The sequence below is a fragment of the Narcine bancroftii genome, chromosome 3, assembly GCF_036971445.1.
Source record: "Narcine bancroftii isolate sNarBan1 chromosome 3, sNarBan1.hap1, whole genome shotgun sequence".
Taxonomy (NCBI): domain Eukaryota; kingdom Metazoa; phylum Chordata; class Chondrichthyes; order Torpediniformes; family Narcinidae; genus Narcine; species Narcine bancroftii.
In genome coordinates this window covers 173,497,303-173,641,481 of record NC_091471.1, presented here as the reverse complement: position 1 = coordinate 173,641,481, position 144,179 = coordinate 173,497,303, and the positions used below count along the sequence as shown (strand labels likewise).

Sequence of the window (144,179 nt, the reverse complement as noted above, 5' to 3'; positions counted from 1 at the left end):
CCTATCTTTGTATCATATGCATATTTACTAATCCAGTTTACCACTCCATCATCCAAATCATTAATGTAAATAACAAATAACAAGGGACCCAGTACCAATCCCTGAGGCACACTGCTTGTTACTGGCCTCCATTCTGACAGACAATTTTCCACCATGTCTCCCTGGCATCTACCTTCTAGTCACTGTTGAACCCATTTGACTATCTCAAAGTTAATACCTAGTGTCTGAACCTTCCTTACCAACCTTCCATGTGGAACCTTATCGAAGGCCTTACTGAAATCCATATAGGCAACATCTACTCCTCTACCCTCATCAACATTCCTAGTCACCTCCTCAAAAAAATTCAACAAGATTAGTCAAACATGACCTTTCATGCACAAAACCATGTTGAGTGTACCTGATCAGACCCTGATCAGACCCTGTCTGTCTAGAGATATATTATCTCTAAGAATACTTTCCATTAGCTTACCGACCACTGACATCGAACTTACAGGCCTATAATTGCCAGGCTTGCTCCTGAATCTTTTTTAAACAAAGGAACCACATGTGTGATATGCCAATCCTCCGGCACTACACCCCTCTCTTATGACTTTTGAAAAATCACTGTCAGGAGCCTCCAGTATTTCTTCCCTGACTTTCCTCAAGGTCCTGGGGAAAATCCCGTTGGGACCCATACACTTATCCATCTTTATATGCTTCAAAAGCTCCAATACCCCCTCTTTCCTAATCCTTACGTTTTCCATAATTACCCCTTTTGCTTTCCTTATCCTGCACAATTCAATATCTTTCTCCCTCGTGAATACTATAGAAAAGAACTTGTTCAATAGCTCCCCCATCTTATTTGGCTCCACACACAGCTGTCCACCCTGATTCTCTAAGGGACCAATTTTATCCTTCACTCTCCTTTTGCTATTTACATATTTGTAAAAACCTTTCGGATTTACTTTCACCATGTTTGCTATAGCCACCTCGTACCTTCTTTTCGCTTTCCAAATTTCTTTCTTAAGATTCTTTTTACAATCAATGTATTTTCCAAGCATCTTGTTTATACCTCGTTTCTTATATTTAATGTAGGCCTCCCTTTTTATTCAAACCAAATTTGTAATCTCCATCGAAAACCACAGTTCTCTCGAACTTTTGGCTCTGCCTTTTATCCTAACAGGAACATAAAAATTCTGTACCTTCAAAATCTCACCTTTAAAAGACCTCCAATTCTCCTCTACATCTTTCCCATAAAACACATCATCCCAATCCACTCCTCACAAATCCTTTCTCATCTCTTCCAATCTTGCTTTCCGCACTCAAAAACTTCAATCTTTGGACCAGACCCATCCCTTTCCATAAATATATTAATGGTGGCTAGTAGCTTTGCCCTCTTCAGTCTTCTCAGAAAGTGAAGTCATTGTTGCGCTTTCCTGACAAGTGAGGAGATATTGAGTGTTCACAATAGGTCACTAGTTAAGTGAATTCCAAAGAACTTGGTACTCACCACTCTCGCTACTACAGAGTTGTTGAAATGTAGTGGAGGGTGGTCATTCCTGCTCCTCCTGAAGTCCACGATCATCTCGTTCGTCTTGTCCATGTTGAGACTCAGGTTGTTACTCTCACACCATTTACGAGACTTTCTGCATCTTCAATAACGATGCAAATGGTTCTTGTTGCTGATGAGACCAACTACTGTTTTCTCATCTGCAAACTTGATGACACTGTTGGAGTAAAGGTTTCAATGAAATTATAAACGTGATTAGACATCAAGAAGCTTTTCCTTTTTTCTGTTCATCAACATGGGGGTCATCTTCTGGGATGTTAATGATTCATGAACAACTACAGATTTGAGGTGCAGCTGAGTTAATTGTTTGCTGTATTTAATATTAATATGTACATAAAGAAGTGAGATTGCATGTACCAATTGTTTGGGAGGAGGGGTGGTCAAGCAAGGATTTACTCACTTGACCTAGCCAAGGATGATTTTGAACACTTTTTTCTACTGGATTGCGTGGCTGCTGTGGATTGGTCCAAAGATTAATTGTATTGTTCCTTTTTGGGACAGGACCAATGAACCAGCCCAATACACTAAACTGCTGGAGAAACTCAGCAGGTCACACATCATCCATAGGAAGTAAAATCTATGATAGTACAGATCTATCACCAATGTATATAGTGTATATAGTTACAGTATCTAGACTGTGCTTACAGCGATTGGCTGAGAGTTTAGCCATGCCTACTGTCTGGGCCTTAAAGGGTTGTGTCCCTAGCCAGGTCAGATCATTCCGGACTGGTCGGCCACCTGTGAAGAGCTCCTGTCTTTTGCTAATAAAAGCCTTGGTTTAGATCAACAAGTTTTTGATTCTTTCGACGAGCTCTACAAAACCCAATCTACATTTTTGGCCTGAACTCTTCCTCGTGAAAGTCTAGGGCCAAAATGTTAATTTCTTTTTACTTCCTATGGATGCTACGTGGCCTACTGAATTTCTCCAGCACACTTGGGTATTGCACTCAACTCCAACAAATGCTGATGAACAAATGTCTACTTAAAAACTACTTTCAGATTATTTATCCTTCAATCAACATCATCGCAACAGGCAATAGGTTTGCCCACTGAACACAGAATATTGAAGGTAAATACAGAAGCTAACTGAAACCTGATCTGGCAAGCAAAGACATTTCTTTTCTGAAATGAGTTTTTCAAACGCACAGCTCACTTGATTTCTTGAGAGCTATTGTAAGATCAATGTACAGTCGAAATGGAGCTAAATTTGATGTTCCATTGGACTTCAATCAGTGATCACAAGAATTGGACCTAAGGTCTGATTTACAGTATATTCCCTTGCTTTGCAATTGGATTGAAACATGAAGCAGACAATTTCTGCTCTATAGAAGCATAGCTCTTTGGTCTTGTGGTCTGATGGTAGAGCCCTGAGCTTGGGAATGCTGCACTTCTGCTATTCTGTCTCCATCTTGATCTCAAACATATTAACAGCTGCAGTTAATGCCTCTCTGGCAAAAAAAAAGCTTGTGCTGTGATTAGCAAATACTTCAACAGGACTAAATAGCATTGGCTTATGAGGAGGACAAGGTATTTGACTCAAAGATCAAATCAGTGGCATTGCCACACTTGGCTGCAAAAATCTATGAGGACAGAAGATCCCAGTCTGTGATCATAGCACATTCTTTTACAAGGCTTGAAACAAGAAAGTCTGCAGTTGCTGTGATTGTAGTTAATATGCAAAAGGGCTGGAGAATTCTCCAGCACTCTTGTGTATTAACATTAGAACAAGGCTCCAACTTGTCTCTTCTGGAGAGATTTTCCAATCCTCTAGGGTTGTCTTAGGAACTCTGGGAGTTAAAGTTAATTTGGACAGTATATCAAAAGCAAAGAAAGGCTATTAAAAGAAGAGTTAAAAAAAAAATCTGTTAAAGCTTAGTTTGAGGGGTGTGTATATGAGAAGGGGTGTGCAAGCAAGGGCATATATCTAATCAGCAGTCAAGTGAGGTTATGGATCTGTGCATGCATACACTTGTCCAATAACATTAAGGGTGTACCCCTGCAAACATAAGTGGAACATAAGTCTTGCCTCATTAAAATATTAGATAAAAAGAGTCTTAGAGTGTCCATACAGATGGTTGTAAGCTTGTGTGAAACTTTCAGATGCACATCCAAGCTGTATCTATGGGTGTGTTCATATTGTGATCCTATTGGACAATAATGTCATGTTATGCTGTAACAATGTAACACTGACTGGGACAGTGTAGAGCTCGTCGAAAGAACCAAAGACTTGTTGATCCAAACCAAGGCTTTTATTAGCAAAAGACAGGAGCTCTTCACAGGTGGCCGACCAGTCCGGAATGATCCGACCTGGCTAGGGACACAACCCTTTAAGGCCCAGACAATAGGTGTGGCTTAGCTCTCAGCCAATCGCTGTAAGCTCAGTCTAGATACAGTAACTATATACACTATGTACATTGGTGATAGATCTGTACTATCACAGTCAGCCTTTTGCAGGGACTGAAAGCCTTATTTCATAAACAGATGGTGTTTGCAACAGAGGGGGTGTAATTGTTGGGGCCTCAACTGTGCCAATAGTAAAATAAAAGATTAGCAGTTCAATGTCCAGTAACAGAATTTACATACAAATATGATACTAAGAATGTGAAAAGACCATATTGCTTTCCTTTGACTGTATTTTATTGTAAATAAAGTCTGTTTTTTAAATTAAAAAAGACATTTGTGAAGATATTGAACCTTCGAATAGAGTTGGGACCCTGGTCCTGAGAGATGCACACTGTCTCATGTCCTTTATTCAAAGAGGTTGGGAAATCTCCCAAAGTTCTAGGCTACTTTTAGCTTCTGCAAACTTTCCTTGAAGTTGCCTTGGAAATTTTGAATAATCTCTTGGGAAAACTCCCCTCCATGTGTAATTCTTATTCCAAAAGAATGTCATCCACTAAAATAAATTTTAACTATGTTTCCAAGAGACCATGGAAATGGTGGGAATGGAGAATGGGGGTTGAGAGTGCACAATTCAGTTAAATAATTTAGAAAATTATTATCCTCTATTACTGTTTTCAGTAAATGAAGCTTGTCAAACAGGCACTTTGTGGAATTTGCAAGTATAAACAAAACAGAAAATAGATTGCCTCTGTCTCCTTAAAGATTTCTCTCTGAGGCAAGAAAATCAGAACATGAGCAGGTAAAAAAGTTATTATTTCTTAAATATATTATGTTTTCACATAACTTGGAATAACAAACTAAAATACTTAAACTCTGATCAAACAGCATTTCTACTGAGAACATTAAGTATGCTAATAATTCTGAAATATAAATGTAAGACACAATGGGTGGGTCTGGCACCTGTCAGCTTCTTGCTGAAGTAAACAGTCTGCAGTTAGTTATTGACACAATCTGCACAACTTGTCTTGCCATCAATCATCAAACATTCCTGCAACTGCCCTCAAGTAGAAGCCTTTTTTGGCCCAGACTCCAGAACTGTTCTATGCTTTCATGCATCCACTTCACACATCTGTTTTATTTAGCTTCTCACATTTCCTGACAACGTAGAAGATGGCAATTTGGCTCATTAAGTCAATGCTGGATTTCAGAGCCATCCTATTTCCTCACCTATTCTCTTCATGTGCCCATTAACTTCTCCCTGATTCTCAGACTGAACACCCACACTAGGGGCAACTTACAGCAGCAGATAAACCTTACCACTTACAGTTGGGATGTGAATAGAAACTGGAGAACCCGTAGATCGGGACCCATGGAGAGGTATCTGGAGTATAGGGCACCATGGGGAGTACACTGCATCCTAGATAGGGATGGAAGCATTTTAATATAGCTGTCCTGTAATTAATATTTTTAATGATTTGATTTTAATTTAATATTGAGTTGATGTAGCTGTGTAATAAAGACTTTTGGGGGAGAAAAAAATATATAAGAGAATCCATGAGGTCACATTGAAAACATAAATTCTGCAACAGTGGTTCTCAACCTTTTTCCTTCCACTCACATATCACTTTAAGTGATCCCTATGCCATCGGTGCTCTTTGAGTTGAAAGGGATTGCCTAAGGTGGGACGTGAGTGGGAAGGGAAGGTTGAGAATCACTACTCTAGACCCAATTGTTACTGAAATATTTTCCTTGAGAAAAATTGTCATTGGCCCATTTCCTTTGGAGTTATGAAACTGTGCACCTAACGAGTCAATGAGGTACAATTAAAACAGTGGTTTTCCAACTTTTTCTTTCCACTCACAGACCACCTTAAGCAATCCCCTACTAATCACAGAGCACCTATGGCATAAGGAATACTTAGTGGTCTGTGAGTGGAATGATAAAGGTTGAAACCCACTGCTCTTCACAGTCAGATTTGGACTAGGTTGATGAGACAAAAACTCTGCAGCCCCCTTCCTGCCTGGTTTGTGATATGGCCAAATTTGCAATTATAACTATGCTCATTCTGAGATCTTCAGATCCCAACCGAGCTTGTATCCATCCCAATTTCCTGCTGTGAAATTCTAGATTCTTGAAAATAAATAATTGGGAAACAGAATGAATGACTGGAATTTACATGGCATGCTTTAGCATATCACTGACAGGACCAACAGTAATATTCGTCCTGCATTGCCCTTGAACTCAATGGCTTACAAGGCCACTTCAGAATCGACAGCATTGTTCTGGACTTGGAGTCGCAATCAAACTCGAATAAGCCACATCTCCTTCCCTGAAATGGATTGGCAAAGTGATGTCACCTAAAATTTGGACTGCACCACTTTTGGTGTGCCAAATGTATGCTGCTTGCTGTGCAAACACCCAATGGTTAATATGGAGTTAAACAAGAAAGTCTACAGATGATGGGGTTGAGTGCAGGACACAAACGTGCTGGAGAAACTCAGCAGGTCACACAGCATTCATAGAATGTAAAAGGCAATCAACATTTGGGTCCTGGGCGCCATTCCTGATGAAAGGCCCCGGCTCAAAACTTTACACTTTATTTCCTATAGGTGCTGCATGACCTGCTGAGTTTCTCCAGCATGTTTGTGCATTGCAACCAATATTCATGCCCTGCCAAAAATCATTAAATTTTAGCCAATAAATTTAATTCTAATATATTAATTTCAAGCAGTGGCTACAGTCATTTACACCCAGAATCCTGCACTGAATCAGTCATTGTTGGGTCTACAAGGGAACCTGCATGAGAATCTCCTTGCTACCGCATCTTTGCAGCATCAACCACAGGAAGAGACACCAGGCCATAACGCACCTCTCTCCATGGCAGAGAAGGCAGCCTTGAGAATGAAGGAACACAGGATGAGTAGAGGCAGGGAGCAGTAATCTCCTGTGTGTGTGGGCAAGATTGGCCCTGAGCAAGTCTAGCACTATGAGTGGTCTTATGCCGCCATGAAATTATCAGTCAGGCCAGCGTCACCACCTACACAGTTGCTATGCAGAGATTAGAGGGGCTGTCATCAGTGATGGAACAGCCAGTGATGAAGTTTCAAATGTACAGAGGCTGGCAGGTGTGTATAACAGTCATTGTATCATATAGCACAGAAATAGGTTCTTTAACCCACCGCCCGTGCCAACCATTCATTCCTCTTGCCCAAAGTAGGTTTGTATTTATCATTGGGAGAAATTGCCTGAAGCACTTCTGATGGTCATAGAATGAGAAACAAAAGATCATCCCCTCAGAGACCCCAATTGTCCATAGATTCACCTCCAGTGCTGCCAGGGTACCCACAGCCACACAGAGTTTAATCCAAACCATTGGCAGCCCAAGCTCCAGATTCAGGTAACATCCTAGTGAATCTCTTCCTCACCACCTCCAGAATTGCACCTTTGTAGAGACATGCATGATTGCAGCAGTGAATCGGCCCCACTTGTTACGCACAAGTGGCAGGGCAGCCATGGTAAGGATAGTATCATGGGACCGTCTCTTCCGGTACAGACCAGAAGGGAGCATATGTGCTCGTGTCATCATGATGCGAGCACCGGTGTGTAAGTGCCGCCACTTTTGTTTAAAGTCTGCACGCAAAATTCAAATAAACCACTTAGTTGTGATACCTGAGCACACAGCCTGCTGCTTCAGTCTCTACACTGCGCTCATTCACAACACGCTACATTTGGTGACCCCGATGAGTATCCATGTCATGAAGACTTGACACAATGGAACAAGTAGCTGTAGGTGCCATTACGTTGAAGTTGCTGACTTTCTGGATGAAAGGCTCCCGCACTTGGTTCAGCCCAAATGGAGGCCCAGTTCCAGATCAAACAGGTAACCTCCGATTCAACGAGATTATTCTACGTTGTCAGCTTACTCGACCAGGAAACCGCCTCGCGAGTCGATAACCTTATTCAGGCACTGCCAGAGGAAGGTAAATACATGGTTATGAGAAACCTCCTCATTAACACGTACAGCCTCTCACGGCGTGAGCAAGCAGCTAGGTTCATGCACTTGAATGGCATGGGCAACTGGACGCCTTTGGCCCACATGGACGAAATGCTCATGCTGGCAGAAAGGCTCAAGTCCTGCCTTATGTTCAAGTAAGCATTCCTCGAGCAGATGCCTGAGGACATCAGGCTCCTGTTGGCCAATGCAGATTTCATAGACCCGTGCAGGGTTGTGGCGCATGCAGATGTCCTCTACCACTCGAAACGTGAGACAGTAGACTCCGTCAACTGCGTCTCACAGCCATCACCAAGGACAGTCCACCATGTGAGCAGGACATGCCCCAGCAGAAAGCAGAGAGATCTGATGTCAAATGGTGCTTCTATCACCAACATTGGGGGGCGTCCACCCGCAAATGCCACCAGCCGCCATTAGTGGCTCATGTGGCTCATGTGGCAGATGGCCAACAAAATGCTGTCTGGGACAGCATTTCAGGCCGCAGATTCCTCATGGAGACAGGGGTCATTCCCCCTACAATGCTTGAAATACGCACAAAGCCCTGGGGACCTGCCCTTTGAGCTGCCAACAATACTGCCATTCGAACCTTCGGTAAAATGAGGATTCCTGTGCGTTTTGGTGTCAAATGGTCCTTTACGCTTGCTTTGGTGGACAAAGCCCTACTCGGCGAGGATTTCCTATGGGCGCACTCTCTGCTCATTGACCTCCAAGGCAGGTGGCTAGTCCATACAGAGACATTCCACATGGTGCCCCTTGGCAAGTCCAATGAACCGTCCACCCAGTTCGCTTCTGTGGAGACCAAACAGGCCCAGTACAGCCACCTCCTGGTGGATTATCCCTTCATTCTGTGCCCACAGTTCACAGCAGCCATGTCCAAGCATGGCGTCCAACACCACATCACTACTACTGGCCCACCACTGCACTCACGTGCCCGATGCCTGGCACCAGACAAACTCAGCCTTGCTAAGGCAGAGTTTAGGTGTATGGAGGAATTGGGTATTGTTCATAGGTCCTATGCGCCTCACCCCTCCACAGTGCCTAAGTCCAACAGCAGCTGGAGGCCCTGCGATGATTACAGACATGTCAATGAAGCAACAACATCGGACTGCTACCCAATTCCCCATATCCAAGATTTCATAGCAAATCTCCATGACGCAAAACTCTTCTCCAAAGTCAACCTGATCCGGGGATATCATCAGATCTCCAAGCACTTTTCAGCCTTTTTGAATTCCTATGCATGCTGATTGGGTTGAAAAATGCTGTGCAGTCCTTTCATCGCCTCATGGATGCGGTCGGAAGAGACTTATGTGATTGGTTATGTTATATTTTATATTATATATAGATATGTTTTAAAGGAGATCAATTGTGGCAGGTTTTTAGTTATATAGCATACAGATACATACACTTTAAAACAGGATCTCATTTAAAATGCTGGAGCTCTGCTCAAGCCAGACAGACAGACAAAATTTGAAGAATACCTATAAGGACTTCATAAGTAGGTGTTAACTGGACGTGCTGTGGAGTAATGGATTATTGTTTTGGAAAGCAATAGATGAACGAACTCTGAAGATTAGGTCCGGAGCCGCAGTCTGTCTGAGTGCAGTTTGCTGTTCTAAGAGGGCCGTGTGATTTTTCTCTGAGTGAGAGAGAGAGAATGAGAGAATTCAGTACTACAGTTCAGCAGCAGAACATGACAAGCTGACAAGCTTGTGGAAAAACCCCATTTTGAAGATGGGTTGTGAGTTCTTAGTTCAACCTGGTCAAAGCCCTTGTGGTCCATACAAGAGGAGTGAACAGGCTGCATAATGTTTCACTTGAAATAAGGGAAACAAAAAGGAACTCTGTGGTGACCTGAAAGAAAGATTATCTTCTGGAAAACCCTGATGGGGCAAGATTCTTTGCAAGACACTGAAGTGGCTGATCAGAAGGAATCAGTTGTGGGTGTCCAACGAGCAACAATCTCTCTCTGAAAACTGACAAGAACTTTTTTGAGTGGTAACCATTTACCTTTCAAGCACCAAAGCCTGATGAAATTCATAAATGTTAAATTTTGTGCACAGTACAAGAATTGCCTACAACCAGTAAACTTGGAGAAGTGAGAATGGACTGTGAATTTAAGAACTTAGTAAACTTGGAGAAGTGAGAATGGACTGTGAATTTAAGAACTTATATACACATTACATACAGGTGGAATAAGAAGGGGGTTAAGTTAGGTTAAATTAAGTTAATAGTAATAAGTTAAAGTTTGATCCTGTTTACATGTTTAAAAATAATTAAAAGCAACTTTAGTTTAAGTAACCATTTTCCTTGGCAAATTTATATTGCTGCTGGGTTTTGGGGTCCTCTGGGCTCATAGCATTTGCCTTTCCATATACTTCGACAATATCTTACAAGCCAGCAGCATGCCTGAGGAGAAAATGAAGCATTTCTGCCAGCTTTTCATTCGCCTCGCTCAGTTCAGCCTCACCATCAACCTGGAGAAATGTCAGTTTGGCCTCACAGAGATAGACTTTCTGGGCCACAGAATCCCCCCAGTGGGATTGACCCCTTTCCCAGCCAAAGTCGAGGCTATCCGGCAGTTCGCCAGACTGACAACACTGAAAGGACTTCAGGAATTCATGGGCGTGGTGAATTTCTACCACAGATTCATCCCTGCAGCTGCCATGATCATGCGGCCGCTTTTCACGTTGATGTTGGGTTTATCGAGGGAACTTGAATGGACAGAAGAGGCTCATAATGCGTTCAAGCAGACTAAGGAGGTCCTGGCCAAAATGATGATGCTGGTATACCCACTTATGGATGTACTGATAGCCCTCACAGTGGATGGTTCCAACACTGCGGAGGGAGGTGTCCTGAAGCAATTCATGAATGACTCATGGCAGCCCCTCGCTTTCTTCATTAGACACCTACAGCTGCCCAAATTGAAGTACAGCGCTTTCGATAGGGAGCTGCTCGCCCTCTACCTGGCTGTCCACCACTTCTGTTGCTTCCGTTCACTATCTACACCAATAACAAGCCACTAACTTTCGCCTTCTCGAAGCCCTCCGACCCATGGTCTGCCTGACAACAAAGACATTTATCCTATGTCTCTGAATTCACCGCTGCTATCTGCCACTTGTCAGGAAATCACAACGTGATTGCAGATGCGCTCTCCAGACCCGCGGTCAATGCCCTGTCACAGGGCATAGACTACCATGGTCTGGCCCACGCACAGCTGAATGACCCAGAGACACTCAGCAACAGAACGGTAATCATGGGTTTGCAGCTCCAAGACCTCTCACTGGACACTGATAGTGCAACCCTCCTCTGCAACATTTCCACTGGCCAGCCCCACTCTCTCATCCCCACCCAATGGAGGAGGATGGTTTTTGACATGATTCATGGATTGTCACACACCTCCATCCACACAATGGTGCAACTGGTGTCAGCAAAATTCATTTGGCATGGCCTACATCAGCAGGTCACAGAATGGGCAAAGACCTCCAGGCGGCCAAGGTCCAGTGACACCCTAAACATCAGCTACAAGACTTCGATAATCCTTCCCGTAGGTTCCAGAACATGCACATCGACTTGTCGGGCCCTTGCCAGTCTCCCAAGGATCGCACTACCTGCTCACAATGGTGGACAAGTACATTCATTGGCCGAAGGCCATACCCATCCCAGATGCTACTACTGAGACATGCACATGAGCTTTCCTCTCTGCCTGGGTTTTCTACTTCAGTGTACCGGCAGACATTACAACTCTCCGAGGTGCCCAATTCACCTTCACCCTTTGGACAGAGCTCTCAAAACTTCTGGGTACCCAGTTTCATCGTACCACAGCCTACCACCCACAAACAAACAGCCTAGTCACCACCTCAAAAGGCTCAACTTGGTGGACAAAGTATTCTGGATGCAACTGGGGATACACACGGCACCCCAGGATGACCTCGGTGCCTGCTCTGCTGAATTGATCAATGGCAAGATCATTTCAGTCCCTGGCCAGTTCCTTCCACCTTTGACCAAGCAGGATACGGACACCACAGCCCACCTCGAGAGGTTGTGGCACAAACTGGATTCACTTGCACCACCACCGTCATTGCAGCATGGTCCACCGCCCAGCAGCTACCCTCCCAGATTTGGCCTCTTGTGACTATGTATTCATGAGCAGAGGCCAGCACAGGATTCCACTTCAGCGGCCTTATGAGGGACCATACAAAGTCCTGCACAGGAATGCATCCATGTTTGCTCTCGACATTGGTGGCTAAGAGGAGCTGTTCACAATGGACCAATTTAAATCAGCCCACTTGGACTTGTCCCAGCTGATACAGGTCCCACCACCAGTGTGACGGCTCATCCGCTGGTTTGGTGGGTAGGGGGTGTGGGGGGTAGAGCGCGTCAAAAGAATCAAGGACTTGTTGATCCAAACCAAGCCTTTTATTAACTCTAAGACTGGAGCATATCACATGTAGGTCGACCAGTCCAGAATGACCTATTTTGGCTAGGAGCAACACTTTAAAACCTGCCAGTAGGTATGGCTACTCTCTCAGCCAATCACAGTCATCCTACACTACAATCTGTACATATACACATTGATGATAGAATCTGTACTATCAAGGGGAGAGGGGGGGGGGGTTGTGTAGCGACACACATGATTGCAGTGGCAAAACGGCCCTGCTTGTTATATGTGGGCAGCTGGGCAGCCGCAGCAAGGATGGCGTCGCAGGATCATCCCTTCCGGTACAGACCAGAAGGGTGCATACACACTCGCATCATCGTGATGAGAGCACTTGTGGATAAGGGGCGGAACAGAGTCTTGTTTAAAGGCTACATGTGAGATTCCAATAAAACCAGTTAGCTGTGATACCTGAGCACACAGCCTGCCGCTTCACTCTCCGCACTGCACTCACTCACAACACATTACTTATCCTTTGTGTCTCATTGATGAGTTCAGCAAAAGTGAGAAGCATTGCCTAAATCTTTTCTGCTGTTGCCAGAAATGCATCTGTTTTATCCTGCGAGAGAAATCATTAACTTTTCTTGTGCAGATAACTACCCTGCAATGATCAACCTTGGCTCAATGGTAATCACCCTCATGACAGGGCTGAAAGTTTAAGCTCCACTTAGAATACAATTGAGATTGAAATTACATTACTATGCCACTGGTGCTATTAACTTTTGAATTAGATCTTGAATCAAGATTCTATCTGCCCTTATATATATAAGAAGTCCCACAGGGTTATGTAGGCAAGATAGCTCAGGTAGGCAGTTGGCTAGCATGGATAATTTGGCTGAAGATTTGTTTCCATATTAAATGACTTGATAACTATTTAAACAAGAGCAGATAAATCAGTGGTCCTCAACCTTTTTCTTTCCACTCACATGCCACTTTAAATATTCCCTATGCCATCGGTGCTCTCTGATTAGTAAGAGATTGCTCAAGGTGGTATGTGAGTGGGAAGGGAAGGTTGAGAATCATTGCTCTAGACCCAATTGTTTCTGAAATATTTTGCTTGAGAATTGTCATTGGCCCATTTCCTTTGGAGTTACAAAACCGTGCACTTAATGAGTCAATTAGGTACGATTAAAATCGTGGTTTTCAAACTTTTTCTTTTCACCCACATACCACCTCAAGCAATTCCCTACTAATCACAGAGCACCTATGGCATAGGGAATACTTAAAGTGGTATGTGAGTGGAAAGAAAAAGGTTGAGAGCCATTAAGATAAATTCTCTGGTCACAGCCAGCATCAATAAGATAGATTTTCTGGAGAGTTTTGCATTAATTTACCAGTTTTCAGGCTATTATAAAACACATTACTGTTAATTTAGTAATTCTGAAATGCAACCATTTTTTTTATTTTATAAAGTGACAAGTTAATTTGTGTGCAGTTCCTCACTCAACAAGCAACATGACCATGACCTTGTTTAGATGGCCTAATTTGGTAATGTTGAAGGAAGAACAAATATTGGCCAGGAAACAAGGACAAAAAACACCCTTTCTTTTCTTTTCATTGTCACAGAATCTTCCATGAGATGATGGAGGGGGTTTCAGATTAAAATCTCACTTAACAGTATAGTACCCACTCAGTACACTCTCTGAACCCAAGGGTCACAGTAAGGGTTTCTTGAGCTCAAGCCTGTGAAATAGGACTTTAACTACAAAGTATCTTCCCTCAAGGGGATTGTTTTTTGCTGTCTGTTTTTTTAAAAAACTTTGCTATGTATAAATTTGCTGAAATTGCTCTGGTGTGTGCACCTAAATATTGGTTAGGTTTATGTATGTTTAAATACCACACTCCAAACCATCATCAACGCTCTCAGTGAAGCAGACATGAGGATGGGTCCTGCATTTAACATTTACAGATCAGAAAGTCCTCTACCAATCTACATGCAATGAACTACAACTACTTCCCCTCAATAATGATTCAAAACAAGACCCTGGAAAGCGTCCCATAGTAGGGGGCTACCTCCTCTTTGAAAAATAGACATTGATGATGAAATTCTCGACTGCCTTTACTATACCAGCATGGCTTTTGGTTGATTGAGAAAAGGGGGATTTGAAGGTCAAGACCTTAACCCTGGCATAAAACTTTTCTAAGGGAAAGGATGTGTAGATGGAGTCAAAGTAAGGGAGGGAAATTTGTGTGATGGTCTGAGCTGCAGTTTCTTGCAGTCTTGGTCACTTCATCAGTTACCCAAGACACCATAAAAGATAGATGGTAGTAAGTCTCCTCATTCCAGAACTTTAGACTGGTTCCATTTACTGCCATAAAAAAAATACAAGATTATCTTTAATTCCAAATCTGTTATACATGTAATGAACCATCAATTACTCAAAAGACTGCTGTTGAGAAGCCAATAGGCTTTTATTCACTTCAGAACAATGGCACATTCATACTGTTCAACTGTCCTGCACTGAGGAGGCAGCTGTGGAACAGCCACCTTTATACAGGAGACTATGAGAAGGGTCCACAGGTACAATCAGCTAAAAGGTGTGCCTGACCAGACAATTATACACAACAGTGGTTTACCACAACATGCCCCAGTGATTCTTTTAGTCATGAGAAAGCTCACTCCTGGTGCTTCAATATGTTTCTCAGTTTCAATGCCATAGCTACCAGTTGCCTGTTTCAACTAAATCACCAGTGGCATCAGTGTAATAATGGCTGCCACTTGAGCAATAGAGAAGCTATATATCTCCGCATCAGATTACCACGCTGCCCCAACTGCTGAGAGAAGTATGACAATCACTAGTATTGATTAGTATCTAAAAATGTTTCTTTTTGTGATCTGTTCCTCACCCACCCGTTTTTTTCACAAATGTAATTTTTCAGTGCTTGCATTTCTTTGTTTTCGACAGCAGTCCATTCTAAAACTAGCAGCCAGGATCAGCTGGGTAGAATTTGACCTGAACAATAACTCCTTTCTCTTTCCATAAATGCTGATTGACTGGCTGTGTTCTCCAGCATTTCTGCTTTGGTTTCAGATTCAGCATCTGCAGTTGTATTTGTTTTCCTGATCCCTTTATGTGACAGTATATTAATGACATGGGTGTTGTCTGCTTAATCACATGGTTTGGGATTTAGTGTTTACTAAAAGGGAAGAAACTGCAATAACAATTTCTTTAGAGCATAGAACAATGTACCTTCCTCAGTTATGCATTTGTCACATTTAGAGGAAATATTAGGATGAAATTTAGCGAACTGAACCTTGGAAAGTGTGCTCAATGGACGACTTTAAATTGAATTAATGAATACCTAGCACAAAGAGAAGATGAGTGAACAAGTTTCAAAATAGAATCTCATGTAGTTTCGGCAAATGGTTGTTGAAAGTCTTGTTCCCATAATTTCTTAATAGCACCCAGGGAACTATCCCTACATCTTAAAAGTAGTTCACAAAGGGCAGAAAGCAATCCTTTATAATTAGGTTTAAAATTATATACTCCTTACATAAGGTTAAAACCTAAATCCTGGGAAAGCTTCAACATTAGAGTTTAAGAAGCTCCTAATCTGTAAATAATGAAAAAAGTGATGTTTACATATTTTAAATTTAATAGATAATTGTTCAAAAGAAGCCAAATTATGGTCAATATATAGATCTAGAAAAAAATGGGTATTCAAGATAACCGATACCTTGGACTGAAGGTAAAAAAAAAGGAGTCACATTGAATAGGGCTAATCAATAAGAACCTATGGTAAACGAAATATTTTCTAAGTGAAACCAAATTCTCAAAGTATATCTGAAAGTACGTGGTAGGGAAGTTGAGCCTGCTGGGTCTAAACACCTCCCCCTGCAATTGGATTCTTGACTTCTGTTGGGGAGACCTCAGGCAGTCCAGATCGGTAAGATACTTCCAAGACCATCACACTGAACAAGCAGGGTCCCCCAGGACTGCGTGCTTAGTCCACAGCTGTTCAACCTGCTGATCCACAACTGTGCAGCTAAATACAGCTTGAACCACATCATCAGGTTGTCTGATGACATGACCGTAGTGGGCCTGATCAGTAAGAATGACGAGTTAGTGCACAGAGATGAGGTGCAGTCACTAACAGACTGGTGCACAGCCAACAACTTGTATGTGAATGTTAAAAAAACAAAAGAGATGGTTGTCAACTTCAGGGGTGCCCGGGGGACCACACTCCACTGACCATTGATAGTTCAACCATTGAGGTAATCAAGAATATCAAGTTCCTTGAAGTGCACTTGGTGGAGAATCTTACCTGGTCCCTTAACACAAGCTCCATAAGCAAGAAAGCCCAGCAGCGCCTCTACTTCCTGTGAAGGCTGAGGAAAGTTCATCTCCCACCCTCTATACTCAATAAATTCTACAGAGGATGTATGGACTGCATTCTGTGCAACTGCATCACTGCCTGGTTGGGAAGATGTACTGCCTCAAACTGCAAGAGGATAGTGAAGTCAGCAGAAAAGATCATAGGGGGCTCTCTTCCTACCATGAAGGACATCTATGACATATGATGCAGGCAAAACCAATAAACACCCCTCATGTAGGAGGTACTGCAGCACTCAGGTTGTTACATCCAGATTGGGCAACAGTTTTTCCCCCCAAGCCATCAGGCTCCTGAATTCCCAGAACATATGTGGATAGTGTACCATGGACTCTTACTGTGTATGTCTTAATATTTTAATATTTCAATGTGTTTAACTTCTATTCTAACATATTTATATAAATATGTTAGAATAGAAGTTAAACACATTGAAATTTTAAAATATTAAGATGTATACAGTAAAAGTCCATGGTTAAAGTTGAAGAAACACTATCTCATCTATTCCATGCAAGCATGGTATGAATGATAAATAAAGGTGACTTGACTTGACTTGAGCATACTATCATTAACATGGAAGCCAGAAAAAGACAAGGGTGTTCCAAGTATCAAAGGGAGAGAATACCTTTTAGTCGACTTAATCTCTAGGTCAATCCATCTTGAACCATTTTAGTATTCATCATGGTGAATCCAAATAGTAATGTATCTAATATTTGCTGGTCATTAATAAAATCTAAAATTAGGTAATGTCTAACCTTCATTTTTTTTAGTATTGTTACAGAGTCCAGAGGACCCCAAAAACCAGCAATAGTAGATATGCACTACAACATAGGGTTACTTAAACAATAGTAGATTTTAATTATATTTGAAGAAGAAAATAGAATTAAACTTTAACTTATTACTTAACCTACATACTTAACCTTCCTAACTACATAATCCCCCTCTAATCCTAAACGCAGGTGTGTGTAATGTATATTTAAGATTAGAAAAGTTCTTTGAATCACAGTCCAATCTCGCCGGTTGCAGGCAATTCTTGTACTGTGCACAGAAGTTAGCATTAATAAAGTTCACAAGTCTTTGATGCTTAACAGGCAAATGATTACCACTCAGGTGGGTCCTTGCTGATTTTCAGAGAGATATTCCTTTTCCAGGACATCCGCAACTGATTCCTTCTCAATCAGACTTGCTGATGAAACTTGCCCCCTTCAGGGTTCTCCAGATGATCCTCTTTCTTTCAGGTCACCTTTCAGACCGCCAGTCTTCTCCTCTGACCAGGCAGCTTTCCAAAGTTTGCCAGGTTTGTCCTTCTAGAACTGATTTCTGTGACTCCTTCTCTCTCTGTTTCACACCCTCCCTCTTTGAGAGCAAAACTGTTCTCTAGGCTTGCCTGCAAAGATCACATGCTCTCCCAGGCAAGCTGCTAAATGTTGCTCCTCTGCAAAAAGCATTCTGCAAAAGTCCTGCAAAATATTCTGTGTTTTAAAATGTGTGTGTCCAACCTGCTCTAACAATTCCTCCCAAACCACCTCTAAATACTCTGGCACAGTATTATGAAGGAATTTTTTTGAGGCAGGGGCATTTGTTTTTCCAATCAAAAGAAACGATAGAATCTAATGAATCAAAAATGGATTAGGAACAAAAGGTGGTACAGCTTGAAAAATATATAAGAATTTAGGAAAAATATTCATTTTGATAATATTAATACGTCAATTAAAATTGTTAAAAGAGGAGACCATTGCAAAAGGGATTTATTAACATAATTCAGTAAGATAAGACATTTTCCTGAAAAAGATTATTGAATTTTTTAGTAATAGTGATGCCTAAATAGTTAAATTGATTTTTAACTATTTTAAAAGGTTCAGAGGAATCAAAGGAGCAGGAAGAGTTCAAAACAAATATTTCACTCTTCTGCAGGTTTAATTTATAGCCTGACAACTGACCAAATTGACTGAGAAATAGCAAAATATGTGGAAACGAACGGTCAGGATTGGATATGTATAGCAGAAGATCATCAACATAGAGAGGCACCTTACGAGTATTTCCAGCTCTAGAGATTCCAGAGATCTCTGCTGATTGCTGAACAGCGATTGCTAATGGTTCCAAAGCCAAATTAAATAGAAGAGGGCTTAAGGAATAACCCTGTCTGGTTTCACGATGCAGTTTAAAGGGTTTGGATTTAATTGAATTAGAGAAAATTGAAGCTGTAGGGGATAGATATATCAATTTAATCCAATTAATAAATCGAGAACCTAGATTAAATTTCTCTAGTACACAAATAAATATTCCCATATAACTCTATCAAATGTCTTTTTGGCATCTAAAGAGTTAATACATTCAGAGGACAAAATTGTGGGAGAGTAAAGTATACCTTAAGGCCCTTTCATTACTATTTTTGGAGTGAGTAGGCCAATGGATTTAATATTTACTTTTTCACAATCCCATGTAGTGGCTTTTGCTTCCCTCATTGCTACAAGGGCCATTTTGCTGAGCTATAAAGATGCTGTCCTTCCCACACATACTTGATGGATGTCGGATGTGATAGCATGTCTATCTCTGGAAAAAAATTAGGTGTTCTACTACTGCAATGGATCTTAACTTTTTTTCTCTTTGGGGTCCTTTTCTTAATTTCAATATTTGTAGATTAATTAACTGTAATTTTTTAACAACCTCATAGTTATTACTATTAGTAGTGGACTCCTTAACTTGACCAGAAACCATCATAGGGTGGGGTTTAATTCTTAGATTCAGAATATATGGGTCTTTTTTTCCCTTTTTAAATTTTTTTCCATGTAATAACATAGGTTCATATGTACCTTCTTCATTGTTATTTGATTATATGTGACTTGATATTAATTTACTTTATTATTATTACCATTTCTACCTATGTATTTTGCATATGTTAAAACCAATAAAAATATTGAAAAAGAAAGAACATAGAACATGGAACATTACAGCACCGTGCAGGTTCTTTGGTCCATGATGTTTTGCGACCTATATAATCCTACTCTACAATCTAAACCTTCCTTACCTCACATCCATAGCCCTCTACTTTTCTTACATCCATGTGGCCGTCCAAATGTCTTTTAAATGTCCCTATGGTACCAGCCTCCGCCATCACCCCAGGCAGTACTTTCCAGGCACCCACTACTCTCTGTGTAAAATACTTACCCCTGATGTCTCCCCTAAACTTTCATCCTCTCACGTTATATGGATGTCCTCTGGTATTTGCTAATGTATTTGCTGGGAAAAAGATGCTGGCTATCTATCCTATCTATGCCTCTCATAATGTGGTAGACCTCCATTCATTTACCTCTCATCCTTTTTCACTCCAAAGAAAAAAAGCCCTGGATCTGTTAACTTTCTCTCACAAGACACATTCTCTAACCCAGGCAACATCCTAGTATATGGCACCCTCTCCAAAGTTTATGCATCCTTCCTGTAATGAGGTGAGCACGATATTCCAAGTGTGATCAAAATGGAGTTCTTTTTAGAGCTGCTAGATTACCTCACTACTCTTGAGCTCAATCCCCTGACTGATGAAGGTCAGCATACTCTAAGCCTTCTTAACTACCCTATCAACCTACAGAGCAACCTTGAGAGATCTATAGATTTGGATCCAAAGGTCCCTCTGTTCTTCCACACTGTTAGGAATCCTGCCATTAACCATGTACTCTTCCTTCAAGTTTGACCTTCCAAAATGCATCACCACAAAATCTACATTGAACTCCACATACCACTTTTCTGCCCAATTCTGAATCCTGTCTTTTTTTTAACCTGGACGAAGAAATAAAGAGGTGGGTCAGAAAGTTCGCAGATGACATGAAGGTTGCAGGTATTGTGAATAGTGTAGAATGTTGTTGTTCTTGTAGTAGGTTATAGCAGCATATAGATAGTTAAATCAAGTTTGTTGTCATCTGATTATTCACGTATAACCTGATGAAACAGCATTCTCTGGTTCTCAGCGCAAAGACATGCTGACATACAGCCAGACATTACACACATTCAGATAAATAATACATGGGCAGAACAAGTATTATATTCACAAAGACCAGTGGTCCCAGAGCAGATCCTTGCAGAACTCCACTAGTCACTGACCTCTAGGCAGAATACAATCCATCTGGTACTACCCTCTGCTTTCTGCAGGAACACCAATTCCCAATCTTTATATAAAGAATGGTCTAATTTTATAATTATCTGATGATACCTGATTTGGCATTGATCTAAAATTATAGCTCTCATTTCAAATACCAAAAATGGGTGAACTCCAATCTTTAGGTATTTCAGTACATTTAGCCATTTGTGTACAGAGTTGTCTGGACTTTCAGTTGCCTGTAGCATGGTGCTCCTGCTTATTTTACATTTCTTCCACTTATTTGGTTCTTTACAACCAAAGTGTTTCAATATGTGAGTCTTTCTGTCCCTTTATCTATACTTGCATTAAAATGGCTACAAGAAGTGTTAAATCAGGGAAGAAAGAAGAAATGCCAAGTAATCTGACTATGGAGCCAAATTCTGAGCTACTGGATTAGCACAGAAAGTTATTAGCTGATGATTTTAAAGTTATCTTAAGTTAGATTGATGCTAAACTTGAATAGATTTGGTCTTTATTCATTGGAGCATAGAAGTTTGACGGGGGATTTGATAGAGGTATTTAAAATTGTGAGAGGGATAGATAGAGTAGATGTGAATAGGCTCTTTCCCTTGAGGGTAGGTGAGATTCAAACAAGAGGTCACGAGTTAAGAGTTAGGGGGCATAGGTTTAGAAGTAACATGAGAGGAAACTTCTTCACTCAGAGAGTGGTGGGTGAGTGGAATGACCTTTTGGAAGAGGTGGTCGCAGCAAAGTCAATTTTATCATTTAAGGAAAAGTTGGAGAAGAATATGGATGGGAGGGGATTGGAGGGTTATGGGCAAAATGCAGGTAGGTGGGACTAGAGGAGATCACTTATAGGGGCCAAGATGGCCTGTTTCCATACTGTAATTGTTATATGGTTTAACTGAGGGACACAGTAAACATTCATCAACTTTTAAGCTTGGTTTGATCTACTTGTGTGAGCATGTTGGCGAATTAGAAGATGTGTTCACAAGTGACAGCAATTTGAGGCTAACGGCAAAAGTCATTGACTTCGAACGCAGGAGCAGATGACAAAATTTACATATTCTGTGCTTGGCTGAATCTACTGAATTTGGGTGACTTACAAAATTTTCTTCGGTGTTGCTTTACATAGTTTTTGGGAAGGAGCTAACACTTAAAATATAGTATTTGTTGGGAGAGAACTGATTGGTTTTCTTTGTTTTGGCAACATTTTAAGGGGTGATAAACCCACTTGGGTTATAGTCATTTTACTTTGTATTAAATTCACTGGGCTATTAAATATTTATGAGAAGAATAATGAGAATTATATATTATTTTTCTCTCAATAATAATGGTTTATATTTATACTTTATTATATACTTTTCAAAACTGCATGAGAAATTTTATAAGAATTTTATATGGTTGTAGTCTTAAGAGAATTATGTATAATTTGTAACTATAGAATATATTTAAATTAATAAGAATGAAGCTAGAGGTAACATATCCAGCAGGAAGATTTATTTGAGTGGAAAATGATTATTTTGAAGACCTTGCTATTGGTGTCTTTAACAGTTGTCTGGTTTTGGGGTTGGAGGGAAGGGGATGGAAGGATGGGGTTGTTTTCTCAAGGTTTTTATGGCTTTAGGAGTCTGTACAAGAACTTCTATAGTTTATCTTTAATTCATTACTAGTTTCATATTTTTGCCTCAAGGCTGAAACCTGGATTTTGGATATTATTTGTGCTAATCAACTTACATTATTAATAAAAATTGATAATTTTATTAATTTCCTTAGATGGAATATAAAAGGTTTGAACCATACCATTAAGAGAAGGTAAATGTTTTCACATATTAAACAATTTAAAGCCAGAATTGTATTTTACAAGAACACATATTCATAGTTATGATAGTTCTCACCTTAAGACAAGGTGGAGGTGGCAGTATTTTCATTCTTCCTTTCAGGCTAAAGCCAGGGGAGGGGGGGGTGTCTCGATTCTTATTAATCAAAATATTATTTTTGTTCATCACAGTGTGATATTAGATACACATGGTCATTATGTCATTGTTTCATGGAAATTGTATAATAAAATCATAGATTTTGCTAATGTTTATGCCCCTAATGTAGATGATGTAGAATTTTTTTCTTCCCCACCCGACTTCAGTTTATACTCTCTGGTGTCTAGTGGGGATTTTAATTGTGGGTTAGACCCTGCTTTGGATCATTCCTCTCTTAACCCTGCCATATTGAGTAAATCAGCCTCATTCGTTCATTCTTTTTTTTAAATCAAATTATTATGTCTTTGATGTCTGGTGTTTTCTTTATCCAAATAGAGAGTATTCTTTCTTTTCACATGTTCATCACATTTATTTGTGAATTAATTATTTTCTTATTGATAATCAATTGATCCCACTGACTCACCTTTGTGATTATCAGAGTACAGTAATATCAGATCATGCCCCTCTGTTATTATCTATGATCCTTCCTGGCCTCCCTAAAATAAAAAGACACTGGCGTTTCAATTTGACTTTACTGTCAGATAATGAATGTGTGATTAGCACCAGATCACAGTGTGGGTGTGCTTGTTATTGAGTCATACAGCACAGAAATAGGCCTTTGATGCACCACATCCAAGGTGACATTTTTGTGATTTTTACACTAGTCTTACTTGCCCACATTAAGATTCTATCCTTTTGTGCCTTGCCTATTGTTTCCAGCACCACCGACATCAGGTGTTTGAAATTACAAGCATTTGAAACACTTTGGGATGAACTTTCAACCATGAGCAAATTTGTAAATAACTAACTTTAAAATATATTTCTTTTTCTTAATTTTAGGAAAATGTAAGGATTCCAATGATGAAGCATTGTGGTTAGTTGGGCACTACTCTATCTTGGTGAGGACCAATGCAATTTTATTGCCTCAGTTATCAAAGGGAAATATTGAGTGCCAGACAGACTGATCAAGCAAACTGAGAAACTGAATATGGAGAGCATTCCTTTAATCCATTAGTATACATTGTTTAGAAAGATTTCCACAGAGTCTGTATATAGTTGGGACCAACATAAGAAATAGGAGCAAGAGAAGATCATCTGGCCTGTTGAGACTGCTCTGCCATCTGCTATAACTTCTGTCTTTTCTTTCAATACCACATGATACATTCTGTTAGGACCAAGGGACTTAACTACCATTATTCCCAATAGTTAGCCCACCACTACATCTTTAGTGATCACCTCCCATTGCCTGCTTAACATCAATCCTTGGTATGTTACCTGTGCCTTCCTCTATGAAGGCTGACCCGAAATAATTGTTCAGAGCCTTGACTGTTTCTGCATTAACCATTATTAATTCCCCTTTGTCATCTTCTTCAAGACCTATCTTTATTTTAGCCACTGTTTTTCACTTTATACTGTACATTTATAAAGACCTTTTATAATCTGGGATAATGTGCTTTAACGATCTTTCTTTCTTTATTGCTTCATTCGGTTTTTTTTGCTGCTTTTTTAGGGTTTCCCAATCTTCTAGTTTCCCACTAATCTTGGCCACTTTTATTGCATTCGCTTTTAATTTGATGCTTTTCTTTATTTCCTTAGTTGTCCAAGGCTCATACTGCCCTTGCTTTTAAATGGAAGATTTTTTTTAATTGAACAATCTCAACTGTTTATTGTGATTGTACATTATGGGAAGATATTTGTTTCCCCATTTGAAAGAGTGAAAGGTTATGACAGATTTCCACTTACAGTATATGGATTGTTTGCATCTTAATATGCCGCACACATTCTTCCAATGTTACAGGATCCAGCATGTCCATTTGATATGAGGCTCACATAACTTGGGTTATGTCATGGAATTAACATAATAAAATTACACTTTTTTCAGTCAATTGTTACCTACAATTCATTCTTCTTTCCCTCTTCGCCAACAAATATTCTAACTGTTTTCATTGCCCATGTCATTGGTATAATCAAAAGCTCTTACAATGCAAGGCTCCATTTTGTGGAACATAAACAGAATGATACATGCATATCCTACAGAACCGCAACCTTAAAACGAATAAAGATTTGGATTTAAATCATTCCCATCACATCCATTTCATGTTACTTGCAGCAAATACAATGGCTCATTTGCATACAGGGAGCTCCCACAAGCATAAGGTTCAGAAAATATTTCTGTTGATTGAAGGCACAAGGAATTGATGGAATTTGAATAAAAAATGAGTTGCTGGATGGACTCTGTGGAGGGAAATGAAGAATTGATGCACTGGGTCAAGACTAAAAGTAGAGAGGAAAGATAGCAAGTGTAAAGAGGAGAGGCGGAGCAGTGAGATAGGGGCCAGTAAGTGATTGTTGGATTAAGAATGGGTGATGCATTATGAACAGAAGACATTAGATAGGGAAGGGGTTGGTGGAGTTGGGATACAGGGAGGTGAAAATAAATAGTAGATAAACTGAGAGAAAGGGGGGAAGGAGTCATGTGATGGAGTAGTGGCCGGTCAGGAAAACCAACCCTCTCCATGAAAATAGGAAAAAAAGTTAGGAAAAAGCAAAGCATAACAAAAGTAGAGTACAAGAAATAGAAGATAAAGATAAAGAGAGGAGAAAGAAGATGGCTTCCAAGAAGAACAGCTGAAAAAAAAGTAAAAAAGAGGCCGGAGAAGAAGGAAGAAGACCTTACTTGCAGGAAGGAACAGGATGCGGTGGTGACGAGGAGCGCCTGACCCTTGAGGTCAGTACCTGCCCTACAGAGTCGTAACCCACCAGCCGGTGCACTACAAACAAAAGTGCGCAATAAAAAGAGAAAGAGGACACCGGCAGGAGGGGGGCTCAGCAGAGGAGCGGGCTGTCACAGACCGAGCAGCTGAGGGACGCCCGACACCAGGGCTCTCAGCTGGAGGATAAAGAAGACAGCAGAAGAGGGTGCGATGAAACAGATGTGGAAGACAGATGGAGGGAAGATCGACATGAAGACCAAAGTCAAGAAGCACAACAGATGAGCAGTCCAAGAGGGGAGGAACAGCAACAAGAGGCCCAGCAAGAAGAGGCCCGACAAAGAGATATAAGCAGCTCTTCAGGAAAAACAGAAGAGACACAGACACAGAGAAGAGAAGAAGGAGACACAAACACAGATACAGACATAAAAGAAGAGAAAGAAGAAGATCAAGATCTTCACAGAGAAATAGAAGGTAAAGCTGATGGACAAAGAGAAATAAAAGGTAAAACTGATGAACAGAATATAGATAAAGTCTTTTTTGAAGAACAAATGAGATCATCAATAGACTGGTTGTCCTTACAATTTAATGCAATTAAAAGGAAAATGAAAAGAACAGAAGATAAAATGACAGAAATAGGGAAAAGAGTAGAGAGTGTGGAGGAGCGGAAAATGGCTGTAGAAATGGAAGTGAATGACAAGAGAAAAATTGGAAGAAAGTGACAAAAAATTAAACAGACACAAGAGTTGTTATCTCAGAAAATTGATATGTTGGAAAATTATAGTAGGCGAAACAACATGAAAATAATGGGCCTAAAGGAGGGTGGAGAAGGCACAGACATGAAGGAATTTATAAAAGGATGGATCCCGAAAGTCCTGGGAATGACAGAAATGCAGGAAGAAATGGAAATAGAAAGGGCACACAGAGCATTAGCTCCAAAACCACAAATACATCAAAAGCCAAGATCCATCTTAGTAAAATTTTTGAGATACACAAGAGAAAATATACTGGAACGGGCAAGGAATAAAATTAGAGAAGATAATAAATCATTGGAACACAAGGGTCAAAAAATATATTTTTACCCAGACTAAAGTTTTGAACTCTTAAAGAGGAGGGAGGAATTTAATACAGCGAAATCAACTTTATTGAAAAAAGGTTACATATTCATATTAAGACATCCAGCCATGCTTAAAATATTTATACTTGGGGAGCAAAAAAGACTGTTCTCGGATGCAGAGAAAGCGCAAGAATTCGCAGAATGTTTGCAGGACAGGAGAAGAGATGAAAAGATGTAACAAGAATGAAGAATGGTGATAAAGTATATATAAAGATGTAAAAACAATGTACATGTAAAGAACTAAAGAGGGAAAAGAGGAGAGAAGGAAGGGAATAAGGGGAAAAAAGAAGAGAGAGAGCTTTGTTATATGTGTTAAAAAAAAGTATTTTCTGGAGAGGGCTGGGTGGAGGGGGAATAACTGTCACTACAAAATCAGTTGACTCTGCGAACAAGATCGCAACCCAAATGAAAACGGGAGCTGTGGTTGCCTGGCGAGGGATATGGGGCAACTCAGAGAGGGGGGGAACTTTTGGGGTTAAGGTATTAGTGGATGTGGGAACTGTAGGGGTACTTTATGTCTTAAATGTGTTGTCATATATTAAGTGTAATAAGAGAAAACTAAGAGATGAAAATGGGGAAAAGGGGGATGGAGGTGGCAATGAGGTGGAAAAGAGATGTATTCAAGATATAAGATGGTCACGTTGAACTATATGATTATAAACATTAATGGAATACATAACCAAATTAAAAGGAAGAGGCTACTAAATTTATTGAAGAAGGAAAAAATAGATATAGCATTTGTGCAGGAAACGCATCTAACTGAACCGGAACATAACAAACTAAAGAGAGACTGGGTAGGACACGTAACGGCAGCATCCTATAATTCAAAAGCTAGAGGTGTAGCCATACTAGTTAACAAAAATGTAGCAATCAAAATAGAGGAGGAAAAAATTTTGGAATTTGCTCAATATATACGCACCTAACGAGGAGGATCAAAAGTTTATGCAGGATATTTTTTTGACAATTGCAGACACACAAGGAAATATATTGATAGGAGGGAATATATGAATATATGGAGGATGCAACACCCAAGAAAGAAGGAATTTTCATATTATTTGAGTAGGCACAGAAGTTACTCAAGGATTAATATGTTATTGTTGTCAGCCCATATTCAAGAGAGAGATAGGAAAACTGAGTATAAAACTAGACTACTATCAGATCATTCACCTCTATTATTAGCAATAGAACTGGAGGCCATCCCACCAAGAACATATAGATGGAGGTTAAACTCCATGCTACTTAAAGACAGGAATTTAGGGATTTTATTGAATGCCAAATTAAAACATATTTTGAAATAAACACAGGATCAGTGAAAGACAAATTTATATTATGGGATGCAATGAAATTCTTCATTAGATGGCAGATAATAAGTTATGTGACTAAAATGAAAAAGGATTACAATTGGGAAATAGAGCAGTTGGAAAGGGAGATAGTAAGTACAGAAAAGGAATTAGTAAAAAGGGATAATATAATGAAAAGGAGAGAATTGGAGGACAAAAAAATTAAATATGAAACATTACAAACGTACAATGTGGAGAAGAACATAATGAAAACAAAGCAAAAGTATTAGAAACTGGGAGAAAAAACACATAAAATATTAGCCTGGCAACTTAAAACAGAACAAGCTAAAAGAACAATACTGGCTTCAAGCAAAAAGGACAAACAAATTACATATAATCCAACAGAGATTAATGAAAATTTTAAGGAATTTTATGAACAATTATACCAAACTGAGAATGAGGGAAAGATGATAAAATAGAGGAATTTTTAGTTATAATTGAACTGCCGAAATTGCAAGAAGAGGAACAAAACAAACTGATAAAACCATTTGAAATAGAGGAAGTACAGGATATATTAAAAAAGCTGCCGAACAATAAAGCACCAGCAGAGGATGGATTTCCAATAGAATTTTATAAAACATTTAAAGAGTTATTAATTCCTCCTCTCCTGGAAGTAATGAACCAATAGAAGAAACACAAAATTTGCCAGATTCATGTAAGACAGCAATAAATCTTCTTCTTTGGCTTGGCTTCGCGGACGAAGATTTATGGAAGGGGTAAATGTCCACGTCAGCTGCAGGCTCGTTTGTGGCTGACAAGTCCGATGCGGGACAGGCAGACACGGTTGCAGCGGTTGCAGGGGAAAATTGGTGGGTTGGGGTTGGGTGTTGGGTTTTTCCTCCTTTGCCTTTTGTCAGTGAGGTGGGCTCTGCGGTCTTCTTCAAAGGAGGTTGCTGCCCGCCAAACTGTGAGGCGCCAAGATGCACGGTTTGAGGCGATATCAGCCCACTGGCGGTGGTCAATGTGGCAGGCACCAAGAGATTTCTTTAGGCAGTCCTTGTACTCCAGTTTCTTTGGTGCACCTCTGTCACGGTGGCCAGTGGAGAGCTCGCCATATAACACGATCTTGGGAAGGCGATGGTCCTCCATTCTGGAGACGTGACCCACCCAGCGCAGCTGGATCTTCAGCAGCGTGGACTCGATGCTGTCGACCTCTGCCATCTCGAGTACTTCGACGTTAGGGATGAAAGCGCTCCAATGAATGTTGAGGATGGAGTGGAGACAACGCTGGTGGAAGCGTTCTAGGAGCCGTAGGTGATGCCGGTAGAGGACCCATGATTCGGAGCCGAACAGGAGTGTGGATACGACAACGGTCGGTCCATACTGCCCGGACCGGGGCCGAGGCCGCCGCTGCTCTCCCTGTGCCCGGACTGGGGCCGCCGCCTCCAACTTTCTGCCTGGACCGGGGCCTCTGCCTGCCTCACTCGACCGAGGCCGGGGCCGCCGCCTCCCCCTTGCTCCTGCCCGGATTGGGGCCGCCGCCGCCTACCCTCTGCCCGGACCAGGGCCGGGGCCGCCGCTGCTCTCCCTGTGCCCGGACTGGGGCTGCCGCCTCCACCTCTCTGCCCAGACCAGGGCCTCCACCTGCCTCACTCGACCAAGGCCGGGGCCGCCGCCTCCCCCTTGCTCCTGCCTGGATCGGGGCCGCCGCCGCCTACACTCAGCCCAGACCTTAGAGGTGACTTAATAGAGAAAGTCGGGGAAGGATCACTAACACCAGCATCATATAGACCAATATCTCTAGTTAACTCAAACTATAAGATAATAGCAAAATTATTACCAAACAGATTGGCCAATTGTGTAATAGTAAAACAAGATCAAACTGGATTTGTTAAGAAAAGACGAACAGCGGACAATGTCTGCAAATTTATTAATCTAATCCATGCAGTTCAATGAAATAAGAAACTACCAGTGGCTGTTGCTCTAGACGCAAAAAAGCCTTTGACAGAGTAGAGTGGAATTACTTATCTAAAGTATTACAGAAGTTCAATCTACCAGAAAAATATATTAATTGGATTAAAGCATTGTATAATGGGCCATTGGTGAAGGTAACAGTAAATGGATATGTATTGAGTCACTTTAAATTAAGTAGGTCAACTAGACAGCGATGTCCACTATCCCCCTCATTGTTCGCCTTAGCAATAGAACCTTTGGCAGAACTGATAAGAATAGAAAATAAAATAAAAGGGATAAAAATAAAGGAGGAGTATAAAATCAGTTTATTTCCAGATGACATCATAGTATACCTAACAGGACCAGCGGTATCAGTAAAAGAATTACATAAGGAATTGAAGGAATATGGAGAAATATCGGGGGACAAGATCAATGCAAATAAAAGTAAAGTGAAGCCAATGAGTAATGCTGACTATACAGAATTTTAAAAAGAATCACCATTTAAATGGCAAGCACAAGCAATCTGATACCTAGGAATTAGGTTAGATAATAACTTAAGCCACTTCTACAAACTGAATTATCAGCCACTAATAAAGAAATTGCAGGAAGACTTAGAACAATGGAAAGAATTACCGCTAACTTTGATAGGGAGGGTAAACTGCATTTAAATGAATGTGTTCCCAGGGATACAATACTTATTTCAAACATTACCAATTCCCTTAACAGAAAAATTATTTAAGGAACAAAAGAGAATAATAAGGAAATTCTTGTGGAAAGGGAGGAATCCAAGGGTAACGTTAGATAAATTAACAGAGATGTATAATCAAGATGTATAATCAACATACAGTTATCAAATTTTAGAAATTATTATAGAGCCGCACAATTGAGGTATTTATCAGATTTTTACCAGACAAGGGAAAAACCAGACTGGACTAAGATAGAACTAGATAAAATAGGGGAAAAGGTACTGGAACATATACTTTATAAGTGGGATGAAAAGCTGGTGCAATATAAAAACTCACCAGTACTGCATCATTTACTTAATACATGGAAGAAGATCCACTTAGAAAGGAAAAAAATGAATGATCAAATACCAAAATTACTATTGACACAAAATCCACTAATCCCTTTTGCAATAGACAATCTTTCTTTTAGAGAATGGGAGAGAAAAGGAATCAAAAGAATAGAAAACTGTTTTTTGGGAAATAATTTATTAACATTTGAACAGTTGAAGTACAAGTATGGAATAACTCATGGTACAATGTTTGCATATCATCAATTGAAAGCTTATTTAAAGGATAAATTGGGAAACAGCTTGAGATTACCTGAAGGAAGCAGCTTTGAATACATGATTACAGACACAATGATAATCAAAAGATTTATAACCAACATGTATATTAATCTGCAAGATAAGGTAAATTAAATAAACTATAAACCTAAGCAGAAGTGGGAAAAGGATCTAAACATAAAGATAAAAAAAATGAAGTATGGGAAAAGTTATGTTCTGGAACTATGAAGAATACAATAAACACAAAGTTATGCATGATACAGTATAATTTGTTACACAGGGTATATATTATTCCTCAAATATTAAAAAAAATGGGATTCAACATTATCAGATAGATGTTTTTGCTGTAAGAAGGAAATGGGAACAACATTACATGCAACTTGGGCATGTACGAAAGTAAATACGTTTTGGGAAGAATTAAAGCAGATACTAAATAAAATTACAAAAAAATAACATTCCAATAAAACCAGAGATATTTCTTTTAAGTAACATAAGTAGAGAATTAGACCTTAAATTGGATAAAGTGCAAAAAAAATCATTATGATAGCCTTAGTGATAGCAAAAAAATATATAATTCAACTTGGAAAATGGAAGAGAGCATGAGTATACAGGAATGGTACATGGAAATGAATAAATATATTCCATTGGAAAAAATAACATATAATTAAAAAAATAAAGTCACAATGTTTGAACAAAATTTGGGAACCATACATGGAACACAACAGAGAGGGTTTGCCTCAGATCTCCACCCCCTTAAATGAGAATGAAAATGATAAGAAGGCAAAACGACTAGATTCAGTGTGTAATAAATAGATGATGCATTTTTCTTGTTTGTTTTCCTTTGTGTGAAAATATAGTTTTATGGTTTTATTGTATTGTGTATGTTGAATATTTATGGGTTTTGGAGAGGGTGGGTAGAGGGGAGGGAGGGAAAGGTGGGGTGGGGGGAAAGGGGAGAAAAGACCACTATGTAAATTTAATGAGAACCATTTGTACATATTTTGGTTGATATGGTTCACAGTGTGAAAAATTAAAAAAGATTTTTAAAAACTGAGAGAAAGGATGGGAGAGATAAAATGTAGGGCAGGTGGAGTTAGCTGATGGTTAACTATGGAAATAAAAGAAATACCTTCCTTTATTTTCAAAATATTGTTATTGCATTGATACATCCATCAGAAAGATTTCAATTCAACAATCTCACTTGAAAGAAAGCAACTGAAACAGAATGGCATTAGTCAATGGAGATAGAAATTAGATGTTAAGTGGAAGGGTTTTATTTTACCATCTTTCTGACACATAGACAAGTTTTGGAACCAACTAAACCACAGTTCAAGTCAAGTCAAATTTATTGTCATCTGATTGTACAAGCCTGGTTGTACCTGTACAGTTTCTTTCTTTTCTTTTCTTTCTTTGGCTTGGCTTCGCGGACGAAGATTTATGGAGGGGGTAAAAAGTCCACGTCAGCTGCAGGCTCGTTTGTGGCTGACAAGTCCGATGCGGGACAGGCAGACAGATTGCAGCGGTTGCAGGGGAAAATTGGTTGGTTGGGGTTGGGTGTTGGGTTTTTCCTCCTTTGCCTTTTGTCAGTGAGGTGGGCTCTACGGTCTTCTTCAAAGGAGGTTGCTGCCCGCCAAACTGTGAGGCGCCAAGATGCATGGTTTGAGGCGTTATCAGCCCACTGGCGGTGGTCAATGTGGCAGGCACCAAGAGATTTCTTTAGGCAGTCCTTGTACCTTTTCTTTGGTGCACCTCTGTCACGGTGGCCAGTGGAGAGCTCGCCATATAACACGATCTTGGGAAGGCAATGGTCCTCCATTCTGGAGACGTGACCCATCCAGCGCAGCTGGATCTTCAGCAGCGTGGACTCGATGCTGTCGACCTCTGCCATCTCGAGTACTTCGACGTTAGGGATGTAAGCGCTCCAATGGATGTTGAGGATGGAGCGGAGACAACGCTGGTGGAAGCGTTCTAGGAGCCGTAGGTGGTGCCGGTAGAGGACCCATGATTCGGAGCCGAACAGGAGTGTGGGTATGACAACGGCTCTGTATACGCTTATCTTTGTGAGGTTTTTCAGTTGGTTGTTTTTCCAGACTCTTTTGTGTAATCTTCCAAAGGCGCTATTTGCCTTGGCGAGTCTGTTGTCTATCTCATTGTCGATCCTTGCATCTGATGAAATGGTGCAGCCGAGATAGGTAAACTGGTTGACCGTTTTGAGTTTTGTGTGCCCGATGGAGATGTGGGGGGGCTGGTAATCATGGTGGGGAGCTGGCTGATGGAGGACCTCAGTTTTCTTCAGGCTGACTTCCAGGCCAAACATTTTGGCAGTTTCCGCAAAGCAGGACGTCAAGCGCTGAAGAGCTGGCTCTGAATGGGCAACTAAAGCGGCATCGTCTGCAAAGAGTAGTTCACGGACAAGTTTCTCTTGTGTCTTGGTGTGAGCTTGCAGGCGCCTCAGATTGAAGAGACTGCCATCCGTGCGGTACTGGATATAAACAGCGTCTTCATTGTTGGGGTCTTTCATGGCTTGGTTCAGCATCATGCTGAAGAAGATTGAAAAGAGGGTTGGTGCGAGAACACAGCCTTGCTTCACGCCATTGTTAATTGAGAAGGGTTCAGAGAGCTCATTGCTGTATCTGACCCGACCTTGTTGGTTTTCGTGCAGTTGGATAATCATGTTGAGGAACTTTGGGGGACATCCGATGCGCTCTAATATTTGCCAAAGCCCTTTCCTGCTCACGGTGTCGAAGGCTTTGGTGAGGTCAACAAAGGTGATGTAGAGTCCTTTGTTTTGTTCTCTGCACTTTTCTTGGAGCTGTCTGAGGGCAAAGACCATGTCAGTAATTCCTCTGTTTGCGCGAAAGCCGCACTGTGATTCTGGGAGAATATTCTCGGCGACACTAGGTATTATTCTATTTAGTAGAATCCTAGCGAAGATTTTGCCTGCAATGGAGAGCAACGTGATTCCCCTGTAGTTTGAGCAGTCTGATTTCTCGCCACGGGGGAGGGAGCTGCGGGTGTGGAGATTGAGAGGTGCAGCTATGGTGGCAGAGGCTGCTGTGGGCAGGGAGTAAACCTCCTCTGGACCCTCTCCAGTGCCAGCACATCCTTCCTTAGATAAGGGGCCCAGAACTGCTGCAATTTGTTAAATATTACATTACATCTTAGCCCCGGTCCGGGCGAAGGGTAGACGGCGGCGGCCCCGATACGGGCAGGAGCAAGGGGGAGACGGCAGCCCCGGCCTCGGTCGAGTGAGGCAGGCGGAGGCCCCGATACGGGCAGAGAGTGGGAGGCGGCGGCCCCAGTCCGGGCACAGGGAGAGCAGCAGCGGCCCCGGCCCCGGTCCGGGCGAAGGGTAGACGGCGGCGGCCCCGATACGGGCAGGAGCAAGGGGGAGACGGCAGCCCCGGCCTCGGTCGAGTGAGGCAGGCGGAGGCCCCGATACGGGCAGAGAGTGGGAGGCGGCGGCCCCAGTCCGGGCACAGGGAGAGCAGCAGCGGCCCCGGCCCCGGTCCGGGCGAAGGGTAGACGGCGGCGGCCCCGATACGGGCAGGAGCAAGGGGGAGACGGCGGCCCCGGCCTCGGTCGAGTGAGGCAGGCGGAGGCCCCGGTCCGGACAGGGAGTGGGAGGCGGCGGCCCCAGTCCGGGCACAGGGAGAGCAGAAGCGGCCCCGGCCCCGGTCCGGGCGAAGGGTAGACGGCGGCGGCCCCGATACGGGCAGGAGCAAGGGGGAGACGGCGGCCCCGGCCTCGGTCGAGTGGGGCAGGCGGAGGCCCCGATCCGGGCAGAGAGTGGGAGGCGGCGGCCCCAGTCCAGGCACAGGGTGAGCTGCGGCGGCCTCGGCCCCGGTCCGGGCAGTATGGACCGACCTAGGAGGGGAGGCAGACCCCTCCAGCCCGGGTAAGAAACCTGCATAGGAGAAGGCCACTCCGATATAAAACCTACGACCCAAGGACCTCGCTGCCACGTCCCAGCTTGCTTGGCCACGGCACACGAACCATGGGTGTAAAGGGTGGGGCCAGTACTGCGCGCACTGCACTCCACCTAAAAGCTCCTTTGCGCAGGCCCGAGGACAGTTCCACGTCCTCCCCCTCCACGTCCTCCCCCTCCATGTCCTCCCCCTCCACGTCCACCCCCTCAAAAGATGCTCACAAACTCAAGCTAGCATGCTGGAACATCAGAACCATGCTAGACAAGGCTGACAGCCACCGACCTGAACGTCGGTCTGCCCTCATTGCACATGAACTCCTCAGACTTGACATCGACATAGCCGCTCTCAGTGAAGTCCGCCTGGCAGATGTAGGCAGCCTCCAAGACCGCGGCGCGGGCTACACACTCTACTGGTCTGGCAAGCCTTCGGATGAACGACGCCTATCTGGTGTAGGCTTCATGGTCAAGAGCTTCATTGCCTCCAAACTCGAAAACCTTCCGACAGGCCTCTCGGACCGAATCATGTCCATGCGACTCCCCCTTCAAAACAAGCGTCACATCACCCTCATCAGTGTCTATGCTCCAACCCTCCAGGCGGAACCAGCAGAAAAGTTCTACACCGACCTGCGCAACCTCATCCAACGCACCCCTACAGCCGACAAGGTTGTCATCCTGGGCGACTTCAACGCTCGTGTCGGCAAAGACTCAGAAACCTGGCCAGGAATCCTGGGCAAGCATGGCGTCGGCAAGTGCAACGACAATGGGCGCCTCCTGTTGGAGCTCTGCGCAGAACAGCGGCTTGTCATTACAAACACCCTTTTTCAGCAGAGGGACAGCCTTAAGACCACCTGGATGCATCCCCGATCCAAACACTGGCACCTCCTGGACTACATCCTGGTGCGAGAAAGTGACAAACGAGATGTGCTCCACACCAGGGTCATGCCTAGCGCGGAATGCCACACTGACCACCGGCTGGTTCGCTGCAAGCTCAACCTTCACTTCAAGCCAAAGCCCAGGAACAATAAAGCCCCCAGAAAGAGGTTCAATGTTGGAAACCTGCAGTCAGACGAAGTGAGAGGAAACTTCCAGGCAAACCTCAAAGCAAAGCTCGACGATGCAACCCGCCTCACGGACCCGTCCCCTGAAACCCTCTGGGATCAGTTGAAGACTACCATACTGCAATCCACTGAAGAGGTACTGGGCTTCTCCTCCAGGAGGTTTGACGAAAACAGCCAGGAAATCCAGGAGCTGCTGGCAAAGAAGCGAGCTGCCCACCAGGCTCACCTTACAAAGCCGTCCTGTCCAGAGAAGAAACAAGCCTTCCGTCGCGCATGCAGCCATCTTCAGCGCAAACTCCGGGAGATCCAAAATGAGTGGTGGACTAGCCTCGCCAAACGAACCCAGCTCAGCGCAGACATTGGCGACTTCAGGGGTTTCTACGAGGCTCTAAAGGCTGTGTACGGCCCCTCTCCCCAAGTCCAAAGCCCGCTGCGCAGCTCAGACGGCAAAGTCCTCCTCAGCGACAAGATCTCCATCCTCAACCGATGGTCAGAACACTTCCAATCTCTTTTCAGTGCCAACCGTTCAGTCCAAGATTCCGCCCTGCTCCAGCTCCCTCAACAGCCCCTAAGGCTAGAGCTGGATGAGGTTCCCACCCTGGATGAGACATATAAGGCAATCGAACAACTGAAAAGTGGCAAAGCAGCAGGTATGGATGGAATCCCCCCAGAAGTCTGGAAGGCTGGCGGCAAAACTCTGCATGCCAAACTGCATGAGTTTTTCAAGCTTTGTTGGGACCAAGGTAAACTGCCTCAGGATCTTCGTGATGCCACCATCATCACCCTGTACAAAAACAAAGGCGAGAAATCACCTGTACAGTACAACCCGACAAAATAGCGTTCTCCAGTCCTCAGTTGCAAAACCATGCAGACATACAACAAGACAAACAGTAAACATGCAGGACAAGTATTTCATTGATACAAATAAATAAATAATAATTGTTTCATGAATATAAGAGTCTCGGATGGTTAGTGTGAGCAGTTCCTTTGGTTGTTCAACATTCTCACTGCCCATGGGAAGAAGCTGTTCCTCAGCCTGGTGGTGCTGGCTCTGATACTCCTGTATTTCTTCCCTGACAGGAGCAGCTGACAGTTGCTATGTGCAGGGTGGAAGGAGTCCTCAGTGGTAGATCACATCAATGGTGGGGAAGGTGGACTCCATTGATCCACTCTGCAACTCTTCTGGTCCTGTGGATTGACTTCCGATTCATTTCTCTGCAGCAACCATACCACACTGTGATGTAGCCGGCCAGGTTGCTCTCAATAGAGTTTCTATAGAAGGTTAACATAATGGTGGCTGGTAGCTTGCCTGCTTCAGTCTTCTCAGAAAGTGCAGTTGTTGTTCCACCTTCCTGACAAGTGCGGAGATATTGAGTATCCACAATAGGTCACTAGTTAATTGCACTCCAAGGAACTTGATGCTCACTACTCTCTCTACAACAGAGTTGTTGAAATGTAGTAGAGGGTGGTCGTTCCTCGTCCTCCTGAAGTCCACAATCATCTCCTTTGTCTTGTCCATGTTGAGACACAGGTTATTACTCTCACACCATTTATGAGACTTTCCACATCTTCAATAACGATGCGACTCCTCATTTTTGCTGATGAGACTAACAACTCTTGTGTCATCTGTAAACTGGATGATACTGTTGAGATGGATCTGGTGATACAGTCGTGGATCAGAAGCGAACAGAAGTGGGATGAGTACACAGTCCTGAGGTGTGCCAGTGCTCAGCGTGATGGTGCTCGATGTTCTACTACCGACCCAGACAGACTGTGATCTTTCCATCAGAATGTCCAGGATCCAGTTACAGAGAATCCCAGAGAGGACAGCTTCTCCACCACCCTCTGGGGAAGATCCTATAATGCCAAGCTGAGGTCAATGAACAGCACCTGGTTGATGAGGCGTCGTTCTCCAGGTGGGTATGGATTGAATCAGGGACAAAGTCATTGTAGAACAGTCTCTTCTATAGGCGAATTGAAATGGGTCCAGCCTTTCTAGTTGTGCTTTGATGTGTTCCATCACCAGACAGGCAAAGCATTTCATAATAGTGGAGGTCATTAAAGCCTGATATTGTTGCCCTCTTGGGAACCAGGATGATAGTGGTGGGAACAATGGACTGCTGGACTGAGATGTTGAACCTGTCCATGAAGATCTCCATCATTTGATCTGCCCAGTCCTTCGGAACCCGTGAAATATTCTGTTCAGTCAGGACAATGTCACCGTCAAGTTTGGCTGGTGATCATTGTTGGTGGGGGAGGGGGCAGGAAGAGGTATATGGTGGAAGAAGGGCATAGGCTTATTTTAACCTCAGGCACACTTAATACTTTAGGTCACGGCAGATGTACCCAGTCAATTTTTTCAGAGTTCCATTTTGTAGCAGAGTTTCCATTATTTGACTGTGAAATGCGCCCTTACAGGAAATTCTTCCTGAGCCAGTTTTACATATCTCCTGCAAGTCTTTGACTTGCTGATGGGGGGAAAACTAAAATTAGAAACAGGTCACCCTGGAAACAACCAGCGAACCAGACAGCCTCTGCGGAAAGTGAAATGGAATGAACGTTTCGCGTTTATTTTTCCGCCTGAGGGTTTGCAGCCCTTTCTATATTTACTACACACTTAAGTCTCTAGGCAGTGGGTGGAGTGGGGGCAACGGGAGGTTGAAAGCAAACATTCAACTAAGGTGAAATTTTAAAATAGTTTCTTTCTGTAATTCAACAGTGGAAATTAAGCTATAACCCTGGCAACTGTCCAAAGGTATTTCATTTGTTGTAACGTGGTCGAAACGTCCTGAACGGGTGAAAGGCGCTATTGAAATAGAGGCGTTATCATATTACAGTTTCATTGTTCGACTCCTCTGGCAGCACAATGTTCAAATGAACTGACACTTTCTCTGTCTAGTGTTTTGGGCCGGACTCAATGGCGTATAAATATTACATCTGAAATTCACTACCTTCACTTGGTATCTGTTTATGTCTGTTTCTCCCCACCCAACCTCTCTCTCTCTCGTATGGAAGAACTGCAGTGAAACATTCAGTGTGCATGGTAACCAGAGAGAATCTGGGAATAATTCTGTGAGCTCCAATTCTTGGCTGAGAGCTTGCATCGATCTTAGCAACCTCCACTGAAAGCGAGTGAGTTACTTTGATGTAATATGTGGTCAAGTGTCATCGTTCACTCTTGTTTCCAATGAAGGGGGGTGACGCATGCTCGCACCGTGAACTTTTGCAGGTTATCAGTCGACTACATGAGTAATTGCAGAACTAAACGGCGGGTCTTGGGAGTTGTGGCTGTGTAATTATAGCATGCTTGTGGCTGGCTTTGCCTGCTGGAGTGGGGCAAGGAGTCTGCAACCGTCTTTCGACAGATTCGAGGCAAGGCCAGTATGTGCCAATCAGTCTTTTGTCGTGTGAAGCAGGCGGTGTTTTGAAGGGGGTGGCATTGCGTTTCACAAACATTAAATAAGCTGACCACTTCTCTGTATATCCCTCTCTCCAGAAGGGAAGCCAGCGCAATGCAGAGTGGAGGAGCTGGCATGTCCCACCCTCTGGCAACTTTGGAAGCAGATCAGGTTCAGCTGCTGGAAGATAATTTTGCTCGAATGAGGCAACCAGACGCCTCGTCGCTGATGCTGATCGCGGCCGAGTGCGGACTCACGGAAGAGACGACAGCGGTAGGTGAAGCGCCCACAGGTGCTGGCGACACTGCGGAATCCCCAGCACCGCGGGGACACCAGCGCTAGGGAATCCCCATCCCCAGCAGTGCGGGAACACCGGCACTGCGAAATCCCCATGGCCCACCGCGTGATCACTCGCATCTCAGGTGTGAGGGGAAACGATGTGAAATTTCCTACTGAATCCAGTCACCGCAACTCACCTGCCTTGGATCACATTGAAGCGGTGTCCTGGATTTAAAGAATTCACCCTTTAGCCATCCCCAGTTGTGTAAGCTTCCCAGAAAACATTTGCTCATTGTTAATCGTTCTGCCGCTTGGTACCCATGCCCCTCTCTGCCAAGTCCTCGGGCTCTTCTGCTTTTTGTCTCCAGAAAGTGGATCTGTCAAAGACTAAAAAAAATGATAAACACAACGGGAAGAATCTCATGGAATCATTCTACACTGAAACTATCTCCTCTGCTCCTTCACCACCTCCACTCAGCACAACTGTCTTCTAGACTAGGGTGTGAGCAGAATCTGCCTTTTATTAATTTTGGTTTGTTTGCATGAATTTAAAAGTATAGTTCGCATAGTTTGCTGCTTTGAAAACGTTGTGTCTCATTGTCATTTTGCGGTGGGGAGCCAGCTTCTGTGAAGAGCCCTGGGATATTAAGCACCTTTGAAGATGCTGCATAATTTCTGGTTTGCGTTAGAATTGAAAGGGATGCTTCGGAATCTTCATTCTTTTGTTCCGCTTATCAGTGATGACTATTTCAGAAATAATTTATATGATTCCTGCAATCTCTTGGTGGTCAAGTGTGACCAAGGACCTTTAAACAGAGTGGGAACGGGGAATGCAACGATGACATTTCCTGGAATTAATCAATTACCTGATTTAAGGAGTGAGAAAGTAATTGGCGCAAATTTGCCTTTGGAATTCCCTATTAGAGTTTCAACAGGCGAGATCTTATCACAATCTTTGTCCAGGTTTACTGCTATTTTTAAACTCCCAGCTTGCTAAGATGTCTCACCCGAGGCCCACAACACTGGAGAACTATTTTGTATTCTGTTTCTGATTCTTATTCCCAGGTTGTGACTCACTATCTTCCAAAATGACAAGGTGTATTATATTTGATTCTTGGTCACCATGTCCTTGTGTCGAGTTGTAAGATCGGTTGGTATCTACAGAATATAGATTTTTCCCTTCAGCGGAGAGAATGTGCCACTGGGAGCAGCTAAAATGGGGTGATGGTACCCACTCTGTCCCGCATCGGACTTGTCAGCCACAAACGAGCCTGCAGCTGACGTGGACTTTTTACCCCCTCCATAAATCTTCGTCCGCGAAGCCAAGCCAAAGACCCACTCTGTCATTTTCCTTTTCTTGTTGCTGGGTGGGAAAGGAAGCTTCCTAAAGTGGATATGTCAGAGCATCGTGAGAAATCTGTGAGAATAAAGCAAAAAGCCTCTGTCAGAAATACATATTTTTTTGCCTTGGTAAATGAGATTATATAGAAAATATTGAAGCAGTGAATGGAAGAAGTAATGAAATTCAGAAAAGTTTGAAACGTACTAGTTGGATTTTGCTTAAACAAACTTTGGGACTGTCCTGGGTGTGAGATACAGTAACTCCATAGCCAAACCAGTTCATGTACTACCACATCCTTTTACCATTGTTTCTTCCTGCTTAACACTACGAGTTATAATTGCATGCAAGGCTTGCAATCCGATTTAATTATACAAGTGACAATATTATTCTCCAAATGTGAATAATGTTGTTCTACAGGAAATTGAACCTGATATTATTTGGTTAACATCTATTTTGCATCCTTGGAATTTTCAGTGAGCACAGCTTAGATTATTTTTTGCTATCCCTAATCCAAATAACAAATTTAAAATACTACACAGATTGTTAATTTATCATTGTGATTAATTGATAGCCATATAATTGTCACTTTTGTATCTCCTAGCAATGGTTCAAGCAGCGCATTGCAAAGTGGAGACAATCAGAAGGACTGTCTCCAGAAAGTGGATCTGTCAAAGACTAAAAAAAATGATAAACACAACGGGAAGAATCTAATGGAATCATTCTACACTGAAACTATCTCCTCTGCTCCTTCACCACCTCCACTCAGCACAACTGTCTTCTAGACTAGGGTGTGAGCAGAATCTGCCTTTTATTAATTTTGGTTTGTTTGCATGAATTTAAAAGTATTTTTTGCATAGTTTGAGTCCCATTCTAGTGGAAGTGCTTATTTAGAATTGTATGCAAATTGCAATTTGTAATGTTATCATTTAGATAAATGAGTTTATGGATTTTAAGTGCAATTAAATCATTTATCTGGGAGACATTATATAATATATAATATATATGTGAAAATGAATTAATGTAAGCCTTTAATTTTTGTCTAAATAAAGACATCTAATATTGTAAATTCCACATCTTTGAGCAGTTGCAGGTTGCTGACCACAAAGACTGCAAACAACTGTGAGTGGCAGAACTTCTGAGATTTGCCTCAAAGAAATAAGCCCTTTCATACTTTTATTGCTCAAATGTGAGCTGCATGTGAAGGCTTTTTCAAGTATTGTTGATGAAACAGAGGATACATGCTATTAAGCACTGATCCATAGAACCATAAAAGATTGCAGCACAGAAAGAGCCCCTTTGACCCTTTAGTCTGTGCTGAACTATTTTCCTACCTAATCCCACTGACCCACACCCACTCTATAGTCCTCCTAATCTCTCATCCATGTACCTGTCCAAATTCTTCTCAAATATTAAAATTGAGCATTCACCACTTCAACTGGCAGCTCATTCCACACTCCCACCACTCTCTATGTGAATAAATTCCCCCTAATATTCCCCCAAAACCTTTCCCCTTTCACCCTAAACCCATGTCCTCTGGTTTGTGTCTCACTTGCCCTCAGTGGAAAAAGCCTAACTACATTTACTCTCTCTGCACCCCTCATAATTTTAAATACCTCTATCAACTCTCCCCTCATTCTTCTACACTCCAGGGATAAAGTCCTAACCTGTTTAATCTTTCCCTGTTACTCAGTTCCTGAAGTCCAGGTCACCTCCTAGTAAATTTTTGCTGCACTCTTTCAAATTTATTGACATCTTTCATGAGGTTAGGTGACCAAAACTGCACACAATACTCCAAATTTGGCCTCACAAATGTTTTATACAAAATTACTATAACATTGCAACTCCTGTCAAGTCACCTTTATTTATCATTTATATTATGCTTACACAGTAAAGATGAGATAGCGTTTCTCCAGGACCACAGGGCATATTTACATAAATATACGTTATAACAGAAGTTAGACACATTAAAATATTAAGATGTATACAGTAAAAGTCCACGATACACTATCCACATATATTCTGGGAATTTAGGAGCCTGAAGGCTTGGACAATCTGGACATAAGGGCCCGACTGCTATGACCTCCTACCAGATGGCAGAAGGGAGAACAGTTTACATGAGGGGTATGTGGAGTCTTTCACAATGGTTTTTTTGTTGCATACATCATGTTGTAGATGTCCTTCATGGTAAGAAGAGAGCCCCCAATGATCTTTTCCACTGACTTCACTATCCTCTGCGGGTCTTGCAGTTTGAGGTAGTACAGCTTCCAAACCAGTGGTGATACAGTTGCACAGGATGCTCTCGATGCATCCTTTGTAGAATTTGGAGAGGATGGAGGGTGGGAAATACATTTTCCTCAGCCTTCGCAGGAAGTAGAGGCACTGCTGGGCTTTCTTGACTATGGAGCTGGTGTTAAGAGACCAGGTGAGATTCTCCGCCAAGAGCACTCCAAGGAACCTGATACTCTTGATGACCTCAATGGTTGAGCCATCAATGGTCAGTGGAATGTGATTTCCCCAGGCCCTCCTGAAGTCGACAACCATCTCTTTTGTTTTATTAACGTTCAGATACAGGTTGATGGCTCTGCACCAGTCCGATACTCCATACTCAATACTTTGGATTTATTAAGGCCAATATGGCAAAAGCTCCCTTTAACACCCTATCTAGCTGTGATGCCACTTTCAGGGAATTATGTATCTGTATTCCCAGATCCCTCTGTTTTACCACACTCCTCTGTGCCCTATTATTTACCATTTATGTGTCTGTCCTTTCTTAGTTTAACCTTCCAAAATTAAGCACCTCACATTTGTTTGCATTAAACTTCATCTGCCATTTTTCAGCCCATTTTTTCCCCCAGCTGGTCCAGATTCATCTGCAAGCTTTGAATGCCTTTCTCACTATCCACAATGCCTCCAATCCTTGTGTCATCTGATAACTTGCTGATCTAATTTACCACATTACCATCTAAATCAATGGATCCAGCACTGATCCCTGAGGCATACCGCTAGTCACAGACCTTCAGTCTGAGAAGCAATCATCCATCACTATTCTCTGGCTACTCCCATGTGCATTATACAATGCTGAATCTAGTTTACTACCTCACCATGAATACTGAATGACTGAACCTTCCTTACTAACCACCCACGTGGGACCTCGTCAACGACCTAACTAAAGTCGACGTAGACAACGTCCAGAGCCTTTCCTTCATCAATTTCCCTGGTAACCTCAAAGAAAAACTCTATCAGATTGGTTAAACATGACCTATCATGCACAAAACCATATTCAGTCCCTGACTACCCAAACACTTGCATATCCTTGTTCTTGTTGTTTTTGATGCTTAGTATTCAATCTTCCAGGGTTGTTCCAGAATATGGGTGTGTCAGTAGGGCTTTTAGAGTTGCATTTTGTTACATCACTGAATGTTTGGATTTGGAATCAGGAATGTAAAGAGTTTTTGGAACTCTCCCTTCTCCTACATGAACCACTCCCTCCATGTTGCAGTGTAAGTTTTTTTTTTCCATGGTCCCCATAGGAGCTTATAATAATTTGAGAGTTTATTTTCATATGTACATATCCAACAAAATTCTTGCTTGCTGGAGCCACACAGGTATATGAGATACACCAACAATAGAATGATTTGCCATAACATGCCATGAGACAGAAAAGAGGTACAGTAATAAATATAATCAGAATCTATTTTCACTAACAAGTCAAAAAATTTGTTCTTTTGTGGCAGCATCACAGTGTGGATATTCATATAGACCACCTTACAAAAATAAATAAAAATAATGCATGAAAAGTCAAAAATAAGGCAGTGTTTTTAGTTCACTGATCATTCAGGAATCTGACAGCAGTGGGAAAGAATCTGACTTTGTACCGCTGAGTCCTCGCCTTTAGGCTCCTGTACCTTTTCCTAATAGTAGCAGAGAGAAGAAGGGCATAGCCTGGGTGGTAGGGGACTTGAGGGTAGAGGCATCTTCCTTAAGACACCACCTCTTGGAGGTGTCCTCAGTGAAGTCTGGTGCCTCTGATGTCACAGGCAAGTTAACAACCCTCTGGAGTTTATTCTTGTCTTGAGCATTGGTATCTCTGTACTAGACAGTGATGCAACAGGCCAGAATGCTCTCCACATCTTCTGTAGAAGTTTTTGAGAGACTTCTGTGACAAATCAAATCTCCTCAGAAGCCTCACAAACTATAGCCATTGGAAAACCTCTTCATGATTGCATCGACCTGGAGACTCCAGGACAGATCCTTAGAGATGTTGACCCCCAGAAGTTAGACATTCTTGACCATCTCCAATACAGATCCCTCGATGAGGACTGGATCCTTCTGAAGTCTACAGTCATTTCTTTGTCTTTGGTTTTGCTAACATTGAGCATAAGATTGTTGGCAGGAGACCACTCAAATGGCAATGAGAAAGCGTTTGTGATTCTGCCAACAAATATGGTGAAATCAGAAAATTTGTAGATAGCATTAGAAATGTGCCTGGCCACACAGTCATGGGTGTATAATGAGTAGAGCAGTAGGCTAAGCATGCAAACTTGAGGTGCGCTTGAGTTGATAGCCGGCAAGGAGGAGATATTTTGTGGTCAAGGATCTAGTTGCAAAGGGATGTGCAGAGGCCTAGGGGTTGGAGTTTCCTTACCACCACTGAGGAAATGATAGTGTTGAAACCTGAGCTGTAGCCTATGAAGAGCAACCGTAAAAGGATGAATTTTCACTGTAGCAGTTAGTGCAAAAAGTGCCATTTCAATGGTGTACACAGATCTTTTGGTGCTCCCAGAGTAGTTTATTGTTACAGTATTATGGGGAGGTTCAAGTGCCTGATACATGGTTGTAGTCAAAGGGGTTGTGGGGACTGTTCTTATGCTGGTAAAACACAATGCTTCACTGAGCCCCTTCGCTCTGACTGCATCAATGACAGGGATCTCCCAGTGACCAACCATTTCAATTCTGCATCCCACTGCCATACTATTTGTCCATGGCCTCATGTACTATCCCACCAACACCACACGTAAATTGGAGGAAGAACACTTGATTTTCCGACTGGGCACTCCCCATCCTGATGGCTTTAACATTGACTTCTCCAGTTTTTGCTAACCTACTCTCCATTCTACCTCCCTTTCCTTCCCCTTGTTTTCTTTCCCTTAGTTCTCCACATTTCTTCCCTCTCTATTCACTGAACCATCCCCCCTCCCCCTGTTTGCAACTGTGCCCTCCCTCCCTCCTCCACCTATTGCCTCTTGCCTTTGGGACCTTGCTCCTCTCCCACCCTTTTCCCCTTACTTTTTTTGTTCAGACACCTGCCAACATTTTTCCATACTGTACCTTGAAGGGTTTAAACCCAAAATGTTGGTTATGTATCTTTATCTTTGCTATATAAAGAACACTGCAGGCAAAATCTTCGCTAGGATTCTCCTAAATAGAATAATACCTAGTGTCGCCGAGAATGTTCTCCCAGAATCACAGTGTGGCTTTCGCGCAAACAGAGGAACTACTGACATGGTCTTTGCCCTCAGACAGCTCCAAGAAAAGTGCAGAGAACAAAACAAAGGACTCTACATCACCTTTGTTGACCTCACCAAAGCCTTCGACACCGTGAGCAGGAAAGGGCTTTGGCAAATACTAGAGTGCCTCGGATGCCCCCCAAAGTTCCTCAACATGGTTATCCAATTGCACGAAAACCAACAAGGTCAGGTCAGATACAGCAATGAGCTCTCTGAACCCTTCTCCATTAACAATGGCGTGAAGCAAGGCTGCGTTCTTGCACCAACCCTCTTTTTAATCTTCTTCAGCATGATGCTGAACCAAGCCATGAAGGACCTCAACAATGAAGACGCTGTTTATATCCGGTACCGCATGGATGGCAGTCTCTTCAATCTGAGGCGCCTGCAAGCTCACACCAAGACACAAGAGCAACTTGTCTGTGAACTACTCTTTGCAGACGATGCCGCTTTAGTTGCCCATTCAGAGCCAGCTCTTCAGCGCTTGACGTCCTGCTTTGCGGAAACTGCCAAAATGTTTGGCCTGGAGGTCAGCCTGAAGAAAACTGAGGTCCTCCATCAGCCAGCTCCCCACCATGACTACCAGCCCCCCCACATCTCCATCGGGCACACAAAACTCAAAACGGTCAACCAGTTTACCTATCTCGGCTGCACCATTTCATTTAGATGCAAGGATCGACAATGAGATAGACAACAGACTCGCCAAGGCAAATAGCGCCTTTGGAAGACTACACAAAAGAGTCTGGAAAAACAACCAACTGAAAAACCTCACAAAGATAAGCGTATACAGAGCCGTTGTCATACCCACACTCCTGTTCGGCTCCGAATCATGGGTCCTCTACCGGCATCACCTACGGCTCCTAGAACGCTTCCACCAGCGTTGTCTCCACTCCATCCTCAACATTCATTGGAGCGACTTCATCCCCAACATTGAAGTACCGCCAGTGGGCTGATGTCGCCTCAAACCGTGCATCTTGGCGCCTCACAGTTCGGCGGGCAGCAACCTCCTTTGAAGAAGACTGCAGAGCCCACCTCACTGACAAAAGACAAAGGAGAAAAAACCCAATACCCAACCCCAACCAACCAATTTTCCCCTGCAACCGCTGCAACTGTGTCTGCCTGTCCCGCATCGGACTTGTCAGCTTCGGACTTGTCAGCCACAAACGAGCCTGCAGCTGACGTGGACGTTTACCCCCTCCATAAATCTTCGTCCGCGAAGCCAAGCCAAAGAAGAAGAAGAGATAAAGAACACTATTTGACCTGCTGATTTTCTCCTTGTATTGTGTTTTTACTTCAACTACGGTGTCTACAGACTTGTGTGTTTTACTTCAGGCATGTGTACCTTCTGCCTGAAGGTTGCTGTGAGAAGAGTTTGTGAGCAGGGTGATGGGGATCCTTTATAATGTTGATTGCCTCCATGAAGCAGTGGTTCAACCTGCCTTTGGTTGATGGAAGGTTGGTGTCTGTGACCTAGTTTTGCTACTTTCTGGAGCCTTCTGCACTCCTGGGGACCTGAGCTTCCAAATCTGCATACTTTCATAAGAACATCAGTAGAAATTTAATAGAGTATTTGATATGCTGAATTGCCTCAGATGTTAAACTTCACGTGGAAGTGCTGCCATACCTGGTTTGCTTCATTTGCATATGAGAGATACTCTGTTGATGCAGCTAAATCCCTTTGTACTGCATAATTGGATAATGATTCAAGTCCAGTTTTATAAAAAGGAATATCAGGTTTTGCATAATCAGTGGCACATTACATTTTGATGGGTTCGATTATCAAAAGCTACCAATTAATTTGTTACAGGAAGATTACCTATTCTTCCCTTGGGCAGCTTTACCAGGTGTGTTTTGGAAAAAAAACCCAAAATGTTTATTATTTTGGATAGCTTAGGTGTTTCAACATCAATTAATCTATCATTTAATAGTCTTATAGAGGTATTTTTTGAGGAGACGTTAAATAAAAATCACATGTGCTCTTAGGCCAATGGGAAAGACCCGTTAACATTATTTTTAATCCATGATAGCCAAATTACTTCTCCATCCTGCCTGTGCTTGGCACGTATCCCAAATGCCATGAGGAATACACAGTTAACAATGAGCATCACTCTCAGTTTAGAAGTCTGTTAGCTCATTATGCCTCTACCTCTTCGATAAACTTTTACAATTGTCCTACTTTCCCCTTGTAGAATCTGGAATTGATTTTGAAAAGGGGCTCCAGAGCTTGGAATACTGGTGAAGACATGGCAACTAACGGCACAATGATTAAATATAAGCATGATCAAGAGACCAGAATTTAGAGTCGATTATGGAAATAATTACATCAGGACTGAAAGCATTTCAATCTGAAAAGAGTGCGTATTTTAATAAATTGGAATAAAATGCAGATCTTCAGAAATGTTAGATTGAAATCCTTTTCTTCCAGCTGCAATTTTCTTTCTCCAGACCTATGCGTCCAATGAACACTAATTTTGCTGAACCTTCTGACTTTACTTATGTCCTATCCATCTTTCTTTTCCACTTGTCTGTTAGTGTGATTGCTCTAGTAAAACCATAGAACACTACAGCACAGAAACAAGTCCTTTCAGCCCTTCTAGTCTGTGCCAAACCATTTTTTTTGCCTAGTCCCACTGACCTGCACCCAGTTAATAGCTCTCCATACCTTTCCCATCCATTTACTTGTTCAAATTCTTCTTAAGTGTTAAAATTGATCCTGCATTCACTGACTCAACTGGCAGATCATTCCACACTCCCACCACTCTCTGGGTGAAGAAGCTCCCCCTAAACCTTTCCCCTTTCACTCTTAACCTATGTCCTGTGGTTTGTATCTCACCTACCCTCAGTCTATCCCCCTCATAATTTTAAATACCTCTATCAAATCTCCCCTCTTTCTTCTACATTTCAGGGAACAAAGTCCTGACCTGCTTAACCTTTCCCTGTAACTCAGTTCCTGAAGTCCTAGTAAATCTTCTCTGCACTCTTTCTACCTTAGTGATATCTTTCCTGTAGTTAGGTGACCAAAACTGGACACAATACTCCAAATCTGGCCTCACCAATGTCTTATACAACTTTACTATAACATCCCAACTCCTATACTCGATACTTTGATTTATGAAGGCAAATATGCCAAAACACACTTGACAATCCTATCCTCCTGTGATGCCACTTGCAGGGAATTATGTATCTATAGTCCCATATCCCTCTGTTCTACTGAACTCCATTTACCGTGTAGATCCTTTCTTGTTTTGTCCTTCCAAAATGCAACACCTCACACTTGTCTGCATTGAATTCCATCTGCCATTTTTCTCACTGCTCCATATCCCTCTGCAAGCTTTGAAAACCTTCTTCACTGTCTGCAACCCCTCCATAAACCTGTGCACCAGGATTTCTTCCCTCTGTGATATGGGAGCTTGTATCTGATATGTGATATTTGTCACAGCTCAAGCCAAGACTTGCTCCCTAACCACTAAAACTTCCAATCTGCATGACAAACATGTATTGACCTCAAACCTGTGAGGCTTTGCTTAAGCAATATTATTTACACCCCCTCCTTCCCTACTTTTGAAGTCCTCTATTCTTAATGAACAATTTATTTCCAGCAGTGTGAATCTTGAGATAGACTTCTATTTACTGAGTAAAACTGGTCATTTTCCCACTCATTTACTTGAAGCTTATATGAATCATGATTCTTGGACTGAGCGGTTGGCACTGAAAAGAGATTGGAAGTGTTCTGACCATCGGTTGAGGATGGAGATCTTGTCGCTGAGGAGGACTTTGCCGTCTGAGCTGCGCAGCGGGCTTTGGACTTGGGGTGAGGGGCCGTACACAGCCTTTAGAGCCTCGTAGAAACCCCTGAAGTCGCCAATGTCCGCGCTGAGCTGGGTTCGTTTGGCGAGGCTAGTCCACCACTCATTTTGGATCTCCCGGAGTTTGCGCTGAAGATGGCTGCATGCGCGACGGAAGGCTTGTTTCTTCTCTGGACAGGACGGCTTTGTAAGGTGAGCCTGGTGGGCAGCTCGCTTCTTTGCCAGCAGCTCCTGGATTTCCTGGCTGTTTTCGTCAAACCAGTCCTTGTTTTTCCTGGAGGAGAAGCCCAGTACCTCTTCAGTGGATTGCAGTATGGTAGTCTTCAACTGATCCCAGAGGGTTTCAGGGGACGGGTCCGTGAGGCGGGTTGCAACGTCGAGCTTTGCTTTGAGGTTTGCCTGGAAGTTTCCTCTCGCTTCGTCTGACTGCAGGTTTCCAACATTGAACCTCTTTCTGGGGGCTTTATTGTTCCTGGGCTTTGGCTTGAAGTGAAGGTTGAGCTTGCAGCGAACCAGCCGGTGGTCAGTGTGGCATTCCGCGCTAGGCATGACCCTGGTGTGGAGCACATCTTGTTTGTCACTTTCTCGCACCAGGATGTAGTCCAGGAGGTGCCAGTGTTTGGATCGGGGATGCATCCAGGTGGTCTTAAGGCTGTCCCTCTGCTGAAAAAGGGTGTTTGTAATGACAAGTCGCTGTTCTGCACAGAGCTCCACCAGCGTTGTCTCCGCTCCATCCTCAACATCCATTGGAGCGCTTACACCCCTAACGTCGAAGTACTCGAGATGGCAGAGGTCGACAGCATTGAGTCCACGCTGCTGAAGATCCAGCTGCGCTGGATGGGTCACGTCTCCAGAATGGAGGACCATCGCCTTCCCAAGATCGTGTTATATGGCGAGCTCTCCACTGGCCACCGTGACAGAGGTGCACCAAAGAAAAGGTACAAGGACTGCCTAAAGAAATCTCTTGGTGCCTGCCACATTGACCACCGCCAGTGGGCTGATAACGCCTCAAACCGTGCATCTTGGCGCCTCACAGTTTGGCGGGCAGCAACCTCCTTTGAAGAAGACCGCAGAGCCCACCTCACTGACAAAAGGCAAAGGAGGAAAAACCCAACACCCAACCCCAACCAACCAATTTTCCCTTGCAACCGCTGCAATCGTGTCTGCCTGTCCCGCATCGGACTTGTCAGCCACAAACGAGCCTGCAGCTGACGTGGACTTTTTACCCCCTCCATAAATCTTCGTCCGCGAAGCCAAGCCAAAGAAGGTAAGATATGAATCATGGAATTATGAGATCACAGAAGGAGGCCATTTGGTTCACCATTCTCATGGAAGTTCTCGACAGAGAATTATCCTTGTACTTTCCCCTTAATTCTATACAATTCCCTTCTGAAAACTACTTGACTCCTTTAAGAGAGCTTAAGGTAAAGCTCTCTAAGGAGGCAGTGAAAATAAGCTTGAGCTCACTGAAATTTGAAAAGGAGAGGTTAGAATCTGATTTTGGCATTTCAGTGGAGTAAAGGAAATTACAGGCACTTAAGAGAGGAATTGGCCAAAGTCAATTGGTAAAACACATTAATGGGGAAGACAGCAGAGCAGCAATGGCTAGAGTTTATGTGCAAAATGACGAAAGTGCAGGACAAAAAGAAAGAAAATCATGAATGGAAAAATGAGACAATTGTGGCTGATGAGGGAAGTTAAAGAAGTTAAAGAGGTGTCAATTTAAAACAGGGATGGGGAAAAATGTCTTTAGTTAGGGAGTCGTGAGTCTGGAACAGGCAGCTGAGGAAGCAGGATCACAGGGTGTATTTAAGGCAGAGATTTACAGGTATTTGATTAGTCAGGGCATCAAGGGTTACAGTTCATGATTAGAATGGTGGAGCAGTCAATGGGCCTACTTCTGCTTCTATATCTTCTGATCATGTGTGAACTTTCCCATTGCTTTCACAGGTAATTGCAAATTATCACCTACTCTGCATTGAAACAAAGTTTACCCTGCCAATTCCACTGTACCTCCTTCCCTTCACTTTGAATCTGGGCCCTCTGATTCTTCAATGATTTGCTGAAGAGAACTGTTCATTCTAGCTCCTTTCACATTTGCATCCCACTAAGTTGGCTGTTCAGTGTCCAGGGATAGGAATGGGGTTTGGCTTTTCACATTTGACCACTCTTAACTGGGACACTGAAAACTTTCACACTTGCAAGGAGCCATCCAAGGGGTTAGGACTGCTCTACCTTCTATCGGTGATGTCATGATGGTGGACCTGCCCTAAATTCTCATCAATGTATTATGATCTTATATTTGAACAAAATTAATCATGCATAATTATAACATAATTAAGCTTTACGTTCAGCACAGTATGAGCCCTTCAGTCCCTGTTGTTGTGCCGATCTATATAAACCATTGCAATAAATAGCAATACTGGACAATTTTTAAACAGGGTAGGAAAGTTGGTAGCACTTTAGTACATGATTTATATAGCGTGGGAAAGTTTGTAGTGCTACAGCGCACAAATTAAACAGCTTGGGGAAAGTTGGTAGCACTATCACATATAATTTATAAATACCGTAGGAAAAAGCGATGGTGGACCTGCCCTCCCTGAATTCCATGCAGCAGAGAAAGGGCTGTATGTCCAGCTGCATGCATGGAGCATTCAAAGAGGGGTTTCTCTATTGCACGGTAACCTGGGAAGTCAGGTTGCCATTTTTTTCCCCTACAGTCTGCTACCAATTTTCCCACGCTGTTTAAAAATTATCCACTATTGGTATTTATTGCAATTTATTTCCTCTCTCTCTCCCCCACCCCCCCCCCCCCCCCCCACTGAGACTTTCCTATGGCAAAGTTTATGCCTTCATTTAAATTTTTTTCTTCCTTCACATTCCTGCACTCATGCAAAAACTTGGGTCATTTCAATTCCACAATGCAATTACCCGTTTCACACATGCCTGATTGCAATTCTAGCATCAAGGATCGAGGCTGTCAATCCCTGGCATGAGATGAAGTCATCTGACACACATTTTGATTTCACATTAGGCACTTTGAAGGCTGATTGGGGGTTAATTCCTGGGATCACTTGCAAGTGTGAAAGGAGCTTTTATCTGAACTTATCATTATCTGGCACTCCTCTTAAACTCTGCACCAAGGAAAATGGCCCCAGTTTTTCTATTCAAACTTGTAGCTAAAATCAGTGGAACCATTCCTAAAGTCTTACTTCACTCTTTCTAAGATTGTTAGATCCTACCTTTTTAAAATATCTTTATTCAGTTTAATTTAAAAAAAGCTATACACACATATTAATGCAATACATGGGCTGAAATATAAGAAAGCACAGATAATTTGCAATTCTCAAATAATACGTTAAACATACATAGTATTAATTGTGTGTAGCCTTCTCAATCAATCCCATTTTATCAAAATATCTCAAAAGAAAAAAGAAAACAAAGAATAAAAAAGACCCCCACCCCCATTAATCAAACCCCCTCAAACAAGGTTAGCTTGCATATCTAATATACATAGGAAATGAAAGATGACATTCAGAAATCAGACAACGCTGTTCAGGAGCATCTAAACACCCTAAGTTTTAAATTATGGTTATACTTCATGAACGGGCCCATGTCTTTTAAAAAATTCACCTTTACATCTTTAACATTATATAGTTAAACTATCTCGCTTTTATTCTGATATGTGATAAATGTAAAATTTTTGAGGCTTCATTTATATATATGTGTTTTGGACTTGCCCTAGTTTAGAAGATTTTTGGAAAAATTATTTTCAAACTTTATCAGTCATTTTTAGGGACAAATTAGAATCATGCCCCTTAATTGCTTTATTTGTTTTTTTTTTCTGGAAGTGGAAATTCTATTGACTTCATCTCAGAAGTAAATCTGAGCTTTTACCTCATTGATAGCTAGATGGGCAATTTTGATGAAATGGAAAGACAGTACACCATGTACTCATACTCGATTGTTTCAGGAGGTCGTGTCTTCTTTAAGTTTAGGAAAAAATCAGATATAATGTTACATCTTTCCAAAAGAATGGCAAACAGAATTGGGTGCCACATGTAATTGCAGACCAACCACTGTTTCAGAAATATTCAATACAATCTCCCTGATTTTGTTTCACTGCATGAAGCCCAGGATCCCTCTCTAATCACTCCCTTCCAATAAATCTTTCCATTTTTCTGAACGAATAATGAAGAACAGAGCCACTGTTTCTCTACACTCTTTGGGAATGTGCTTTTTGGCACAACTTTTCTGTCCTTATTTCTAATGGGGTTCCAGTTTCACCAGTTAAAATATAGATTTAATTAGCAGGTCACTCTCAAGCAGTTCTGATGTTTTTGGTATGAATTCATAAATTTAAAATAGGAATAACAAAAGTTTATGCTTAATGAATATGACAGAGCTTTATTCATTTTGTTCATATCTATTTAAGGTATACTGTGCATAAGAAAATATAAGAAGTTTAAACTATTTCGTCTGCATTAAGAATGCATGATTATATTTAGTTTATTAACTTTCGGACTCCCTGGTTTTTGCCCACATCAGGCTTTTCACTACCATTGTAGAAGAGCAGCAATTATATCCAGAATCCAATTTTGCTGCATTGATTGTATTGCAATATTTCTATTCAGTTAGATCCTGGAGTAGATAAAACAAAACAAAAGTAGTCTGTTTGTCAACTCCAGAGACCTAGGTTTTTGATAGTGACCTCCTGTGTCATCACTGCCTCAACTTGGAGGCTTGTGGAAATTTGGCATGTGAACTGCTCTGTCCAAGATTGTAAGAAACTGCAGAGGGTTGCGAACATGCCTCAGGCCATCTTGCAAACACCCCTCCCTTTCATCAACTCAATCCATACATCCCACTGCCTTGGAAATGCAGCCAATATATTAAAAGACTCATCTCAACATGACCACTCTGTCTTCACTCCCCTCCACTCACCACATGTATGAGGTCACACGCCACCAGGTTCAAAGTCAGCTCCTTTATCAAACAGCTGAATGAATCTAAAAATAATAAAATTATGTTGTTTTTGTTCCTCATCATCTGATCTCTCTCTTTAACAGTCCACATTTGTTCTGTGCCTTACTATGTATGAGATGTCTAACTGGACTGCTATCAAAATAACAGCTATCATTGAATCTTGGTACATGTAACAATAAACTTGAATGACTTCCTCTTTGAATATCTCCAATGATCCAACCTCGACACCTTCCAAGACACATAATTCCAGAGATTCACCACCCTTTGAGAGAAGAAATTCTTACTTCATTAGTTGGTTCTGGCAGGACAATCATCTTTTCCCATAATTCTGATTAGTGAATCTTTTTTGGACTCTCTCATGCCCAGTATTCACTTTCCGTAAATATGGGAACAAAAACTGTGCATAGTACTCCTGGTATGGCCTTACCAATGCCCTGTAAAATTTCTGAATTCTGAACTCCTTGTAATAAGTCCACTATCCCATTTCCTTCCTAACTACTTGTTGTGCCTGCCTGTTAATGATTGTGACTTGTTCAAAACAATTAGATTCCTTTTTACTTTGTGCATCAGCAAGCTTTCACCATTTAGATAATAGTCTGCCTTTTGATTCCTCTTCCAAAATGTATGACCTCTTGTTCCCACATTCAAATCCACTTGCCAAGTTTCCACCTACTCACTCAACCTACCTGCATCTAAATATCCTCATCTCAGCATGTCCTTCCCCCTCCTTTTTAATGTCATTGGTAAAATTGGATAACTTACACTCTCTTTCTTCTCCAGGTTATCAATATAAATGGTAAATAATACTGGGCAATGATAATTTTTCTACCTGAACACATTTGGGTTCATGTTATGGATTTTGGACTGCTGATCATCAAAATCTGCTATAAATTTTCCTATCATGTACCATTTTTTTTTAGATATAGCCTTTTGTTATGATTTCCTGTCATGTTTTTTCTACTAGTACAGTAGCCAAAAAGCAAGATGTTTTGGTCAGTCCAAGCATGCCTGAGCATGGACTCAGTGCAGGTGCTATGCAAATGTTGTCTTAGGCCTGGGCATGCTTGGAAGGCATTGAAAGATGTTACTGAGAACTTTCTTGGCAACTACAGAGCATCAAACTACATCCAGTTGATTGACAACATGCATCAAGCGTCCAAAACCACGAAGTGCAACATGTCATTGATAATTGATTTTCTGCATCTGCACTAGGACGTCTTCCCCGCTGATCTTGGTGCAGTCAGCGATGAACATGGTGAAAGGTTTCACCAGGACATTGTGGCCATGGAAAAGTGGTATCAGGGCAACTGGAATCCAGGAATCCATCAACTATTGTTGGACACTGACATGAGAAGCATCAGATGCTGAGTGCAAATGAAAATTGGCGACAAAACGTTTTTAGGTCAATTGAACTAACAAAATGCGTCAGGATCTTATGCATTCTAAATTCAATAAAAATTAATGTGATGTTTCTCCGACTTCCTATGTGATACAGCAAATCTGAAATTACCCTTGAGTCCAGCTTGAAGCTGTCTTTCATAATCCCTAATTTGTTTCAGGAAGCAAACCTTTTGACAAAATTTGTTGTCCAGTGTAAGGTTTCAAAATTTAACCACCTGAGGGAGTCTGATAAAGTAGCCACTACCAACCTGAAACTTGCACATTTTCTCGCATTTCACAATCACCATAGTTCATTGTATTGAGAGCTACTTTTCACAAAATCTGGAGTTAGAGCAGAAGAATTAGAAACGAGAATAGGCTCTTCCAACTGCTTCCCCATTCTGTTAGATAATGGCTGTTCCTTTGCCTTTACTCCATCAAGTGCTTTAAGCCCATGCATCCATACTTCAAAATCCATTAGTCTTCAATTTCACCAATGACTGGGCAGTAATGCCCCTCAATGGTTAAAAATTATGAAGGCTCACAGGTCAGTGTCTGAAGAAATTTCTCCTAATTTTAATCTTGAACATCCTAATGTCTGCATGGGTTTTCTGCGGGGGCTCCAGTTTCCTCCCACCGTTTAAAATGTTCTGGGGGGTGTAAGTTAATGGGGTGTAAATTGGGCGGCACAGACTTGTGGGCCAAAATGGCCTGCAATATGTTGATATTTTGAAAAAAATTAAAATCCAGGAAGTGGCTTAGTGGCTGAAGGACCCAGACAAGCTGTGGGCAGTTGACGACTTGTGGTCCAGAGGACCCACATGAACTGCAGGGGCTGCTGGAGACTGGATCATGATAATCAGGTATTGGAAGTGAGATTCAAGTGGGTGCTGATGGCAAGAATGGCTCCCAAGGGGCATTAGGCACTGAAGGCTCCCTGATTGTATAGGAGGTTTGGATCTAGAGCTTAGGTTGCCGATGAATCAAAAAGGAGTCTATGTGGCTCTAGAGGCTGAAGACGTGCTGGAGGTGAATCCACGGACACTCGGTGTCTCTGAACGGACTCTCTTTGCTTCTCTTTCTTCTGTTGTTAAATGCTCATGGTGATTCTTTATTTGGCTTATGGCAGACAAAAGTTGAAGTATATCATTTCTATTATATTTTAATGTATTATTATGTGACAATAAAAGGAACCTTTGAACCTTTGATTTATTATAGAATCATTGCACAAAATTCTGCACTTGCAAATCTGCTAAATCATCCTCCTGACCATTTGGCTTGCCAGCAATTTTTTGAAATATTTTGATTAAATTACCCCTCATTTTCCTAAATTCTCAGGAGTAGTTGCTCAGCCTTTTGCATAGTCCCTTCAGGTTAATCCCATCATTTTATGAATTAGTCCATTTAACCAAATGGTCTATACATGGTCACACTAAGGCCCCAAATAATTAAACTAAGATATGTTTGTAATTCAGCCCTAAGCCCTTTGCAATTTAATTGTTTAACCTATTGCTTTCTGTTGGATAGAGTCAATTAAAAAAAAAATTCTTTATCAATCTAAAAGGGTGGGTGTAAATAGTAGAATTCAAGGTTCAAGGTTCCTTTATTGTCATGTACATGCATAAACAAACTTTTGTTTGCATTGTAAGGTGACTAATTGCACTCAGAGACAAGTGAGGAGTACAAACAGGTTTTTAATAGCTTAAAATCAATAGTGAATCAGGTGAATCTGAGGTAAGGCGTGAAAACCAGGGTTTATATTGAGGTAGGTGAGGGCGGAACCAAGGGAGGAGCCAGCCATCTGAACCACACACAGACAGTGAATTCCAGTTCACTGCTTTCACCCCTTCCTTCAGAAGAGAACCTGAGGGTGAAAAACAGAGACCATTCATTAAAAAAAAACTAATAGTTTACAAATATTTACAAGTTGAGTCTGTCAGGAGGTCTATTTACTCTAGTTGAGAGCCTCAGTACTGGAGAACTTTGGGCTTCCTCAACTTCCTGGATCCCCTGTGGTACAGGGTTACTGGGTCTCAAAGTCTCCGGTTCTGGTCGCGGAGTGGATTGACCCACTTCCCAAGCAGAATTGTCCAGAAACCTGAGTGGGGTACTTGGTGGTTCCTGGCTTGTTTGAGGCATTGGATCCTCAGTTCTAGTGGGTGGCAGGTCTCTAATTGAGGTGGTGTCCTCTCTGCCATCAAGGTATACCACGTAGGCATATGTTGGGTTGGTATGCAGCAGGTGCACCTTCTCAATCAGGGGGTCTATTTTACTCCTCCTCCTCACATGCTTTCTCACCAGGATTGGCCCCGGTGCCATTAGCCAAGCTGAGAGGGTGGCCCCGGACGTGGCTTTCCTCTGGAAAGTGAATATTAGCTCATGAGGAGTTGCGTTGAATACAGTGCAGAGAAGTGATATTATGGAGTGAAGCACCATGGGTAGCACTTCTTGCCAGCATGAGTCTGGAAGGCCTTTGGACCAGAAAGCCAATTTCATGGCCTTCCATACAGTCATGTTTTCCTTTTCAACTTGTCCATTCCCCCAGGGATTGTAGCTGGTCATCCTGCTTGAGGCAACACCTCTTACGAGCAGATACTGGCTTAGCACTTTGTTCATAAATGATGAGCCCTGGTTGCTATGGATATAGCTGGGATACCTGAACAAGATGAAAATAGAGTGCAAGGCCCTGATGACCATGGTGGTGTCATGTCTGGGAAGGGGATGGCAATTGGAAAATGTGAATACTCGCTGAGAAAGTATGTTTCCATTGGTGGAAGGAAGGGGACCTTTGAAATTGACACTGAAGGGGCGGGTTGCCTTTATTAGGTGAGGGCACTTTCTACCTGGAATGGCACATTCTCATCCACTGAATGCATGGTGGCTTTAGTGATGTAGCTCCAAACATAATCGAAAGCTGCCTGGGCTTCAGCGATAATGACAAGGAGGTGGATTTTAAGAGGGAGCAGACTTTATCCGCATAGTGAGGGACCCACTGGTCATAGTAAGAAAAGAAACCCAGGCACCTCCTTAAAGCCTTCCTGGTCTTTGGGATCAGGAGGTCTAACAGGAGGCGCATTCAATCAGTGTCAGTACCAATGATGTCATCCTCCACCACATAGTCCAGGATCGCCAGACATTTAGTCCAGAACATACACTTACTGGAGTTGTATTTGACATTCAGGGTCTTGGCTGTGTGAAGAAACCTCTGGTTGGCATCGTGGTCTTCCAGAGAGAGTTCACAAATGGTGACGTTGTCGAGATAAGGGAAGGTGGCCTTTAACCATCTGTCTCTGGAAGACTGAGACCCCATTAGTGATACCAAAAAGGACCCTCCGAAACTGATAGACCTGTCCATCTGCTGTGTAGGGGTGGTCCTTGGAACGAATTGGTAACTGATGGCATGCAGCGTTCAGGTCAATGGTTGAATAGACCTGATACTGCGCAATTTTGTTTACCATGACTGAAATTCGAGGGAGGAGGTACGCATCCAGGAGTGTGAAAAGATTAATTGTTTGGCTATAGTTAATCATTAGCCTGGACTTTTCTTCCCCTTTCACGATGACCACTTTGGCTCTCCATGGGCTGCTGTTAAGCTCAATGGTATTTTCTTTAAGCAGCCACTGCGTCTCGGCTCTAATAAATTCCCAATCCCCCGCATTATATCACGTGCTCTTGATGGCTATCAGCTTGCAAGTGGGAGTCAGGTTTGGAAACAGTGGGGGGGGGGGGATTCAATATTTAAGGTGGAGAGACTGCATGTTGTTTCTGGCTTTTGGGACCCTCCGTTCCACACCGCGATCAGAGGAAGTGGGCCAGAGTAGTCCTTGGTCACGCTTTTAAGGTGACACAGGAAGTCCAGGTCCAGCAACGCAGAAGCACACAAATCTTTCAGTACATACAATTGGAACTTACAAAATCCCCCCACCCTTTTACAGTTAGATGTACTATACGATACCCCTGGATAGTCGCAGAGTGTGAGTGCAATGCTAGGTAAATACGATATTCCATCAGGTACAATTTTAAGTTGTGGCGCAGAGCAGTCACAGAGTTTATAAAGCTCTCAGTGGAGCCAGTGTCTGCCAAACAATCAATCAAGAGTCCGTTTATTCTTACCTCCATCATCAAGTTATTCAGTTGGTGAGGTCTTGCCTGATCCAGGACAACTGAGGCCAGTGCTTCGGAAACCACGTTGCTCCCCATGTTGATGACAACTCTCTCAACTTGACCCGTGGGCAGACAAGAAGGCATCAACCACGAGGCGTGGTAAGATGGCTGCCGTTGCATCCCACGATGTTTCACTTCCGGTGGCAGGTCTCACCATGAGGCACAGCAATATGCTGGGGGCAAGTACCATGGAGAGGCTGAGGCCAGCACTTCTGGACTCCAGTATGGGTTGAATGCCTATTCGTGGGTCATACATGCAGTTGCCCTCTTTGGGTCCCCCTTAACCCTGCAGACCTTCATCCAGTGCCCCTGCTTACTGCTTCCTGAGCACATGGCATCCTTCATGGGGCATCAGGAGCGGGGTTGCTGTGCCTGTCCACAGATGTAGCATTCCCAGTCGCGCGTGGTTGCAGCAGTTGGCGCTGGGGCTGTGGGGTTTGCCACGCCCCACTGACCTGGTCTTCCGAAAAGGTGCTGCTTTCGCCCATGAGGTCGTCAGCTCCCAGTTGGGCCTGTTCAAGTGCTTTTGCCAGCTCCAGGGTGCTGGCCAGGTCTTTCTGCCCCAACTCTAGCAGTCGCTGCCTCACCACCCTCGACCTCACTCTTGCCACGAGGGTGTCCCGGATTTGTTCTTCCTGTGACTGCTTTGTAGTGGCATTTTCTAGTCGGGGCCCACATTTCAAGGACATAATCGTCCAACGACTCACCCAGGCTTTGCCAATATTGAGAGAGCTGGTGCCTCGGCAGCATGTCGTTCTGAGGCCTCATGTAGTGGGCCTTCAAGCCTTCTATAGCTGGACCATAAGTTGCACAGTCCCTGATGACAGCAAACCTCTTGGGGCCGACTCAAGAGAGAAGTGTGGATCTCCAGAGACTATTGGAGTTGAAGAGGTCTTGTGTGACCATCAGGTAGAGCTTGTAGCACTCCAGCCAGTAGGCAAATTCCTCTGGGGCCTCTGAGAACAGAGGGTCGACCTGGAATATGATTGGCTTCAAGAGGCTTCCATCCTGCTTCAAAGTTAAGTTATTAAAATTGTAATGCGACTGATTGCACTCAGAGACAAGTGAGGAGTACAAACACATCAATGGCCAGTAGACATAATAGTCCTCAGGTGAATCTGAGATAAGATGGGAAAATCAGGGTTTATATTGAGGTAGGTGAGGGTGGAGCCAAGGGAGGAGCCATCTGAACAACTCGGACAATAAATTCCAATTCACTGCAGCCATAAAAGCACGCATGGAGGCACCCCAACCAAGAAAAGAAAGAGAAGCAAAAGAGAGTTCTTTCAGAGACGTTGAGAGTCTAGAGATCCAACAACCTCCTCTGATGCTGCCACCTCCTGTGCTCCCATAACATCCATAATCACATGGCCTCTCTTCTGTTCTCAGGCTCAAGTGGCTAATGACCGTATATAACAGCATATAGGAACCACGGGCAGATAAGACCACCCCACCGCCCCCCCCCCCCCCCCCATTTTTAGTGTGAAAGTTTAAGAAAAATTAGTTTTAGTTTAGTTTCAGGTAAAACCTGGACAGAACATGCAACTAAGACATCGGTAAAACTCGCTTTAATAATAACACTGCTGTAATTAACAAGAGAAAACATTTAATAAGAAAGCATTAAAACAACTAACCATCATAAAAAACATCAATGTTCTGTAATAAAGACTTTAATCGTCTTCACTGCCTGAACATTCATCAGCATTAATCACTGTCAAAGCCCAAAAACTCAGCATCAGTACTGCTGGTATCACTGTCTTCAAATAATGCCTCGTCCTCAGTGCCATCAAAGGCCTTAACAAGAATTCCAGCTCTTACAGTGTCCCAAGAAGTCTTCACCCACTCACCTACCGTGTCTTCACTCACTCACATACCTGTGTAATGGTGGGACATTTCACTCTTCCAGCTTGTGTTAGTGCATGGTCCTTTTCTCCCATCCATTCATTCCAGTGTTCCCTCATGTTATTTTAAAACGGCATGTTTATACACACATATAAAGGCTGCAAGTGGCTCGACAGACCACAGGAATAACAGCCATCTGGGGTTTCAGTTCGCACGCCTATTTTAATGTCTTAAATTCTGTGTGCCCGGAACTGATCCCAGACCAGAAGTGCAGGTTTATTTAGGAATCCACCGGGATGCCTTCGCCATATTTTCTGCAACCATAACTTGATTCCAACTTCAACCATCCAGCCTTTTGGTTGAACAGGATCAAACACACTGTGTAGTATTTTTTTCTTTGGGGTGACTCTTTCTTTTAAATATTACAAATAGTTGCAGTTTTGTGCCTTCAGTACAACAGGTCAGAACTATTGTATAGTGTGCCTTTTCATGACAAGTGGTTTGTACTAAGACAGTTTTAGCTCCTTTAACACTCACAGTTTTGTTGGATGGTACATCGTATGTCACTGGAACTTCAACCATGTTCCCTATTTGGCTCAGATGAAAACAAGTTCTTTTTATGCATTTATTATAAACTTATGAAATTCTAATATTTTGTCTTTATAAACCACTGGCATTTTCTGTGCAATCGATGTTTTTTGTATGTATTGATATACCTTCTGTTCCAGTAAAATGTTTATGCTTTTGTTCTTCTCCTAAGCTCCTGGTGGAAAAGCATTTTCATGCTTCACTTTCATTTAGTACCCAGTTTTTTTTAAACTCTTCACCAAGTTGTGGCCAATGTGGGGCTGGACAACGAAGGTTGCGTTTACTCTTTTTAGAAGCCTCTAGCCATTTTTCTTGCTTTCTCCATGCACGTATCATTTTTGCTGTAGGCGGTGCTTCAAAGACTTTAACTGTCGCTCTATTACCGTGATCCTTAGCATACATTAAAACTTTTAGTTTGTATGCAATAGAATAGCTTGAGCGCTTTTCTCCTGTCGCCATCTTGCGGATGAAAGCCTCCTCTACAGTTCCCAAAATGGCGGCTCCAGGATGTCACCTTCAGTCCTGGGATGGTTTTGAGGCAATTTTTGGTGAAAAAATGGGGGCTCTATTTGACATCAAATATGGTAGGCATCTATCAGTACCCAAGACCCTTTGAGAGCCCATCTCACTTTGGGCATCCTCACAAATCATGGCCCAGTACCCATTTTCCACAAGGTAGTCTGCAACAGTCTGGTGTGAGGACTTGTCTAATTCAAATGCCTAATTGTACTCTCTTTTACAGTATGCTTGAGTATTCAATGGTGTGGAATTTTGCAACTGGTAGAGTAATGTTGTGTAGCCAAAGTAACAGTGTGTATATTGTGTTGAGAATTGTAAAGATATCATGCATTTTATGTGCTGTTTAATATTGTCAAGATGATGGTTTTGTATTTGGAGGTTGATGGTGCACTGTCTGTTGTATTGTATTTGGCGATGTAATTGTGTGGTGGATTGTGTCTAGTAGTGTGTCACCCTGTTCGATTGGTAAGGTGACAGTGCCATTCTTTGTGATTGGAAATTCATGCTGTTATTGCATTGTGGTAGACAGTGCAGATTGAATCTTCAATCTGAGGCGCCTGCAAGCTCACACCAAGACAAAAGAGAAACTTGTCCGTGAACTACTCTTTGCAGATGATGCCGCTTTAGTTGCCCATTCAGAGCCAGCTCTTCAGCACTTGACGTCCTGCTTTGCGGAAACTGCCAAAATGTTTGGCCTGGAAGTCAGCCTGAAGAAAACTGAGGTCCTCCATCAGCCAGCTCCCCACCATGACTACCAGCCCCCCCACATCTCCATCGGGCACACAAAACTCAAAACGGTCAACCAGTTTACCTATCTCGGCTGCACCATTTCATCAGATGCAAGGATCGACAATGAGATAGACAACAGACTCGCCAAGGCAAATAGCGCCTTTGGAAGACTACACAAAAGAGTCTGGAAAAACAACCAACTGAAAAACCTCACAAAGATAAGCGTATACAGAGCCGTTGTCATACCCACACTCCTGTTCGGCTCCGAATCATGGGTCCTCTACCGGCACCACCTACGGCTCCTAGAACGCTTCCACCAGCGTTGTCTCCGCTCCATCCTCAACATCCATTGGAGCGCTTACACCCCTAACGTCGAAGTACTCGAGATGGCAGAGGTCGACAGCATCGAGTCCACGCTGCTGAAGATCCAGCTGCGCTGGATGGGTCACGTCTCCAGAATGGAGGACCATCGCCTTCCCAAGATCGTATTATATGGCGAGCTCTCCACTGGCCACCGTGACAGAGGTGCACCAAAGAAAAGGTACAAGGACTGCCTAAAGAAGTCTCTTGGTGCCTGCCACATTGACCACCGCCAGTGGGCTGATAGCGCCTCAAACCGTGCATCTTGGCACCTCACAGTTTGGCGGGCAGCAACCTCCTTTGAAGAAGACCGCAGAGCCCGCCTCACTGACAAAAGGCAAAGGAGGAAAAACCCAACACCCAACCCCAACCAACCAATTTTCCCTTGCAACCGCTGCAATCGTGTCTGCCTGTCCCGCATCGGACTTGTGAGCCACAAACGAGCCTGCAGCTGACGTGGACTTTTTACCCCCTCCATAAATCTTCGTCCGCGAAGCCAAGCCAAAAAAAAAAAGAAGAGACAGTGCAGTAGTGTGTTGCAGTATAATGGTGTGGCTCATAGTGCTTTGGTGTTTAGCAGTGTGATCATATAGAGTATTGGGACTAGCCATGTGACAAGATGGTGCGTTGTGCTTGCAACAGTGAAGGTGGGTTATTCTGTCTTTCACAGTGCAATGGTATGGTGTTTTGTGTTTGGCAATGGGATGTTGTGCTGTGCTCTTTTTGGCAAGTTGAATGTGTAGTGTCATGTGTTTTAAAGCTGAAATTAGAGCAATAAAGGAGTACTTTGGAGGAGTGCTTTACAAAAGGTAATAAACATTTAAAACTCTTCTGAATGTAATACTTGATATTGTACTCATTTTAAATGATAGATTTTTGAAGATGTTGAAGAATATGGCAAAAAGCAAAATTTATGTAATAGACTATGATCTTATTGAATGTCTGTAAACCAAGAAGGGTTAAATAGTTAATGCTGCTATACATTGGATGATGCATTAAATCATATGACTGAGTAACTTATGAAATGTTTAATGCTGTGGAATTGACATCAATCCCAATGCCTCTACACGAGGCTTTTATCAAATCAAGAGAGGAAAATGTGAGGCATTTCATTATCTTAAAACTAAGTCAACTACTTTCTTCACTGTGCTGTTAAACATTCTCTCCATCCTTCTTTTACCCAACATTAACTTCTTTTTGTTTCCTTCTTGTGGATTAGTCTAATTTTTACAGTCGGTTTGTGGATGAATTGACAGAATATGAAACAAAGAGCGTGCTTGCAACCCCTATAATGAATGGAAAAGATGTTGTTGCTGTGATAATGGCAACCAATAAAATAGATGGATCTCATTTCACCAAAGATGATGAAGATGTAAGTCTTTTCTTGTACTGTATCTATAATAATAAGTTGATAAATAAAACAAGTATCTTTATCCTGAACTTATGGAGTATAATTGATTTTCTTTCAGCTTTTCTTGAAATATCTCAACTTTGCCAGTTTGAACCTCAAAATCTATCACCTGAGTTATCTTCACAACTGTGAAACCAGAAGAGGACAGGTATAATATTTTTTTTAAAACTGAAGACTGAAATAAAATGAGAAAATGATGGAAACACTCAGCATCTCAGGCAACTTCTGTGGAAGAGACTTGCACATATACCTCCTCCTTCACCACCTTTTGGGGTCCCAAACAGTCTTTTAAAATGAAGCAATACTTCATCTGTGAATCTGTTGGGGTCATTTACAGTATCCATCCAGTACTCTCAATGTGGCCTTTTCTACATCGTAGAGACTGAACACAGATTGGGAGATGGCCTCGTTGATCATGTTCACTCTGGCTATTGCAATAGCAAGGACCTCACAGTGGCAATCACCTCAATTCCACACACTGTTACCACACTGATGTCCATGGCCTAGATTAAGGACACATAAATGGAAGGAACACCACTTTATATTCCGCCTCAGCATTCTACAACAAGACAGTATTAATATCTTCCTCTAATTTCAGTTAACTCCTTCCCTGGTCCTTCCTTCACCCTTCTTCCTCCATTCCTCCAGCTATCCTTCCATTCCTTCTCCTATTAGAGAGCACCTTTCTCACCCTTCTGTCCTTTCCCCTTGTCACTTACTAGCTCCTTTCTTTTCTTCCTCCTCCCACGTGTATCCTCCTGACAGCCAGTGCTCCTCCCACTTCACACCCACCCCCCCACCCCCTTATTTAGGCATCTACCTTATTTTCAACACAACTGAGGAAGGACTCAGGCCCGAAATATTGACTGCCTTTTACTTTTCATGGACACTGCGTGACCTTCTGAGTTTCTCCAGCCCTTGTGTACTTCTCTGCCATTCTTTCTACATGACCAGCATTGTTTGTTTCCAGCGTTTTCTATTTTTAATTTTAGACTGGGTAAAGTTTCTGTGGGAATTTCTTGGGGTTATCTCGCCTGCCTTCCCAAGAAACATTATTGGACGTGTTCATGGAGAGAATGTTGAGAAGAGTGTTGTATCCTTAATAATATTTAATTGGGAATTATAGGCTTCTTATAAGTCACAATCCCGGAAAATCCAATTGCTTGGTGTTTGCTTTCACTCATGTAACTATAGCAACACCTTCATAGTCATATCTTTAAGCACTCTGGAATGTTAGTTGGATGGAACACACATTAATACATCTCACAAAAATCCTACCTGCACTTCGGGTAAGATCTCATGTACCAGTAAATATGAAAAATGAAAACCTCTGCAGAGGCATTTTCCAAATGAGCAAGTTTAGATGATTTGGGCTTCGTCTTTTTTTAAATTTATGAACAGGTCATGAGCATCAGTGGCAATATCAGCAATTAATATCCATCCTGATCACATTAGGTTGGATGCAGGAAACCACCTTTGTGAGGTTGATGATAATATTTTCACAGACCTGTAGGGTAGAGACTTCTAGAAGTTGAATAAAGTTAACAATTAGAACAATATATTCACAAGACAAGATGATGCATGATTTGGAAGGAAAACGACTTTAATTTCTGTCGGGATGTTGATGTTAGGCAGTTAATGCATTTTAATGCTGGTTTATATCAAAGCATTAAATTACTATGGAATAATAGAAATTTGTAGCATAGAAACAGGATCTTTGACCCACTGAGACAATGTTGACCATCAACATCCGTTCACACGAATTTAACCTTAGTCTCCATTTTTATTCTCCCCACACTCTCATCTACACTCTTCAGATTTTACCACTAACACCACACTTGGGGAAATTTAAATCCATTAATTAACATACTGCTTCCACGTCCTTAGGATGTGGGAGGAAACTGGAGCAGCGGAGTGAAATTGATGCAGTCAAAGGAGAACATGCAAACTCCACACTGACAGCTCATGAAATCAGTACTAAACCTATGTATCTGGTGCTGTTAGACAGCAGCATTGTTGCTGTCTCCAAATGCTATCTGATTTGTGGAGTATTTCCAGCATTCACAGAGTTTAGTTTCATGACTATACTGATTCCTTTTATGCTAATATTATCATATCTTCCATTCCTGTAGGTTCTTTTATGGTCAGCAAATAAAGTATTTGAGGAGCTGACAGATATTGAACGGCAATTTCACAAGGCTCTTTACACAGTGAGAGCCTACCTGAACTGTGAGAGATACTCAGTTGCACTGCTGGACATGACAAAGAAGAAGGTTTGAATATATTAAGTTTATGATATTGATTTAAGTATCATATCATTGAATTGGATCTTATTTCCTTTTTAGTTGAGATACAGCACAGTAATGGGGCTTTCCGACCAATGAAACAACAGCACCCAAATACACTTCTGTGACCAATTAATCTACTAAACCTATATGTCTTTGGAATGTTGGAGGAAATCCATGCAGTCACGGGGGGAAATGTACAAACTCTTCACAGACAGTGGTGGATTTGGACCTGGGTCACTGGCTTAGTTATGTATCCAAATCTTATTTTACCAGAATAAAAATGAAACAAGCACTTTCTTAAACTAAATCGAGTTAATTTGCAGACAGCTTGAAATACAGAACTAAAGATATTGCCCCTCAATTAACTTAAATGCTGGAGGTACTTGGAATGAACAGCGTGGCAATCCTTTATCTGAATTTCATTTGTTAATAATGGAGCCTCTTTCCCCTACAACAGGGGCAGAATGGTATTTAGAAGTGGTGTCAAGGGCATTTTTAGAGGAGTTAAAAAGTGTAGAAAATTATCTTCTGACTACATGGCCAGAGCAATGGATGGTTTCCACAGAAGATTCCTGTTTGGAATGCATGTAGCGTTTGAAATTACACAATTTATCTGGCAGTGTTAGTGCATTGTAAACAATATTCATGGTCCTTGGCAGAGAATTTTCTCATTATTGGGCATCACTGAGAGCACACCTCAGTTCATGAGATCTTTAGAAAGAAGCAGGGAAAAAAGAAATGAATTAGCATCAAAAATAAAAAAAATGTGATGCTTCTCTGCTAAGAATACTATGGCTATGCAGCTATTGTTAACCAATGATGTAAGAGTCAGCCAAATAAAATGAAAAGGCTCCCACAAGTACCAAGGGAAATGGAAATCTGACACATGGGGAGATCTGCTGTGTTCATTGAAGGGATACAATGAAGTGAATAGGAGTGATATCAAAGCTAACAGTAAGAGTTTTAATAACCATATTAAGAGAAAATAAATCCAGCTTATCAGGTATGATTACCAGAAGGTGCTGCCCGGAACTTACTGGGTCTGCTAGAGTAATGACCGACATGATTGAATGCCACATTTCAAGGCCTAGGACTAAGTACAGAAGAAAATTCTGAAGCCTGGGGCAGCTGCCACACATGCTATGGGTGAGAGGGTACAGTGGAAGGCCTCCTGCCATTGCATAGTGAGGGTAGTTTGGTGATGGAATGAATGTATTGGAAAAATGATGCCATTTTGTAATGGGTGGAATGATACTTCTTTGTAGCACACAAATGCTTTGTGTTAAATATTTCATTTTATTGCAGATAAAATCTATTTTGCATAATAAAAAAACCACTAATGCAGCTTATCTTAATGTGAGTGGTGATTATGACAGGTAGTTCACCTGCAAGTCCATCCATTTGATGTCTTTTGATGCTTACATTCATTTGATATCAATCAGGAATGAGGCTCCCGGTTGTTTTCATTTATGTAACCCAGCAACATTGGCTAGTGATAGACCTTGGAGACTCAAACTAAACTGATATTGCAAACAAAGGTCTTGATGATAAAGTTGCTATTGGTGGTGATGTATTTGCTAAAAAAAAAAGTGATTAAAATTACTACAACAAATCTGTGAAAGCTCTCCAAGGGATGCCTACCCTGAAGAAGTTCACCTTTGCTCTCTGCGGAGAGTTCTATGGGATTCTCTCTCACTGCTCCTCATCTATCACCTCTGCGGCTCTCAAGCTCTACACATCTCCCACCCTCACCATCCCCTCCTTCCCCTTTCCCCTTTTGTTCGGACATCTCTCATTGATGAAGGGCTCAAGCCCAAAATGTTGGTGATGTATTATATATATATAGTGGCTGGCCTGCCCACTGATCCCATGTAACCCCTCCCTGTGTGACCTGGCCATATAGGTTAACCTCCTTGCCCCCTTCCATTCATTCAAGCACATGGAGTTGGGCCAGCTAAAATCTAATGTGTATTAAAGCCTATCCTTCTTCACTCAGTCTTTAGAGTCATTGATAGTGTGCATCAATTTAATGCACAGTAACTTTTCACATGGGTTGGATAAGCTGCTGAGACCCGAACGCCTTGAGATCGATCCACTGATGCCCGGAGCTGCTGAACAGTACAAGCAGTGGATTGCCTGCTTCACAAACTTCCTCAATGTCGCAGTGGGCCTGGTGGACTCGGATGAGAAGAAACTCAAGATCCTGCAAGCGAAAGTTGGCCACCAAGCGTACCTGGTGATCTGGAGCTGCATGACCTACCCAGAGGCCATGGCTGAGCTTTGCAATCTCTACCGACCCCAGGTGAACAAAGTGTACTCAAGGTATTGGTTGGCCTCGAGGAGACAGCAACCTGGTGAGTCCATGGATGAGCTTCTCCAAGCACTGTATAACCTGGGGAGAGACTACTGGGGCTCTGCTACAGCCCCCAGTGTGTTGGGGAGCTGGTCCAAGATGCCTGCAAGGCTAGAGTGAGGTCTGACTACAATCGTCAGCAACTGCTCGAGGAGGACAAGCAGCTCCTGAAGAGAGCTTTCCAGCTTGCCAGGACCCTTGACTTGGCCCAATGCAATGCCGACGAGATTGCCGGTAAGAACAGGGCCTCCATGTGCGGTCTGAAGGCACCGCCATGTTGGGAGCCAGTGTCAAAGTTGATCTCCATGATAGTGACCCAAAACCCTGCTGCCATGATTGGACACCCAAGGTGCCACTAATGCGGCCAGCTGAAGCACCCCAGACAACTTTGTCCGGCTGAGGAGGGAACCTGCTCGGGGTATGGAAAGAAAAGTCATTACCAGCGTGTCTGTAAGTTGTCCAAACTCACGAGCACCGTGTCACTGATGTCATGTCCAGCCCCGAATGGCTCGACCACGTGCGACCCGGGATTCACCATCTTACACAGTCCCTCCTCCGCTTTCCTGGGTGATGTCATCTTTGCCTTCCACCGCACGGTCGATGTCACTTCTTCCTTCTTCCTCCGATGCAACAATGTGGTCAACATGGATGCCGCCGTCTTACAGATTGGGCCTCCCTCCAACAGTGATGACAATGACCCAATCCTAGCTTCCTTGATCCTGAACTAGTGCAGACCTCATCTGATCGCCCACTCGATGATGGAGATCGAGGTAAACGGAAAAGGGATGAGCTGCCTGTTCGACAGTGGGAGCACAGAGATTTTTATCCATCCAGACACTGCCCAAAAACTCTCTCTCTATCAGCTATCAGACCTATGAGCAGCACCATCTCTATGGCCTCAAAGGACCAATCCCCAGAGATCCAGGGGTATTGTGTAGCGTTGTTAACGGTTGGGGGGGGGGGTGAATGTTATGATAACTTTCATTACTTGTGATGCCACAGCCCTGTGCACTGATTCTCTTGGGCCTCGACTTCCAGAGCCAGTTTAAGAGTGTAATGATGGCGCTTGGAGGACTGCAACCACCCTTAACGGTACACAACCCCCAACTCATCAACCCCCTACCCCCAACAGCTGGTCCCAGCCTAAGGCCTCTCCACCCTCTGCATATCCCCTCCGTCACTATTCGAGAACTGACCCTGGACTGCCAAGCCATTGCAATGAAAAGAAGGTGCTATAGCGCCAAGGATCAGTTCGAGGTGCAGCGACTCCTGGTGGAGGGGATCATAGCCTCCAGTTCGAGCCCATGGTGGGCCCAGGTCATGGTGTTCAGGGGCAGAAGCAAACCCCGCATGGAGATAGATTACAGCCAGACGGTCAACCGTTTTGCCCAGCTAGATGCTTACCCCTCCCCTGGATAGCTGATATGGTCAACAAAATAGCCCAGTACAAAGTGTACTCTACAATTGACCTGAAGTTGGCGTACAACCAACTCCCCCTTCTCCCAGGAGACTGCAAATATACCGGCTTCGAAGCAGATGGCAGACTTTATCACTTCCTCAGGGTCCCCTTTGGAGTCACCAACTGGGTCTCAGTGTTCCAAATGGAGATGGATCAGATGGTAGACAGTCATAAACTGACAGTGACATTCCCCTACCTTGACAACGTCACCATCTGCGGCCATGACCAGTAGGACCACAACGCAAACCTGGCAAAATTTCTCAGCACAGCCAAGTCCCTTAATCTGATTTATAACAAGGAGAAGTGTGTGTTTAGCCTGGCCCTCCTTGGATACGTCATGGCACATGGTGTCATTGCCCCCAACCCCAACTGCATGCATCCCCTTATCCCAATACCACACAACCTCAAGGTGCTGAATCGGTGCCTGGGGTTCTTTTCTTACTATGCCCAATGGGTGTTCAATTATGCCGATAAAGCCTATCCCTTAGTAAGGTCCACAAGCTTCCCCTTATTGGCAGAAGCCTGGGTGGCATTCAACCAAATCAAAGGAAACATCGCTAAAGCCACGATGCATGACTAGTCGAATCCTTCCAGGTGGAGAGCGATGCCTCAGTCTTTGCGCTGGCTGCCATTCTTAACCAGGTGGGCAGGCCAGTAGCATTTTATTCCTGTACCCTCCACGGCCCCAAAACACAGCACTCCTCAGTCGAAAAGGAGGCACAGGCGATTGTTGAGGCCGTGCACCACTGGCGTCAATATCTGGCCGGGAAAAGATTTACCCTGTTGACGGACCAACAGGCCATCACCTTCATGTTTAACACAAAACTGCCGGGTAAAATCAAGAATGATAAAATCCTGAGGTGGAGAATCGAACTCTCCATCTATAACTATGGTATTCTGTACCAGCCAGGCAAACTCAATGATCCCCCGAATGCCCTGCGCCAGTGCGTATCTCAACTGCCTCCAGTCCCTCCACAATGACCTCTGTCACCCCGGAGTCATGAGGTTGTTCCACTTCATAAAAGTATAGAACCTCCCGTACTCCACTGAGGAAGTTAGATCCCTGACCAGGCACTGTCAGGTCTGCATGGAATGTAAACTACACTTCTTCAGGCCTGACAAGGCACACCTCATCAAGGCCACATGCCCCTTCAAACGGCTGAGTGTTGATTTCAAGGGACCCCTGCCCTCGACCAATAGGAACGTCTATTTCCTCAACATCATAGACGAGTTCTCCATATTCCCATTTGCCATCCTCTGTCCTGACATGACCTCTGCCACAGTTATCAGGGCACTCCTCAGCATATTCACCCTCTTCGGGAACCTCTATATTCATAGAGATCGGGGATCCTCATTCATGAGCAACAAGCTGCGGCAGTACTTGTTGGCTAGAGGTATAGCCACTAGTAGGACCACGAGCTATAACCCCAGGGAAAACAGCCAGGGAGAGTGAGAAAACGCCATCATTTGGAAGGTGGTCCTCCTGGCCCTTCAGTCAAAAGGCCTGGCGGTGCCTCACTGGCAAGAAGTCCTGCCAGAGGCGCTCTATGCCATCCAATCCCTCCTATGCACTGCTACAAATATGACCCCTCAAGAACGCATGTTTTCCTTCCCCAGGAGGTCAGCGACCGGAACCACTCTGCCACCCTGGCTCTCATTTCCGGGACCTGTCCTGCTGAGGAAACACACGAGGGGCCATAAGACTGAGGCGTTGGTGGAAGAGGTGCAGTTCCTGCACGCAAATCCACAATATGCATATGTCCAATACCATGAGGACACAGTCCCTGTATGGGACCTGGTGCATGCCGGAGACACCCACCTATCCCCAGCCCCGACCACCATGTACACATGGGGATTTGGTACAGGCTATCGATGCCCCCAGACACTCACACCAGAAGCCCGGGACCTTGCCCTGCTAAGCTGACTGCCACACCACCCCCACAGACAACCAGGCCCCACCCCATATGGCGACAGCCTTGTCCACCCTCCCGCCTCAAGACACCCAACCAGCAACGGAGCTGACCAGTACACCACAGGCGGAGCTGCGCAGGTCACATAGGCAGAGGAAGCCACCTAACTGGCTGAACCTCTAGGGCTGGGTCTTGTTTTTCTAGAGGGGGTGAATGTAGTGATATATATATATGTATATACTGTTGCTGCTCTATGTATAAGTGGCCGGCCCTTCCACTGTTGACTCAACCCCATATAACCCCTCCCCTGTGACCTGACCTTAAAGGTTGACCTCCCTGCCCCTTCCATTCATTTGAGCACATGGAGTTGGGCCAGACGAAAACGAATGTGTATTAAAGCCTATCGTTCCTCACTCAGTCTTTAGAGTCATTGATAGAGCGAATCATGTGGTCAACATGGATGCCGCCATCTTACAGATGATCCTTTGCTACATAAAGACACTGTTTGATCTGCTGAGTTTCTCCAGCATTTGTGTGTTTTTTCAGAATTACTGACTTGATTGCCATTTTAATTATGGCAATAAAAATGAATAAAAGTTGATTTCAATTTTTTTCATAAAAAATGGTTTAGGTTCAATTAAAATGTAGCATTGTACCAAATTAGTATGTAAATATCTCTATTGATTTGATATTATTAACCTCCCATTTCCAAACTTCCTTTGCCTAACTGATCATTAATTGGAGAAACTATGGTTAATATTTTGTAAGACCTTGTTAAAAATAAGTTTGATCATCTATGCAACATTTTTTTCCTTTGCCACTAAGAACAATGAGTTGCGGGAGTACATTGGAAATTCAATGATTGGGTAATGATATCTCACCAGTGACATGAGCTCACCAATATGCGCACTAGTCACTATATCTATATTGATGGGAACCTGACAGATTCCTATCTACTAAGGAACCGAACAAAGAGGAAGATGTCAGGCATTTCCATTTAAACAGTGCTTTTCATAACCTGAGAATGTTTACAGTGACTATCCAGAGTTTGCATATCACAATGCCCCGAACAACAATGAGTCAAGTGACCAAATGACCAGTTCTTTGTAATACTGCTTGCAGGATATGAATTTGTCAGGATGCCTGGCCTTCCCATTTCCCTCTGCAGTTTGAGGGGGTGTAGAGCTCGTCGAAAGAACCAAAGACTTGTTGATCCAAACCAAGGCTTTTATTAGCAAAAGACCGGAGCTCTTCACAGGTGGCCGACCAGTCCGGAATGATCCGACCTGGCTAGGGACACAACCCTTTAAGGCCCAGACAATAGGTGCGGCTTAGCTCTCAGCCAATCTCTGTAAGCACAGTCTAGATACAGTAACTATATACACTATGTACATTGGTGATAGATCTGTACTATCACAGGGGGCAAATAGGATCTCAGATGAACATCTCATCCAAATGGTGGATGAAAATGGCCATTGATACCTGCAGTATGATGTTTTTTGCTGAGAAAGCTGAACAGAAATATAGGCCACAATGAAGTGAACTCCAGAATAAAATGACTTCCTTTTGGACTTTAAATTTTAAACTCATTCCTCCTCATATTCAGAATTCCTTTAATATCACCATGGTGACAATGCTCAGGAATAGTCATGGGTCAATATTCTATTACACAACCCACTGAATGTATTTGTGCAGATGGGGTCATGCAATAGAATTACCTCTGGCAAAAAAAAAAATCATGGGAGAACTGAAGAATGTTCCCAAGGAGTGTTTCTTACCCCATCCAACTCTTTGACATCGGCTCGGCCTGAGCATTGCTCTAAGTTTTTGGAGAGTGCCTTATTATTATTGTATTCATAATGTCATCCAAGATGATATGAGTGGCCAGTAGCAACTCTCTTGGCTGTGTGTTGATCTCCATACTTTGACTTTTCAGTGTTCAGTTTTATAATAATAGATTTAATATTGTTTAAAATTCAATTTCAGGAATTCTTTGACCTTTGGCCTGAAGAGCTGGGTGAAGTTCCTCCCTACCAAGGACCCAGAACACCGGATGGCAGAGTATGTTTTCATTCAATTTGATATGAATATGAAAACTCTGTTATGGAAAGACTTGCATTGACATAGGGGCACTCTCCATACCTATAACCCACTATAATAACGTACCACCTCTAATTTTGTCTTGTGGCTCAGCCCTGGGCTTCATTGAATTAGCCTTCAAAGGATCAGATCATGTCCTGAAATTCACTCCCTCTACCTCCCTGCCTTTCACCTCACTTTTCTCCTTCAAGATTCTTATTAAAACTTTCCTCTATGACTAAAGTTTTGATAATCTGCCTGAAAATAGATCAATGTCAGCATTATTTCAAGAATCACCCCGGGATGCCTTTACCAGCTTGGGGATGCCACAGAAAGGGAGCAAGCCAGAATCTGGTCCTGTGTTGTATGCACTGAAAATGCAATTCTGCTTCTGAAATTTGATTCGGTTGATGAATTTCTTGCCCACCTTTGCTGCCACTCCTGCAGGGTACCAACTCAGATTTTGTACCTGAGATGAAAGAACATTTGAGCCCACTAACTCTCACCTCAGCTGCCAATTGAACCAAGACAACTGCCAATGATGGATATCACAGATTTCAGTCTGATTTCATTGTTAGTTCTGCCTGTTGATATCAAATGTTAATATTTTATAGGAAATCATCTTTCACAAAATCATCGATTACATTCTTCATGGGAAGGAGGAGATTAAGGTCATTCCGTAAGTTTTAAATGTCTCAGTTGACCATGTTTTTTTCAGATAGTTAAATAATATAAGTGTCCAACCTGTGCTTTGCTTTCTTTTCAGGTCCCCGCCTGCTGACCACTGGGCCTTGGTTAGTGGACTGCCAACTTACGTTGCAGAAACAGGCTTAGTAAGTTTTGTTTTCGGACCCACTAAAACATTTTGTGATGTAGCATAATTTTACCTTGGAAAAAAAACTAGAAGAATTCTACAGAAAGATTTAGCTGAGCTAAAGTAAGTAATAGGGAATGTTGCATCCAGTTAGTCTTGGCAACATGTGGCAAAGTTGAGACCATTCACTGTGAAGGTAATCCAAGATAGGATTTAATGGGGGGTGGTTGCAGGTTACAAAAAGATGCTAATGTGATCAAAGACATTGAAAAGTCATTCTCAGCTCTGACTCCAGAGTATGTCACCGAAGACTCTCAAAAACTTCTACAGGTGTACCGAGGAGAGCAGACTGGCTGGATGCATCACTGTCTGGCATGGAGGTGCCAACACTCAGGGGCATCAGACTTCACTCCATCAAGGACATCTACAAGAGGTGGTGGCTTAAGAAAGCAGACTCTATCCTCAAGGACCCCCACCACCCAGGCCATGCCCTCTTCACTCTACTACCATCAGGAAAAAGGTACAGGACCCTAAAGACGAGCACTCAGCGGCACAAGGACAGCTTCTTCCCCACTGACATCAGATTCCTGAATGATCAATGAACCAAAGACACTGCCTTACCTTGACTTTTCGTGCACTACTCTTTTATTTATTGTTGTAAGATGGTTTGTATGAATGTTTGCACTGTGACGCTGCTGTAAAACAATGAATTTCGTGACTTGTTCATGACAATAAATTTTGATTCTGATTCTATTAGGGGAGCCTCCAGCATGAGTGTAAACCTGCTTAATTTTAGCCTTGTTTTTGACAAACTTTTCCTTGGCTTCACAACCTGAAAGCTGCCTGTGAGCCACTTAATTCAGTGTGGATGGATTTCCACATGCCTCTCCTACATATTCTCCTGTGATTCAAGTTCAGCTTTCCCCTGAAAGTGATCTGTTATTCCACTTGGACAGTGACTGGAAGCAGTGGGGACCCTGGTATGAGGTTCCCTCTGCTGGTCCTTTCCTGCATTGCTGGATCCAGGGTGTGGAGTTGTCACCTGAAATACCCTAATAATCTCTGAATTTTTTTGAGGCCTGGAAGATTTTGCATGCAATCGAGATTTATTACAAATCTATTGCGATCTGAAGAGGGTCCGTTATGCTTATAAGGCAATGCAGGTATATTTTTGGATTGGAAGTTTGGAGTTTTCTGCCACGCTGAGTTTTACCTCCACAGTGAATGCTTTCAGTCATTATCCACACATTGAGGTCAGCCTGATTGTCCAAGCTTTGTTCCAATTTAAAACAGAATGAGGAAAATCTTATCCTTGGCAGGTGGTGGTGGGGTTTCTGGAGAGAATGTGGGTGCGTGGTTGAAATAGATGAGGGGTGCATTGTTTTACCTCCACAATTTGTGTGAATGCATTAACCTTCTTCTGGAAGATGACCTCATGTTGTTTCAGCTGGAAGGCTTGGGAAACGTAGTAAAACATACAAAGTTAGTTAAATCAGATATTGAATGTCTCATTTATATGTAAGATGCAAACTTACACCCTTCCTCTTAATCTGTCTCAGTTAAACCCAGAAGATGGCTTATTAGAGCCAGACTTTCAATACAGTTGGAGCTTTTCACCCAAGTTAACCCTCACATCCTCACGCAATCAGGCATGTTTTACAGTTTCCCCCTTAATTGGTGTAAACCAGCCACCTTCTGCTGACTTTGGTAGGCAATGAGTCATCAAAGACACTGTGTTTTAACTAATTGGGCTGCTGCCTCACTACACCTGAGGCTTCGGTTCAGCCCTGACCAAATTATGATGTCTGTGTGGAGTTTTATATTCTTCCTATGACTACATGGGTTTCCTTTGGGTGCTGTGGGCTCCACCCATAGCCCAGAGATTTATTAATTGACCTCCTTCAAATTACCCCCAGTGTGTGGGTGAGTCTTGAGGGGAGAGTTGATGAAAATGTGAGGAAAATAATAAATGGAGTTAATGTAGGATTAGTGTAAATGGGTGGTTGGTGCAGACCTGATGAGCCGAAGGGCATGTTTCTTGCTATAATTCTCTCTTACTCAGTGGCTCTAATCAGGTTTGTTATTACCTTCACAGATCTGCAACATCATGAATGCAGCGGCTGATGATACATTTAGCTTTCAGGTAAAAGCTTCAATGACCCAGCACGCTCTTCAAATCTCAATTCCTTTAATTCACAAACAAGAATTTCACTTCTTTTATTCAGTATCTATTCCAAGTTTTTTTTAAATGCTATCTGCTGCATTTATTTTGAATTACACAATCATGGCAAACTGATTTTAAAAGTTGGGAAAGCCACCTGTTGAAAATCCCCTTTGGTAATATCAAGGCAATGAGTGGAGGCAAAAAGCAATGACTGAAAGGACCAGTGAGAGGTGAATGAAGAGAACCAGAATCGAGCCCCATTGAAGAGATAGTTACTATTTGACCAACAAGCAATCCTCTCACGGGATCAGATGACATGAACAAACCCTGAATCTGGAGGACTGTGTGGGCGGAGGTGTTGGGGGAGAGAGGGGGTTGGGTGAAGTAGCAAGGTTCCTTCAATGTCATAAAATACACAAAACTTATTTTCCTTTATTTGCCCTGTAAAGTCACACAAGGAGGTGGCAATATTTCAGCACTGCTATCAAGATGTGTAAGAGAAGCCAGGAAGATCTCCTTCAGTGGAGATCCATGGATCCCGCCATCTTCTCTGTGGCCTCAGGGCCTCCTGGCCAATCCAGTAGTAAACCCAAGCTTGAGGCATCCACTCACACCCTCGGTCCCTGTTTCTGAATCCCTGATGTGATTAACAGGCTGCCTGCATCTGAGACCTTTCAGGAGCCCAGCTCGCCATCCTCATGAATATTGGTGCTAATGAAAGGCAGGAAGGGCAATTGACAAAAGGGATGGAAATTACCATCTTGAGGTAGGATGGTATGGGATATGTAAGGAATCAAATGAATGATCCAAGGAGATTCAAATGATAGTAGAATCAATATCTGAAATGATCCAAGTAGCTGTAGTTAATCAACATAAATATCTCATCTCCTAATTCTACTTCCAGCTCTCTGGAGAACGTAACACTACAGCATAGTACAGGCCCTTTGCCCTCGATGTTGTGCCAACTCATATATTTCTTTAAAACAAGTACTAAACCCACCTTTATCCCTCTATTTTTCTTTCATCCATGTGCCTGTGTAAGGGTCTCAAATACCCCTAATGTTTCAGCCTCCACCATTATCCCTGGCAAGGCATTCCAGGCACCCACAACTCTCTGTGTAAAAAAAATTACCCCAATGTCTCCCCTAAACTTCCCTCCTTTCACTTTGTACATATGTCCTCTGGTGTTTGCTATTCCTGCCCTGGGAAACAAGTGCTGGCTGTCCACCCTATCTATGGTTCTCATAATCTTGTAGACCTCTATTAAGTCTCCTCTCATCCTTTCATGCTCCAAAGAGAAATGTCTCAGCTCTGCTAACCTTGCCTCATAAGACTTGTTTTCCAATCAGGCAACATCCTGGTAAATCTCCTCTGCACCCTCCACATCTTTCCTATAATGAGATGACCAAAACTGAACACAATACTCTAAGTGTAGTCTTTCCAGAGATTTGAGGAGATGCAACATGACCTCTTTAGTCCTGAACTTAATTCTACATAGGCCTTCTTAACTATCCTATCAATCTGTGTGGCGACCTTGAGGGATGTATGGATTTGAACCCCAAGGTCCCCCTACCTCTTTATACCTCTCCCAGATGGTTCTTTTTTTTTTTCTTACCCAGCATTACCTCTTTTCTCCTTTTCATCTTTGGGAAGTATTGACCATGCAGAGAAATGAAAAACAAAATAAATTGCGCCTATCATAAATGGTTCAGTTTTCCACAAAAGGATTTTAGAAAGAGATATATTTGAGAGAGAGATTGTAAGAAATCACTGTAGTTCCTGGATCAAACAGTGTTTTTTTGTTATTTCTATTTACATATTATGTTCCCTCAAGCATCAAAGTTGTGATCACTCCGAGTATGTTGTGTCTGTATTAATGGGTAATCACCATGAGGTCCTGGTGCTGAACTGGGTAAGGAACAAGAAATGTTCCGTGGTTCATAGGAGTATAAGAGAAGACATTTCTACTTCCTGGGAGCAATGATCCATTTCAAACCAGGTCTGATGCTATTTTAAAAAACTTTATTTTTTCCCTGCATTCAGAATGAACCTTTGGATAGTTTTGGGTGGACAATCAAAAATGTCCTTTCAATGCCAATAGTAAACAAGAAGGAAGAGATTGCTGGAATTGCCACATTTTACAACAGGAAGGATGGGAAGCCTTTTGATGAAATGGATGAGGTCCTTATGGAAGTAAGTCTTCTAACCTTTCACCTTACTGGCTACATTGATTGTCCTTTCAGAGCTCGTAGGCTGACATTTTGTTGTCTTCTGCCTATATTTCCACCCCTAGTCCTTGACCCAATTCCTAGGCTGGTCTGTTCTCAACACGGACACATACGATAAAATGAACAAGCTTGAACATCGGAAGGATATTGCCCAGGGAATGGTGCTGTATCACGTGAAATGCAGCAAGGATGAAATTCAAGATATATTGGTAAGCCTTTGCCCAAGAAGGCCATATGATCTTTACTTTTAAAAGGATCAGTTATTTTACTTGAATGTGGGTAACAGCAAGTTGCAACAGGAGTTCAACCAATATCATGTCCATTGTGCCACATCACTCCCACGGTAATGATCCAATTCAGTGTGGTTAAGATTGATATTTGCACACAAATAAAAGTGGTTTGACAAATAGTTTTTCAGGAAAGCATTTATACTTTTGCTTTTCCAAGCAGTAAATAAATGCTGTGGCTTTTAGATAATAAACAGGAGGACATCACTAAAATAGTGTGCACTGAATAGAGCCATTATCACCAGAACCACATCCACTGGCTTCCAGGTTTCTCGTACTTCATGGATGACCAGCAAAGATTTCTGTCGAGGCCCCAGAAATTTATTGCCTTGCCTCCTATTGCAGTCTGTCCGGATACATCATATCAGGCCATGAAAATCTACCCTTTAAGGGCCTAAACTGCAAGGAATACAATTCTAGTTTATTCATTCTGACCTTCATTTAACCACGTTAGCTCCTGTATAATTCAAAGTAATGTTTGCTATATACACGAGGGGATAAGGAGATACATTGATTTTGCCCATGGTTTGCTCATCCACTGAAATAGTAATTTAGTACCAATCAACATAAAACTGTCATCAAACTGATGAACAAGAGAGTTTACATTCAATCCAAATCATATTTGTCTGCACCGTGGAATGGAATGATGTTTTACTGTAGTCTTCGATTCAAACACTGGCAGATCTTTTTGCTCAAACATTATTGAACCATATCAGAATATTAATATAATGAGATGATATAAACCTTGCCAAAGTAGATGATTCAAGCAAACTATTAATTTTGTTTGTTCAAAGTTTAAACACTAGTATGGTCAGTAAATCTTGTTCATTTGTACCAGCCAACAAGGGAATATTTTGGAAAAGAACCCAATGAATGTGAAGAGCAAGAATTGCAAGAACTCTTGGTAAGCTATTCATGGTTGTTTCTGCTCAGAGCAGCATTCTAAATTTGGGCTGTTAACATTAAACCTGCCATTCCCCCATCATGAGAGCTGACATTATGTGCGTTTGTCAGACAAGCTTGCTTATAGACCTTCTGAAATGAGCAATAAGTTAGTTTGAAGTTACTTATATGTCTATATTCCCTAATTCTGATGAAGGATCTTGATCTAAAATGCTAACTTGGTTCATTTCAACTCCCTATCCCACCCCCAGCCAGACCTCTCCTGCATTGCTAAATGAGGTCCAATGCAAGCTTAAGGAACAGCGGCTCCTCTTCTGTCTGGGCCCATGACAAGTCTTCTGGAGTCAACATTAGTTAACATTCTTACTCTCCCTCTATACCACTCATCCATCTGTGATTTTGGCTATGTTTTTCTCTTTATATTAGTATAGTCTGGCCTGGTAGGCATGTACCACAACTGCGCTATTTCCAACATATTATATAATCTGATTCCAACTGTCACATCAGCTCATTTGGACACAATTTTTCAGAGACATTCCCCTTGTTCTATTCACCCCCCCCCCCACCCCCCCCACAACTTATGTTTTCTGCTAACTTGTTTTTCTCTCTCTCCCAGTTCTGACAAAGGGTCTCAAACTGAAAATGTGACTCTGTTTTTCTTTCCACAGATGCTGAATGTTTCCTGCTTTTTTAACACTAATTTCACAGTTTCCAAAACAATTTGTCATTAGCTCAAATACACTTTACTCTATTATTGTTTGTCCTAACCCCTCCACTCAACATTTTTTCGGGTTAATGCTGAGAAAGTGATTGTTACCATAGAAAACAAAATTATTATTTATTCCACCAATAAGTTTTTACTTAATGAAAGTTTTGGCAGTATTTTACAGACAAATAATATGAAGCTTTCTCTGAGAAACAATTCAATATAAATTAGTTGGATTCAGTAACAAAGATTATTGCATAGATTTTAATGAATGTTTTCATTGTTGAATTACAGTGCGAAAAGTATAATTGATATTTAAAGCCCTTGCAAACCATTTATGAATAGCTTTCAAATGAGTGAAACAGCAGCTATAATAAGACTTAGACTGTTTAAGCTTAATAGAGCATTAACTGTCCTGAATCCAAAATTATTTTCATAGCATGAGGGTGACCATATACAATTTCACAGTAGTGGTGATTCTATTTTAGAGACTAAACAATCTGATGTCAACTTATTTTCTAGGACCAACAGCTTCCAGCACCAGAAGAATTTGATATTTATGAGTTCAGTTTTAGTGATCTAGAACATGAGGAGATGGATCTTGTGCGCTGTGGCATTCAGATGTACTATGAATTAAAAGTCGTGAACAAATTCCATATTCCACGTGAGGTGAGTTAATTCAAAACTCTGAGATGCCTGAAACGAAAACGATGGGAGAATTTTTGGAATCAATATCCCTGGAAACCAAGAAGTTCTTCAAAGTATGTGGTTTCTAGAAATAACTTACAGTAAGATTATTAAATTAACTGAACATAATTTTCAAAGAGTTGTGGATTGAACTCTGAATTATGCAGCATGAAAACAGGCACTTCAGCCCACTGACTCTGCCAATCCATTTACAACGATCCTACACTAATTCCATTTTAATCTTCCCACGTTCCTATCAGTTCCCCCAAGGTTGTCCCACTCAATCATACAAGAAGGGCAATTTTCGATGTTCAATTAACCGACCAACCTCCTGACTTTCATCCCTCAGAAGAGAATATCTGACGCTAAATGTCCTCTTTAATTGACACATATTGTATAATTTATTAGTATATCATTTGACAGGTACCAATGTTAGTGGAACAGTTTATACTGTGTTTAGCTTAATTAACCAGACCAAGAAAACTCAAGTATTATTGCTGCTATAAACAGATGGGTTCAGCTACAGCAACATGTAGCAAGAGAAAGGCAGCCATGATTCTGGCTCTTAATCGTTCATCCACTGAACTAATGAGGTCCAAACTTGAGATTGAAAAGAGACAGCAGGGTTGTTAAAGCCATTGAAACAGATAGAAATCTTCTGAAATGAATGGTGATTTAAGCATTTCCAGCAAAAATAGAGGGTTATAAGTTGTGCAAATGGAATGGGTTAGAAACAATAATGGAGTATGTTTATATAGGTTAGCACAATATCATGCATAGTAGGTCCCATACAATTCTATGCTCTATGATCCTGAGAGATTCAGGATTGAGCAGAGTTGACATTTTATTTAAGTATTCATCACCAGCTATGAGCAAGTGCTTGATCTCTGATTATGGGGAATTAAGGGACGTAGGGAGGTTCTTCAGAGCATGAGCTTTATTGCTCTATCTGTCCAGAATTCTCTGAAGGTGTCAAAGATGATGCATTTCTAATTGATATAGTTTTTCTGCATTAACAGATATTATATGAATATTTCATAGGTACTTGTCCGATTTGTTTACTCGTTAAGTAAAGGTTATCGAAGAATTACTTATCACAACTGGCGCCATGGATTCAATGTGGGACAGACTATGTTCACTCTCCTGATGGTAAATATTATCAGCATGTTTAAATTTTTAGAATCATGGTTAATGTTACGGTTCCCTCCCCCCCCCCCCCCCCCCCACCCAACCCCCTCCTATCTTGTTAGAGAAACATTGGTATTCATTTAACAGACCAGTGAAAGTCCACTTTTCCTCTTTTGTTTGTTTTGATCTTGGCTTCAAAATGTCTAGTGATTCATTCAGAATATAAAATGATCCTCAGTTGACAAATGCAAATATTCTTAAATATTTTATTCTTAAAATATTTGATATCTTGCATGAGCTTGTTGTTAAAAATTGATATCATACTTAAATTTCTGAATTCATATTCTCAAACTGCTAAGGGAGAATTTCAGCCTATTGTTCATGGTAAATTCAATTGTTTATGAGGACTATAAGTCCAGTGACATAACCACAGCACTACCTTCACATTTAGATTCCAATTTATACCTTTACAAGGTACCATTGAGATTTCTTTCTAAGTTTATGAACAATGTTAATTTTTTCAAAAACTTTATTTATTTGTTCAAAATACAGATAGTAAATATCATATACAACAATAAACCAAAAACATGAATGTTATATTTTATAGAAAAACCGAAAAATAAACCCTCCCCCCCTCCCCCCCGCCCCCCCTTCAGCCAGCTCTCCTAAGGAGAGTCATAAAGAAAGGAAAAAAAATTAAGGAAAAATTAAACATACATAGTAAAATCTAATCAACATAAATCAAAATGTAAATATTCTGAATATAACAACCACTTACTAATAAAAAGTTATAGTTATCACGCGAAACATATATAATTTTTTCCATTATTAGACAGTATGTCTATACATTATGCCATCTATTAATATCAATCATATTTGTATCTTTCCACATACTAACAATACATTTTTTCACTACAAATAATGCTAAATATATAAAAGCAAGTTGAAATTTATCTAATCCCAAACCTTTCAGAGGTTGCAAACTGCCCAATAAAGATACTATCAGATTTAAAGGTATTTTAATCTTAATCAAATTTGGATTTATCCCAACCCTTTTTATCCATACCATCCTATAATGTTTAATACATGAATGAAATATAACCCTTCTCTGGTACCTTCATAAGAAAAGTCTCAAATTTAGTCATTTCAGGTAAAATCATATCGCTACCAAACACATTTTACCAAAGATCAAATTTTAAAATAAAGAAACAAAGAATTCTTATCAATACCATAGCTGTCCCTCATCTTTACGCTGAATCGAACTGTTTGAACCTTGAACATTAAAAATAGCAAACCTCAACTTTAACATATTTACTAATATTACTAAATATCAATAATATCTTTATATAAAAACTCAAATCATCATATATAGGCCCTCCAATAGGAGAAAAGAAATCACAAATTAATGAACAATATTAATAAAGATATCTTGCAGAGAGACAAGACCTCTTAGTGTACATATTAGTTTATTAAATTGTACTGACAATAACCACAACAGCAGTGTGAGTATAAGACAGCTTTAATAAACTAATATCATATCACCATAATGAATATGTAGTTAAGGTTGAGGGCAATGCTACTGCCAAACTAATGTAAATAGCTTTACCCCACAAGTTTCTTTGGCACATATTTCTGAGCCTGCAATTTTGATTACTGCTTAAAAATATGTGATGATCAATTGTTCAGTCTGAAAGCTGTTGGAAGTTCCATTATCATAACTGTAGGCTACACAATTGCACAAAATTTCACAGTCTGTTTTGTATTTGCAGTCTGGTAAATTGAAACGCTATTACACAGACCTGGAAACAATGGCCATGATAACTGCAGGCCTTTGCCATGATATCGATCACAGGGGAACCAACAACTTGTACCAGCTGAAGTAAGTTGTTAATAAGCAAATCTGCCACTGGTAAATTAGTGAACATAAGAGCAAATCAGTTTCAATTTGTACATAATGTTAAGCACAGAACAAATATCTTCATATTCCCAGGCTCTGCATCTATAATATAAAAACAGATGTTAATTCAGCAGTATGATAATATACAATAATTAATATGATGAAGTAGACCTAGAAATGGATTTGGGGAGGATAGCTTAACTGGAGGATGAGCACAGATAGTAACTTGCTAACTGGATGGGAGGTGGAGAATAGTTTATAGATTGAGGGAGTGTGGCTTATTGACAGGAAGGGTAGTGTTCTGATTTAGGTGGAGAAGATAGTAAGTTAACCAAATGCTATTACTTTTTACTAATTTGATAATTATTAAACAAGGTTTCTGAGGCTTAAATGTTTCTTTTGTTCATAGTTCTCTGGAAATGTACTGCTGTCTCAGGTAACAAGCAATCTATGACATGACATTATCATTCATTTATTACCAGATCCCAGCACCCACTGGCAAAACTTCATGGCTCTTCAATTATGGAGCGTCACCACTTGGAGTTTAGCAAGACTTTACTTGCTGATGAGGTGAGCCTGAAATCAAGTGGGCTCTTAAGGTTAGATGGGTCTTCTTACTTAACTAATGGAGCATTAGAGTAGATGCTGGTGGGTATGTGGAATGAGCTACCATGGAAGTGGTAGAAGTGGGGACAGTTGATATATTTAAAATATATTTAGGCAGATAGATGGATAGGAAAGGTTGAGAGTAATGTGGGCAGAATGCAGGTAATTGAGACTAGCTTGGTAAATATGGACAAGATGGGCCAAAGGGCCTGTTTCTGTGCTGCAGAACTGTATGACTCCAAAATAGAATAGAATGTAGTAAAAAGAGAACGAACAAGATAAATCATGGCAATTGTAGCATTTACCTTTAATGGTTTTATTAACCTTAACATAAACAAATTTGGTTAGGAGAAAAAGGGAGGTGTACAAGAGGTATAAAGAGCAGGGAGCTGAGAGTTTGAAGGAGGACTACAAGGAGTGTAGAAGGAATCTTAAGAAAGAAATTAGAAAGGCCAAAAAAAAGGCAGGAAGAGGCTTTGGCAGACAGAGTAAAAATAAATCCAAAGGATTTCTATAGGTACATTAAAAGTAAAAGATTAGTGAGGGATAAAATTGGACCCCTTGTAGATAGTGAGGGTAGGCTGAGTGAGAAGTCAGAGGAAATGGGGGAAATTTTGAATGATTTCTTTGCCTCGGTATTCACTAGGGAAAAACATATTGAACCAGTTGAAGTAAAGAAAAATAGTGGGGAGGTCATGAAGCATATAAGGATAACCGAGGAGGTAGTGATGGGTGTGTTGAAAAAGATAAAGGTGGATAAATCTCCGGGACCGGACAAAATATTCCAAAGGACACTCAGGGAGGCTTCTGGACAGATAGTGGGGCCATTAACAGAGATATTTAGGATGTCACTGGTCATGGGGGTAGTGCCAAAGGATTGGAGGGTGGCGCATGTGGTTCTGCTGTTTAAGAAAGGGTCCATATTTAAACCTGGCAATTATAGGCCCGTGAGTCTGACATCTGTGGTGGGTAAGTTGATGGAAATTGTTCTGAGGGACGGTATTTACAAATATTTGGAGGTACAGGGATTGATAGGGAGTAATCAGCATGGTTTTGTCAGGGGTAGATCATGCTTGACAAACCTGATTGAGTTTTTCGAGGGGGTTACAAAAAAGGTTTATGAAGGGAATGCTGTGGATGTTGTCTATTTAGACTTTAATAAAGCTTTTGACAAAGTTCCCCACAGGAGGTAAGGAAAAAAGGTGAAGGCATTAGGTCTAAATAAGGAGGTAGTAAAATGGATTCAGCAATGGTCAGAGAGTAGTGGTAGAAAATTGTTTGTCCAATTGGAGGCCAGTGACTAGTGGAGTTCCTCAGGGATCGGTCCTGGGTCCACTACTGTTTGTTATATATATTAACGATCTGGAAGTAGGGGTGGAGAATTGGATAAGCAAGTTTGCAGATGATACAAAGGTTGGTGGTGTTGTGGACAGTAAGGAAGATTACCATAGATTAAAAGGTGATTTAGGAAGGCTGGAGGTGTGGGCTGAGAAATGGCTGATGGAATTTAATACAGATAAGTGTGAGGTGTTACATTTTGAAAAGGCAAATCTAAATAGGTCATATGCATTAAATGGTAGGCTATTGAGAGGTGCAGAGCAACAAAGGGATTTAGGAGTGATGGTAAATAGTACCCTCAAGGCTGATACTCAGGTAGATGGTGTGGTGAAGAAGGCATTTGGAATGTTGGCCTTCATAAATCGGAGTATTGAATTCAAGAGTAGGGAGGTTATGATGAAATTGTACAAGGCATTGGTGAGGCCAAATTTGGAGTACTGTGTATAGTTTTGGTCACCAAATTATAGGAAAGATATAAACAAAATAGAGAGAGTGCAGAGAAGGTTCACGAGAATGTTGACAGGATTTCAAGGTTTGAATTACAGGGAAAGGTTGTGCAGACTAGGGCTTTTTTCTCTGGAGCGTAGAAGATTGAGGGGGTACTTGATAGAGGTGTTTAAGATTTTAAAAGGGACAGACAGAATAAATGTGGATAGGCTTTTTCAACTAAGAGTGGGGGAGATTCAAACTAGAGGGCATGGTTTAAGATTGAAGGGGGAAAATTATAAAGGGTACATGAGGGGAAATTTCTTTACGCAAAGGATGGTAGGGATGTGGAATGAGCTTCCGGCAGACGTGGTTGAGGCGGGATCATTGGTTACATTTAAGGATAGACTGGATAGTTACATGAAGAGGAGAGGACTGGAGGGGTATGGACCGGGTGCTGGTCAGTGGGACTAGGAGGGTGGGAATTTGTTACGGCATGGACTAGTGGGGCCGAACTGGCCTGTTCTGTGCTGTAAGTGGTTATATGGTTATATGTGAACCAGGAGCAGTTCTGCCTCTCATCCTGCACACCTTGAATAAGGTTTGGGAGTAGACCAGTCAGATGTTGACTCTTCTCCACTATTTGATGAGATCATGGCTGATCTGACTGCTATCTGTTTTTAAAAATATTTTTAAATTTTTCACACTGTGAACCATATCAACCAAAATATGTACAAACTTTTCTCATTAAATATACACTCCCTTTCCCTTCCTCCCCTCTTCCCACTCCCCTCCAAAACCCATAAATATTCAACATATACAATACAATAAAACCATAAAACGATATCTTCACACAAAGGAAAATAAACAAGAAAAATGCATCATCTATTTGTTACACACTGAATCGTCATTTTGTCTTCTTTATCATTTTAGGGGGTGGAGGTCCGAGGGAAGCTCTCTCTGTTATGTTCCATGTATGGTTCCCAAACTTGTTCAAACCATCTGACTTTATTTTTTTAATTATGTTTTTTTTCCAATGGAATACATTTATTCATTTCCATGTACCATTTCTGTTTTCTCATGCTCTCTTCCATTTTCCAAGTTGACATCATACATTTTCTTTGCTACTGCTAAGACTATCTTAATGAATCTTTTTGGTGCTTTATCCAATTTGAGGCCTAATTCTTTACTTCTTATGTTACTTAATTTTCCCTTATTAAACTCAATGTATGACAACACATTTAAAACATAAAATACTCCAACAATTCCCACAGCCAATAAAACTTTATTTTCAAATGCCACCCCCCCCCCCCCTCGAGTTGCCCCTTATCCCTTGCTGGGCAATCACAACTCCCCTTTCCATTTGGATTGCAATCTTGCTTTTTTTTTTACACATATAATAAAGGTCTCTTTTTTCCCCCTTCCTTCCTTCCCCCTCTTTAGTTCTTTACATATACATTGTTTTTACATCTTTATATATACTTTATCACCGTTCTTCATTCTCAATACTTCTCTTCATCTCTTCTTCTGTCCTGCAAACATTCTGCGAATTCTTGTGCTTCCTCCAAATCCAAGAACAGTCTGTTTTTCTCCCCAGGTATAAATATTTTAAACATGGCTGGATGACTTAACATGAATTTATAACCTTTTATCCATAAAATTGTTTTCACTGTATTAAACTCCTTCCTCCTCTTTAAAAGTTCAAACATGTCTGCGTAAAAAAAAATTTTTTTGACCCTTGTATTCCAATGGCTTATTATCTTCTCTAATTTTATTCCTTGCCTGCTCCAGTATATTTTCTCTTGTCGTATATCTCAAAAATTTTACAAAGATAGATCTTGGTTTTTGATATGTCTGCGGTTTCGGAGCTAGTGCTCTGTGTGCTCTTTCTTCCTGCATTTCTGTCATTCCCAGGACCTTCGGGATCCATCCTTTTATAAATTCCTTCATGTCTGTGCCTTCTCCACCCTCCTTCAGACCCACTATTTTTATGTTGTTTTACCTACTATAATTTTTCAACATATCATTTTTCTGAGATAACAACTCTTGTGTCTGCTTAATTTTTTTGTCACTTTCTTCCTATTTTTCTCTTAAGTCATTTACTTCCATTTCTACAGCAGTTTCTTGCTCTTCCACACTCTCTACTCTTTTCCCTATTTCTGTCATGACCAGTTCTAAACTTTGCATTTTATCTTCTGTTCTTTTCATTTTTCTTTTAATTGCACTAAATTCTAATGATAACCATTCTTTTGATGATCCCTTTTGTTCTTCAAAAAAGGCTTTATCTATATTCTTTCCATCACTTTTACCTTCTATTTCTCTGTAAAGATCTTGGTCTTCTTCCTTTTCTTCTGTGTCTGTACCTGTGTTTGTGTCTTTGTCTTCTCTTCTTTGTGCCTGTGTCTCTTCTGTTTTTCCTGATGTGCTGCTTGTACCTCTTTGTCGGGCCTCCTCTTGCTGTTGGTCCTTCCCTCCTGGGCTGCCTGTCAGTTGGGCCTCCTGCCATTGATCCTCTTGTCGGTCACCCATCGGTCTTTCTCCCTCATCTGTTTCCTTGCTCCCTCTCCTGCCCCCTTCCTCATCCTCCAGCTGAGCGCCCTGGTGTCGAGAATCCCTCAACTGGTCACGCTGTGGCTGCTCACTCCTCTGCTGAGCCCCCCTCCTGTCGGTGTCCTCTTTTTCCTCTGATTGCACAGTTGCACACTTTTGTTTGGCTCCGAGAGCCATTTTAGAACTCCATTGGTCGGGAGGTCGTGACTCCATAGGGGAAGCACCAACCTCAGGATTGGGTGCTCCTCACCACCACAGCTCCCTGTTCCTTTGTGCAGGTAAGGCCTTCTTCTTTCTTCTCCGGTGACTTTTCTTCCATTTTTTCAGTTGATTTTATTTTCTCCTTCTTGGGTGCCATCTTCTTTCTCTTCTCTGTAACTTTATCTTCTATTTCTTATATTTTATTTTTGTTGAGTTTTGTCTTTTCCTAACTTTTTTCCTTTTTTTTTCTGGAGAGGCTGGTTTTACCCGACTGGCCACTACTCCATCACGTGACTCCATCTGACTCCTATCTCAACATGACATTCCTCCTTTCACTCCAGCCTTCTTTTGCCACTTATAATGAAAGAGTCTCAAAGAAGGTTTTGCTTTCACCAGCCTTTGAAAAAAGTTTCAAACACTTGTGACCATGTGAGAGAAAAAAAATTCACCTACCTCTGCCTTAAGTGGGCAACCCCCATGTTTAAATTGTTACTCCTGATTCTCATTTCTCCCACAAGACAACATACATGTCCATTTTGTGAAGACCTCTAAGAATCTTTATGCTTTACAGTATATAGCCTGTATATTATGTTGATTTTGTGTGTTTTATGATGTTAATTGATTTTATTGTTGATAATTGTATTGATACAGTGTTTTGGTCTCTTTAACTGATATTCATGAGCTTTGGAATACAACTAGAGTTTATTTTACATTTAAACCAATGAGAAATACTTCTGATTTTTGTTTATTGAAATATTTTCCCAGAACATAAATTTGTAAATTATGCAAATACCCTCCCATTTGTGCCTGCTTCCAAAATGCAATTTTAACAAAATCCAGTTTCAGAACTAGAGCAAGATGCATAGTGTGACAGAATATAGATGTGTTTTTGGGAGATAAATTGGGGCAAGGTTTTTAGTGTAGGCTACATATATTAAAACAGATCTTATTTAAAATACTGGAGCTCTGCTCATCCTAGCCATGTTGGAGCCAACAGTCTTTGCAAAAGCTTTGGAGAGTGCCCAGGAAACTTCACTAATGAATTGTTGTTTACAAAAATGCCACAGATGAAAGAGCTTGTTGGAGCCACATTCTCTCTGGAGTGGAACTTGCTATTCTAGGAGGGTCATGTGGTTTTTCAAGCAGAGAGAGTAAAACAGGCTTTCTCTCTGTGTGAGAGTGAGAGAGAGAGAAAGAGAGAGACAGTCAGAGATCAGTTCTACAGTTTTATAGTCAGCAGCAGCAACTGGAACTGGAACAGGACAAGCTGGCAAACTTGTGGAAAATCCCAGTTAGAAGACGGGTTGTGAGTGCTTAATTCAGCCTGGTCAAAGCCCTCGTGGTTCATGCAAGAGGAGAGGACTGGCTGTATAATGTTTTACTTGTAATAAGAGAAACAAAAAGGTACTCTGTGGTGAACTGAAAGAAAGAGGTTATCATCTGGAGAACCCTGAGGGGTCAAATTTCGTCGGCAAGACACTGAAGTGGCTGATTTTTAAAAAATCAGTTGTGGGTGTCAGCGTACAACAAATCTCTCTCTCTGAAAACTGACAAGAACCTTTTTGAGTGGTACCCATTTGCCTTTCAAGCACCAAAGCCTGGTGAACTTTATAAATGTTAAATTTTTTGCACAGTATAAGAATTGCCTGCAACCAGTGAACTTGGAGGAATGAGAAGTGAGATTGGACTTTGAATCAAAGAACTTTTCTGAACTTACACACACATTACATACCTTCGAATTAGAAGGGGGTTAAGTTAGGTTAGTTAAGTCAATAGTGATAAGTTAAAGTTTGATTCTGTTTTCATGTTTAAAGATAATTAAAGCAACCTTTGTTTAAGTAATCATTTGTCTTGGTGAATATCTATTGCTGCTGGGTTTTGGGGTCCTCTGGGCTCATAACAATAGCCACAATTATATTGCATGTTTAGCACAATCTATCTTCCATCTCTCCCTTTATCTTCAATCTGACAAACCATGACTACACAGAATAGCTTAGAGCAGGTATTTCCAGTCTAGAGAATTGCAGGTGCTGTACTCTTCTATGATATCAGCAGACAAATATTTTAAACCCGTCCTGTCTGTTCTCTTCCAGACATTGAACATATTCCAAAACTTGAACAGGAGGCAGTATGAGCACGTTCTACGCCTGATGGACATTGCCATCATTGCTACAGACTTGGCTCTCTATTTTAAGTAAGTCTTCTTTATTGATGAATAGTTTTGTTATTCTTCAAGCACTCACAATAAACAGAAAGAGATGAGGCTTTGAAACATCTCATATGAAGGAGTATTCTGAGTCACAAAGTGATAAGAAATTGAGATTTAAAAACTGTATTGCTTCATGGTTTAAATTCTTCCTTTCAACTGCAAAAGGTTTCAGTTCACATTGCTTAATTAACCACATGGTACAGATAGGGATGTTTAATTAATTCTAGAATATGAGAAATTAAGAGTACAAGGTGAGTTTTAACATAATGCTTCTCATTGGGGTTATTTTGTCAAATTTATTTGAAGGAACATAGTAGTATTTTACCACTTACCCTACAAATAAAACACCCCAGGGAAAAGTTGTTCTTCGAGTTCAAGCAGTATGATAAATATGGCTTGCTTTACAGAAGGCATGAAAGGTGCCCCATCTGGTGGTTAAATATGTTTTTAAGCCTAAACCTTGTCCTCAAGGAGTTGAACACAGGATTATGATGGTTCCTGTAAACCCAGGTGCTTCTGTAGGTCTCCCTTGATTGGCTCATTTTCACTTGGCTTTTCATTCTCCCTTTATTTTTAAAATTTGTTGAGATTTATTGTGAACTTTTCATTATGATTTCCTTTGAAGCAACAAGGATTCAGAAAATGAAGTTCAGAGACAGAAAAATTGGGGTTTCACCACTGCTCTTATTCTTTTCATTGTCATTGGTGTTTCTGTTGCATTCACCTCTTCCCACCACTTCACCTACTGGTGGTCTTTCTCTATCTCTCCCAAATGTTTGTGTCGATTCCTCCAAGATGACTTGCCTAGATCATAGTGATATGTGGTTCACAAAGACAAGGCAGCAATCATTTATAAAAGGAAAACAAGAGCTCTCTTCTCATCAGGCAATAAATACCAATTAAGCAACAGAGAGAGAAGGACAATTTGGAGAATTGGCCATGTCACAAAATAAGAGTTCTGATTTATACTGGGAAGGACAGAAATGAAGAATTCTGCAAAGGGGCAACTTTCATAGGATTTTAATTGTTTCAATTCTTGCAGAAAGAGAACAATGTTCCAAAAAATTGTTGACCTTTCCAAAAACTATGAGGATGAAACTTCGTGGGTGAACTATATGTCTCTGGAGAATACCAAGAAAGAGATTGTAATGTAAGTATAAGACTTTCAAAATCTTGTAAAGAATGAACAAAACCAGCCAGGTTATGATGAAAAACTACATGGACAACTGCTACTATTTCCTCTTGTATACTCAGGGCCATGATGATGACAGCATGTGACTTGTCAGCCATTACCAAGCCCTGGGAGGTTCAGAGCAAGGTGAGTTCTCAGATCCAATTTCTCCTTGTATATCCAAAGCTCATGCTATTTTAAGGACCCTGCATTGTCACACTAAAAGTTATTCTGTATTGACTTTTGAGTGAACTTTCAAGCTATAGTTCAGAATTCAATGAGGTTGATCCAAATGACCAAGTTTATTGGTACTTCTAGGTTCTATATCCCAATGGATATGTGGCGATTTAATGGTGAATAGATTATCTGTGGATAGAAATTGATGAAGGACCATAGACAGTTAAAAGGGAGTGAATGTGAATACATACTTTGCTTAAATTTACAATTCTTTATTGTTTTGATATCTCTATTTTTTGATTATAACAATGTGCTTTCCTTGCTTGTGAATTGTTTGTATTAGTTGATGCCATTTGCAATGTTCAAATGACATTGCTCCACTGTATTTTACATGAATCAATGCCATAGTTTGACATTATGTACAGGGGATCTTAGCTCTAAGAAAGTTTGCTTTGATTTTGATAGCCTTAGTGATTTATTGCATGCAAATGAGTTATAGGTACACAATCCTTTATCCGCACATCTAAAATCTGGAAAGCTGCAACAACTGGCATTTTTTTGAGGTGCCTGTACAGCGGAGGGAGGGGTGAAAGAGAGAGAGAGAGTGAGAGAGCAGTGCAACTTGGGTGGGCGGGGAGAGAGACGGCAGCACAACTGGGTGTATACAGCAGCACAATTCAGGTGGGCTTAAACCTTGGGCAGCCGGCTTTTGTTCTGAAACCTGGAAAAATCAAAACACACTGTCCCCCAAGGGTTCCGGATAAAGGATTGTGTACCTCTATATTTCAATAGTCTAGACCACAGCCTGCTAAACATTTTCAGATGCTAGAGAATAACATAAATTTGATCTCCACATCCAGCAAGACTAGAGATTATGTTTACAATTCACTAGAGTTCTATTGGTGGCAAAAGGCACTATTTCAGCCAACATAGTCATTGACACTTGGAAAAGTCCCACCTTGGAGCTAAATATCTGCCTGTTCAGTACCAGAAAGAAATACGGAAAAATAAACACAATGTGAGGGATCATGCAAAAGAGCCTCCTCTCAGGTTGGGGATATACTGGATCTCAGGTAGATACTGTACATAGCCATCAATGCTTATATCTGCCATGAGCAGATGCCTTATTCTTGGTGCCATCGAATTTGGGTAGGTCACAAGATTATAAGTATTCCAAGATTTATGGATGATCAGGTTACAAATTTTGCCATAATGCCATTCACTCTTACATATCTTCAAGCTACAAATCTGTTTTTTCACCTTATAAATACTATGCCATGCTCCATCTACAAGAACATACTGTCTCAAAAACATAGAATGAATTTCACCTAGCCTTTATGAATTACAAAAATTTGGTAAGTGAAATAATTTAAGGAAGACATTGGAACAAACTATTTCAAACTTTCTATGGACTTTTTAAAGTTAATTTTAAACCTAATCCCCTATCTGATTTATTTGGTATTGTTGGAGAGAGTCTCATAACTTTAATGGCATCTGAGCTACATGTATTTAGCTTTTATTTCTTTTATGGTTAGGTGGGTGGTATTCCTCAGATGGAGGGATGTTACCCTGCCTAATCATGCACAATAGCTACATGATGTCATGTCATCTTTAAAGAAGATTAGATGCTCAATTCCTGATTTGAATTCAAATTTTCAAACAGTGAGGGGCCCTTTTTTGAATTACTTTTATAATCTTTGATTTGCTATGAAGGTAGAACTGTTGACTAATGAGGTAATTTATCTCCTTGATAAAAATTCTGTCTTCCTTTTTTTTGGCCAAACAGCTTCTTTCTTGGTATTGGGTTTAGATTTTCCTTTTTAAAAAAAAATAAAATATCAATACAATATAATCTGTTTGATTAAAATGTTGGGAACCTTGGATAAAATGATAGGATTTAAGTGTAATGTTTCTATTTGACTTTTAACATATGTACTCTGTATTTTTGGATGTGAAATTTTAATGTTAATAAAAATATTGAAAGAAAAAAGGCATCCTTTCATAAATTGAATGTTTGTACTCCACTAGCATGCAGACTGTCTGCTAACTTCACCTAGAAGGAGTCTAGTAGGTGGGGGCTGCAAGGAAGGAAAATGACCGATATATCTCTCTTATTGAATGGTGGTCAATTGAAGACCAAGGAGCATGGTGACCTTTGGCAATCATGGGTGGATAGATTTAGATTAGATGGAGCTGAAAGAATTCAAATATTCCCAAAGCAAAATGTGGGAAATGGCCAAAAGCTGGGGCCAGAAAATCCTCTGACTGGTATTTAGCTCAAGCAACATATCATCAGCACGCAACAACTTTCACCAAACAACACTGTAATAACAACTACATAAATCCTGCTTTTGGGATGTTGTTCAAGCCGTCCTCTACATCATCTTTGCAAATTAAAATGAATTTGTTTGTTCTCTGACCAGATTCTGATGAAAGACCTTTTCCTGAAATATTAACTTTGTTCCTCTTTTCACAGGTGCTCATTGACCTGTTGAGTGTTTCCAAAATCTTCTATTTTTGTTTCAGATTTCCAAACTCTCAAGGCTCCTTCAATGAGATTGACTACATTCACATAAGATTTTTGGTTCATGTCTCATCTATCATTGCAGTGATTTCAGTTGCCCTGAAACATGAAATGGAGAATACATTGAAGGCTAACTGATAATCCTCTGAGTGAGAGAGGAACTGGTGTACTTTTGTTAGCCCTAGTTTCATTCATTCATATTTCAGACTGGAGTAGAAAATGTTGCTGAGGTGAATTATATGCTGTAATCATATAATACTGTAATAATAATAACATGTATGTTGAGCAGAATTGAACAGTTGTCTTTGTGTTGTGCAAAAGGTGGCTTTGTTAGTAGCAGCTGAATTCTGGGAGCAGGGAGACTTGGAACGGACTGTATTGCAACAAAACCCTATTGTGAGTATGGAACAATATTCAAACATACCAGTTTAAAGTACAATTCATAGTATTAAGAAAGATTATTTTTACCCCACAGTTCTATGCTAGCGTTAGTCCTTCACAAGAGCCTGGTCCTAACCTACTTCATCCCACTCCATCGCCATACCTTTGTTTTCTTTCTCCATTGTGTTCATCAAGCTTCCATGTTGTATTCTCCTCAGAATCCCTAAATGGTAGTAATTTCTAATTAAAAATCACGATCCGAGTAAAGAAATTTCCCCTAAATTCATTACTCAGTTCATAGTAACTATCTCATTCTTACTGTCCTGTTTATAGATTTCCCTTTTCCCACCCACAAATAAAGTTTTCAAGCTTGCTTATAGCTTTAAAGACCCCAATTAGGTCCGTTATTGACTTTTTTTTCTGAAAGAAATAATCCCAGCTTCATTTCCTACTGCATTTCCTTGTAAGTAGAAATGCCAAACCACTATTGACTTTATCGTGAGCGATTTTAGCAATAATATTTATATAAATTAAGAAAGTAACTCCATCCTGCACTTAGAGCAGATTTTAACTCTATGGTTATGTATATTAAAATCCCTAGCCTATGATGGACAGGAATAAATCTGATGAACTTCCCAAGCTACAAGTTGGTTTTATCGACTTTGTGTGCACCTTTGTCTACAAGGTATGTCATCAACTAAGCTGTAAGTGTAATTTCTTTTGTAACATTTAAGGTGATTTACTTTTGAGCATGTTAAAAATAATTGTAATTACCTTTATAATTTCCTGCAAAAATTGCTCTCGGAAAATTAGCCACAGTATTAGAACCAAATTAATACGTGCTTCTGAGTTCCAAAATCTGCTGAGAAGGAGGCCTAAACTGGAGTCGAAACATGTTTCAACAGTTAAAGGCACAACAGCTAACTGGCCTGCTGCTGGCAAGACTGGAGCATCTATCATCTGCCAGACAATATCCCCTTTAGGTGATTGCTGTGGCTCCCTCCAGTGCAGACTGAACCACTTCAGAACATTTGCTGTGGGCTACACTCACATGTTCTTTCAGTGAAAAATGAGGCAAATACCTCTATGCCTATTGCACATTAACTGTATCCTCTCTGTTATTTCATCTGCAGACTAAAAGACATCCACTAGCTCATTGTTGATGCAACGTGGTTGCTGTCTGATCCAGAAATTAAGAAGCAAAAGTACAAAATAAAATGAGAATTATTTGTATTGAATGTTGAAACAAAAAAGTCGATAATTTTACTGTTTTATGTGCACTCTTAAAAATTAATTAAAGAGTGCGCAATGATCTTGTAGAATTATGTTCATTGGATGAACATTTAAAAAGCAATCTGCTGGACGAACTCAGCATCTGGAGTTTCTTGTCTCTTCGTAATTTGATGTTTGAGTGCCCAGGTACCAGTGCTGAATTTGCTTTCTTTCAGGAGTTTTCTCGCTTTCACGAGGCTATCACACCAATGCTCAATGGTCTGCTCAACAACAGAAAAGAATGGAAATTGCTCGTTGATGAATATGAGACGAAAGTAAAAGCTTTGGAGGAAGCCAGACAAAAGGAAGCAGAGGAGTTAGCAGCAAAGAAAGGTGAGAAAATCTAATTTTTCTCTCAAAAATCAGAAGCCGACAATCACTGGCCCTTACCAAATTTCTTTGGATAAGAAGTTTCTTGTGGGATTTTCATTGAGTCAATAGAGAGTCTCAGCAAGTGGTAGATAAGAAATGGTCAGTCAATGTTTCAGGTTAAGACTCTTTATCAAGAATCAGATGACAGGTCTCTTTCTTGAACATTGACTGGCCATTTCTATCCATGGTTGCTCCCTGGCTCACTGAATCCCTCCAACTTCTCTTTGTTCATTCAAGATTCCAGCATCTGCAGTTCTTGAATTCCTTTGCTCTTTCCTTTCTCTTGCATTCAAATCAAGCCCAGAGTAACTAGAACAAAGTTAGTAGTCTCCATATACAGTGCCTTACCAAGTGGGAAAACAAATCCAGGGGGTTTCTGCTCATTCACTTTCCATAATGAGGGTGTGATGTGATAGTTACCTTTTTTTATACAGTAAAATCCCTTGTAACCAGAATTCAAGCAACCAGCAACCTTAAGCAACTGAGACAATTTCAAAATTAAAATAAATATGGATCTTTCTTTTCTTTGGCTTGGCTTCGCAGACGAAGATTTATGGAGGGGTAAATGTCCACGTCAGCTGCAGGCTCTTTTGTGGTTGACAAGTCCGATGCGGGACAGGCAGACATGGTTGCAGCAGTGGCAAGGGAAAATTGGTTGGTTGGTGTTGGGTGTTGGGTTTTTCCTCCTTTGCCTTTTGTCAGTGAGGTGGGCTCTGCGGTCTTCTTCAAAGGAGGTTGCTGCCCACCGAACTGTGAGGCGTCAAGATGCACGGTTTGAGGCGATATCAGCCCAGTGGCGGTGGTCAATGTGGCAGGTACCAAGAGATTTCTTTAGGCAGTCCTTGTACCTCTTCTTTGGTGCACCTCTGTCACGGTGTCCAGTGGAGAGCTCGCCATATAACACGATCTTGGGAAGGCGATGGTCCTCCATTCTGGAGACGTGACCTACCCAGCGCAGTTGGATCTTCAGCAGCGTGGATTCGATGCTGTCAGCCTCTGCCATCTCGAGTACTTCGATGTTGGAGATGAAGTTGCTCCAGTGAATGTTGAGGATGGAGTGGAGACAACGCTGGTGGAAGCGTTCTAGGAGCCATAGGTGATGCCGGTAGAGGACCCATGATTCGGAGCCGAACAGGAGTGTGGGTATGACAATGGCTCTGTATACGCTAATCTTTGTGAGGTTTTTCAGTTGGTTGTTTTTCCAGACTCTTTTGTGTAGTCTTCCAAATGCGCTATTTGCCTTGGTGAGTCTGTTGTCTATCTCGTTGTCGATCCTTGCATCTGATGAAATGGTGCAGCCGAGATAGGTAAACTGGGTGACCGTTTTGAGTTTTGTGTGCCCAATAGAGATGTGGGGGGGCTGATAGTCATGGTGGGGAGCTGGCTGATGGAGGACCTCAGTTTTCTTCAGGCTGACTTCCAGGCCAAACAGTTTGGCAGTTTCCGCAAAACAGGACGTCAAGCGCTGAAGAGCTGGCTCTGAATGGGCAATTAAAGCGGCATCGTCTGCAAAGAGTAGTTCACGGACAAGTTGTTCTTGTGTCTTGGTGTGAGCTTGCAAGCGCCTCAGATTGAAGAGACTGCCATCCATGTGGTACCGGATGTAAACAGCGTCTATAGATTAAAAAAATACATACATTTTAAATTGTAAATGTTCTCTGAAGTAATACATAAAACTTTGGTGAAGATGGGAGCAAATATTCAGCCAGCATTCTGCCATGGTCATGCTTTGCTCATAGCAGCTGTTAGAATAAAGTTGTTTGAAACAGTAATGGTGTTGCCACAATGATGCAGCTTGCCATTGGGGTGACGCCTTTAAAGTTATCTCCTTTTCTCTGCTTAGAGTCATCCTGTTCAGAGGCTTTATCTGTAAACTTGGGGGAGGGGAACCGTAATTATGTTCTTTAGCGGCCCACTGCTGCAGCACTCGGGCTGGTGCACCGGGTGTTGAGCGCAACCTAAAGCCAGCAGACCGTGCAGCGACATTGGCCCCAGCAAGTGAACCAGCGAATGTAAAGCTTGGGCAGCATAAGGGCCAGTGACCCCAAAATGGCAGTGGCCCTGCTGCTCAGCCAACAGACAGGGACAGCACGTGGGGAAGAAGGGATCGTTATGCAGGAATGTATCCGTGCGCGGGAAACTTACTTTTGTTATGCGGGCCATTGCATCAGTTAAGTGGGGAAATGGAGGGAATGCAAATGGCATAAAAGTTGGGCTTAAGCCGCAAATAAACCAGAGCTATATATGACTACACTCGTGTGTGTGTGTGTGTCTTTCTTCAAGTAGCGCACGGCTACAATCGGTGACCCCAACGGTTTAGATGGAATCTAAACCCAACGATGAGCAAACAGGCAGCAGTCCAAGCAGTCGCTCTCAAGCTGCTGACCTTCTAGACGAATCAACCACACATGTGGTTTGACCAGGCTGAGGCACAGTTCCAGATCCCGCAGATCACAGCAGAGTCCACCTGGTACTACCACATGGTAAGTGCACTAGAACAGGACATGGCCAGCCAGGTGGCCAACTTCATCCAAGAGCCCCCGTCAGAAGGCGCCAACACTGTCTTCAAGGACTTACTAATTGAGACTTTCAGGTTCTCACGGCACAAGAGATGGGCGTGTCTGCTTCACTTGGATGGGCTAGGGGACAGAACCCCATTGGCTCTGATGAACGAGATCCTGGCCCTCCTTGGTAAGCACGAGCCCTGCATCACGTTTGAGCAGGCATTCCAGGAGCAACTGGCTGAGGACGTCCAACTGCTTCTGGGAGATGCCGACTTTAGCGCCCACCGGAAATTTTCAAAATGAGCAGAAAAGAGAGTACTCAGCATCCTTGGGGCTCATCGCCAAACTCCACAGCCAGATCTGCCCAAACCCACAGAAGGAAAAGCAGCCCCACAGAGGAGGTGATCCCACTGACCATTGGTGTTTCTATCACCAGAGATGGAGTTCTGGAGCCCACCGGTGCAGACCGCCATGCACGTTCTTGGGAAATGCTGGGGCCAGCTGTCACTAATGGCCACAATGGCTGGCCAACAAGACAGCTTCCTGTACGTGTGGGACCGCCAGTCTGGACGGCGATTCCTCGTGGACACTGGGGCACAAGTCAGCATCCTGCCCCCGTCATGACACGACACCTGGAGCAGGCAAGCGGGCCCCACGCTGAGGGCTGCCAACAACAGCATGATCAGGACGTACAGAACCCACAAGGTCCAACTGCAGTTGGGAGGCAGCCTCTTCTCATGGGTATTCACACTGGCAGCAGTGGAACAGCTGCTCCTTGGGGCAGACTTCCTGTGCACCCACAGCCTGCTCGTGGACCTCAAGGGTTGGAGACTAGACCATGCAAAGACATTCCAGGCCTTCCTCCTCAAGGAGGCCCAGTTTCCAGCACCACACCTGGACTCCATTCAGTGATCCACAAATGAGTACGCCAGGGTCCTGGCTGAGTTCCGGGCAGTGCTCATTCCCCAATTCACCTCAGTGATGCCCCAGCACAGAGTACATTACATCCTGACCCAGGGCCCGCCATTCCACGCACGAGCTAGATGTCTTCCTCCAGAGAAGCTCCATCTGGTGAAGGAGGAATTCAAGAAACTGGAAGAGCTTGGAATAGAACAGCAGGCCACAGGATTCTCCCCTGTACATGGTGCCCAAAGCCACTGGGGGTTGGAGACCGTACGGCAACTACTGTCATCTCAATGAGGCCACAATGCCAGAATGGTACCCTGTGCTACATATCCTGGACTTTGCAGCCAACCTGCATGGGGAAAAGATCTTTTCCAAAGTGGACCTCCTGCAGGGATCTCAGATCCCGGACCACCCCGATGATATCCCCAAAGCTGCCATCACCACCCCGTTCAACTTATACGAATTCCTGAACATAGCGTTCAGGTTGAAGAATGCCGCACAGACATTCCAACAGCTAATGGACACGGTAGGCCGAGACCTGGATGGCACCTTCCTCTACTTGGACAACATCCTCGTGGTGAGCAGGGACCGACAAGAACACTTGGTGCATCTCCTCAACATCTACACCTGGCTGAGCGAATTCAGACTGAGGATCAACCCAGCCAAATGCCAGTTTGGGTTGGAGATGATCGACTTCCTGGGCCATAGGAAAACTAAGGATCATGCAGCCTTTGTTCAACCGGATGGCGAGCAAGGCGTCAGAGTCAGCAGAAGCCTTCGTGAAGGCCAAGGAAGTCCTGGCAGGCGCCATTCTTTTGCCACACCCCAGGGCAGACGCTCCAACAGTATAGATGCCTCAAGAATGGTGATCAGCGGAGTTCTGGAGCAGCAGATCAAAGGGAGCTGGCAGCCGCTGGCTTTCTTCAGCAAACACCTGTAGCCCCTGGAACTGAAGTACAGCACTTTTGACAGAAAACTACAGGCAATGTGCTTGGCCATCTGCTACTTCAGGTTCTTCCTTGAGGGTAGGACATTTACAACCTTCACAGACCACAAGTCCCTGACCTCTGCTTTGGCCAAATCTCAGACCCCTAGTCAGCCCACCAGCAGCATCATCTGTTTTACATCTCGGAGTACACCCAGATACAAGGGGCCTCGCGGGCAAGGATAATGTGGTGGCCGATGAACTCTCCAGGCAAAGTATCCACATGCTATTGAACGGAGTGGACTTCGTGGCACTGGCAGTGGCACAGCAAGACGACATGGAGATCCCGAGTACAGGACAACCATATTGGGACTGCAGCTCCAGGACATCCTAGTCAGCGCAGGTAACACCACCCTTCTGTGTGACTTGGCCACCGGCCAGGTCTGACCTATTGACCTGGTGGCTTGGAGATGGCAAGTTTTTGATTCCATCCATGGGCTGGCTCACCCATCCATCAGGACCACAGTCAGGTTGGTGGCCAGCAAATACGTGTGGTGTGGTCTTCCAAAACAGGCCAGCGGGAGGGCAAAGGCGTGCACACAGTGCCAAACAGCCAAGGTACAGTGGCATACCAAGACCCCACCTCAGCACTTCAAGCCCACGGAGTGAAGGTTCGATCACATCCATGTGGACATAGTGGGAACCCTACCAGTGTCTCAGGGTTTCCGCCACCTGTTCACGATGGTTGACCGCTTCACCAGGTGGCCGGAAGCAGTCCCACTGATGGACACATTTACAACATCTTGCTCCAGAGCCCTCATCTCCTGCTGGGTGGCATGGTTCGGATTATCATCCCACATTACATTGGACAGAGGGGCCCAGTTCATCTCCAGCCTGTGGTCCGACCTCACCAGCCTGTGGGTCACTCAGCTGCACAACACTGTTCACGATGGTTGATCGCTTCACCAGGTGGCCGGAAGCAGTCCCACTGATGGACACATTTACAACATCTTGCTCCAGAGCCCTCATCTCCTGCTGGGTGGCATGGTTCGGATTATCATCCCACATTACATTGGACAGAGGGGCCCAGTTCATCTCCAGCCTGTGGTCCGACCTCACCAGCCTGTGGGTCACTCAGCTGCACAACACCACGGCCTATCACCCACAGTTGAATAGGCTAGTGGAGCGCTTCCACAGGCATCTCAAGGCTGCACTCATAACCAGGCTACAAGGACCTAACTGGGTAGACGAGCTACCATGGGCACTGCTGGGGAGCTGCACAGCACCCAAGGAGGACCTCAACACCTCTTCAGCTGAACACATCTAAGGAACTTCACTGGTGGTCCCTTGGGAATTTGTACTGTCTTTAGGCAGACAGCAGGATGATGTGGCAGCCCTCCTCCGAAAATTATGGGAAAGAGTCAGAAACCTAGCCCCACTCCACCTGCCAGGCACAGGCACATGAGGACCAACATACCCAAAGACCTGCAGGACTGTGAGTATGTTTTCATTTGCAGGGGTCCACACCATCCACCACTGCAGAGGCCATACAAGGGACTGTTCTGGGTCATCCGTAACAATGGAGCCAAGTTCGAGCTGGAGGTCGGAGGCAAGAGAGAGGTTTTCACCAGACAGGTTAAAGCCAGCACACCTGGACCCGGCATGGCCAGTCGAGATGCCACACAAATGAGGCAGGCCACCGAAGTCTGCAGAGGCACTGCCTTCAGGCACCAAGGACAATTCTGCTGGTTCTGGCATGAGGGTGTCATGTTGTGGCCCGCTGCAGCGGCAAGTGCAACCTAAAGCCAGTAGACCATGCAGTGGCACTAGCCCCAGCAAGCGAACCGGTGGATGAACAGCTAGGGCAATGTAGGGGCCAGTGACCCCAAAATGCCGCTGGCCCCTCTGCAGTCAACAGATGGACAGCACACAGGGAAGAAGGGATTGCTATGTCGGAATGTACCCGCACGCAGTAAACCCACTTTTGGTGTGTGTGTGTGTGTGTTGTGTGTGTGTGTCTTTCTTCGAGTAGCGCGCGGCTACAGTACAATAGTATTTTTAGTCTTTTGGGGAGCTCTGTGGAGGAGGAGGAACCTGCAGATGCAGCAATGGTTAAATATGACTGAAAATAAAGTAAAATACTTTAAGGTTTTTATATTTGTACAAGTGAAGTTTGTGTATTGTAAATGCTATATAGCATTTTTGTCTTTTAAACTGTTTATTTTTAATGCGGGCGTATTAGTTAGGCATTTGTAAAGGTAAGTCTCAAGAAACCAGAAAATACACTTATCCAACATCTACCAATCCCATAGGTGCTGAATACCATGGGTTTTACCGTACTTGGTGTTTCAAACAAAGAGGCAATGGTGTCCTGGGGGAGGTCTTGAATAATATTTAAATTAAAACTTGGTCCCAATCCAAGATACTGGCCTGGATTTTGAAATTATTCTTGATTTAAAAATAAAACAAGGAGAATATTTGTAGAGAAATTTAAAATATTTATCAAACTGACACTAATATAGGACAGTTAAACATTCATGCAACCAAGACAAAATTTAAAAACAAATGAAATTGGAGCTCTTTGCACTTAATAAAGTCTTAATATAGAAAGGAAGAACAAAAAAAAATTAGAACACAGAGACTGAGGATATCAGAGACCTGGGTGGAGGAGCTCAGGGACACAGAGAACATTACCCTCTAACTTTAAAAAAAAACTTTAATTTTAAAACAAATGTTTCTTCAAACTTTGTACCTTTCTCAATCATTTTATCCTTTGCCTACCTGGCCCTCTCATTTCAGCTGCCCCTGCTGCAGCAGCAGAGAAGACTCAGTCCAAAACCTGCTGTGTGTGTTAACCCTGCTGGATCCTCAGCTGCCTCACTCCCCTTCAACACTCAGCGACAACAATCTGCAAAAACAGTATGGCAAGAACATTAAAAGAATGTGTATTTTTCTCCAAAGAATCATGCTTGAAGTCCAATAGTTTGTCAAGAAATGACCACAGACAGGTTTTGTGATAAAGGGACATACTTGGTATATGTTATGTTGTGCATGGCACTTGTGTACATAATAATAACATTTGAAATTAATAATAAACAATTATGGGAAACTTTCCAAGTTTGTGATGATGGTAATGTGCTGGTACATAAATTGGACAACAGCTCAAAAATCAGTTGTGTATTCTAAGCAATATTCTGTTTCTTTGATGGCAGTGAGAATGAATTTTAAGTAGAAACTACAAGAAGCCATCCAAAATAAGTGCTTCCATTCAACAGCAGTATCTTCTAACCATAATGCATAAACAATTAATTCCCACAGGTTCTACTAACATTAGAAATTACAATTAGCCAATCCATTTTTTGCTCAAATGGTTGTGCCCATTTTAATTTTCAAACAAGTTATTTAACCAGTTGAGCATGCAAAACAATGTTGGCACTCTAAATTATCACAAAACCCTCATCCTCCATCACATGTAATCAAAATTACATTATTCATTTTGTGAGGACATTATGCAAATATGAATCTGTGAGATAGGATGTAAAAAGGTTGGTTCAGACATTTTGTAGCAATAATGCCATCTGATTAACCTGATTTTGAACTTTAGTCACTCTTGAAACAGGCATTGACCTTTTCTATATATTGGATCTTATACCCATATGCTTTTTTTTTTATTTTCAGTTGTGATAAATTGCAAACATATTTTAAGTTTAGATATTTTCTGAATTTCTGTTAAAATGCAAAATGACGTTAGTTTGAAATTCTGTTGAACCTCCTTAATTTAATTTAAATATTTAAAAAAATTAAAGGTTACTTAAAATTCTTCAAAACAGTAGGATAATGGAAGAAGTAGTTAACTAGATACACCTATCGTCTGAGAATATGCATCAAACAGGGATTCCATATTTACGTACTGCTATTTTTTTACCTAACAATGCTTTGTAAAATTGGTCATATGTTTTTTTTAAATGCAGAATACTGAATTTCTAAATTCAACCGCTTCAGTTATAAAATGACTATTGTGAATTTTAAAAAGTAGTCACTCCACATACCTGGACAGAATGAACTTCTCCAAAAGTGAAGTTTAACAGAAACTTTTAATTTTTGCTTCATTTGTGGGCAACCAGTGTTGTCTACATAACTTTCACATGAGCATACTCAGGATTTATGTCCCAGACTAAAAAGAACGATCACCACTAAATCATATTAAAACATGAAATCAGATCTCAAGCGAAGATATTCCTTTTATGAATAATCAGCTAAACACTCATCAAAATGTAATTTAAAAGGAATTAACAAAAAATTGTTTTCCAACTTCCTGAGTGCATGTAATCAATTCTCCATTGAATACATTTTACAATTCAATTTGTGATATATAATTTTGTATTACCCTGTACATATCTGCAATATTTTCATTTATAAAGGATACAAACTATATTAACAGCTAAAGATGACCTTAATGACCATATAACCATAGAACCACTTACAGCACAGAACAAGCCAGTTCGGCCCTACTAGTCCATGCCGTAGCAAATCCCCACCCTCCTAGTCCCACTGACCAGCACCCGGTCCATACCCCTCTAGTCCCCTCCTATCCATGTAACGATCCAGTCTTTCTTAAATGTAACCAATGATCCCGCCTCGACCACGTCTGCCAGAAGCTCATTCCACATCCCCACCACCCTCTGCGTAAAGAAATTTCCCCTCATGTTCCCCTTATAATTTTCCCCCTTCAATCTTAAACCATGTCCTCTAGTTTGAATCTCCCCCTTTCTTAATTGAAAAAGCCTATCCACATTTACTCTGTCTGTCCCTTTTAAAATCTTAAACACCTCTATCAAGTCCCCTCTCAATCTTCTACTCTCCAGAGAAAAAAAGCCCCAGGCTGCACAACCTTTCCCTGTAACTCAGACCCTGAAATCCTGTCAACATTCTCGTGAACCTTCTCTGCACTCTCTCTATTTTGTTTATATCTTTCCTATAATTTGGTGACCAAAACTGTACACAGTACTCCAAATTTGGCCTCACCAATGACTTGTACAATTTCATCATAACCTCCCTACTCTTGAATTCAATACTCCGATTTATGAAGGCCAACATTCCAAATGCCTTCTTCACACCATCTACCTGAGTATCAGCCTTGAGGGTACTATTTACCATAACTCCTAAATCCATTTGTTGCTCTGCACTCCTCAATGGTCTACCATTTAATGTATATGACCTATTTAAATTTGCCTTTCCAAAATGTAGCACCTCACATTTATCTGTATTAAATTCCATAAGCCATTTCTCAGCCCACACCTCCAGCCTTCCTAAATCATCTTTTAATCTACGGTAATCTACCTCACTGTCCACAACACCACCAATCTTTGTGTCATCCGCAAACTTGCTTATCCAATTCTCCACCCCTACATCCAGATCGTTAATATATATAACAAATAATAGTGGACCCAGGACCGAACCCTGAGGAACTCCACTAGTCACTGGCCTCCAATTGGACATAACTACTCTGTACCCTCAAAATTTCTCTTTTGAATATCCTCCATTTTTCATTAACATCCTTACCTGAAAATATCCTGTCCCACTCAATACTCCCCAAATCCCTTCTTATTCCTTCGAAATTTGCTCTTTTCCAATCCAGAACCTCAACTTTAGGCCTCTCCTTGCTCTTCCCTAAAACTACCCTAAAACTAACAGAATTATGATCACTAGACCCAATTGGTTCTCCAACATTAATGTCCGCTACCTGACCTAGCTCGTTCCCTAACAGGAGATCCAGTATTACACCATCCCGAGTCGGTTCTTCTACTAACTGATTTAGAAAACAATCCTGAACACATTTAACGAACTCCAGCCCATCCAGCCCTATAACCGTATGGGTATCCCAATCAATGTGTGGGAAGTTAAAATCTCCCATGATCACTACCTTATGTTTTTCACACATATACATTATCTCCCTACAAATTTGTTCCTCTCATTTTCTTGGCCATTTGGTGGTCTGTAATACACCCCTATTAGCACCCTCTTGCCTCCTCCATCCCTCAATTCCACCCAAACAGCCTCATTGGTCGATCCCTCCATACCATCCTGCCACCTCACGGCAGTAATGTCCTCCTTAACAAGCAGAGCAACTCCTCCTCCTTTTTTACCCTCTGATCTATCACATCTAAAACAAATGTATCCTGGAATATTAAGTTGCCAGTCCTGCCCCTCCTGTAGCCAGGTCTCACTAATTGCCACAATATCATGACCCCAGGTATCTATCCATGCTCTCAGCTAATCTACCTTGTTCACTATGCTTCTTGCATTAAAATATATGCATCTCAGAGAATGACCCTCACATATATTCTTTTTTTTTTAAACCTTCTACCCTAATCTCCATCCTACCTTTGTTATCTTTTTTATTCCTAGCTAGGTGGCCATACTCCCTGGACACTGCTCTCACACTCTGTTCCCCACCCCCCTGTCAGGTTGTCAAAATCTGTCCATGCCACTACTCTCTTTCACCAAGTACAATTAGCTGCCAAATAAAGCCTCATTTGTAACTTTATTACACATAGCTGAGAATAAGCAAGTGTTTTGAAGTAATAGTCTTTGAGCATTAGAAAATGTTATAATATTGGACATAAATATAAACAATTGGGAAATTAGTGAATTTTTCAACACCTCAGGTAGAGATTAGCAGATTTACAATGAGAGAGAATAAGCAGACATGGCAGATATAATTTAACATAGAACAATATATGTTACAGCTACTCAGAGTGTAAATTGCTAAACGTTGCCACTGAATTAAAGAGTGGTCAAAAGTATAGTTAAAAAATGAGTTGTAATGTGTGAATGTACAGAGGAGAATGGTGTAGAGGTTTCAGGAAGGTGTTCAGAGCTATGGGATTAGAAGGAATAATCTATTGTTACCAATTGTAGGGCAATGAATTGTAAATAAGTTGCTGTACAGTCATACATCACCAGTAACAGAATGTTGGAAGAATTCAACTGATCAAGTTGCATCTGTGGAGGCAAAGGTGTAAGTCGATGTTTCAGTATGAAACCCTGCATCAGAGCCAAGAGGAAAGGTTGCCAGTGTGGATAAGGGGAAGATAGAGGTTGGTAGGTTCTAGGTGACAGCAGCAACCATGGAAGAACAGTGAGACTCATGAAACTCCCATCGAGTAAGGAGAAAAGCTTCTTCAAAGAGAGCATGGCAGAGCCACAGTAACGGCAGCACTACTGCTGGTGAGGATTTGGGGAAAGCGAGGAGAGGATATACAGCACTCCTCCACAGCGTCCAAATGCCCAAACCTATTATCGGCTCCGTACAGGCTTCAAATAGCCAAGATAATGGCACCTGTACAGGCAGCAGCCTTGAGGGAATGCAGGCTCCAGGGGAGCAGCAGTCCTGCGTGGGGTACCAGAAACAGGGAGAAACACCACCCCCACCACCATTGAGAAGTATAGGAGATGACTCTAATGGCGACTCTTGTCTGCCTTGTCAGACTAAAGGAAATTTTATGTAATATTACATTTTCTGTTTTATTACATGACAATGAATGAATCTTGAAAGACAAAAGCTTGACACAAATTTAACAAAGGACTGAGAAAGATGATAGTGATGTACAACCAGGTGTTGATAACGTACATGTAGAACCCAACACCACGTCCTCAGATTATGTCACCTAATTAAAGTCTAAAGATGACAAAGAGAACAGGATACTCCAGAATGCAAACAGCATAGCACAAGGCAGAGAATCCATGGTATTATTTATGGTACTCTGACCGAGATTGTCTTAAGCTCCATAAAAAGATAAGGAATGGCAGATAGGGGATTTCAATAAATAACCATAATCTATAAAAAGCTTCCCACATTTAACGACGACTTGTATGGCTGGTGCCAATCTGATATTGGTACTATTTTTTATCTAGGAATAACCAATTTACTTTACAAGGATCAAAAGCTGAAGAAGCCAAACCTTTCATCTTATGGAGATCAGAAATAAACTTTAAAGAAACAATGGGTTATTGCATACAAAAACAAAAGTTTGGTGATAGAAAGCTAAGCAGAAAAGAACAGGAAGCTCCAAAGCCTGAATTAGACTGATGTGCTCAATTGGCCAAGATAAACAAAAACGACATGTGGGTGAGCAAGGAATTGTGGCATACATTTACATACTATTTTATTAATATTCATAAATCACATAAATTTAATTGCAACTTTTGAAAAAAAATAAACCCCATTAACAATATTCAATGGCTATCTGTATTAGATATTACAACAGTAAACTCCACACTTACAAGAATTACTTACAGCATTGTATAATAATGTACATCAATGTGTGCAGATTAGTAATTCATTGGATGATAAATCTTCTTATGCAGCAGAAACACTCAGCAGTTTCTTAAATGACCTGACATTTTATTAATGCATTTCAAGGTTAATTTAGAGCTCATGTTTATGTATTTAAATAGTGAATGTTATTTCTATTAAGCATTTATATTTCTTATTTGCATACTGTATTTTGGATGAGAGTTGGCTGTATATAAAGTGTATGAATGGAAATTTTATATGTAAAATAATAAAAATAGTTAAATCTGGTTCCACTTGTATTTATTTCCAAATATTCTCAGAAAATAAATGGAACACATTATTCCTCATTTAATTAAAAAAATTTTTTAGACATATAGCACGGTAACAGGCCCTTTTGGCCCACGAGCCCGTGCCACCCAATCACACCTGGTACATTTTGAAGGGTGGGAGGAAACTGGAGGCCCAGGGAAAACCCACACAGACCCAGGGAAAAGATACAAACTCCATATAGACAACACAGAATTCGAACCCCAGTCCCGATCACAAGTGCTGTTACAACATTGCGTTAACTGCTATGCTATCTGTACCACTCATGATTGAAAATGCTTCACAGGTCACTTGATTCACTCAGTAATATACTGCAAGCATAAAACCAGTCATCTTCATCTTGTAAACTGTGGTGTGGTGAATATTTTTTTTTAACATCTGCATGTTTAATTGCTTCCAAGTACAATTGCTTGGCAGTTCTAAGCAGTGCTTGACCCAATTCTAGGGGTTATCTATGGATACACAAGATTACAGAACTTTCCCCTTATCTATTTTGAGGAAAGACATAATTAGTAACAGAGTAAAGGTTTGTCATTGCAGTTCATTCCCTTTCTACAGCAAACTAATGTTAAACTCAATAGCAATTGTTTCCCTAAAAATAATTACATTTCAAAGTAACTATATTTCAAAACACAATTCATTAGCTGTAAATCAGCTTATGACATCCTTATAGATAGTAATTCATTTATAGAAATTCCTATTCTCTTTAAAGTTTTGGGAAGTTACTTCAAAGCCAGAAAAAAATGCAATCCATAGATTGAAAATCAGTTTAACAATATTTATACCTTAAATGCACACAACTGAAGTACAATTTGCCGCTGATCAAAGGCAAAAAAATCCTTTTTGTTAAGGCTCAGTTCAAAATAATGCAGTTTAGTATAATTATCTTCCATTATCACAATTTCTTTTTTTTTGGGGGGGGGTGGTGGGTGGGTGAAAGAAAGTAAACTCCAAGGTTGCAGGAGGTTCTAAGGTAAAAATCATTAGATCACATGAAACTGCAAACTTTGCTTTTGAGTACTAAGGCTATCAGTTCAAATACTCACTGCTGAGATGCACTTCATTGTGCGACTATGGGAACTTTGCATTATTAGAGGTTATAGCTCCCAGGGACCAAGGCTACCTGCTAAATGTAATAAGATTTGGCAAAGAGTTAACAGTTTACTCTGATCTCTCATCAATATGTTTCATCATTTACCCAATTTAAGGAATCAAACTGTTTTCCCCTTATTTTAATGCATGAGCAGTATGTAAAAAGTTTGGAGAAAACAAAACAAAAGCTAAATACAGGACATTTGAAATAAGAATAAAAAATGTTAGGCAGCTTTGTGGAAGAAAAGTTAACATTTCAGGAACATTTACAGATTCTCATCACAGACTGTTTCTGAATTGTTGTTTTTCAACATTTTCTGTAAGTTTTGGCTGCAGAATACCTGCACTAATCCTGCTGAGAAGGGTGCAATATACGTACAAGCTTTTTAATGCTTTCCTTGATGGGATTTAAAATATATAATGGAACAATTTCCGATTCTTGAAAAAAGACCATGGGAGAATAAGTCAGCCTTCAACACCCACTTCTTCTGGATATGATTCAAATGCAGCTGAATGAGTGACAACACTTTGTCATTAACTGGTTTCCATAATTTTGTAGCATTTAATAACCTTGAGTTTTTCAGTTTTCAAAATATAGTGCCTGCTGAAACAGAGTTAAGCAGCATGGTTTATACAATGCAATTACAGCACCAGTGACCCAGGTTTGAATCCAGCGAGTTTGCACTTTCTCCCCATGTGCACATTGGTATCCTCCAGATGCTCCCGTTTGCTTCCACATTCTGAAATATGCAGATTTAAAAGGTTAAATGGACTGAATTTTGGTCACATGGATGTATTTGGGCAGCACAGACTTGAGTGCCAGAAGGGCCAGTTACTCTTTAAAAGAGTAAGCAGCATGGCTAAGGTATAGTTTGAACATCATGGGGAGAGAAGAGGCAAAGTTCTAGAGGTTATAATTGACAGAAGAAATAGAGAATCAAACAATATTTGGGTCACAAGACAATAAGCTTGAGGCAGGTTGAAGTAAGGGCATCAAAAGTTGTGGCGCGAGGAGATAGAGTGTATAGAATGATTGAGAAATAGTGTGCAACGGCAAGAGACAATATTCTAGAGGTGGAAGTGATCTTAATATTTGAATTCAATACTGAGATTGTAAAAAAGGTAAAGGTTCCATATAGAATGTAATATACATGAAATTCTTTGACTTTTGTCTACTGTAAGATAGCGTCCAGAGCATTTTCCCCAAGCAAATACACACCTATCATTGGGGAAACAAAGCAGATTGAGGCTTTCCACGTACAAGTTTGCTGAAATTGCCAGTTCTCCGTGATATAATGTAAAAAAGTACATGGAATTATGGCTGATGGGTTTTAATTGAGCAGATACAAAATGAATGGATAACAGAACCTAGTTAGTAAAAAATAAAATCCTAAGAGTTGAAGAAGTTTTCCATGCACAAAAACAAGTAAAACTGAAATAAATTACTTGGCATTTTATTTTTTTCCCTTTAAGTTTTGATTTGACAGTGTATAGTGGTCAATATTTAAGTGTTTAGGTACTCCGAATAACAAACTATCACAATAGGTTGGTATTTTTTTGTTTTTTTTTCCCCACACAACATTTGCAAAGATTACACATTATGTGTGGTTTATAACCATGTTCTTGAAATTCAAAGCATACAAAGTTGGTAGATAAATGTGAGAGGACTCTTCCAAGTCAGATGCTCCATAATAAATTTGAAAGAAATAGAATTAAGCAAAAAGACTATATATTGTTCAAATAAAATTTATTTTCTCACTTTGTGATGGTGGAAAAATGTACCAGGAAGTTGTCCTGAATAGATACTTTGGATAAGTCCATACTAACAAAACTCAATAGGTCTTCTATCGATTATTTTAATGGGTTCGGTCACTTTAAAATAGTGTCTTCATTTGCTGAAATGAGAAACAAATTTAATGTTTTATATACATCATTATACACATTCAATTTTGTTTAACAATGTTTTACATGTTACATCCAGGGAAATGTGTTACTCTCAGAACCACAACCTCCCTGGACTAATGCAAAATTAAGATCCTTAGCTTTTACCTCATGCTTGATCCTCTAACATCAACTGATGGCTTCAATCAGAGAACAATTCCCACTTTCCAATTTGTCTTCAACTAATGTTCCAACATTATTTCCCTTCCTCATATAGTTTATTTTGAGTAAAAACATTCCCATAATACCTCATCAAATACTTCTTGAAAATGTAGATTTGCAACTCATTAGTTACTAACAGATCTGATTATTTCTTCAATTTTTATATTTAGCAAAACAATTCCCATATTAACTTTGTCTAATAAAGTAATAATTTGTCCATTTACTTCTATTTTTAATGGATTCCACAATTTTACTGACAACTAATGTCACGCTAAAATGTCGGAAGCTCTGTACAGTACAAGTCCAATAATCCAAAATGGCCGGGACCAGACCTATTTCGATTAAATGGTTTTCTCAGAGAAATGGTCATTTTTTTTTTAGAAACAGTCCAGTAGCAACAGCAAATCACTTGTAACAGTGTTTAAACAACAACAAACAACAAGGGAAGGCTTTTTAAGCATTAAAATAATGTTTAACTCTCACCCAAAAAATGCTGGCCACTCCTGAGAGCCCCAGGTGTGCACTGCCACCGGGAGCCCCAGGTCTCTGATCAGTTTGGCTCCAAAAAAATTTCTGTTAAATGAGGATTTCTGATTTATTTCGGATATCCTCATTTATCTGAAATTTTTTTTAAAAATCAGATAATTGAGGATTTTGGAGAATCCGATTTTGGATAATTGTAGTTATAGTGAATTTTCTTTGTTCTTTTTTGAGCAGCAATATTATATCTGCCAACTTCTAATTCACTGATAGCATTCCAAATTAAGGAATTTTGGAAATCAGCAGAAATGAATCCACCATCTCACTTGCCAAACCTTTCAGAACTCAAGAATGCAGACCTTTGCTTCTGCACTAGCCATACTCAACTTTTTTTTTGTCTATGGAACTCTTATGGCTGCTCAATATTTATGGGCTCCCTTTTCTGAAAAGGAGTCAAGCTCTGGTTTCTTCCATATTTTTCTCCTATCGACTAAATAAAACATATTAAAAAAATTTATGTTATGTGAGGCAAAAAAACCCCAAGGCTTTTACATAAATATGCTGTAGTCTCCATTGAGAATGTCTGGTCTAGAGAATTGGATCCTTAACTACTCCAAGTACTTTCTTTTTACTAATATTTAATTTGATGTCACTAGATATTTACGGTTACTTCTATTGAAAAGACATACAAAACATTTCCCGATTTAATTTTAACTGTTCATATAGTGTTACAGAGTTCTGTGTTGTGTATTGGCCTATGTGTTGTGTGGTTTTATGTTAAAAAGTGACAGTTTGCCTTAAAGAGCCAAGATGAAGGTGGACTGCTGAGAGAGTGGGAGACGGGCTGGGCATGTGCAGAAAATGATCTAAAAATTTCTGGACTTGGATGATAAAGCACCACTGGGTGGTGCTGTGGAGTGGAAGAAGGCCCAGAGCATGAGTCATGGTCTGGAGGACAGTTTAGGATGTTGGGATTTCAAACAGGGATGAACATTCTAAAGGCAGCCAAAAGGATCCGGACCAAGCCAGTTGTTCCTCTCTCTCCAAGCAACACAAGACAACTTCGAATTTTGTGCTCTTTCTCTCAAAGATCTTTTTGCTTTAATTTACCAAACAAACTGAATTTTGTTTATGAACTTTGCTTCACTTGAGATCAAAATTTTGAGAGTCTTGTGTGTTTTGTGTCTAAGTTTTTCTGTGGGCTGGTTGGAAATATAACAGACTTTAATTACATATGTTATATTTAGGCTGGGGAATTTATTAGTTTTACACTGTTATAGAAATTTGCATAGTAACCAGTGGGCATTGTTATAAAAGGGGGGATTTTGAATTAAAGTTTGAAGGTGAATTTTTTGTTAATAAAGTAATTGTTCATCTTTACCCCTGTGTGATATGCCTTCTTTGTGGTTGCTGGTTTGATCTTGTAACAATAGGAAAATGTTTTTTTTTAAAATGTACTTAATGGTCTGTCATTCCATCTTTTCTCACCATTACATTATACTCTTTTTCTGCTTCTTAAAATTCTCCCAACGCTTAAATTACTATTTTGGACAATACATCTCTTTCAATCTAATATAGTACTTGAACTCCACCGACAGATATTTAACAAATTTCTAATTGTCCATCTACATGCAAACCTTTTGTTTGCCAAATTCACCAGAGACAACTTACTTCTCACACTTGCTTTATGATTATCTTCTAAAATGTTATTCTTATATTCATTGAAAATTGACAATGTTGCAATCACTTTTCCCAACAATCCCCATCGACACCGTCATTACATACAATGAGAATTAAAATAGCCTGTCCCCCGGATAGTTTCACAAACTGTTCCAGGAATGAACTATCCAAACTGATTTTGCCCATTTAGATTTCCCATCAGGGCAACTTAATTTTGAACTTGAAGGGCTGGGATAGTGCACTGAAAGTTGGAACCACTTCCATTACTTTTTGTTCATCCTCACCCAATCTACTTTCAATTCTTCCAAGCCAATTCTTTACTGCCCTTATGTCATCCTTTATTTTTACATTTACTCATCATCTTTCCATTTTATTTGTCCTTTCCAAATGTCAAACTTAATAACAATTTATGATTCTTCCTTATTTCCTGGGACCAAAACTTGGCAATTGAGCTGAAGATATTAGGAAAGTAAACTCTTCAATTAAAGAACTGAATTGTAAGAAAACTTTCAAAAAAGAAAATGGAAGATGGAGATTTTAAACTTTTGAATCTATATGTCAATTTGTGGAACCTTGTGAATTCTGAATTTGTAAGTGGCCAAAGCTGAAATATTTGCTAAGTGTTTGCAGTGTTACAAATGCAAAATGTGAATTACATTAAGAACTTTGAGTAAAGAATGTTCAATTTAAAGTATGGAGAATTTAGAATTAAGGTCAGTCAGTCTGCTTGTCAGTGATATGCGGAATTCAACTCAAATTTATGGAGGTGGGAAATGGAAGGTTGTACAAAGAGTTGCAATAGTAAAGGCTGAACTTTAAGGGTTCTGGCAGCAGATAGATTGAGGCAAAGCAAAAGTGTATCGATCAAACCTGAAACAGTTTTCATGATTGGATGGAACGCTCACTTCGAGATGCAAGCAAATGATGAGGTTATGAACAAAGACAGAAAATAAGAATTTATTGTGAGGGAACAAATAATGCAAAAAAAAATTCTTCAACTGTACATTTGAGTTCACCCGAGTACAACTATGATTTGAGATTTGGTAAGGATTCCCCAGAATAACAGGATTATTTTAAATATTAAAATTGATCCCACATCTACCACTTTGGCCATAAGCTCATCCCACACTCCCACCACCCTCTGAGTGAAATTCTCCCTCATGTCTCCCCTATACTTTTCCTCCTTCAATCTCAATCTATGTCCTATAGTTTGAATCTCCCCCACTCTCAATGGAAAAAGCCTATCCACATTTACTCTATCTGTCCCCCCCTCACAATTTTAAATACCTCTATCAAATCACCCCTCAATCTTCTACACTCCAGGAAGTCCCAGCCTGCTTAACCTTTCCCTGTACATCAAACCCTGAAACCCAGTTAACATTCTTGCAAATCTTCTCTGCACTCTCTATTTTGTTGATGCCCTTCCCATAATTCAGCAACCAAAATTGCACATAATATTCCAAATTTGGCCTAACTAATGCCCTATACAACTTCAACACAACATCCCAACTCTTGTACTCAATACTCTGATTTATGAAGGCCAACATACCAAAAGCTTTCTTCTCCACCCTAAATGGAATACATATTACACGTTTTAGGCACAATGTTCTTTAGGCATGGAAGTGGTTTTATTCAGTAGCTGAATCCAGAGCGAAGAACATAACCTTAAAGTTGCAATGCAGCAGTGAAACCAGGAAGCATTTCCACTCTCCCCTTCAAGAATATGGAAATTTAGAAGCTGTTCCCCGACATAGTCCATAGACCAATTGAAATGCTTAAGACTGAGATTGATAGACATTTGTAAAGGCAACAAAGCGCTGCACAACTCTGCAAGAATGCAGAACTCATGATCCATTTGGAATTCCACATTCCCAAGAGGTACAAATGATATATGCTTAGTCATATAAAAGTCTTTTATAAGAACATAAGAAGTAGAAGAATGTGCAGGGCATTTGGCCCTGGGCTTTCTTCACCATTCATCAAGATCCTGGAACAAAACCATTTTCCTGCACTATACCCATATTCCTTGTTTATCTCACTGTACATAATTGACATCACATTTGAATGAATGACTGAAGCTTCCATCTTTCTTGGAAAGAAAGAGCATTAAAAAGATTCACCACCTTCAGTACTTAAAACTTCCGATCTCAATACTAAATAGACTTCCCCTTTATCTAATCCCTACATGCAATTCCTCAGCCAGCTGAAACACCAGTCCTACATGCTGCCTGAAAAGCTCTGTAAGGATTTTGTAAGTTGCAATGAAATCTTAATCACTTAAATACATTTAATTCCATACTATTCTATTTTTCAAATACCTTCTGCCAATTGCTTTGCAAGGCGTTCAAGCTCCTCTTGCTTTTTCCTTTCTTCAGTCTCAATTCTCCTCTCCTCTTCTGCAATAGGCTTCAAATAATCTGCCACATAAAATGGACAAATAAGATTTAAAAAAACACCTCTTTTTAAAGATCATGCAGTTATCAATTTTATAAGAACTTTCCATTAATATTTTTTGGTCCTTAAATTAGGAATTTCAGTTGCTTGCGAATGCTCCATCAAACAGTTATTACAGTATGTGTCCGGTTATCTGGATTTTTCGGATAACTGAATAATGACTTTAACCAGCCAGTACCATGACCAGAATACTTGAATCAGTTAACGGAAAAAAAAGGGAGATCAGCCATCGCCAATCCATGACACGTCCCCACTACTGTTGCCAATCTTGCCCGAGCTCCCTTTTCTTGCCTAGTTGCCCGAGGTCCCCGCTCCTGCCCGGAAGACCACTCTCCTTGATGATGCCATGACAGTGGAGAACCAAGGACAGTGGAGAACCAAGGACAGTGGAGAACCAAGGACAGTGGAGAACCAAGGACAGTGGAGAACCAAGGACAGTGGAGAACCAAGGACAGTGGAGAACCAAGGACAGTGGAGAACCAAGGACAGTGGAGAACCAAGGACAGTGGAGAACCAAGGACAGTGGAGAACCAAGGACAGTGGAGAACCAAGGACAGTGGAGAACCAAGGACAGTGGAGAACCAAGGACAGTGGAGAACCAAGGACAGTGGAGAACCAAGGACAGTGGAGAACCAAGGACAGTGGAGAACCAAGGACAGTGGAGAACCAAGGACAGTGGAGAACCAAGGACAGTGGAGAACCAAGGACAGTGGAGAACCAAGGACAGTGGAGAACCAAGGACAGTGGAGAACCAAGGACAGTGGAGAACCAAGGACAGTGGAGAACCAAGGACAGTGGAGAACCAAGGACAGTGGAGAACCAAGGACAGTGGAGAACCAAGGACAGTGGAGAACCAAGGACAGTGGAGAACCAAGGACAGTGGAGAACCAAGGACAGTGGAGAACCAAGGACAGTGGAGAACCAAGGACAGTGGAGAACCAAGGACAGTGGAGAACCAAGGACAGTGGAGAACCAAGGACAGTGGAGAACCAAGGACAGTGGAGAACCAAGGACAGTGGAGAACCAAGGACAGTGGAGAACCAAGGACAGTGGAGAACCAAGGACAGTGGAGAACCAAGGACAGTGGAGAACCAAGGACAGTGGAGAACCAAGGACAGTGGAGAACCAAGGACAGTGGAGAACCAAGGACAGTGGAGAACCAAGGACAGTGGAGAACCAAGGACAGTGGAGAACCAAGGACAGTGGAGAACCAAGGACAGTGGAGAACCAAGGACAGTGGAGAACCAAGGACAGTGGAGAACCAAGGACAGTGGAGAACCAAGGACAGTGGAGAACCAAGGACAGTGGAGAACCAAGGACAGTGGAGAACCAAGGACAGTGGAGAACCAAGGACAGTGGAGAACCAAGGACAGTGGAGAACCAAGGACAGTGGAGAACCAAGGACAGTGGAGAACCAAGGACAGTGGAGAACCAAGGACAGTGGAGAACCAAGGACAGTGGAGAACCAAGGACAGTGGAGAACCAAGGACAGTGGAGAACCAAGGACAGTGGAGAACCAAGGACAGTGGAGAACCAAGGACAGTGGAGAACCAAGGACAGTGGAGAACCAAGGACAGTGGAGAACCAAGGACAGTGGAGAACCAAGGACAGTGGAGAACCAAGGACAGTGGAGAACCAAGGACAGTGGAGAACCAAGGACAGTGGAGAACCAAGGACAGTGGAGAACCAAGGACAGTGGAGAACCAAGGACAGTGGAGAACCAAGGACAGTGGAGAACCAAGGACAGTGGAGAACCAAGGACAGTGGAGAACCAAGGACAGTGGAGAACCAAGGACAGTGGAGAACCAAGGACAGTGGAGAACCAAGGACAGTGGAGAACCAAGGACAGTGGAGAACCAAGGACAGTGGAGAACCAAGGACAGTGGAGAACCAAGGACAGTGGAGAACCAAGGACAGTGGAGAACCAAGGACAGTGGAGAACCAAGGACAGTGGAGAACCAAGGACAGTGGAGAACCAAGGACAGTGGAGAACCAAGGACAGTGGAGAACCAAGGACAGTGGAGAACCAAGGACAGTGGAGAACCAAGGACAGTGGAGAACCAAGGACAGTGGAGAACCAAGGACAGTGGAGAACCAAGGACAGTGGAGAACCAAGGACAGTGGAGAACCAAGGACAGTGGAGAACCAAGGACAGTGGAGAACCAAGGACAGTGGAGAACCAAGGACAGTGGAGAACCAAGGACAGTGGAGAACCAAGGACAGTGGAGAACCAAGGACAGTGGAGAACCAAGGACAGTGGAGAACCAAGGACAGTGGAGGGTAAAGAAGAAATGGTAAGAGAGAGGGGAGGGAGTTACCTGAAATGAGGACAATCTCCCCAAGTGCTGCCTCACCTGCCAACTTCCTCCAGTTGGTCAATGACGGCTTGAGATTCCAGCCTGCTTCTCTGAGTGGCATCCAGCTGTTCACTGTAAGTCTTCCCTGCTGGTTCTGAGCTCTGTTGTTACCAAACTGGTGCTAACAACACATCAGAGCCCCACATGTGCATGTTGGGGGAATTTTTTTTTCAACTTATGACATCGTCGTCAAAAAAAGATAGAATAATTGAACTTTTCAGATAACCGAATTTCAGATAACTGGAAACGTACTGTATCTCATTTACGCAAAAGCAAATTTTGGGAGCTTTGCTCAGGAGTAAATAAAAATGTAGCGGTATGATTTGTTCCTAGTCAACTATAGAAACTCTGATCACCTACTTTCTGACAATTTGAAAATCTTGACTGATATCTGAGTCACCAGGTATTTGCCATGTTGCCTTCCCAATCCACTTCCTCATTCACCAGAGCTAGGCAGTGCAAGTTACTGCATGCCAGATATAGTGGAACTCTCATTATCCACTATCTGACAGTTTGGAAACCCTGATCATTCAATACGAGCTCACCAAGTAATGCTTGCTGTACTGCCTTCACTCTCGTCAGGCTTGAGTTCTTATGCTACCTTTAAACTTAACTGATTTTCTGGAAAATTTACCGCAATACTGTTATATCTACAAAACAGTCAATTTCAAAGTATTCATGGAATAATGGACATCTTCCAGTCCAGCCTAGACAGAGCTTTACAGCAAAATATACAATGCATTCAAGATAGAAAGGGTCCTTACCATATCGTTTTTTGCCATAGATAATACCAACCAGCAAAGCAGAGTACCTAGCCATCTGTAACAGAAAATAGTACAAGGCAAAAGTATCACCATTCTCAACTAGACAAATGGCAAGAAAATGTGATAACATGGCATTTCACAGCAGGTCTCATCAATCAGACTAATTTCTTCGCAAGACAGTTGAAGCTATTTGCCTGCGAACTTTCTAAAAATCCAGTCAGGTAATGAAAGAGTGAATCTGGGAATTGAGAATCTGAAAAGGGCAAGTAATTAGTGGCCTTAATCAATGTGATTTAGCATTTGAGAAATAAGCAAAGTTGCAGAAGGGTCAAGAAAGGTACAAAAATAAGGCTTGTTGACATGCAAAATATTTGGACAGGGAAGATATTGTTAGCTATGCCCAAGAAGGATTCCTGACAGTAAGTGGACAGACAAGAGGGGTAGCTATACTGGATCTAATACTGGGCAATGACCTAGGTCAGGTGGCAGACGACTCAGTGTATGAGCTCAGGAGATAAGACAACTGAAAGTCCCTGACCTTCAGCATGGCCATGGACATGAACAGGAGCAGACAATATGGAAACGTATTCAATAGGGAAGTGTTAATTACAATGGTATTAGGAAGCATTTTGGGAACAGATGTTCCCAGAAAAATCCACAACAGAAATGTGGAGTCTGATTAGAGACTACCTACATGGAGCTCTGGATAGATTTATCCCACTGAGACAAAATCAGGGGTAAAGAAGCCATGGTGACGAAAGAGGTGAAACATTTTGGTCAAGGGGATAAAGGAAGCATACATGATGTTTAAACAGCAAAAAAACTGACAGGGATTTTGAAAATTATAAGGTAGCTATAAAGGAACTGAGGGGAGCTAAAGGGAATATAAGAAGGCCTTGGCAAGTACAATTAAAGAAAAGGGTTACATTGTTAGTGCAACTCTACTACAGCAGCAGGGATCAGGTTGGAATACAGCGATATTTGTAAGGACTTCGTAAATTCTCCCCATGATCATGTGGCTTCCTCCAGATGTTCGTTTGCCCACACATTCCAAAGATTCACAAGGTTAACTGGTCACCTTGGTGTAATTGAGTAGCGCAGGCTCATAGGTCAGAAGGGCCTGTATCACAAATTTTTTAAAAAAGCCTCAAAGCATTCTAACATATGTGAAAAACAGGAAGATGACCACTGAAAGACAAAGAGAGAAATGTGTCTGGAGGCAGAGAGGTAGGGGAGGTCTTCAATTAATACTTTGCTTTGACAACTGTGAGGTTAGTATGGAACAGGCTAATGTGTTGGAGTGTGTCAAGGTTAAAAGGTAGTGTTGGAGTTTTAGAAAAACATCAGAATAGACAAGACCTTGGGGTCAGTCAGGATATATCCCAGGAATAAAACAGAAAATTCTGCAGATATCATGGTTAAGTAAAAACACAATGCTGGAGAAATTCAGCAGGTCAAACAGTGCACTTTATATAGCAAGGATACATAACCAACATTTTGGGCTTGCGACCTTATCAATGTGTGACTAAATGTGGACAGGGGCCTGAACGAAATAGTAGGGGAGGGAGCAGAGATGGGGGGGGAGTGGGTGGAGGGGGGAGGAGGGGGGAGGGGGAGGGGGGGAGGAGGAGGGGGGGAGGAGGTTAAATACTATTCCATGTTTGAACATCTCGCCCAGACTGCAGCCACCATCTCCCTCTCACCCTCTCCATTCAAGCGTTTCCCCCACGCCACCTCCACTTCCCCCACGCCACCTCCACTTCCCCCACTCCCTCTCCAGTGGCCCCGTACCAAAGTCCGGGTTTGACCTTAGCTCAGGCTCCACTAGGCCCCGGGTGTAGGGAGAGGCGACAGACCAGCTCATTGAGCCCCTGCGGCAGGGTGAACGGCGGCAAGGCGGTCCCCGAGCGCCGTTGCCTACCTTGATGAGGGGCGACACTTGCACTGGGGGAATCATAACGGCCACCAACAAACCAAAGCGAACGACCGCGGAAGGAAAGAAGATCTGACCGAGCGCTTTGCGTCATCACGTTCTCAGAAGCGAAGTCATGCGTCCTAATGTGTTTACGTTACGTTTCCAATCTGGTGACGTGCTACGTCATCACGTTGAAAAGAGTGAGTGCGCAGACGAAGTTTTCTCGAAAATGTGTCACCATGAGGATGAACTGGAAACGTTGACCATTCTTTTTCTCTCACTGGTGCTGCTAAACACACTGAGTTGGTGCAGCAGGTCTCTTTCAAGGTAGACATACTGCTGCTTCTGTCAAGACTACAGGAGAGTCTGTACATTTACATCAATGGCCACGATAATATGAACTATTTTGTATCTGTATAAGAATGCACCTTTCTCACTGTAGTAATTGTAGTGCACCACTACGGGGCGTATGTATATGTTTATGCGAGGGTGTGAACAGTTTCCAAAGATAGTGGAAGGCATCAGTAAGTTTCTTTATGCTATTTGAATCTTGCATCTCTAAGTTATTTAAGAAGACTTTCAAGTAACACAGAGACATAACATGGTGGCAGCGGCATAAGAGAATTGCAATAGAGGTATATAATTGATTGAAATATGAAGGGGGAAAAAGAAAAAAAGATAACTGAAAAAATGGCTGGAGGAACAGCCGTTCACCCAGTTATGGACGGGAAGGCTGACGACATTGTTGACTCTTTTAAAAAAGTTTCAGCAGAAGTGGAATTTTGTATTCAAAAGCTATTTTAAAAATCCAACAGCAGAGTAGAAGGTCAATTATATACTTCTCTGGACAGGGGAGTGAGGCCTTGACTTATTTAATAGCTGGTAACTTGCAGAGGGGGAGAAAAATGATCCAGAGCAGATATTTGCAAAGTTTGCTTTTCACCTTGAACCCAGGTTTTATCATAGAAGTATAATAATACCTAGTGTCGCCGAGAATATTCTCCCAGAATCACAGTGCGGCTTTCGCGCAAATAGAGGAACTACTGACATGGTCTTTGCCCTCAGACAGCTCCAAGAAAAATGCAGAGAACAAAACAAAGGACTCTACATCACCTTTGTTGACCTCACCAAAGCCTTCGACACCGTGAGCAGGAAAGGGCTTTGGCAAATACTAGAGCGCATCGGATGTCCCCCAAAGTTCCTCAACATGATTATCCAACTGCACGAAAACCAACAAGGTCGGGTCAGATACAGCAATGAGCTCTCTGAACCCTTCTCCATTAACAATGGCGTGAAGCAAGGCTGTGTTCTGGCACCAACCCTCTTTTCAATCTTCTTCAGCATGATGCTGAACCAAGCCATGAAAGACCCCAACAATGAAGACGCTGTTTACATCCGGTACCGCACGGATGGCAGTCTCTTCAATCTGAGGCGCCTGCAAGCTCACACCAAGACACAAGAGAAACTTGTCCGTGAACTACTCTTTGCAGACGATGCCGCTTTAGTTGCCCATTCAGAGCCAGCTCTTCAGCGCTTGACGTCCTGCTTTGCGGAAACTGCCAAAATGTTTGGCCTGGAAGTCAGCCTGAAGAAAACTGAGGTCCTCCATCAGCCAGCTCCCCACCATGATTACCAGCCCCCCCACATCTCCATCGGGCACACAAAACTCAAAACGGTCAACCAGTTTACCTATCTCGGCTGCACCATTTCATCAGATGCAAGGATCGACAATGAGATAGACAACAGACTCGCCAAGGCAAATAGCGCCTTTGGAAGACTACACAAAAGAGTCTGGAAAAACAACCAACTGAAAAACCTCACAAAGATAAGCGTATACAGAGCCGTTGTCATACCCACACTCCTGTTCGGCTCCGAATCATGGGTCCTCTACCGGCATCACCTACGGCTCCTAGAACGCTTCCACCAGCGTTGTCTCCGCTCCATCCTCAACATCCATTGGAGCGCTTACATCCCAAACGTCGAAGTACTCGAGATGGCAGAGGTCGACAGCATCGAGTCCATGCTGCTGAAGATCCAGCTGCGCTGGATGGGTCACGTCTCCAGAATGGAGGACCATCACCTTCCCAAGATCGTGTTATATGGCGAGCTCTCCACTGGCCACCAAAGAAAAGGTACAAGGACTGCCTAAAGAAATCTCTTGGTGCCTGCCACATTGACCACCACCAGTGGGCTGATATCGCCTCAAACCGTGCATCTTGGCGCCTCACAGTTTGGCGGGCAGCAACCTCCTTTGAAGAAGACCGCAGAGCCTACCTCACTGACAAAAGGCAAAGGAGGAAAAACCCAACACCCAACCCCAACCAACCAATTTTCCCCTGCAACCGCTGCAATCGTGTCTGCCTGTCCCGCATCGGACTTGTCAGCCACAAACGAGCCTGCAGCTGACGTGTACTTTTTACCCCCTCCATAAATCTTCGTCCGCGAAGCCAAGCCAAAGAAAAGAAATGCTATGAATTTCAAGGCTTAATACAAGATACTGATTTAATTGTTGATAACTTCCTCACTAGACTAAAAATTGTTGCTGCAAAATGCAGATTTAAGGATAGAGAGGAAAGATTAGTTGATTAACTAATATGTGGATGTGCCCATTCCAGTGCAAAAGTCTCTTATAGGGAAGGATAGCTTGAAGCTGGCCGAAGTTGTAGACACAGCCAGAGCCTTTGAAGCCACGAGGTCGATGCAGATCTACCCGTAGCAAAGAGAAAGAAGGGTTGATGCTATAAAGAACACAATTAGAAAAGTGCAAACCCCCAAGTCCTGCAGGAGGTGTGGCAGACAACACGTCTTTGATGACTGAAACAAATGCTCTGTATATGGTTCTGAATGTAGAGCCTGTAGTAAAACAAACCACTGAATTAAGATGTGTAAGTCTGGTATGAAGAAAACAGTAATACCAGTGAAGAAAAAAGACAAGAAGATCCACCACATAAAAGGAAACAACATTGAGGACTCCGACACCCAGGTACTGGACATAGAATCCATACACCTTCACAAGATCTTGGGTTAAATGAAAGAAGGAAACAAGTTGCAAACAAGGATCTAAATAAAGAGGACAATCCAGAACAAGACTACGATATTTAAAGGTGAAGTTGGATACTGGGTCACAAAGCAACGTCCTTCTACTCAGACTCTACTGCCAGATGTTCCCAGAGGGCATAATAAAAGGGTATCAAAAGGATGGTGCATTGGAAACAGCAACATTAATGGCCTATGGTGGACCCATGATCAAGCATCTAGAGAGAGCTAACTAAGATCAATGCTGCCATAAGGGAAAGAGCATCCTCTCTACATTGCAGACAGACCAGCAATTCTACGTCTGAGCAGCTGCCAGGAGTTGGTCTCTGTCAATTAGGTCAATTATGAGATCCAGACGAAGAAGATCTCCAAAAGCATCAATAAAACAAAAAAAAAAGAGGAAATGATTTCTATAGAAGTACCTGCCAGGCTATGGAACAAAGTGGGAGCAGACTTGTTCACTGAGAATCAAGAATAGTATTTAATAGTAGCCTGTTAATACTCTGTTTCCATTCGTCAAAAGTGTGAAAGACCTGAGAGTGTCAACTATCACCTCAGAAATGAGAGTGCTTTTTGCTGAACAAGTAATACGTGACAATGGAACACAGTTCACGTCACAAGAATTTAAAAAGCTGGCCACAGAGTATGGGTTTGTTATCACTACATCATCCTCATACTACCCCAGAGGTTATGGGTTCATTGAAAGTCAAGTGCAAACTGTGAAATGCACACTAATTAAGTGTCGCGAAACAAAAGAAGAGTCATACCTTGCTCATCATTATGAGCAACACCTTTAGGGCTGACATGAAGTTCTGGCAGAACAGTCAAATTGCAGGAGATATAAAACAACTGCCAAGTAAAATACATCCTCCAGAAGACCAGGAGGAAACCAGAAGAAGACTGGCTGACACGCAAGAAGAAGGATGCCAGCATTATAACAAGCATGCAAAAACACTGTCAGAACTCTTCAAGAGCTGATGTTGAAAACATGGACCCCAGCAAAGGTCATCAGAGAAGATGAGGTATCAAGATCATACATTCTCGAGACAGACTCTGGAAATCAGCTGAGGTGGAACAGAATTTGCATCCGGCCAACACGATGTGATGAAGCAGAAAGCTTTAATACCAGCAAGGCCTGCAACACCAATATCAAGTGAGGTATCAAGTAAAGAGACCACAGCCAATAATACCAAAACATCAACACAGCAGTTGTCTGGTGAAGCACACAAGCTACATCACCTACACGTGTACCATCAACACAGAGCCTAACAGTTGCGGCCAAATCCACGAGATGGCAAAGGAACATACTGCCGCCAGTGCTCTATCGAAAAGAACTATTAAAAATAGCTGTGTAAATTAGTGACCAAGTTCAGTTACTTAAGTTGCACTGGAAAGAAAATGATAAAGAACACTAAATTTTTCTTTATCCCCTCAGTCACAGCTACTGCGATACAAACAACAGATCTGAAGAGGCAAGTTTAGGTTGTATAGTTTTGCCTTTCCAAACCTGCTGTGTGTTCAGTCAACCATGTAGAGAAGTGCTGTCCTCTTGATTGATTGAAGTCCTGTTGAAGGTGTTCGTAACACCTACGGTTGACCAGTTTGTGGCAAGCAAGCTGCGTTTTGCAGAAATGTTGCAGTCGTTGTTTAGGCTTGCGAAGAGAAAGTTTGCTGGGTCTAACTACAGTTAGACTCTTGTCGGGGTCACCGATGTGGCAGATGCAAGTTGTGGACAAATGCCATTAAGTTGAAATAAGATGAATAATAAGACCACACCTCAGGTTTCAGCCAGAGAAGAGTAAAAGAGTAATTTATTGATGTGCTGTCAGGCTAGATATAGACAAACAACAGGTGACCTGCTGTCATGACATTTGCAGTACGTACTACCTCATGACATTCACATTGAAGTAGGCCAGGGCCTATGGGTGCTGATGAGTGGCAAGTTGCTAGCCTGTTGTATGTAGCTATCATGAGTTTGGAGCTGTTAGTGCTGGTTTTGTCCATTCCACCCTCCCCCCCCCCCCCCCCACCCCCCAGTCCACCAGCATACTACTACAGGATGTTATATAGTCAGGATAATGTGAACTATTTTGTAACTGCATAAGAATACACCCTTCTCACTGTAGTGCACCACTGTGGAACGTATGATTATGAGTGTGTGTGAGAACAGTTTCCTAAGATGATGGAAGGGATCAGTAAGTAAACTCTCTTCTGTAATTTGAATCTTGCATCTCTAAGTTATTTAAGAAGCCTCCCAAGTAACACAGAGACTTGCTGATGTGTCTCTCCATGGTCTTGTGTACTGCCAGACTGAGACCACCTGCAAATTGGAGAAACAATACTTCATTTTCAGACTGGGCACCCTCCAACTGATGGCATTAAAATCCACTTCTCTGGCTTTTGTTTAAACCCCCTTCTCCTGTTGCCTTTCACTTCATTCCATCTCCTTTTGCATAAACATGATAAATCTTACCTTGTCCCTTATCGAATCCAATTAACACATTTTGTTGGTCTGGATTACTCCCTCAGCCATCATTGTCTGAATTCTGGGACTTCCATAAATTTCCTGCTTATTCCTTGAAGAAGGGCTCAGGCCTGAATCGTTGGCAATATGTCTGTCTCCTGTGGATGCTGAAAAGACCAGCTGAGTTCCTCCAGCATTTTGGTGTGTTTTTATTTACATCAATGAGAACTGATGCACAAACTGTTGTAAAGACCTGCTCAGGAGAGATAGAGTCGTGAAATGCAGACCCATCTACATGCTCAGGGAATTCACAACCACGCTGATAACTATAGTTTATATTACCACTTTTGGCTAATCAAGGTGAAGAAATGAAAATGTTTTACAGGCCATCTGCAAAGCCCATACATCCCACCCTGAATAGACCATAATTGTAGATGTCGGCTGTCTTCAACCATGCCAACCTGAAAGCAGTTCTCCCACGGTTTCTGCAGCATGTCAACTTTGCAACCAGAGGAGAGAACACCTTGGATTAGGTGTACATCAATATCCCTAGACTATGCAAGGCTGCTCCTTTTCCCCCACCTTGGATACTCTGAGCATATATCAGTCCTGCTAACCCTGGCATATGGACTGTTGGCAAAGTCAGTTTGCAGGGAAATCAGGATGTGGAGGGTGGGCCACAGCAGAGCTTCAGAACTGCTTTGAGACTACGGACTGGAACTGTTTCAGGAAGGTGGTCACCGATACAGGTCATGTAAACATTGAGGAATACACAAGTTCAGTTACTGGCTACATCAAAAAGTGCATTGAGATGTCACTGAGATCAAACGCTTCACGACCAGGGCAAAAACAGGTGAGACAAATCTCAGTTGTTTGCTGCACCAAGACCTGGCAAACATAACACACCAGATACTGTTATCCATCCAGACAGTTTCACCATTCATAGTCTGGATTGGAACTCAGATTCTGGAAAAAGGAGAGGAGGTGGTTTGTGCTTTTTTTGTTAATACTGGTAGTGTATGGATATTGGGGTTATGTCAACCTCCTGCTCTACCACCTTAGAGCAAATCTCTATTAAATGCAGACCCTTCTTTCTACCCCAAAAGTTCTCAACAGTGATTCTCGTCGGAGTTTATATCTGTCCTGATGCAGTGTGGTACAACATGGTACTGCGGGCATGTCCTCACTGGGCTGGGCAGGCTGGCCTGCCTTCTATATCTAGTTCCTTCCCATAAGATCCCTAATAAAGACCAAGAGCCCTAGTCTCCTCCCTCATATCTGCCTTGGATGTGAGCCCACAGCATATAGCGGCATGGTCTGGGTTTTCTGATTAATAAAGCATTTTACTGCTTGCTTCATGTCAGCGGGTGGTCATTGATTGCATTACATGATGATTACAAACAAGAACGTGGAGCTGTATGATGTGGTAAATAAACAAGAGATGACACATCCCACTGCACTACAAATCTTAATCAAAGATTTTAACCAGGCTTGCCTCAAGAAAACCCTGCCCAACTACCACCAGCATATAACCTGCTGTACCAGAGGTCCCAGCATACTCGATCACTGCTACACCAAGATAAGGAAGGCCTATTGTTCTTTCCTGAGACTTAATTTTGACATGTTGGATCATCTAGCTTCTTCTGCCTTCATAAAAAGAGATGCACCAGAGATCAAGACAGCTAGAAGGTGGTCACAGGAGGCTGAAGAACGATTGCAGGCCTTCCTCATTTTAGCAGATTGGGTAGTGTTCAAGGACTCAACTGAGGATCAGGGCTGTCACAGACTTTATCAAAATAGCTGTGGACGAGTATATTCTGACCAAATCATTTATGGTTTTCCCCAACCAGAACCGCTGGATGAACAATGAAATCTTGAACCTGCTGGGAGCCAGATCACAGGTATTTAATTCTGGAGATTCCAAAGAAGGAGCAGGAATGAACTGCAGAAAACCATCTCCCAGGTGAAGTGGAGTTTCTGGATAAACATGGAAACCATGAGGGATATCGACAGCAGTGGCAAGGCCTAAATGACATAACCTGCTACAAAACAAAATCCGGTGCAGTAGGTGACAGCAAAGCTTCACTCTCTAATTAACTCAATGTCTTCTACATCCAATTCAACCACAAAAACAAGAAAGAGCCACCCTGTGCACCCCCATGTCCCCTGATGATCCTATCCTGTCTGTATCTGAGAATGATGGGTGGGCTGCCTTCAGGAGAGTGAATCTGAGGAAAGCATCTGGTCCAGATGGAATGCCTAACCAAGTATTGCAACATTATGCTGACCAATTTACCAATGTATTCATGGATATCTTCAACATCTCACTTCAGCAGGGTGTGATACCCACTCGTTTCAAACAGGAAGTGAGGGAAAAGATTGCTGGGGCATTGGCAATGATTTTTGCATCTTCCCTGGCTACAGGGGAGGTACCAAAGGATTAGAGAATGGCAAATGTTGTCCCCTTGTTTAAAGAAGGTAATAGGAAGAATCTTGGGAATTATGCACCAGTGTCTCTTACTTCAGTGGTGTGAAAACTATTGGACAGGATTCTTGGGGATAGGATTTATGAGCATTAAGAGAAGCTTAGTCTGTTCAGGAACAGTCAGCATGGCTTTGTGAATGGCAGGTTGCCTCATTACAGGAAGGATATGGAAGCTTTAGCTTTAGAGAGGGTGCAAAGGAGATTTATCAGAACGTTGCCTGGATTGGAGAATGTGTCTTATGAGGCAAGTTTAACAAACATGGGGTACTATTATACTGTGTCTAACTTGTACTATGTATGAAATATCCACTTGCAAAACAACCTCTATCTGCATTTTAGTACATATGACATTAAAACTTGAATAAACTTGAATCCTGAACTGCTATAATGAAGCCTACAGTTAGCTCAAGGAACAACACCTTATTTTTAATTCGGTCATATTGCAGTTTACTGGACTCAACACAAATAAATTGCTCCTTTCTTCTGTTGTTACCAGATCTAGCTATTTGTGCTTCCCATTTCTTTCTTGTGCCTTCCTTATATTCTGGCCTGTTCAGCATGATCCAGTTGGCCAGAGATCACCTAGGTGTACAATATTAGCAATAAAATGCACAGAAAAGCAAGCATAGCTGTTAAACAGGCAAGTCTACAGATGCTGTCATTGAGTGCAAACCAGATGGCATTGACATTGACTTCTCTGGTTTCTGTAAGGCCCACTCTCCCTATCCCCCTGTCTCCTTGCCTCCAGCCTCCAAACCCCTTTCTCTCCCCCTATCACTTCTCAGTTCTTTTCTCATCTGCCTCCCATCCTTATCTACAAAAGACCTCTTGCCTATTGGCCTGTGCTTCTACCCCTGCCCTTTCATCTGCCCCACCTTTTTATTCAGGCATCTGCCTGTTTTCTGCTCATACATTGACGAATGGGTCAAGCCCAAAACTTTAGTTACATCCCTTTACTTCCTAGAGTCATGCTGAGGTTCTCCAGCTCTTCTGTGTATTGAGCTTCAGAATCAGAATTTATTGTTATGAACCTGCGACAAAATTTATTGTTTTGCAACTGAATTACAGGTGCAAAATTGCTATACTGTAAATTACATTTATATATTTATTTATACAGGTGCAAAAGAAGAGAACATGTTCATTCCTGCTCCTTCTTTGGAATCTCCAGAATTAAATACCTGTGATCTGGCTCCCAGCAGGTTCAAGATTTCATTGTTCATCCAGCGGTTCTGGTTGGGGAACATGAGGTACTATCTGTGGTTCATTGTTCATTCAGAAATATGATGGTTGGGGGGCGAAGCAAGATGGCGTAGAGTCTAGATGTGTAATCTCGACCTCTCTGGCCGGACTTTTAAGTATCCATTTTTTAACTCTTTGTTTTCAAGTTTAAACTCTTTAAATTTTAGCTTAAAGTATTGAGGAACTATTATGGCCATTAATGGTAAAAAGATTAACCCTCAAGTGCAGAAGAAGTTATATTTTCAAAGTGCTGAAGATTTGGGGCCTAAGTGACTTGTTACAGCTTCAGGTTTAATTTCTTCAGTGTCTAAACCACAAAGACTGCCTGTGGGAGCAGAAAAAAAAAGTCTACTACTCACCAAGTGAAGGATGACGCTGGAATTACCCGTTCTCTGGAAGAAGGTGCGTGTTCCCAAGAAGTGGATCCCGATTCTGGAAGCCTTTCGATTTCAATGGAGGGAGCACGCAGGAAGACGACTCCATTGTTTGAAATACATCAGGAAGCATTTCAACCTGAAGATATCGCTTTCCTCTGTGATTTTGCGTAAAAACAACGAGCTGCGGGGGAGACCAGCGTCGACCCCCTAAGGAAGTCGTGGTGCCATCGCTGGGAGTCCAGGCACGCAGTAAAACCTCTAAAATGCCTTTTGTTGAGTTGCAGCAAGAGCTGCAGTTACCTGGTTCTGCCACTACATCAGAGAAAGCAGGGCTGAGCTTTTCTGAGTTACAATGTATGCAGTTAAATGCTGTCATTCAACCTTTAATGAATGAGATGGCTCAAATGATAGCTAGTATAAGTTCAGAATTGAATACAGTTAAAGCACGTGTGGAAGCATCTTGTGAAGATTTTTTAAAAATTCAGTCTACTTTTTTGGGATGTAAACAGCAAGTGGTTTCTAACACAGAAAAAGTGTTGAAGGCTGAAAAATCAGTTATAGAATTGCGAGAATGTGAGAAGGAGTTAGAGAGGAAAATAGACTACTTGGAGAATCAAAGCAGAAGGAATAATGTGAAAATCGTTGGTTTGCCAGAAGGTATGGAAGGACAAGATCCTCTTCATTTTTTTAAAGACTGGATCCCACAAGTACTAGGGCAAGAATTTTTTTCTGGAGGCTTGGTATTGGAAAGAGCTCATAGAGCTTTAAGAATACCTTTACCTGGTCAACCACCGAGACCTGTAATAATTCGATGTTTGAATTATTTGGACAGAGAAGCAATACTTCGACTATCAGTGCAAAATGTGAGACAACGACAAACTCCGTTATTGATTCAGAATAGCAGAGTTTTATTTTACCCTGATTTGAATCAAGAGGTCATTCAATGTCGACGTCGATTTAATCAAGTTTTGTGGCGTAAAGGTTATAAGTCTACTTTTTGATACCCGGCAATGATGAAGATGTTTTATGGAGACTATCAATTTCGGTTTTTTGAGAATGATCGTGAAGCAATGATTTTTGCTGATTCATTGCCAGATATAAGAGGACAAAGACATAGTCCACCATTGTCTCCTAAAGAAAAATCTGGTTGTTCTGGAAACGGAAGAAATGGCAGAAATGGGAAAAACGGGAATGGAAAGAGTCCAACTTCTTCTGAAATGGCATCTACGAGTTTAGAATTTCTTGGATGAATAGAAGAATTTTCTTATTCTTATTTTACTTTTTATATTATTATGATATTTTGATGTTATTCATTGTTCGGCTGGGGAGGGAGAGATTTGCTCTAAGTTCTTTACTAGTCATCAGCCACTGGTGGGTGACCCAGACCCAATTTTTGTTTAGGGATTACTACCTTTTGGTAGTTTTTTTTGGGGTGGATTTAAAAATTTTTTTTATTTTCATTTTAGTTAGCTTTTAATTTGTGATTTTTTTCTCCTATTGGAGGGCCTATATACATTGATTTGAGTTTTCATATAAAGATATTATTGGTATTTAGTAATAATAGTAGATATGTCAAAGTTGAGGTTTGCTACTTTTAATGTTCGAGGTTTAAACAGTCCGATCAAGCATAAGTGAGTCTTGGCGTATATTAAGAAAATGAAAATTGATGTTGCTTTTTCACAAGAAACACATTTGAATGTCAAAGAAAGTATGAAATTAAAGAGGGACTGGGTTGGGCATGTATATTCTTCATTTAATTCCAGGGCTAAAGGTGTAGCAATTTTGATACATAAATATTTATCTTTTGAATTACAATCAATGGAGGAAAAGGCAGGATGTATTCTTAAATTGATTTTTGGTGAATTTTGGACTTTAGTTAATATTTATGCCCCAAATGTAGATGATGAAATATTTATTTCAGATGCATTTTTATATCTGGGTCAGGCTAATGATAATATTTTAGCTGGTGGTGATTTTAGTTGTGTTTTGGAACCTTTATTAGATAAATCTCCAAAGAAAGTTAAGAAATCTAAGATGGCAGTTCAGGTTCAAGCGTTGATGAAAGATCTTAATTTAGTAGATATTTGGAGATGTCTTAATCCGACAGAGAAAGATTTCTCCTTTTATTCATCGAGACATGAATCGTTTTCAAGGATTGACTTTTTTTTAGTATCGGCACATTTACAAGGGAAAATACAACAAGCGGAATATAAAAGTAGGGTGATTTCAGATCATTCTTTGTTATACTTTACATATGCAACTTCTGAGAAAATTCAAGTGGCCTATCGTTGGAGGTTTAATACAATGTTGTTAAAAATATGGAATTTATTGATTTTTTGAAAAAACAAATTAACTTTTTTTTGAAAGAAAATTCTAATTCTGTTCTAATTCTTGTATTATGGGATGCTATGAAAGCTTATTTGAGAGGACAAATAATTAGTTATACTTTTAAAATAAAAAAATAATGAATTAAATCAGAGTCTTGAATTAGAGAAACAGATTGATGAGTTAGAAAAGGAATTTCAGAAAGATGCTACAGAAGATCAGAAAATAGAATTATCTAGGTTGAAATTGGAATATAATACTTTGCAATTTTATCAATATGAATGTGTGATTAATAGGACTAAACAATGGTATTATGAATGGGGAGAGAAAGCACATCAGGTATTGGCATGGCAATTAAAGAAAGAACAGGTTTCGAGGACTATTAATGCTGTTAGACAGAATTCTCTTATCACTTATAAACCTCGTGAGATTAATGATGAATTTTGTTCATTTTATAAAAAATTATTTACATCTGAAGAAAAACAAGAAACTGGATTGATTGATCTTTTTTATCACAGTTGAATTTACCGATATTAGAGGATGCAGATATACAGGAGTTGGAAGAACCATTTACTGATTCGGAAATTAAAATGTCTATGATGGAAATGCCGAATGGTAAATCGCCTGGTGATTATGGATTTTCGGTTGAATTTTATAAAATCTTTTATGATGATTTTTCTACAGTGTTTGGGGATGTATTACGTCAAGTTGGAGAACATTATGAATTACCTGAGTCTTGTTCTAGTGATGATGTATTGGTGTATTTAACAAACCCAGTTCTGTCACTTTTGCACTTGAAGGAGTGTTTAATACAATATGGATGTCTTTCTGGATATAAAGTTAATTGGGAAAAAAGTGAAATATTACTGGTAAGTGAAGGAGATTATTCAGTTTATAAGAATATTATTAATTTGAAATGGACTGATCAAATTAAATATTTGGGTATAATTTTGAATGTTAATTATCAATCTTTATATCAATTAAATTATGTTCCATTAATTAAAAAAATTAAAACTGATTTGATTAAATGAAAAGATTTACCTATTAATTTATTGGGTTGGATAAATACAATTAAGATTAATATTTTTCCACGTATGCAATATTTGTTTCAATCTATTCTGTATTTACTTGATAATTTTTTTTCTCGAGATTTGAATAAAATGATTAGGGAGTTCTTATGGAGAGGTAAATTTTCGAGAGTAGCTTTGAATAAATTAACTTGGAAATATGAGTTAGGGGGATTACGTTTACCAGATTTTCAAAATTAGATGGAATATAAATTTGTTACAGCAACATAATGTGCCTATACTAAAACATTTAATGAAGTTATGGATAAAGAAAAATAAAATGATAGGCTCTAGGGGTGAATTATCGGCTTTGACTCCGTTGTATAATAATCAACTTATTTCTTTTTCAATACACAATCAAAGTTTATTACATTGGAGATTTAAAGGTGTGGAAAACTTGGGAGATTGTTTTAAAGAGGGTAAATTTTTATCTTTTAATCAGATGAGGGACAGTTTTGGTATTGATAAGAACTCTTTGTTTCTTTATTATCAAATTCGACCTTTGGTAAAACTTATATTTGGTAGAGATATGATTTTACCTGGAATGACTAAATTTGAGACTTTTCTTATGAAGGTAACAGAGAAGGGTTATATTTCATCTATGTATCAAATATTACAGGATGGTATGGATAAAAAGGGTTGGGTTAGATCTAAAAGTAAATGGGAAGCGGATATTGGTTTTATTTTTTCCAAGGATGATTGGTTAGATACCTGTTATGATAGTGTAACTAGATTGATAAATGCACGTTATGCAATGATTAACTATAATTTTCTACATCAATTATACTTAACACCTGAAAAATTTAAAAAGTATGGTTTTCATGAATCAGATTTGTGTTTTAGATGTGGTAATTTTGTTGGAACTTTTTTTCATGCTGCTTGGTCATGTATGCATATACAATCTTTTTGGAAGAAAATTCAATTGTTTTTAGAATACCTGTATAAGATTAAAATACCTTGAGATCTGACAGTATTTTTATTGGGTAGTTTGCAACCTCTGAAAGGTTTGGGATTAGATAAATTTCAACTTGCTTTTGTATATTCAGCTTTATCTGTAGCGAAAAATTGTATTGCTAGTATGTGGAAAGATACAAAGATGATTGATATTAATAGATGGCATAATGAGATGAAATATTGTTTAATAATGGAAAAAAATTTGCATCATGTTTTGCATGATAATTATAATTTTTTAATTAATAAGTGGTTGTTATACTCAGAATATTTACATTTCAATTTATGTTGATTAGATCTTAATATGTATGTTTAATTTTTCTTTAATATTTTTTCTTTTTTCTTTATGGCTCTCCTTAGGGTTAGGGTTGGCTGAAGGGGGGGTTCTTTTCTTTTCTATATATAAAAAATAACGTTCATGTTTATGGTTAATTGTTGTATATGTTATGTACTATTTGTTTTTTGAACGAATAAAGTTTAAAAAAAAAGAGATATGATGGTTGAGGGGAAGAAATGTTGTAATGATAGCTCTGCAGTTGGTGCAGATCTGCGAAGAGAGGGGAGCAGAGTCACAGCACTCCCACGGAGACTCATCACCTATTCTCACTGCCATCAGCTCTGTACAGGATTTAAACAGCCTGTAAATGGAGTTGACAGTGGTTTTATTTAAAAAATGCTGCAACCATGGGGTCTGCACCCAAGATGGCAGTGCCCATGATTGGCAGCAGCCACAAGGGGTTACAAACTCGGGGAAAGCAGAGGACTGGCACAGGACACCTGAAAATGAGAAGACCATGCCCCATTTGAGAAGGAGAAGCAGAGGAGACAACCCACAGGACAGTGAGCACAGCAGAGGACCAGTGAGGGGTTCTGAGGCTGAAGAACACACAGTTGGTGGGCTTTAGGCAATTCGAGGTGAGGAATCCATGTAGGCTGTGGGCTGCTGCTAACTGGACAAGGGATTCACACTGACTGCAAACTGCTGGAGACTTTGTCAAGACTGGCTGAAGGGGTACCAGGTATTGGAGCTGGGATGCAAGAGGTTGCTGAGGGCACTGAAGGGTTCCCAATCATGTTGGAGGATCTGGAGCTTGGATTGCTTCTGGTTTGGACTGGGCTATATGTGGATTCAGGCGCTGAGGGAACACTAGAGGTGAATCCATGGACATACGGTGACTCTGAGAGGACTCTCTTGCTTCTCTTTCTCTGACTTGTAAGAGGTGCTTCAGGTAATTTCTGCTGATGGCAAATCTGCCTGCCTTATGGCAGAAGAAAGTAAATTTTGTGTAATATTGCACTGTCTTTATTACATGAGTGACATTAAATTGAATTTGAATCCTGAAGATCATGAAAACCAGGTCTGCAAGGCTGGAAAACAGCTTCTTCCTGCATGGAGTGAGACTTTTTAACAATCTGAGAAACTTGTAAATTATATTTACATATATTTATTTTGGATTCCTATGTATATATGTCCTTTGTGAGCAAAGTGCACTGTGTGTTTATGTGTGTGCACTATGGTCTGGCGATATGCTGTTTCATCAGCTTGTATATGTATATCTACAATCAGATGACAATAAATTTGAACTTGAACTTAAATCATCTGCAGGTTCCCCTCAATTCACACATAATCCTGACTCAGAAATTCTCATATGTCCTTACAACACAGATGAATGACATTTCGTCCATTCAGTCAGTGTTGGCTCTCATTGCAATCGCTTCAGTCTTATTCCCCAATTATCTTCTTGAAACCTGTTTTCTCTGATATGCCTCTTTGCTCCCCACCCACTAGCACTAAGGAGTACTTTGCAGTACTCAATTAACCTATCAGCATACCTTTGGGGTGCTGACAGGAGACTGGAGTTCCCATGTCACAGGAAGAATGTTCTAACTCCACCCAAACAGACTGAAATTAGATAACCAGAGCTATCAGGCAGCGGCACCATGCTGTGCTACAATTGCATTCATTCATTATTGCAAAAGCTAAATCTTGGAACTCTCAGCCAAACCGTACTATGTGAGTAGTTTTACCAGAAGAACTGCAGTGCTTCAAGTCATTCAGCACAGAGTAGATCCCTCGGCCCAACTCATAAATGTCAACCAAGTTGGCATTCTGAGCTACTTTTATTTGCCTACATTTGGTTCATACCATTCAGAGCACTTTCTCCATATATCTTCAAATGTTTCTTGAACATCGAAACTTGTGTCCTGTTTCCTCTGTCACTTTGAGTGTCCCATAGATCTCACAAATTTCTCTCCTCTCACCTTAAACCTGTGCCTTTTGGTTTTAAAATTGTCTACTTTGTAAAAACAAAAGACTGTGAGCATTCATTTTAACCATGCACATCATGTTTTTATAAAACACTATAAAGTCACCCCTCAGCATCCTATATACTAAGTAATAAAGACCAAGCCTCTCTAACCATATAACCACTTACAGCACAGAACAGGCCAGTTTGGACCTACTAGTCCATGCCGTTACAAATCCCCACCCTCCTAGTCCCACTGACCAGCACCTGGTCCATACCCCTCCAGTCCTCTCCTCTCCATGTAACTATCCAGTCTTTCCTTAAATGTAACCAATGATCCCGCCTCAACCACGTCTGCTGGAAGCTCATTCCACATCCCTACCACCCTTTGCGTAAAGAATGTTCCCCTTATAATTTTCCCCCTTCAATCTTAAACCTCTCCCTATTATGCAACCATCTAGTCTGGGCAACATCCTGGAGAATCTCCTTTGCATTATCTTCTAACTTATTGATGTCCTTGTTTTATTGGGTGACCAGAACTGCACACGCACGGTGCTTTAAATGTGGCCTCAACAAAACCTTGTACAGATGAATCATGGTCTCACTTTTCCACTCTTTTTGTGGTGGTGATCCATCATCTTCTCAAGAACAATCAGGGAGTCGCCATAAATGCTGGACTTACTAGGAATATTGAGATCCAAAAAAGAAATAAAATCAATAACCTTTATCTACCAATTACTTTGAGTCAGTCACCATATTTTTTTTCTGTTTGTTTGAATTTGGAATTGTTTCTGTTATATATAAAAGATTTTACACAGATATAATTTCTAGTCATTGAGAAGATACTCAAACTAAGGCATGAATAACCATTAAGCAATGTAGATGATTCTCTAAAATAGGCTGAATAACTAAAGTTAATGCATTGCTGAAATTGTTGGCATAAAGCACATGAAAAAGATTTTTAAAAATTTAATTTTTGTTGTATACAGTATTTTTAAACTGAAAGGATTGTAACTAAATGAGGATGATAAATTGCAGTAACTCTGCTGGGAATTAATGGTGTGGCTCAGCTGCCTGTTTAAATATAACTTCTTCATTGCTTTGTATAGTGATATTCCCAATGGGATATGATCAACCCATCAAGTTCTTCTTTTAGATTTTGTTGTTGCATACTCGATCATTCCTCGTGTCTAGCCAGCTTATAAAGATTTTCAACTAAAACTGCTGTTTAATGAGATTGATCTTCTGCATATCATGAAACCTTTGAATATTTTATAGTTCTTCACACTTGTGGCCAAGTTCATAATAGATTCTTCTAACCATTGAATATATTTTAAAATGATTCTATAAATGTATTGTTCAATGTTATGGGGATGAACATTTCTCAGTTTTTAATAGTTCATCTTTTTTCTGTTCTGTTTCAATTTGCAACAAGCTACAAGCTATAAGAAAGTGGTCATAAGTGCTACATCCTGTAATCCTCCTTACAAAACTCCCTAATGTCATCAGACTAAGCTCAGAAAATCAGTGGTATGGATTCAGTTGATAGGTTTTGATTTATTGTTCAAAAAATTAATTATCGTTTTCCTGCCATACATTCTTGTCATTTGATGGATCTCTCTCTCTGAAGACTCCGCAACTCTTGATATTTAATACTAACTATTAAATACTAA

The 144,179-nt window shown here is 41.5% G+C and overlaps 3 protein-coding genes and 2 long non-coding RNA genes across 6 annotated transcripts; 3 read left to right on the top strand and 2 right to left on the bottom strand.

Annotated features, from left to right (window-relative positions):
* The first annotated feature begins 38,682 nt into the window (after positions 1–38,682).
* Positions 38,683–42,129, top strand: hopx (HOP homeobox). The gene is made up of 3 exons (XM_069922840.1): positions 38,683–38,753; positions 39,569–39,743; positions 41,693–42,129. Exons 2-3 carry the CDS (start codon positions 39,585–39,587, stop codon positions 41,768–41,770), a joined length of 237 nt encoding a protein of 78 aa, XP_069778941.1. The 5' UTR covers positions 38,683–38,753; positions 39,569–39,584; the 3' UTR covers positions 41,771–42,129.
* A 24,073-nt stretch (positions 42,130–66,202) lies between these two features.
* LOC138757858 (rod cGMP-specific 3',5'-cyclic phosphodiesterase subunit beta-like) lies at positions 66,203–108,502 on the top strand. The gene is made up of 21 exons (XM_069925864.1): positions 66,203–66,341; positions 66,439–66,528; positions 68,513–68,653; positions 76,377–76,451; positions 77,084–77,148; positions 77,236–77,302; positions 79,379–79,426; positions 81,491–81,640; positions 81,741–81,884; positions 82,801–82,866; positions 84,094–84,240; positions 85,300–85,407; positions 87,156–87,265; positions 87,766–87,853; positions 94,498–94,598; positions 95,656–95,763; positions 95,868–95,931; positions 98,807–98,881; positions 99,468–99,551; positions 100,315–100,471; positions 107,645–108,502. Exons 1-21 carry the CDS (start codon positions 66,261–66,263, stop codon positions 107,698–107,700), a joined length of 2,025 nt encoding a protein of 674 aa, XP_069781965.1. The 5' UTR covers positions 66,203–66,260; the 3' UTR covers positions 107,701–108,502.
* On the bottom strand, positions 100,080–108,552 carry LOC138757859 (uncharacterized). Its single transcript, XR_011353928.1, has 2 exons — positions 107,627–108,552; positions 100,080–102,124 (listed from the first exon to the last, which is right to left on the bottom strand). It is a non-coding gene; the product is annotated as an uncharacterized lncRNA (long non-coding RNA).
* Positions 108,553–116,293: 7,741 nt separating this feature from the next.
* Positions 116,294–126,438, bottom strand: atp5meb (ATP synthase membrane subunit eb). The gene is made up of 4 exons (XM_069925863.1): positions 126,323–126,438; positions 124,402–124,456; positions 121,145–121,243; positions 116,294–116,458 (listed from the first exon to the last, which is right to left on the bottom strand). The coding sequence occupies exons 1-4, from the start codon at positions 126,356–126,358 to the stop codon at positions 116,433–116,435; spliced, it is 216 nt and encodes a 71-aa protein (XP_069781964.1). The 5' UTR covers positions 126,359–126,438; the 3' UTR covers positions 116,294–116,432.
* A 124-nt stretch (positions 126,439–126,562) lies between these two features.
* On the top strand, positions 126,563–139,179 carry LOC138757856 (uncharacterized). Of its 2 annotated transcripts, none has more exons than XR_011353927.1 (3): positions 126,563–126,643; positions 135,419–135,548; positions 138,761–139,179. It is a non-coding gene; the product is annotated as an uncharacterized lncRNA (long non-coding RNA). The 2 variants fall into 2 exon arrangements; XR_011353926.1 differs by lacking the exon at positions 126,563–126,643 and adding an exon at positions 126,763–126,840.
* The last annotated feature ends 5,000 nt before the right edge of the window (positions 139,180–144,179 follow it).

Excerpts from the sequence above, each read along its gene's own strand:
- hopx (XM_069922840.1), top strand. The coding sequence starts at position 39,585 with ATGCAGAGTGGAGGAGCTGGCATGTCCCACCCTCTGGCAACTTTGGAA. Across the intron at positions 39,744-41,692 it reads TCACGGAAGAGACGACAGCG|CAATGGTTCAAGCAGCGCAT; the intron begins GTAGGTGAAGCG and ends TGTATCTCCTAG.
- LOC138757858 (XM_069925864.1), top strand. The coding sequence starts at position 66,261 with ATGAATGGAAAAGATGTTGTTGCTGTGATAATGGCAACCAATAAAATA. Across the intron at positions 81,885-82,800 it reads ATGAAATTCAAGATATATTG|CCAACAAGGGAATATTTTGG; the intron begins GTAAGCCTTTGC and ends CATTTGTACCAG. Across the intron at positions 87,266-87,765 it reads AACAACTTGTACCAGCTGAA|ATCCCAGCACCCACTGGCAA; the intron begins GTAAGTTGTTAA and ends ATTTATTACCAG.
- atp5meb (XM_069925863.1), bottom strand. The coding sequence starts at position 126,358 with ATGATTCCCCCAGTGCAAGTGTCGCCCCTCATCAAG. Across the intron at positions 124,457-126,322 it reads AAGTGTCGCCCCTCATCAAG|ATGGCTAGGTACTCTGCTTT; the intron begins GTAGGCAACGGC and ends TTTCTGTTACAG. Across the intron at positions 116,459-121,144 it reads TGCAAAGCAATTGGCAGAAG|CAAATGAAGACACTATTTTA; the intron begins GTATTTGAAAAA and ends TTCTCATTTCAG.